The sequence below is a fragment of the Vombatus ursinus genome, unplaced genomic scaffold, assembly GCF_900497805.2.
Source record: "Vombatus ursinus unplaced genomic scaffold, bare-nosed wombat genome assembly UNPS02009205.1, whole genome shotgun sequence".
Classification (NCBI taxonomy): domain Eukaryota; kingdom Metazoa; phylum Chordata; class Mammalia; order Diprotodontia; family Vombatidae; genus Vombatus; species Vombatus ursinus.
Genome location: NW_020948983.1, coordinates 53,823,116 through 53,967,294, shown reverse-complemented (window position 1 = coordinate 53,967,294; position 144,179 = coordinate 53,823,116). Strand labels below are relative to the sequence as shown.

The 144,179-nt window shown below is 37.7% G+C and overlaps 3 protein-coding genes across 7 annotated transcripts; 2 read left to right on the top strand and 1 right to left on the bottom strand.

Moving 5' to 3' along the window:
• Positions 1-28,386: 28,386 nt before the first annotated feature.
• Positions 28,387-126,119, top strand: CSNK1G1 (casein kinase 1 gamma 1). 5 transcript variants are annotated; one of them, XM_027851651.1, is made up of 11 exons: positions 28,387-28,424; positions 44,785-44,854; positions 83,416-83,567; positions 86,018-86,252; positions 90,462-90,547; positions 92,506-92,590; positions 92,899-93,047; positions 93,675-93,782; positions 104,974-105,084; positions 110,906-111,012; positions 119,657-126,119. In XM_027851651.1, exons 3-11 carry the CDS (start codon positions 83,469-83,471, stop codon positions 119,709-119,711), a joined length of 1,035 nt encoding a protein of 344 aa, XP_027707452.1. In that variant the 5' UTR covers positions 28,387-28,424; positions 44,785-44,854; positions 83,416-83,468; the 3' UTR covers positions 119,712-126,119. The 5 variants fall into 5 exon arrangements, 4 of the variants coding, with proteins under 4 accessions (XP_027707452.1, XP_027707453.1, XP_027707451.1 ...); XR_003568228.1 differs by lacking the exons at positions 28,387-28,424; positions 44,785-44,854 and adding an exon at positions 65,711-65,899 and having other exon boundaries at positions 119,657-122,452; positions 122,670-126,119; XM_027851652.1 differs by lacking the exon at positions 104,974-105,084.
• A 2,398-nt stretch (positions 126,120-128,517) lies between these two features.
• Positions 128,518-137,225, top strand: PPIB (peptidylprolyl isomerase B). Its single transcript, XM_027851552.1, has 5 exons — positions 128,518-128,685; positions 129,975-130,088; positions 130,508-130,601; positions 136,041-136,225; positions 136,879-137,225. The coding sequence occupies exons 1-5, from the start codon at positions 128,551-128,553 to the stop codon at positions 136,999-137,001; spliced, it is 651 nt and encodes a 216-aa protein (XP_027707353.1). The 5' UTR covers positions 128,518-128,550; the 3' UTR covers positions 137,002-137,225.
• A 309-nt stretch (positions 137,226-137,534) lies between these two features.
• Positions 137,535-142,255, bottom strand: SNX22 (sorting nexin 22). Its single transcript, XM_027851553.1, has 6 exons — positions 142,093-142,255; positions 141,217-141,300; positions 140,667-140,771; positions 139,885-139,979; positions 138,807-138,874; positions 137,535-138,067 (listed from the first exon to the last, which is right to left on the bottom strand). The coding sequence occupies exons 1-6, from the start codon at positions 142,165-142,167 to the stop codon at positions 137,943-137,945; spliced, it is 552 nt and encodes a 183-aa protein (XP_027707354.1). The 5' UTR covers positions 142,168-142,255; the 3' UTR covers positions 137,535-137,942.
• Positions 142,256-144,179: the final 1,924 nt, after the last annotated feature.

Sequence of the window (144,179 nt, the reverse complement as noted above, 5' to 3'; positions counted from 1 at the left end):
GGTTAAATAGCCACAACGTATTGAAGAAGTATTATTTATTATTGTCAGTGGTATAATCCATCAGAGAATGAGAGAAAAGATTCTTGTTCCTCAAATTCAGTGACTCATAATCAAAGTCACATGACAGTATGATTTGTTGACAGTTTTATAAAAGTTAGCAGATGTGACACTTGCAGACTTGTTCATTGATAATATGGCTTGGTAGTTAGCATTTAACCATAAATTTCCAGACTTTCTGAAGTGACTTAGAATAACTGATGAGGATCTTTTTTAGCCTGAGCACTAGGAAAGTTATGATTGCAGTGAATTAAAAGTAGAAGTAACAATTAGAGTGGACCACAAAATGGAAGATCAGATAGGGAGGCAAGGGTAAGAATCAATGTCTCTATGCTCTTTTGCTGCCTAGGGAAGGAAAATGGTTCTTTCCACACACTCTCCCCCTCCCCCACCCCAAGCCCTCAGTGAATTTTCTGCCTGACTCTTGACTTAAAAAAGGTTTGACGTTAGAAACCTTTTAGCAAAAGTATGAGATCCATGAGAGTAGTGATTGTTGTCTTCTTTTTTGTATTCCTCCATCATAGTGATAAGGTCATTTCCTAGGCTATAGGGAGTTTCACATCTCTGAAAGTGCTTAAACAGAAACTGGATGGCTATTTGGAATAAATATAGAGAATTTTCATGATTTAAAAAGAGTGGATCTTCATTGTTGACTTCTGCATTATTGACTACCTTCTCTTCCTGGATTCTTTCTTTTTTTAGTTTTCATGACACTGCCCTTCTCCTGGTTCATCTATCTGTCTGACTACTCCTTAGTGGTCTTTTGTGCTCCTTAACCATACTGTGCCTCCTTCCTGACTATAGGTGTGCTCCAGGGTTGTTCCCTGGACCTTCTTGACACATTCTCTCGGTGACTTCATTAGTTCATAGGTTTAATGATCATCTCTCTTCAGATGACTCCCTGATTTATATATCCACCCCCAGTCTCACACTCATATGTGCTCCAATCCCGCATTTCCAATGGCCTCTTGAATGTTTCATACTGTCCCATAGATATTTTATCATTTTTCTCTCCAAAATTACCACCCCCTTTCTGTCAAAGGTGTCACTGTATACTTCTGGTCTCCCAAGTTGATAAACTCAGCATTACTCTTACCTCCTCACTCTTCTGGATCCCACCTATTCCCACATTTCCTAAATCTTGCCTATCTTTCGGACATTTCTCTCGTACTATCCTTCTCATTACTCACAGAGACATCTCCATTTGTCTGGACCAGGGGTAAGGAACCTGCAGCCTAGAGGCCACATGTGGCCCTCTAGGTCCTCAAATCCTTTTGACTAAATCCAGACTTCACAGAAAAAATCCCCTTAATGAAAAGATTTGTTCTGTAAAACTTGGATTCCTCAAAAAGTCACACCCATGATGACAAAAATTTCTGGACTGTTTTAAATGCCTCCTTATTGATTCCCCTCTTTCTTCCTACTCTAATCTATATAGCTTCAAATAGCTACGAAAGTCACTTGCCTTAAGTGTAAGTCTGACCACATTATTCCTCTACTTTGTTAACTCCAGTGGCTCACTTTTAGCTCTAGGATCAAATATAAAATCAGTCAGTCATTTGCATTTATTAAGTGCCTACTATGTTCCAAGCACTGTGCTAAGTGCTGGGGGTACATAGAACACAACCCGCCTTCCAAAAAAACACCCCAAATTCCAAAACAAAAACAGTTCCTTCTCTCAAGGAGCAAACAATCTAATAGAGGTGGAAACTGGGAAATAGCTATATAAAAACTAAATATATACAGGACAAATTGGTGATAGTCTCAGAGGCATAAACTCCTTGCTTTTAAAGTTTTTCACATCCTACCTTTCCATAGATTTCTCCCCATTGTACTTTTCCATAATTATTCCTCTTCCCACATTCTACTGTACCCCTAACCTGACATTGTTACTGCTCTTCACACAGACCATTCCACCTCTCATCTCTATGCCTTTGCTTTGAATGCATTTACTAATAACTTCTGCCTTTTAGAATTCCTTATTGCTAAAGCACATTAAGCTTTTCCAAACCACCTTCCAATTGTAAGTGCCTTTATCTCTTTACTTCCTTCTATTTATTTTGTTTTCTATATCTACTTATATGTGCATTTCATCTCCCCCAGTGGAATATAAATTCCATGAGATCAGGGACTATTTCATTTTTCTCTTTATATCCCCAGCACTTAGCAGAGTCTCTAGATCATAGTAGATTCTTAATAAATGTTGATTGTAAAGTTCTTCTGGTCAAGATTCTATTATTCTGTGGTCATTGGTCTTGTAATTTAGGAATGCAATAAGTACTTTATATCTTATTTCAGAAAGATGTTTGACAAAGTTTCTCATGATAACAATGTGTACTTAAATTTCTCTAATTCAGAAGTTTGTGGTTTTTGTGATTGTGATCAATTTGGGTCTTCCCATTTATATCACAACTACTCCATACCTTAGTAGACAACCTTCCTGAGTTGCTGTGAAAACTTAAAAAAAAAAAAGCAAAAACAAACAACAAATTATGACTTGCAGACCCAGCTTCTGGTTATGAGCCTTTCTAAACTCACCTTGACTAGTCCTTATCTGAATATTCATTATCCATCACCAGGCTCATTGAAAGCCTTTCTAGCTAAATAGGACCTGCCAGAGCTTGGGCTCTGCAAGTATCCATACGCTTTGGGAACACAGGATGATGACTGTCCCATGAGGCAATTAGACTAGGACTTTGGTGTTTCCACTTCACTGGATGCTTTCAAGCAAAGTCTGTGTTACTACTTGCTAAGTATTTTATTGAGGAAGAGACTCTTGGTAGGTATGGTTGTACTAGATGGCTTGGGGGTCTCTTCCAACTCAGTTTCTTTGATTAATTACATAAGTAAATATATAGGTCTTATCAGACAGTTCTTTATTTATTTCCTCATTGTAATAATTTATGTTTATGTTATCATATTCACACCTTTAAAGCAGTCCATTCCTCTTGAATCACCTGTTCTGAGATTTCAGGCTGAAGGAACTTAATTATATTGACTTTTCTCAAATGAAAGATTAACCCTCCTTACCTATCACCAGCTGTTACCTAGTGTGGTTCTTTTTCTCAAGGTTCCTGTCTTTTGTGCCTCTGAAACTAGTTTCTGTGAGTGTTCATTCATACTTAGACCAAAAGAGTAGTTAGTATAACTACTACACAAGATTCAGATTTAGAATCCAAAAAAGATCTTAATAGTCTAAATCAATGAGCTAAATCTAGTAAAATGAAATTTTTAGAGATAAATGTAAAGTCTTGTACTTGGGTATAAGTAGATGGAGGGAAAGCACTAGAATCAAGAGAAAGGCTTCTTTTAAAAGGTAGGATTTTAATTAGGACTTGAAGGAAGCCAGGAGGCAGAGGTGAGAAGGGAGAGCATTCTAGGCATGGGGTAGCCAGAGAATATGCCTAGAGCCTAGAGATGTTGTATTTTATTCATGGAACAGCAAGGAGGCAAGTGTCACTGAGTCGAAGAGTATGTGTTGGGGAGTAAGGTGTAAGAAGACTGGAAAGGAGGAGGCTATGGCACTAATTTATGAGGGGCTATGAAAGCCAAACAGAAGATCCTGGAAGCAATGGGTAACTACTGGAGTTTATTGAGTAGGGGGGTGATGTGATCAGACCTGTGCTTTAGGAAGATCACTTTGGTGGCTGAATGGAGTGGGGAGAGATTTGAGACAAGTAGACTCACCAGCAGGCTGTTGCAGTAGTCCAGGCATTAAGATAATGAGGGCCTGCCCCAGAGTAGTAATAGTATCAGGGGAGAGAAGGAGATGCATTGGAGACATGTTGCAAAAGTGAAATCACTAGGCCTTGGCAACATTCGATATGTGAAGTGAGAGATGGTGGGGAATTGGGGATGACACCTAGGTTGCACACCTATTCCAAAAAAGATATGAAGCTTTCAGGGCCTTTACAAGCTCAGTATGTTAGCAGTGTGATGTGTCATTAAAAATGTGAATGTGATGTTGGATTTCTTTAAGCTTTCAATAGTAGGGAAGTGATAGTCCCACTGTACGATGCTCTCTTCAGACTCGACTATTATGTTCAGTTCTAGGCACACTTGTTTAAGGACAGTAATAATTTGAGATTGCTCAGAAGAGAGCAACCAGGATGGCAAAGGGTCCTGAGTACTGGTTTAAACCAATTCTTATCTGATACATTTAGCCTGTATAAGAGAAGGCTCAAGGAAGGAATAGATTTGTTCTTTTTGGTCCAACCAGGAGCAATAGTTGGAAGTCATAATGAGGCAACATAGTCTTGATGTCATAAAAACAATCCTAAGACTTAGTGCTGTCTAAGTGCAATGAGCACCTTAGAGATGTTATGGGTCCCCATTCATAGAAGCAAAAATTGTACAGCAGTTTGTCACGTATGTTTTAATGGGTGTTCCTTTTACATTTCAATTGGGCTAGATGGACCTTAAGGTCCCCTCCACCTTTCAGATTCTGTGATTTCTTATAATGGATCAGGATTGGGTCCAAAATAAAAAATTTTCTCCCAGTATTTCCTTTTTGAACATTAAAATTTTCATGAAGATAAAGAATTTGTCAGTTGCCTGATCTTAGCATAAACAGCAAACATCTCTGTATTATATTACTTTGTCAGGTTTGTGATCTGTTCCTAATACTTAAACTTTTTTCTTTCTTCTAGTTGAATGGTCTTTAGTGCAGTGACGCCACTGTGATTTCTTTTTATCGCTTCACTGATCCTCACCCAAACATCTACCATGCTTCCGCCCAGGATTTACTCACATGTGCATTTCTTCTTTCTTCAGTATCACTCCATCCCTTTTATCTGACTTACTTTTTATTTAAAAGAAAATATAAAGTATCATGATAAATTGGGTGTATGGGCCAATCCCTGGAGTTAGGAAGACATTTTTAAATGCTGCATCTTATACATGCTAGCTTTGTGACCTGTTGCAAGCTACTTAATCTCTCAGTTCCCCAAGGAACTTTATAAGACTATAAATTGCAGGACAATGACAGATACGCATGAGTAGAAGGAATTTCCTCCCAGGTCTAGATAGAAAAATTTAAAAATAAGAAGCTATATTTCTCTAATATTCTAGTAGTGAGTCACCATCATAAATCTCAGGGCTGTCGCTGTAGGCAAAATTGCTTTGTATTAAGCTCCCTTGTTTACATGTTACCTATACTCTGCACATTTGTGCATAGTCATCTGAGAATGAGTATTATGTCTTACCTACTAAGGTAGATAGGCAGGTGATTCAGTGCATAAAATGCTGTTGAAGTGAAGGAGACGTGAATTTAAATCGAGTCTCACACACCACCTTCATAATACTGGGCAGTGCTAGCACTCCCTCTCCCTCTCCCCCCCTCTCTCCCTCTCCCTCTCCCTCTCCCTCTCCCTCTCTCTCTCTCTCTTTCACCTTCTCTCTTCCTCCCCCCCTCTTCTGTCATGATATTTTATTTTCCCCCAATTACATGTAAAAATAATTTTTAACATTTGTTTTTTAAAGCTTTGAGTTCCAAATTCTTTCCCTCCCTCCCCTACCTGTTCCTTACAACAGCAAGTAATTTGTTATAGGTTATACATGTGCAATCGTGCAAAACATGTTTCCATATTAGTCATGTTGTGAAAGAAAATAACCCCCACCCCCCAAAAAAATCATGAAAAAAAAAGTGAAAAATAGTATGCTTCAGTCTTTATTCAGACTCCATCAGTTCTTTCTCTGGAGGCGGATAGTTGTTCTTTATCCTTCATTCTTGAAGAGTACCATGATCTCAGAGGGATGATGCCATGACATGCAAATGAATTGGATTGGGGTGAGGGAGGGTTGTACCTAACTTTCTCCTCTGGAGCCATCTGGGTTCAACGGCAAAGTGGAAGGATTTTTCAACATAAGTTCTTTGGAATTGTCTTAGATTATTGTATTGCTGAAAATAGCTGAGTCATTGTTCTCCTGGTTATGTTCACTTCACTTTGCATCAGTTCATGTAGTCTTTACAGATTTTTCTGAAAGCCTCCTGTTTGCCATTTTTTATGCACAATATTATTTCATTACAATTGTATACCACAACTTGTTCAGCCTTTCCCCAGTTGATGGGTATCCTTTCAATTTCCAATTCTTTGCGACTGCCAAAAGACTGAGCAGGTCTTTCAAGCTTTCTCTCAGCCTCAGTATCATCATCTATACAATTGGGATAATAAATAGCACCAACCTGGCAGGGTTGTTAAGAGGATCAAATATGTCAACATATATAAAGTACTTTTCAAGCATTAAAGTACAACATAATTACTAATTATAATTTCCTGTGTTGTCTGAATTGGGAGAATTATTTGAGGAGTTTTGTTTTTCTCTTTTTTCTGTTTATAAGGATATGAATGCTTATACTTCCTACCTTGTTAGGGACATTATGAGGAAAACACTTTATAAACCCTGAAAGAAATGGAATCTGATGTTATGATTGTAATGCCTTAAATGTTCTCCCTTCTCATCACCTTCTGACTTTCCTGGCTTCCTTCAAGACTAGGCTCAAATCCCATCTTCTGGGTGTTTCCCAGTCCTTTCTTGGCCCACTCTATACCACATCTTCATTCCTCCACCTCCAATGCATTTCCTCTGAGATTATCTCCAATTTATATGCAGTATATATCTTGTGTATACATAGTTGGTTTGCGTATTTTCTCCTCCATTATAATATGAGCTCTTTTGAGGATTAGAACTATATTTTTCCTTTCTTTGGTTCTCCAGTGCTTGACTTATCCCTAGCACATGTTAAGTGTTTGCTTTTTGATGATGATAGCGATGATGAAGACAGCGATCATTGTCTCTTGGAAAACTCAATCTCTTGGCCAGAAACATTGCTTTGATAAGTTGTGGGTTTTGTTTTGTTTTGTTTTTTTTAAACAAATGTCTTCCCTCCAAGAAAGACCTTCTCTACCTTAGAATAAGTAAGCAAAACAAATGAATGTCCTTAGCTAGCTACCTTAGGCTAGGAAATTTGAGTATTGTGATGTTACCTAGTCAACCAGTAGAAATATTGGTCCCCTTCATCTGTTAAAAAAAGGTCACTCTATCTAAAATTCTCTTAATTAAAGATGATTTAACCAAGCTTCCTCTTTTAAAATGCAAAGAATTAGGTTAATCAGATTGTTTATTTTCTGATGCACAATTGACAAAAGCTGTGCTGAGGGTGTGAAAGTTTCTGTTTTGGAGAGGGAGAACCAATTTTGGAGTATAAAAGTGCTGGATTGCTGCTTATAGAAGAGAGGTTATCATCAAAAAAGGAGACTGTCAGCTAGCATCAGAAAGAAACATCTACGCAAGAATTTTGACATAGGACTAGTTCCAGTGCTCTGTGAATGATAAATGAATGACCCAATTCTATCTATACTCGCTTAGTACTTCTCATTGGAAAATTATACAAAGCTGCTAAGTGTTCCTAAAAGTGAATTTGATTAGTCAATTCATTGTGATTTTTCTCCAAAGAGTGACAGGACTTACATGCATAGAATACTATTTTATAAGTCATGGTCCTCTATTTCACCGATTATTAAACTTTCAAATTTCATACACCATGCTGATCATCTTGAACTACAAATACCCACAAGAAAAAACAATAGCAAAACAACTGTCACATAAATGTATTGTTTTTGATGAAGTGGAGTGAATTGACATTTAGTTTTTACTAACTATCCTAAGTAAATTATCAATTTATGGCTGAAATAACAGTTTAGGTACGATGATGTTATTAACAATGATATAGGAGATCAGCCTTACAGATTGTACCTTGAAGAGGCCTCATGAATTACATTTTGAAAACCATTTTGGTGTTTATCATTTGAAAATTGTCATAGAGAAGAGCACAATTTTCAGGTTTACAGTGCATTTTTCTGTAGTGTATAGTTGAAAGTAATCTTGAGCAAGTAAAAACCTAAGGGTTTATTCACTTTGCCAGTAAAGAAGTTGCCATGTGATTTAAATCACAACCTCTGTGGGCCTTGGTTTCTTCATTTGTAAAAAGAAGAAGGTTGGGCTCTAAGTTTTCTTTCATGTCTTTGATTCTATAACTGGTATATATTAAGAGATGTAGATATTAAAGATTGTGTATAAAATCAAGGAACTACCTGTCTTGCCCTTTTCTCCCCTCTTGAGAAAATGAACTGTTTATTGCAAATAATATGGACAACAGATGTAGAATATTACATTTACTGTCAAACACAGTCAATGTACTGGTGGTTTTGGTGAACTAGAGTTTTCTTCTCTGTTTAAATGTTTGTTTCAAGGGATAGCTTGCTGAATAGGGCAGAATGGAGAGATATATTTGGAAATAAATGTATCATAACAGCAAAAGCATCGATAAAATTTTTTTAAAATTAAGTCAAGGAGTCAACATTATGTTGGAGCCTTGCACATTCTAATACTGTCTGCTGTTTTCCTGAAACTATTTTTATTAAGAAAGAGGTTTAAAGTTATTTTTAGTATTATAGCCTATTTTTCTTATTATTAATAATAGCTAACACTTATAAAAGCACTTTAAGGATTGCAAAATGTTTTATATATTTTATATTATTTGAGCCTGATAACACTTTGGGGGTAGGTACTATTATGCTTATTTCCCACCTGAGGAAACAGAGACTTCTCAGACTCTCTCAAGGATAAGTGACTTGCCCAGAGTCGCACACTAAGTGTCTGAGGCAAGATTTGACTAGGTTTTCCTGATTCTAAGTCTAGCCTTCAATCTATTGCACCATTTAATGATGGATTAATAAAAAGTGTCATTATAATTAGCATACGGAAGTCACTAACCCTTATGTACAAAATCATACATCCCGCATAATAATTATCCATGTTTGTGTAACCTTTTACTATTTACAAAGTTCACTCTTGATAGCAGCCCTCTGAAAGTAGGTGGTGTGAGTCATCCTCCTTTTAAAGATGAGGAAACAGGAGAGCTTATGATTAGTCAGTTCTTAGTGGTAGAACTCAGGTTCAAGTGTGATCTTCAGACTAAGGCCAATCTGGCCTTTTCCACTGAATATATTACCTTGCATCCCTAAAAACCATGCCATTTTGATTGGGTAGGAAAATATGGACTAGCCCATCAAATAACTATCAAGTAGATATGGTAACCAATCAGAATGTGCTACATGTAATCCTGTTATAAAAAATTGTTCTATGTCTAATTTTTTTTTCACATGGGCACTTGCTACTGAGTGTTTGAATGAATAAATGAATGAAACATCATTTTTTAAGTTTTTACTCTATGCTAGGCCCTGTGCTAAGTGCTGGAGACCCAAATACAAGAAGCAAAATAATCGCTGTACTCAAGAAGCTTATATCTTTCTAGGTAAAGACAATCCATATAAAACACTAGTCACCTGAGAGAGAAGTCACAAAGAGGGCTAGCGGAGTCATCAGGTAATTGATTGACATATCCTTTCCAGTAATGATAAGTTTAATTTGTTTACTGTTCTTCAGGTGGAAAGCTGAAAGTGGAAGGGATAGAATGAGAAAGAGGATGTTTGGTGGACATAGGACATGAAGATTGCCCAAGAGTAGTAGCCAATTGAATGTGAGTCAGGCTTGTTATGGAAAACTCTGATCATAGTGACTTTTGCTCTATAATGATTTCATAGAAGAAGAGCAGAAACACCTTTGGAAAAGAGGTCTGACTTAGCTTAGTGAGCCTTTTTGTGAATGAGGATCTGAAAACTGCTGGTTCTCTGAAATCACCCTGTGTTTGATGAAGCTGACTGTAAATGAATTCACTGAAGGTGACTTAATGAAACAGGAGGCATCATCTTGTAGATTTTGGGGGGAGTATCACATCTAAGACTGTTACTTAGAGCCAAGTTTAGAAGTAAAACTACAAAAACTTCTAAGTAATGCAGTTTCCTTTCCATTAACAATAATAAAGATCCATGGTAAGGGAGTGAGATTGAAATAAGCTTGTGGATTTTGTGAAACAGATACTAAAAGCTTTGAGTGCCTGGGGAAATGCCATCTTTTCAGTGATTTTTTTTTTTTTTTGGTCCATTAAACTGCTTGCCTTTGTTATTGATAACTACGTTATGTTCATGTGAAATTTATTAAAATGGTCAATCTTTTTAAATAGGGATAAAATCTAATGCTGTATCTTTGTAATTAATTTCTTCCAGAACAGAATTTACTTATAGCATGCCGTGTTCAGGACAGTGGCACTTAATGATCGTCTAGACTTCAGTGTGGCTCAGGAAGCAGCTTTTTTAGTTTTAATGCTATGATTCACCCTCTGGTGGAAAGACTACAAGCCATTAGTTATTCACCAAACATTTATTACTACTGTGTGCCACACTGTGCTGATACACAAAAAAAGGGCAAAAATAGTGTCTGCTCTGAAGGAGCTCACATTCTAATGAATAGAAGAGGTAACATCCAAACAAGTGTGAATGCACCAGATATGTTTGGAGTAATTTAGAGGTAGTGTTAGAGAGAAAAGGGAGACGTTAGCGTTAAGGAAGGCCAGGAAAGACTTTCTGAAGAAGGTAAGGTTTTAACTGAGACTTAAAGGTGGGGAAGGAAGCCAGGAGGGGAATGTCCAGTAGACAGTTGGTGATGTATGTGAGACTGAAAATCCAGAGAAAAGTTAGGGCTGGATAAGTAGATCTGAGAATCATCAGTAGATCATCAGTTTTATGAGATTTTAAAAGTAGTTTAGCCACGAAATGGTGTACAGTTCAGGAAAATTACACATTTTTGAAATAAGGATAAAATGTGGTCATCTCTTAGGGGGCACTCTAATCACTTTACTTTTTTATTCTTATTCTTTTTCTATTTAGTAGGGGCTTGGGAAGAGGAATGCAACTGAAAACTTACCTTCTCAGATTAACTAAAGCTTCTTGGTTGCTCCTATCCCAGCCTCTTTGCCTTAGTGTCAGTATTTAACAAACTTTGATTTTTCACTGTGAGACTAAGCAACCTGTCCTGTGAATTACACTTGACAATGCCCACTTTACTTAGTTTCCTCATTTCTACTTTCACCACAGGAAGTTAGGGGAAAGTACATCCTATGAAATATTAGGACAGTATTAATGATGCCCTTTCAACCACTGTCGCTGTTGCCATCCTTTTATTAGTCTTGGTAATGAATTCACCACCACCATTGTCGTCATCATCGTCATCATCATCATCATCATCATCACTTAACATTTAAAGAGCACTTACTGTGTGCCAGGCACTGTGCTTACTGCTTTATAAGGTTATCTGATTTGATCCTTATCATGAACTTGAGAGATAGGTGCTTCTATTGTCCCATTTTACAGATGAGGAAACTGAGCTAGGCAGAAGTTGAGAGACTTGCACAGGGTCGCATGCCTAGTAAGTGTCTGAGGCCTCATTTGAACTCAGGTCTTCCTGACTCGAAGCCCATTGCTCTGTGCACCGTGGGGACACTTAGCTGCCTTCATAAGCATTTATTAATTATTCACTAAGTGGCAAGTACGTGGAAATACCCTAAGACCAAATTGAAACTATCTCCTCAAGTCACGTTCTGTTGGATGAGAAAATTGGAGGACCTGGCAATTCAGGCAGATGCCATTTTTATCCTCTAACTTTGAGGAGGCTTGTGTAAACATTACAATTGAACTGTTCTGTGCATTTTTGTTTGTTTGTTTTTTCTAACATAACCTACCTTGCCCTTTTGAGCCTCTGGCCTTGAGCTTATACTGTTCCCCAACCCTTTCCCATATGTCTTGGTTTAACTAGACTCATTCTTTAAGGCTCGTTTTAATTCCCATTTCTGTAAAGCCTTTCCTAATCACCTGTTCTCCATATGATCTATCTTTTCCTCTCTCTCTGAATTGATGTACCACCACTTACTTGGCACTAATCATATACTGTTTTATAATATTCTCTTTCTGTGAGTTTGTCTTATATTTCTATCTAAGTTGTAAGTTCCTTGAGTAAGATGTATGTCATTTGTGTGTGTGGGGGTATTTTATCATAGCTCTTAGCAGTGTTACGTATATCGTAGGTGCTTAATAAATATTTGTGGACTGGCGAATGGTTGATTAGAAGAGAGAAGACATTGGACCTTACTCCCTTGGGAATCTGATTGAATGGCTATCACTGTTAGGAACTCCCTCTGAATCTGATATGAGAAATAGGTTTTCCATTCATTCTTTGGTGTCAGTGTAAGGCTTTGGGAGTAAAATGGAAGAATGCTTAAAAAAATTTAAGATAATATTTAGTGGGTATGCTTATAAAATCCAGTAATGGATTTTATGGTAAATCTGGAGTCCGAAAGACAGCTTCATTAAATCCTTCCTTAGTCACTTGCTTTTACCCTGGGCAAGTCACTGAACCTCTCTTAGCCTCCATTCCCTCATGTGAAAAGTCATAAATAGAGAGGAAAGTATGTATTCTTCACATTTTTCAGTCAATTTTGTGGTAATAAAGATGTGGTCTGCCATGAAACATAACTTATGAAATCCTACCTGTTTTATTCTAATACCCACATTGAGGATGCCCTTGATGTGTGCATAGATAATTCTCATAAAAATTCTTACAAAAGAACCTAAATACATTGATATTTTAAATTTTTGTATAGTGATATTTCCTATAAAAGAAGACAAATCCTTGGTTTTTAGCCAGGTGACAAATATTCCTGCCCAGGAATATTGCCCTGAGGCAAACTCTAACTCTTCCAGAAAATGGTTTAAGGTCATTGCTGTTAGGGGTCAGTGCTTGAAAGATAGGTAGAATCTTACCTCACCTGAACCATATTCCTGAATCAGTTGCTGAATACAAAAATCAGACTTGATCCGGCTGTTGCTACCTCTTTCTCTGTTCTTGATGGAATGAAAGGAACCTCAGGGGCCATCTGGTCTAACCATAAAGAATACCTTCTGCCCTAAGGGATGAAAAAAAGGTTGGCTGTCCTTTCTTTTAAGACTTCATTGAGGGGGAAATCTGCTAGCCTAAGGGACCCCATTCTATGTTTCAATAGCTCTGTTTTTCCTTGCTTCAAGCCTAAAATTGATCCCTTCACTGTGCTACCTTTCTGACATCCTCTCTACACCAATCCCTAATCCTTTTTCTCTTCTTATTCTGTTTTTACAGTTGCTTGCTTTTTTTCTTTTTGTCATAAGTTTCAAGATTTTTTTTTCTATGCCACAGAAAAAGGCATGTTTCTTCCTTTCAGATACCTTGAAAATGAGTCTCTCAGCACCATCAGAACTGTTGCCTCTATTGTGGACCCTTTCTATGCGCATATACTTGGACAACTAGCTGCTTTTTCCAGAAAGGTTCATATGGGATACCTGGCTTTGTTTGGTTAGAAACCCAGTATGGTGGTTCCACTGTCTTTGGTGGTGAAAAGAATTTGTTTTAAAATCTTGATAAATCTTTTCCGTTTTTTTCCTTTTAATATAGGTCTTTTATGTTTCATCCTTAAATATCCTTGCTATGACTTTGTGTCTGTTGGTCCCTAATCAGGCATTCTGAAGATTTGTTTTTTCCTCTATTTCTTCTTGCTGTTTTATGAGGTAATATTGTTCATAATTTCCAATCATCTTTCTTAAGTTTTTTTGGCCATTATTCTTTAATGACTTAAATTTTATTTCATTTTCAAACAAAGATCAGCCTTCTCTCTCTCTTGCTTTTCTCATCTCACCCCACATTGGGAAATCAAGAAAAACAGAACCCCTATTACAAACATGTGTAGTCAAGCAAAACAAAATTTCTCATTGGATATGTCCAGAAAAAACTGTCTCAGTTTACTTTCTGAGTCAATCACCTTTCTGTTAAGAGTTGGGAAGCATGTTTCATCATGAGTCCTCAGGAATTGTGTTGAGTTCCCAGGTTTTCTTTCTTTTTTTTTAATATATTTTGTTTGATTCAAAATCTACCTTCTCATCATCCTATCTCAACACCCTACCCACCTCCACTGAGAACATAAGAAAAACAAAACCCATTACCATGAATAACCAATCAAAATAGATTTTCACATTGGATAGATCCAACAAAATAATTGTTGCGTTTTGCATACTGAACCCTTTCCTGTCTGTCAAAAAGTAGATAGCATGTTTCATCATTTTTCCTCTGGAATTGTGATTGGTCCATTGCATTGTTCAGAGTTTAGCATAGTAGTATTTCCATCATATTCATATGCTATTACTTGTTAATCTGTTCTCTTAATTTATGGGCACCCTTCAGGTTCCCATTCTTTATTTTACCTTGAAAAGAGCTACACATTTTTTCTATATCCTTAGAGGTAATTTTACTTAGCACTGATCCCTCCCTTCATCTACCTTCTCTCTAATTCTCCTGCTTCTTTCTTCTCTGTAAGATTTGACAAATGAGATTATATTCTTAAATGTTTGCTAGCTGAGGCAGTTTCTAGGCTGTTTTGCTTTTTACATGCTGACAAACTGGAAAAAGTTAAAGCAGACTTACCAGCTAAAATTATTTAAGGAACACTTATGATTGATATGATGTCCATTCTGTTTCCCAAATTTTTTGACTTCTGTAGCTCATTTTAAATAGATAATTTTGACCTACCAAGGCATAGAAACTATAGGAATGTACATACAAAACAACTCATTACAGAAATTAAAATAAAGAAAACAAAATAAAATAATAATTGGTGAGGTATTAATTACTCTTAGTTGGGCTGTTCCAGTAAAGTGAAAATGACAGGAATACTTGAATTAATTCATTTATTCTGTGTTGTACTACCAAAGGATTACTTTAGAGAGCTAGAGAAAAATAATAATTCATCAGGGGAATTATTCATCAAGTTAAAAAGGCCAAGATTCTTCAGGAAAATTATGGGGGGAAAAAAGGGAGAATGAAGTAGTAGTACCAGATCTCAAAACTATTCTATAGCAAGTCAGTGATCATCAAAACCATTTGGTACTGGTTAAAAAATAGAAAGGTTGATCAGGAATATATTAGATATACAACACATAGAAAGAAATGAATTTAGCAGCATAATATTCTGTAAGCTTCAAACCCTCAACTGCTGGGGTAGGGATTCAGTATTTGACAATAATTTTTTAAAATTGGAAAGCAGTTGTACAGAATTAGGTTTCTACCATTACCTCCTTTCATTATACCAAATCAGTTCTAAATAGGATACAGGATTTAGCTATTAAAGGTCTTATCATAAGAAGCTTAGGAAAGCAAGGAAAGAAATATCTGTTGTAGTATAGTGTGGTTAGAAGTAGAGTTGACATTCGACAAGGGATAAAGATGATCATAGCAGATAAAATGGACAATGTTCATCACATAAAATTGAAAAACAATTGCACAAATAAAATCAATTCACTTAAAATTACAAGAGAAATAATTAAGTGGGAGAAAATCTTTGGAGAAAGCTTCTGATAGATATTTGTATCCAAGACATGTAAGGAACTGATTTTAGAACAAGAACATACTACCCTATAGACTAATGGGATTTTTTTCTTTTGGGAAGTGATTGGTAAATCTTTTCTGCCCACAGGTTTCTTCTGTGATTTCTGGGCAATTTGCATTTATAGTTTCCTGAAATATGTAGGCTTTATTTTTCTGATCATAGTTTTCAGGTAATCAAGTAATTCTTAGACTTTCTCTCCCTTTGACCTGTTTTGTTTGTTTGTTTGTTTGTTTGTTTTTTACTAGGCAGTGGGGTTAAGTGACTTGCCCAGGGTCACACAACTAGTAAGTGTCAAGTGTCTGAGTCCAAATTTGAACTCAGGTCCTCCTTACTCCAGGGCCAGGACTCTATCCACTGCGCCACCTAGCTGCCCCTGACCTGTTTTTGATATTATTCTTCAGTTAAAAATATTTCTTGTTGGATTGCTCAGTCATTGTTTTCTGCCCGGCTTATTCTAATTTTCAGGGCATTCTGTTCTTGAGTGAGATTTTGAATGAGTCTGTTATAAGGTGTAATTTTTACTTGCCATTCTTTCCTCCCTAGCTTTTCCATTCTCTTTCTCTCTCTTGTTTCACTTCCTCCAGTTGCTCCTACAGGGCATTTTTTTTTCCTCTGAGGCTTTTTTTTGGTAGCTCCTGTGGGGTTTTAGAATAAGAGCCATTCCCCGGTAGATAAATGGTCAAGAATATGAACAGATAATTCTCATTGGAAGAAATGAAAATAATGAAGTCATAAGAAATAATGCTCTCAATCACTAATAATTAGAGAAATTTGATGTAAAACATAGCCACGTTTCTATCTCATACATACCTAATACTTGTCAAATAAACAAAAGTGACAGAAAAGGAAAATGATAATCATTAGAGGGACTACAAGAAGACAAGTTTACTAATATACTCTTGGTACAGCTGTGAATTGGTCCAGCCACTTTGGAAAACAATTTCAGACAATGCTCTAAAAATCCCTAAAATTTGTATACTCCTTGATCTGATGATTCTGTTATATTTTCATACTTTAGACCAGGGTTGGGGAACCTGTGGCTTCAGAGGCCACAGGTTCTCCACCCCTTGCTTTAGACCAATAAAGAAAAAGGGAAAAGACTCATGGAAGCATGCTAACCACCTCCTCACAGAGAGATGATGGATTCAGTTCTAGAAGGACAGATATATTTTTGAACATGGCCAGTATTGGAATTTATTTTGCTTGATTATATTTGTTATAAAAGTTTGGTTTTTCTTTTTCTTTCTATGTATTTTTTTTGTGGGGGAGGGATGCAGCTAGAAATGAGGTAGGGATAGAAAACCCTTCCCGCCACCCCAAGAAAGAGAACAAGAGGAATTACAATCAGGACAACTTTGAACATTTTGTGTTGAATTTGTTATGTATTTTTAAAAAATAGAACTAGCTATAATAAAAATACCAAAAGTAAAAATCACTGTCCGTGAATGGATTCACAGGAAAATTCTATCAAAAATTCAAGAACAGTTAGTATCTCTTTGTAACAAATTCTCAGAAATTAAAAAATAAAGCATCTTACAAGACTCTTTTTATGGGACAAATGTAGGCATTATATGTAAACCTGGGAAAGATAAAGAACAAGAGAATTGTACACCGTTAATCAGTTACATTTTACATTTACAGTAACATGTTTACATTACAATTTACGTTAGAAAATGGTGAATAAAATCCTCTTAGACATCAGTTTAGCTAAGAAATCATTCATTATGACCAAATTGGATTTATACTAGGAATGCAAGGATGGTTTAACATTAGGAAAAAATAAACAATTATTACTATGTGTAAAAAATTCTCCAAACTATGATTATTTCAATTACATCAATTATTATCTCAACTGTGACAAAGTATGGTGTTTATTTAAGCTGAAAACAAAACAACTCCCCCTCCCCCCTGCTCTTGCAAATTACAGGCATAGAGAGAGGTCTTTTTAGAATAGTATATCTAAAACCAAAAACATGCATCAGAAGCCACTGATATACACTAAGAAGCTTTTCCAGTAAATATTGGCATAAAACAAGAAAGCTCACTAACCCTATTATTTTATATGTCTGGAAATTCTAGTGATATCACCAAGATGAGAAAAAAATTAAAGGTATAAGAACAGGCGAAGAGAAAATAAATAAATCATCATCCTGGTGACATGATGATTTACTTTAAAAATCCTAGGCAATTGACAAAGATATTAATTGAGAATATTAATAGCTTTAACAAAGTTCAGTCGATTACTCTTTGTGACCCCATTTGGGGTCTAGCTCATTTTACAGATAAGGAAATTGAAGCAAACAGCATTAAGTGACATACCCAGCATCACACAGCTAATACGTGTCTGAGGCCAGATTTGAATTCAGAGAGATGGATTTTCCTCACTCCAGGCCTGGCACTCTATCCACTATGCCACCTAATTGCGGCTCATTTTTTTAGACTTAAGTGAGCACTGTACTTTGTTAAAGGCTTTTTTCTGCATTTGTTGAGATAATCATATGGTTTGGAATTATCAAATATTAGGTTACTTTGTTCATTGGCTTCTATATATTGTGTACATAATCTGTTCCACTGATCAACCTCTATTTCTTATCTAGTACCACCAGATTGTTTCAGCAGTTACAACTTTGTACTATGATTTGAGATCTGATACTGCTATACCCCCTTCCTTCCCAGTTTTTTATTAATTCTCGATAGTTTTGACTTTTTGTTCCTCTCAGTGATATCTTCTTATTATTTTTCCTAGCTCCATAATGTAATTCTTTGGTCGTTTGATTGGTATAGCACTGAATAAATAAAAAAATAGATTGTATTGTCACTTTTATTAATATTGGCTTAGCCTACCTATGAGCAATTAATATTTCTCTAATTGTTTAAATTTGTCTTTATTTCTGTGGGAAGGGTGTTTCGTAATTCTGTTCATATAATTCCTTTGTGTATCTTGGCAGGTAGACTCCCAAGTACTTAAAACTCTCTGGAAATTTTTTCTCTTCCTGTTGAGTTTTTTGTGTAATAATACATAGAAGTGCTAATGATTTGTGTGGGTTTATTTTATATCCTGCAACTTTGCTGAAGTTGTTAATTTTTTTTAATGTTTTTTTTAGTCGACTCTCTAGGGTTCTCAGGTTTACAATTACATCTCTGTAAAACGTGATAGTTTTCTTTCCTCATTGCCTATGCTTATTCCTTCAATTTCTTTTTCTTGCCATTGCTAGAGCTAAGATTTCTGGTACATCACTGAGTAATAATGGTGATAATGGACATCCTTGCTTCATCCCTGATCTTATTGGAAACACTTTTAGTTTATCCCCATTACAGATGATGCTTTTTCTTGGTTTTAGATAGGTACTACTTAATTATTTTATGGAAAGCTTCATTTATCTCTGTGCTTCCTTATGTTTTTTTTTTTAAAACAGGAATGGTGATTGTATTTTGTCAAAAAAAATTTCCGCATCTATTGAAATAATTGCATGATTTTGTTGCTAACATGGTCAGTTAAGTTATCATTTTCCTCATATTGGACCAGCTTTGCATTCCTGATAGAAATCCCAGTCTAATCATAGTGTATAACCTTTTTCATGTTTTGCTATTATCTTCCTGCTAACTTAATGTATGATATTTTTCTTCTATCCTACTCTATATAGAAAAATCCTCATCTTTCAGAATGTTTGAAAAAATTAAAAAGACCTATCCATATAAAAATATTTATATCAGCAGATTTTTTTGTTGTAGCAGCAAACCCTTCAAAGAGGATGCATGTCAGCTTGGGAATAGATGAACAAATTATGGTGTTTGAATTGTAATGCAATATTATTGTGTCTTAAGAAGTGACAAAAGGAACAGTTTCGGAGAAAACTGGTAAGACTTGTGTGAACTGTTGCAGAAAAAAAGTAAGCAGAACCAAGAGAGCAACTTTTATAGCAGCAACAACATTGTGAGGAAAAACAGTTTTTAAAGATTTAAGAACTATGTTTAATGCTTTGACCTGCCATAACTTCAGAGTACTGATGAGAAAGCATGGTACTCACCTCTTAAAGGATAATGGAATTAAAATATAGACTGAAACATACATTTTTGGACATGGAAAATGTGTGCATTTGTTTTTTACTTGTTAAAAGTACTTTGTTCTTGTTTGGTGGGCATGCTTTGATGCTTCCCTAGGAAGGGGAACTTGCAATAGAATCTAGGGAAAAAAAAGATAGTTATTGAAATATTTTTACAATTTTACAATTACTTTTACAATGCACAAAAGAGAACTGAAATTAAGAAACAGCTCAGTAGGACAGCTTTGAAAGTAAACTTGTTATATTATATATATTTTTAAAAAATAAGCTTAAAAAGACCAACATTTTTGCATTTCTTTTTCTATACTATTTTGTACATGGAAATATTCTTTTTGGGAGAGTGTTCATTAAATTAAAAAATAAGTAAGTCATGTTGGAATTGTTAATTATAAGCTAATTTTCTTAATTTTTATTTTTCTAGTTTTGTATTTATTTTGATCTTTGCTCTGAGATGTCAGTGTTCTGACAATAAATAGCCAGCAGATTTGGGAATGACATGTTACATGGGTAACAAGTCCTTTCATATGTGTTGAAATGTAACCAATGTAATTCTTTGTTAAGTTATTTGGTGCATCCCAAATCTGCCCATCTTTTCTGAATCCCTTGCATTCAGTGGATAGGAATAGTGATGCAAATACCAGCTCTGTCCCTAATCAAGAGCTTCAGTTTCTTACCTAAAACGTTGTATCCTATAACACTACTTTCTAATTCTATCGTTATTAGTTGTGTTCATGTGTATCAGCAAAAATGGTTAGTAAACAGACCTCTTCTTTGATAAATCTTCTTAAGTTCTCTGTCAAATTCTGTACCCATGCCTCTATAAGACAGGAGACATCTCTTTCTATTATAGGGTCAGCAATAGCTTCTTTAGTATGGCCTTACGGTATCTTAAGGCACTGCTGCCCCTTTATTTTTATCCTTGCTAGATAAGATCTTTGGGCAAAACTTGTGGATTACCTACTATCATTCCTTATGTTGGACAAACAGTTGCTTCTTCTTCACAATGTAAAAGCTCCTTCCTCCTCTGGGGTCTCATTTTATGTGTTTCTTAACTCCAAATGTTCATTGGTTCTTCTTCCCCTTTTTTTGTGTGTGGTTTTCTACCCTCCAGGTCTGAAAGCACTGGATCTTTGTGTCAGAAGATCTAAATTTGAATCCCAGCTTTCCCTCTGTGATCTTAAACAAGTTATTTTTCTCTAGGTGTTGTTATTTCCTCATCTTTAAATAAGGGGTTTGAATTGAATGAGAGAGAAGGAATAAGTGTTTGAATTGCAGTTGTGTGCCTGGCTTTGCTAAGGGCTTTTACAGATAAGATCTCATTTGATCCTCACCACAACCCAGTGAGGTAAGTGCTTGTTATTCCCGTTGGTTGGTTGGTGATTGTTGTCCTTCATTCTCCAAGACGTCACTATGCTCCAAGTTTCAGTGTGTCCTACCTGCTGTGGCTGATCAGACCAATATGAGCTCGAAATGTTCTACCACAGGTCAGGCACAAATAGTCCATGTGAACATTTGGGGTGGATTCTCTAGATTTGTGCGTCTTGCATTTCTTTTGAGCTATTTCAGTTCTACTTTGCTCGTAGAGCACAGCACCTTCTCTGATGTGGATACACCATTAACTGTTGAAGAAATGAGACAGAAGTTAAGTGATTTGCCCAGCATCACACAGCTAAAAAGTACCTGAGGTCACTTTTCCCAGCTCCTACTCCCAATCCTAAAAAAAGGCAATCCCAAAGAAAATTCAAATGACTGAACACTTGTACTCATTTCATAACCAGCAAGATTGTGCTTAAGATTCTACAGACTAGGGGGGCAGCTAGGTGGCGCAGTGGATAGAGCACCGGCCTTGAATTCAGGAGGACCCGAGTTCAAATTCAGCCTCAGACACTTAACACTTACTAGATGTGTGACCCTGGGCAAGTCACTTAATCCCATTGCCTAGCCAAAAAAAAAAATAAAAATAAAAAAGATTCTACAGGCTAGGCTTCAGCAATATGTGCACCAAGAATTATATTGATGAGCAGACTGGTTTTCAAAGAGGCAGAGGAACTAGAGATCAAATTGTCAACATTTGCTGGATTCTGGAGAAAGCAAAGGAGTTCCAGAAAAAAAACATCTACTTCTGCTTCATTGATTACGCTAAAGCCTTTGACTGTGTGGATCACAGCAAAATGTGGTAGTCCTCAAAGAGATGGCAGTACCAGATCATCTTGTCTCCTGAGGAACTTGTATGTGAGTCAAGAAGCAACCATTAGAACCCAGCTTGGGACAACTGATTAGTTTAAGAATGGAAAGGGGGTAGAACAAGGCTGTATATTATCCCTTAATTATTTAACTTATATGTAGAGTACATCACATGAAATGCCAGGCTGGATGAATCAGTAGCCAAAATTAAGATTGCCAGGAGATATATCAACAATTTTAGGTATACGGATGATTCCACTCTGATGACAGAAAGTGAAGAAGAATTAGGAAGCCTCTTGATGAGGGTGAAAGAGGAATGTAAAAGCTGACTTGAAACTAAACATTAAAAAAACAACAACAACAACAACTCAAAAACACAAATCCTAAGATCTTGGCAACTGGTTCCATCACTTCCTGGCAAATAGAAGGAGAAGAAATGGAAGCAGTGTCTGATTTTATGTTTTTGGGCTCAAAGATCACTCATTGTAGCCAGTGATTGCTGCCATGAAATTAAATTCACTTGCTCTTTGGAAGGAAAACTATGGCAAATCTGAACTGCATGTTAAAAAGCAGAGACATCATCTTGCTGCTAAGGTTCTATACAGTCAAAGCTATGGTTTTTCCATGGTTGTGAGGATCATATGAGAAATGCTCAGCACCACAGAATTGACGCTTTCAAATTGTGGTGCTGGAGGAGACTTTTGAGAATTCCTTGGACGGCCAGGAGATCAAATTAATTCAGGCTATTCACAGTGAACATGAGCTTGGACAGGCTTTGGGAGAGATAGTGGAGAATATGTCCATGGAGTTATGAAGAGCCCAGCTTTTTGTCCATTGTGCCCCCAGCTGGATGACCTTTAAGATTCCTTCTGGATTTTAATCTGTTCATGTCAAAGTCATTATACAGGCCAATATTCCTCTCTTTCTCTTCAGACTAACTTCCTTTTTCCATTTTTATAATAGTATTTTTCCCAGTCATATGTAAAGACAATTTTTAGCATTCATTTTTACAAAATTTTGAGTTCCAAATTTTTCTCCTTCCCTCCTTCCCTTCCCCTCTTCCTAAAGTGGTAAGCAATTTGATACAGGTTGCATATGTACAGTCATGTAGAAATATTTCTGTATCAGTCATGGTTGTGAAAGAAGAAACAGACCAAAAGGAAAAAAGCCATTGAAAAAAACAAAGTGAAAATAGTATGCTTCGATCTGCATTCAGAGTCCATTGCTTCTTTGTCTGGATGTGGATAGCATTTTCCATGATGAGTCCTTTGCAATTATCTTGCATTGTTGTATTGCTGAGAAGAGCTGAGTCAATCATAGTTGATCATCACACAGTATTACTGTTATAATATACAGTGTTCTCCTGATTCTGCTCATTTCACTTTATATCAGTTCATATATGTCTTTCCTGGTTTTTCTGAAAGCACCTTGTTTATCATTTCTCATTGCAAAATAGTATTCCATTAAATTCATATACCGCAACTTGTTCAGCCATTCTCCAATTGATGGGCATCTCCTCAATTTCAAATTCTTTGCCACCACAAAAAGAGCTGCTATAAATGTTTTTTTTTCACATGTAGGTTATTTTCCCTTTTTTGTATTCTCTTTGGTATACAGACCTAGTAATGTTATTGCTGGGTCAAAGGGTATGCAAGGTTTTATAGCCCTTTGGGCATAGTTCCAAACTGCTCTCCAGAATGGTTGGATCAGTTCACAACTCCACCACAGTGCATCAGTGTCCCAATTTTCCCATATCTGCTCCAACATTTATCATTTTCCTTTTCTGTCATATTAGCCAATCTGCTAGATATGAGGTGGTACCTCAGAGTTGTTTTAATTTGCATTTCTCTAATCAGTAGTGATTTAGAGCATTTTTTCGTATGACTGTAAACAGCTTTGATTTTTTTTTTTATCTGAAAACTGCCTGTTCATATCCTTTGACCATTTGTCAGTTGGAGAATGGCATGTATTCTTACAAATTTGACTCAGTTCTCTATACATTTGAGAAAGGAGGCCTTTACCTGAGACACTTGCTATAAAGATTGTTTCCTAGCTTTCTGCTTTCCTTTTAATCTTGGTTACACTGGTTTTGTTTCTGTAAAATCTTTTTAATTTATTATAATCAAAATTATATATTTTATATTTCATAATGGTTTGTATTTTTGTTTGGTCATAAATTCTTCCCTTCCCCATAGATGTGACAGGTAGACTATTCCTTACTCTTCTCATTTGCTTATGATATTATTTTTTATGTCTAACACATTCCTTTTTCCATTTTTTAAAAGAGAATTGTTTTCTCCCTGATACTCTGTTATTTCTGATTCTCTTTATCTTTTCTTCCAGGTAGAGGATCAGCTTGCCTTTTGAGCAAAGATCATTTATTGGCTATGGCAGTAATATAAAAATTGCATACATTTCAGAGTATTGTAAAAATTTCCATACTCTTCACACTTAATAGTAGTGAGCTCTTTTTCTTTGTCTTACTTCCTCTTGGGCTCTTCTGTGTGAGGGCAAAGGATTTGTGGACTACTTTAGTTTTGAAATTTTCATTTTTCTTCACTTTTTTAATACTTTGACAGCTATACCCAATTTCCTTTCCTTTCTATCACCAAGATTTTACTGTAGATTTCCAACATTTTCCACCCCTTCTTTGAGTCTTCTTTTTGCTTTAGTCTTCTGTCCTTTTTTCTTTCCCTAGGGTCCTTCTGCTTAAGTTCTTCTCTTTCCCTTTCCCTTTGAGTCTTTGGCTCAAGTACTTTGTCTTGAGAACAAGACTTTATGCAGTTACTTTTCTCAGGTTTAATTTCCTAAAATTCAGTCTCTGGCATTCTTAAATTCGAAATATCTTCACATCCCTTTTATAGTTCTCTATCCATTATTTCCTTCTCCTTCACTTTTAAATCTTTCTCCTTTCTCCCATGGAAGCTCAAAAGTATTAGTTCTGGAATACCAATTTCAGATTTACCACAAACTTAAAAAATTATTTGTAAGTTGTTAGATATTGATCATAAATTCAAAATAAGTCATGCAATTTATATAATATATTACATAATTTATTCATCTATAATATTCAGTATTTTAAAATATGAAATAATTTTTATATTATGTAATTTATATAATTCATATATAAAAGAAAACTTGAAACTAAACATGTAAAAAAGTATTTCTTACAAGTTATAGAATTGTTGCATTAATTTTTGTGGCAAACTTGATACCATTAGTAGTAACCTTTTTTGAAGTGCTGCAGGTTCTACTTTTTTTTTTTCTCTTTTTTCGGGTGAGGCAGTTGGGGTTAAGTGATTTGCCCAGAGTCTCACAGCTAGTGAGTGTTATATGTCTGAGGCCGGATTTGAACTCAGGTCTTCCTGACTCCAGGGCCGATGCTGTATCCACTGTGCCACCTAGCTGCCCCTCTACTTTCTGATAAATGACATGTTAATATGTGCAAGCAAAAGGCCCCATTAATTAGTGTTTTTTGAAAATATACTTCTTGTATTGATTAAGCTTATTTAATGTGCTCTAAAGTTTTTTCCACAATGAAGAACTATTTTCACTAACACATTTACTACTAAAATTCATTAACTTTCTGTTATCTATAAACATGATTTTTTTTTGTTTTTTTGCCTTTTTGGTGAGGCAGTTGGGGTTAAGTGACTTGCCCAGGGTCACACAGCTAGTGTCAAATGACTGAGGCTGGATAACAAGTTTTATTTTTAAGGTTTTAGATCCCTCTCACATCAATGTTAAGTATCACCTAAGTTTAATACTATAAAAGATGAACATTCTAACTCCAATTTTAGGTTTTGAAGAATACCTTTTTTTAATAGAAAAAATAGTGTACAGTCATTCATTTATTGTATGCCTCTACATGCAAAGCCATAGTCAAGTATTACATAAATCAGTATAAAACATGTTCCCTCCCTACCTTCAAGGAATTTGTCTTCTAGGTAGGGAGATGATGTATATATACGGAATAATAGAAAACATTGTGTGGTAAAATATAGTTAGTAAATTATACTTCTGGTAGAAATAGGCAAATGAGCAATATACACTGAACAAGGGAGTACAAGATAGGTTGGAGTGATTAGGAAAGATTTCATTGGAACATGAGAGACCTTGAAATATAGATAATATTTGGGAAGCTAAAAAGAAAGGATGAAGTTATTACGAGGAAAAAGAACAGGAACAAAATCATTGGGGCTGAAGAGTGGCCTAACTGAAGCACATGGTTCACATTGAGTAATAGTGGGAAGTAAACTTGGGGAGCAGAATGGAGCCAGGTTATGAAATGCCTTGAAAGTAGAGCAGAGGAGTTTATATTTGTGTACCCAATAGGAAGCCATGGTAAGTTTTTTTAAGTGAAAGAATGAAAACATTGATCAAGTAAGATTAATCTGGCAGCCAAATGTAGGATGAATTGAAAGGGAAGATGAATGCAGTCAGGGCTGAGCCTCTTGTAGTAATCCAATTATGTAATGATAAAGACCCCAGATAAAGGTGTACAGTGGTAATTAAAGAGAAAAGGGAACAATGTAATAAAGTTACACAAAAAGAATGGAATGTACTTTATGCCTGACATCTTTTCTTCATCTCCTATATCCATTTTTCCCATTTTTTATTGTATTCTTATTTCATTTATAAAATCATTTTTACTTTAAAAAAGCAAAACTTTATTTCTTCCAGAAATTCTAGTTCAATTTGTGCCCAAGCTATGTTTTTCTTTGAAGCTTTGCTCATAGGTCTTTTAAATTCATCACTTCTTCAGGTTTTGTCTTTGGTGTCTCTGCTATCATGATATCTCTTTATTGTTGTTGTTCAGTTGTTTTAGTCATGTCCAACTCTTTGTGACCCTATTTGGAGTTTTCTTGGCAAAGGTACTGGAGTTCTTTGCCATTTCCTTCTCTAGCTCATTTTACAAATGACAAACTGAGGTATACAGGATTAAGTGACTTGCCCAGGGTCACGTAGCTGGTAAGGGGCTTAGACCAAATTTGAACTTAGGAAGATAAGTATTCCTGATTTCAGACCCACCGCTCTACCCACTGTGCCACCTAGCTGTTCTTTATGGGAAGATTATTTTTCTTCTAGCCTTTCCTGAATTGAGAGTTTGTGTTAGTGCCAGTCTCTGTGTACTTCTGGAAAGATTATCTGGGTCTCATTTGGTCCAGTTTTGTATTCTTATTTCTGCTGATGCTTCCTCCAAGTATTGAGTGCCTTATTCTTCAAGTTCTCTGTGGTTTCTCAGAGTTGGGGCCTACAAGCTTTCAGTGTGCTCAGACCTCTTTGATCCAGGGGGAAGTTTGCTTGCTCCTGCCTGAGTTTGGGTTTGAGCATCACAACTGTGAGGTTGCCCTTGGTTAGAGCAACAGTAGGCTGCTGCTGGCTCCAAACTCTGCTAGCTGAAACAGGTTTAGAACAACAGATCTGCAGACCCTGTCTTGGAATTGAGTTTCTTTGCAGGCTCAGACCAGCAGGGTTATTGAGCTGCAGGCTTCAGACTGGATTAAGGGCTGACCTAAGGTTCTGTTTCAGCATCAGAATCGCACAGTTGTTGTCTGCTTATGTTTCTACTTGCCCAGTACATAGCCTCAGCCCTGGACCTCTCTTTGCCATAGTACGCCATCCCCCAGTCTATACTAATGTGTGACCTAGCAGCTCTGGTGCAGGAAAAACAAGGCTGTCAGTTGACACATCTTTCTGTTACCTGTATGTTCTCTGGATTTAGGATGACTACTACTTTAGTGTACAGTCACGGGCTTCCATACCTAGAAGGCTCCACCCAGAGCCTTCCAACCTAAATCCAGTCCCCAGTGTCTGTAGACCTCTTTTTGCCTTCCTAGGCCTTCCTAGGCTGGCCTAGGCTGGCAAAACAATTTACTGTGATTTTTCTTTGTTTTTTTTCCCATTAGGACTCAGTCTAGTGATTTTTCCCAGTCTTTGTGGAAAAGTTGTTGAGGCCATTTTGAGTGGGTTTCCCTATCCCCTGTATCCAAAGATTGCTCCAAGTTTATAGAGATGAGGAAGTTAGAAAGAAGAGCCAGTATGGGTGAGAAAGATGTGGAGGTTAACTCACTTGACATCCAGTTGGAAATAATCTATCAAGGGTTGGAGGGACTAAAATTCAGCATTAGGAGTCATTAATATAAATATAATAGCTGAAGTTACAAGAATCATGAGATTTCCAAGGGAAAGTAGATTTGTTGATTAAATAAATGAATTTTATTGTACCCTCTTTTTGTCCTTATTTTAAAGGGAGGACGGTGTGCCTGAGTTGACAGCCAGCAAAAACTTGTTCATTTATAGTTTGGCCTAGGTTTGATCCCTGAGGTTCCTTAAGACTCTGAAATGCTGTGATTCTGTGACTTAAACTTGTGAATGTTTGAAATTTATATACTTTGGTCTACTGATTATTCCCCTTTTCCCCCACTTCCCCTCATGGTTCTTGTTTATACAATTTTATATGGTATTTAGGAAGATTGGATGACAACCGGTAGGTGTTTGAAAACAAGATAAAATACAAGTATAACTTAAAATTCCCTAGCTATTTCTGTTCTAACATGGCTAGATCTACTTCACTTTTAATTTGTAAATCATTCTTAATGTATGTGAATGACATTAGGAATGTGGCCTTTCTCATGACCTCTTAAATTAAAGCTTTGATTTGTTTCTTATAACAAATATCACTAAAACATATATGTTCTGCTTTTTCCATAGGTAAAAATCTCTACACCAATGAATATGTAGCGATCAAACTGGTAAGTGAAATCTATAATATTTGTGCTAATTTTATTTTGATTTTACTCTTTATTCATGTTTACAGCTGAATGTTGTCACAAAAATAATGACTAATGAAGGTTTTCTTTCCCCTTAAGAAAATGGAGAGGAGAAAAAACAAACAAACCAACTACACTTATCAATACACCAAAAAGTCATCAAATATATACAGTGTTCCACATCTGTGCATCTCTCATCTCTGCAAATGAGTATGGGATAATATCTTTTTATATCTTTTCTTTGGGGCACTTCTTGTTCTTTCTAATTCTGCAATATCCACTTTCAGTCGTTTTGTGGTGGTGGTTTTTTCCATTTACATTGATCTAGTTATTGTATATATTGTTTTCTTGGCTCTGCTTACTCTACTATGTGTCACTTCATGTCAGTTTTTCCATGCATTTCTGTATTCATCATACTCCTTGTTTCTTTTGTTGTTGTTGTTCAGTTGTTTCAGTTGTAGCCAACTCTTCACAAACCCATTTGGAGTTTTCTTGGCAAAGATACTAGATGGTTTATAATTTCCTTCTCCAGCTCATTTTACAGATGAAGAAACTGAGGCAAATAGGGTTAAGTGACATGCCCGGGGTCACACAGCTAGGAGGTATCTGAGATTTAAGGAAGAAGAGTCTTCCTGACTTTAGGCCTGCCTCTCTATCCACTGTTACATCTAGCCGACTCTTTGTTTCTTTTAGCACAGTAATATTTCATCACATTCATGGATCACAGTTTCTTTAGCCATTCCCCAGTCAGTGGATAAGTTGCTGTTTTGTTTCAAGGTGATAGATTGACCCATAAAACACATTGATATAATATTCAGCTTTGCACAACTTTGACCAAAATCTGTAAGCTCCTTTAAAAGTTTAAGAACAGACATACAAATGTGAAATGACATTATAAGGGAGACCTTGCTTCCTTAGATCAATTAAAAGCCTAAGGAGACTTTATACATTGATAAAATCTCAGTTAATTGGATTTTTAGAAGTAATCTAGTCTAACAGCCTGCTTATAACAAATGTTCATTCAACCTCTCCTTAATACCTCCATTGCATGGCATTTACCACTTAACAAGGTGAAGCTCTACCCCCAAAACTTAAGAAGTTCTTCCTTAAATGGGTAAAGTGAAATTTGCCTCATGGATTCTGATTCCCTCTCTGGTGAGGTACAATTAAATATGAGGCCTTCATTTCACATTTTTCTTATATAATTTAAGCACACCCATGTACCCACTTCTGATCAGTGTCAGGAAGAGTATTTTATCCATTCTGTTCTTCTGTTACTAAAACAATTGAAATATTTTTATCCATGGTCTTCAAATAGTAAGGTGTCTCTTTTTATCTTTGCCTAGGAAAATCTAAAGGTACAGTAAAGTCCAGTTAAATAAAGGTGACAACATTGTAATAGCTAATTTTTTTCCATAGACTATTGTAGTTTACAAAATATCTTATGCATTTTATTGGATCTTTCCTGTAACCCTTCAGAGTATGTAACATAGCTGTATCCCCATTTTTAGGTTGAAGAGCCAGGGAGATAAAGTCAGTTACCAAATTTCATGCAGCTAGTTAAGTAGTGCAGTCAGGATACCAATGCAAGTCATCAGATTCCAAATCCATTAGGTTTTCTACTATATCGAAGCTATAATTTTAGAGATTGTTTGCTTAATTTTTAAGGTTGATCACTGGAAAACTGGATAACATAGTGTATAACTTTTAGTTTTATGAAACTGTCCTCTACAAGGTTTGACAAATTTCCTTGCGATTTCAGAAGGCTTTTAAATTTTATTAGAAAAAGGAAGGAATTGATGGCTGAAAGTGAGTGGGACCAGAATAGATAGGATTCTTGAGATATTTGGATCCTGTTCTTGATTTGTCCTCACTGAATTAGGCTTTGCTGTGCTTAGTTTCTTACTAACATGTGGCCAGGAGAGTGGGAGGTAGAGAGGGCAGGAGAGGCATGGAAATTACTGACAGTTTTCAGAGATGCTTTCAATAATACACTATGTAGCATTTTGGGAACAAACTGTTTTCTTTTTTATTATAACTGTGAGCTGGTAGAGAAAAGGGGATGAGAAGAAAATAATGTATATTTGGGCCAAATTCCAATACAACATACTGCAAAGTACCAAAAGAGTTCTTTTGTTTTTAGGAATTTGGTTTTGACATGAATGTGTTTTGTAGTAAGTCAGATTATTTAATAGATTCCTGATTAAGCTCTCTGCTTCCAGTCTCTTTCCTTTTCAGTCTTTGTTCTATGTAGTTGCAAAAAGTCACCTTCATATAATGGCAGACTACCAGTTATATGGGATCCTCGAGGCCATATAATATGACCTGTGTCTGTACAAGCATTCCCTGCACAATATATTACAAAGTGGTCATCTAGATTTTATATATAACTCGCTATTTCTTGAGGCATTCAGTTCTACTTCAGGATTAGTTGTCAGGAAGATTTTCCTTAAATAAAGTCAAATGTTCTACAGGGATTCTTATTCAGGTATAGTTTTGAGTACATGAAATCCATTCCAATCTAAGATTCTGTTATTCATTTTCATTCAGCAAATATGAACACTTATATTTTTGTGGCACTATGCTGGGTATTGAAGAAACAAAGACAAAAATGAGTATGTTCCTCTCTAGGTGCTTTCCTCTTATCAAAGGATACAACCAGTCACTCAGTAAATAAGTCAGTAAATATTTGATGGGTACCTACTACGTGCCAGGCACTGTGCTAAGTCATAGTATACAAAGAACAGTAAAAGACAGTCCCTTCTCTCATGGCATTCAGAGTCTAATAGGGGAGACAAGATGAGAACAATTATTTACAGACAAGCTGTATACGGGATGAATTGGAGATAATCAAGAGAGGGAAAGCTCTAGCATTAAGGGGCATCTGGAAAGGCTTCCTATAGAAGGTGAAATTTTGACTGAGGCATGAAGGAAACCAGGGAAACCAGGAGGTGGAGATGAGGAGGGAGAACATTGCAGGGATAGGAGACAGCCAAAGAAAATGCCTGGAGTTGGGAGATAGAGTAAGGACAGACAAGATGCCAACTGGCAGCTTTATCATCTACTGTACGATTCCAGATCAGTAATCCAGGGTGTATTGAAAAGAGGCCCTCTGCATAAGGGTAGTATTCTTGGTAGGAATGCCCTGGGTAGTGTACTGAGAAAGGAGGAAATAGAAAAGCCAGCAGCAGCAATGTGGCTCAGCCCCTAGACTGAGAATAGAGTCTCAGTTTTAGAATCAAACCCAGTATACAGAGGAATAACTAGGGTAGGAATCCCGTACCAAAGAGCAACATACAATTCCCTATCCTTTCCCTGAGATCCTAGAATAGCACAGTACTCATTAATAATCCAAGAAAGCAGCAACAGGACTAGCCCAGATCTTTCCTCTATAAATGCAGTAGAGCCTAGCCCTAGCATCAAGTTCGAAGTCAGGAAGCAGGCTAGAAGAATTAGATTAAAAGAAAAAAAACAAAACAAAACACTATGTTGAACCATAATGGTGGCAGGGATACTCAAGACACAAACACCAAAAAAGAGAATAACATCAAACCATCCACAAAGCATTGCCTCAGATAGAAAAACAGGGTGTATTGGGTACAAACTCAACTAGAATTCCTGGAAGAGATAAGCAAGAGTTTAAAGTTTTTATAAATGAAATGAGACTACTAGAACAAACAATTTGGAAGGGAATAATATAGAAGAATATAGAAGAAAGAATTGGAAAGGGAATTAATAGCTTGGCACAAGAGGTATAAAACCTTACCCAAGCAACAAACTACCTAAAACTGAAGGTGGACCAAATAGAAGACAATGACTCCATGAGGCAAAAGGAAATATTAAAACAAAGCCAAAAGATCAAAAATATAGAAGGAAATGGAAGTTATAGCATAGTAAAAAAAAAAATTACCTAGAAAACAGATTGAGGAGGAAAAAAATTAAGAATCTCACCACTATAACGAAAACAAGAGTCTATACATCATATTTCAAGAAATCTTAAAACTGCCTAGAACTCTGAGAACCAGAGAGAAAAGTAGAAATAAAATCACCTCCTGAAAGAAACCCTAAAATCAAAGCTCCCAGGAATGTCATAGCCAAAATCTAGAACTTGCAGATCAAATTAAAAATTCTGGAAGTATCAATAAAGAAAGATTCAAGTACTAAGGAACCATATCATAGTTAGGATCATACAAGATTTAGCAGCCAGCACTCTTAAGGAGCAAAGAAGTTGGAATATGATTTTCCAGAAGACAGGAGATAAGAGCTTATAGCCAAAAATAATTTAATCACTGACTATATTCCTACAGGGGGAAAAGATGTAGAGACAACTATTGTAGATGTCTTTCTCAGGGTGTCTAGCCACAGAAGAGAGAAGTTGGATGATAGCTAGTGGGGATCAATGGATCAAGTGAATGTTTTTTGAGTATGAGGGAGCCATTATTGTTTGCAGCCAATAGACAGTGAAAGATTGAAGATAAGTGAGAAAGTTGGAATGGCAGAAGGGGGTAATCTGCTAATAAAGATGGATTTGATAGGATCACTTGTGCATGTAGAGGAGGTTTCTTTGAAGGACAAGGGCCTATTTATGTGAGACAGCAGTGAAGGTAGAGGAGGGCAGAAGGCGTTTGGGAGATGTGATTTTAGGAGGAGAGGAAAGAAGGATTTTTCAACAAATGGCCTCAATTTATTCACTGAAATATGAGGCAAAGTTCTCACCTGAAAGGGAAGGGAGGGCATATATAGGAAGCTCAGTGAGGGATGAAAAGGTTTGGAAAAGCTGTTGTGGTGAGTGGGGTAATGAATAAATTAGGGGAAGTATAAAGGGACTGCCTTGCTTCAATGAAGGTTTTGTTGAGATTATGTAACATATATTTGAGGTGGATCCAGTCAGCACAATTTTGCAATTATCTCCAGATTTATTCAGAAGCATTTGAGTAGGAACAAAGGCAGCGGATGGTAGAAGTAATCCAGAACTGAGGTTTGGCAGGGCAAGATGTGATTTAAAAAAAAAAGGAACAATTATCAGTGGCCTTGTTGAAAGTAGTTTCATTTGAAGATTGGGATAGGAAATAAAATTGCAAAGGGTTGATGAGTGGGGTGGAAAGGAAATAGAGACCTTTTTCTAGCAGTTATTCTGTGAAGGGGAAAAGTATAAGATGATATCTTGAGCAAATGGCAAGATAAAGATAGCAAGGATGGGAAAACCTTGGCATTTTTGTAGGGAGTAGGGAGGAGTGAGGAAATGGAGATTAAAGGCTAGAGAGGGAGGTTGATCAAAGGGACAGACTCCTGGGAGAAATTGGAGATGAGAGGATCAAGAGGTGTCATTTCGGGGGCAGCTAGGTGACGCAGTGGATAGAATACCAGCCTTGGATTTAGGAGGACCATAGTTCAAATCCGGCCTCAGACACATAACACTTTCTAGCTGTGTGACCCTGGGCAAGTCACTTAACCCCATTGCCTAGCCCCCCCCCAAAAAAAACCCCAAAACCACAAACAACAACAACAACAACAAAAACAGTATTTAAGAGGTGTCATTTCGTCATCAGAAATGAGCAAGGAAAGAGAAAATGAAGGATGATGATAAATTAATGTGTTGAAGACGAGAACAGAGACTTTATGAAGGATAGTCTCTATTTTTTAAATAAGTTGCTGAGAAGGTTCTTTTCTAGCAACCAGTGGAAAGAACAGATTAAAATTGGTGCGTTGGGGGTATGATAATTACTCAGGGAAGAATAAAATTGATGGCTGTCCGGTTGAGATTTGATTAGATTTGTAGTGAACCTAGTTGGCATGGTTTTGTGACTTCGGTCACTGGTGTTCTGCACTCGAGTGAGATCAGAGAAGGCAAATAGTGGGGGTACCCCAGCGTTGGGTATTGGTGAGGCATAAGTGGCAGTAGGATGAGGAAGCAAGTGATTCAAACATAGAGGGAAATGTATAATTGAACTAATGAATTATAGAGTGGGAAAGGAGGACATTGATGACGAAGTAGGAGTGATCCACTCAGAGTGGTGGATCTAGGTCTAAGTATTCAAGTCTCATTGAAGATTAAATTTAAGTCTAAAAGGAGTAAACCTGAGGTAGAGAAGAGATAGGTAATTTTGGCCAGAGAAAGGAATTTGAATTCTGTATCTTGAAGACGTAACAGGTTGGGGTTGTAGTAGGCTGGAATTCTAGGGGAAGGTGGAGTTGGGAGACTTGAGTTCTTTGCCACACTCCCACAACACCAGCCAGTGTTACTGTGAACAAGAACTTCATAGAACAGATCTAAGGCAGTTTAACTTTGTCCCCAGGTGGGAGCAGCCACCTGGTACCCATCTGAGGGGGCCCTTTGGGCTAGCAGGATATAAAAACAGCTTTAGAACTTTTGTGGAGAACTCTTAAGACCTAAAGAACTTCCTTGCTGACTACTTTTAATCTCCATTCCAGTGGCTTTTACTTACTTTTATCTTTTTTAGTTGTTTTATTATCTGGAAGTTGTTGGTTATGTTTTTATTAAAGAAATTGTTTATCTGAACCCTTAGGGTCAGAGTCACTCCATTGCAATAGATATGAGTTGCCACTTTGGTGATGGTGAGGTCACGTGTGTAAACATCCCTCGGTGTGCCTCAGTTGAAGTGAGAATATGTGTCAAAGGAGTTGAGGAGATTGATGACTGAGATGTAAAATGAGGAAAATAAGATAGCACCTTTTTCAGAAGGTTGTTATGAGGTTCAAAAGAGATAATGAATATAGGCTATTTTGCACGCTTAAAAGTTCTGTCTGAATTTCAAGTGTTATTCCACTAGAATATAAGCTTCTCCTATAGAAAAGAAAAATTAAATCCCATACATAACAAGTTATTAATAACAGCATTTTTGTGGTAGCAAAAAACTAGAAACAGAGTGGATGCTCCGTTTTTGGAAATAAAAATCAATCAATAAACATTTATTAAGCACCCACTGTGTGCTAGGTACTGTGCTAACTGCTGGGTATACAAAGAAGGACAAAAGACAGTTCCTGCTATCCTGGAACTTACAGGCTAATGAGGAAGACAGTATGTTTGAAAACAAGCTATATACAGAGTAAATTGGAAATGATAACAAAAAGAAGGCATGAACATTAAGGGAGATTAGGAAACGGTTCCTGTAGAAGGTAGAATTTTAATGGGGACTTCAAAAAAGCTAGGAAGCCCAGGAAGCAGAGATGAGGAGGGAGAGCATTGCAGCCATGGGAAAACAACCAGTGAAAATGCTTGACATTGGGAGCAGTATCTTATGTAAGGAATAGCAGGGTTTATAGTATCACTTGGTAGAGGAATGAGTAGTGGGGAGATTGGCATAAGAAGAATGGAAAGGTATGGTGAGAGGGGAAGTTATGAAAGGTTTAAATACAAAATAGAGGATTTATGCTTGATCCTAAAGGTAGTAGAGAGCCGTTGGAGTTTGTTGTGCATTTTTGTAGTGCTTAAAGATTTGCAAAACACTTTACAAATTTTATCTTTCTTTATCCTCACAACAACCCTGGGAAGCAGATACAGTTATAATATCCATTTTATAGATGAGGATATTAAGGCAGACAGGTTAAGTGACCTATCCACAGTCGCACAGTGAATGTCTGAGTCTATATTTGAACTCAGGTTTTCCTGACTCTAAGTCCAGTGCTCTATTCACTGCACTACATAGCTGCTAAACAATGGCTAAACAAATTGGGGCATTAGGGTTAGGGGTACCTAGGTAGCCCAGTGGATGAAGTGCCAGGCCTGGAGTGAGGAAGACTCATCTTCCTGAGTTCAAATCCAGCCTCAGACACTTACTAGATCTGTGACCCTGGGCAACTCACTTACCCCTGATTGCCTCAGTTTTCTCATCTGTCAAATTTGTTAGAGAAGGAAATGGCAAACAACTCCATTATCTTTGCCAAGAAAACCCCAAATGGGGTCATGAAGAGTTGGACATGACTGAAAAATGACTGAACAACAACAGGGTTAAGGGATATGAGTAAAGAAAAATGAGGTAACTCAATTATACAAATTTTTAAAACTCATGAACAAAATGAATGCAACCAGAATAGTGAGGCAATCTGTCAAGTGGGGAACAAATTCTGTAACATATGTCTTCCCCATAAAATATTATAATTGAGTTTTATAGGGCATTTACATGAAAATATGAAGCTAATCCCTAATAGATAATTGGTCAAAGCATATGAACACAGAGTTTTTAAAAGACCTGTAAGCATGTAACAACCATATTTTTTAAAGCTCCATATCACTAACAGTAAGAGAAATGCAAATTAGAATACATCTGATATTTTATGTTACATCTATCAAATTAGCAAAAATGATTAAAATGGGAATAGTTGGAAGGGCAAGGGAAAAGACCTAGGAATCACTTCAACTGCTTCACAAAACAATTTGAAATTTTCCAAGAACTGTTTGTCCCGGGAATCCTAATCTTGGGCATATACTTAAAGGAAGTCAAAGGCAGAAAGATTTCATATATACCAAATGTTAATAGCAATTTTTTTTTATGGTAGCAGAACACTGTTAAGAAGGTTGGTTGCTGGGACAGCTAGGTGGCACAGTGAATAGAGCACTGGCCCTGAAATCAGGAGGACCTGAGTTCAAATCCAACCTCAGACACTTGACTCTTACTAGCTGTGTGACCCTACGCAAGTCACTTAACCCCGGATGCGTCACCAAAAGAAAAAAGAAAGAAAGTTGATTGCTGTAATACCATATATATTGCAAGGTTGTAATGTGTGTCAAATAATATGTATAAAGTACTTTGCATACCTTTAAGTCCCATGTAAATGGCTCTGAGTCTTATTCTCTAGCCACTCTGGCACACTACCAACTATAGTACATAAATGTTTTTTTTGTTTGTTTTGTTTTGTTTCATTTTACTTACTACGGTACATAAATATTAGCTAACATTTTTATATATGTAATATTCCTTTTTACTTGATTATTTGGCATTTTGCATTTTTCTGTCTTATGATAATTTTTGAAGTTGACATATTTTGGCCAAAGATGGTATACTATTGGTAATGAGTATGAAGATATCAATGATTTATGAGTCAGTCTTCTATCTTGAACATGTATACTGATAAATGGCATCTGATAAAATTTTTTAACAGTCATGTCTTCTAAGGCATAGGTTTGACCATGGCACTTTTCTGCTTCAGAAACAAATACCTTAGCTTGCTGTTTGAGGCCCTGCAGTCTGCCCTGCTCCCAATCTAGCTTTCCAGCCTTATTTCACATTGTTCTCCTGTCACAGTCTATTCCAGACAAATTAAACAATTTACTTTTTATCAAATATAACATTCCATCTTTTGACCCCGTGTATTTGTTGTTGTTTTTTAAAGTTTTAAATATTTTATTTTTTCCTAATTACATGTAAAACAATTTTTAACATTCATTTTTTAAAAAAAGTTTTGAATTCCAAATTCCATTTCTCCTTCCCTCTCTTCTCCCCCCCTCTACCTCCAGATGGCAAATAATCTGATATAGGTTATACATGTGCAAATGTGCAATCATGTAAAACATTTCCATATTAGTCATTTTGTACAAGAACATTCAGAAAGAAAGAAAAAGGAAGGAAGGAAAAAAGAAAGAGAAAAATAGTATGCTTCAGTCTGTCTTTAGATGATATCAGTTCTTTCCCTGGAGGCAGAAAGCATTTTTCATTATGAGTACTTTGGGATTGTCTTGGATCGTTGTATTGCTGAGAATAGCTAAGTCATTTGCCGTTCTTCATCGTACAGTATCGCTATTACTGTATACAGTTTTTTCCTGATTATGCTTACTTCACTTTGTTATAATTTCATGTGTCTTTGCAGTTTTTGCTAAACTCATCCTGCTTGTCATTTCTTATAGCACAATAATATTCCATTGCAATAATATACCACAATTTGTTCAGCCATTCTCAGTTGATGGGCATTCCCTCAACTTCCAATTCTTAGCCACCACAAAAGAACTGCTATAAATATTTTTGTACAAATAAATTCTTTTCTCTTTTCTTTATGTGAATTTGTACAAGCTATGTAAAAGAATTTGTACCCAGTGATGTACTCTTTCCTCAACTCTTCCTCTCAGAATCCTCCAAAGTCACTTCCTTCATAAAACCTTCTCAAATTCCACCTTGTTTGTAAAGACTTCTTGATCTCCCCAAGTTCTATCACTTTTTTTTTTTGGCTTTTTGGTGAGACAGTCGGGGTTAAGTGACTTGCCCAGGGTCACACAGCTATTGTCAAGTGTCGGAGGCCAGATTTGAGCGCAAGTGCTCCTGACCCCAAGGCAGAAGCTCTATCTACTGTGCCACCTAGCTGCCCCTGTCCAGTATCTTTCTATTTACTTGATAATTTACATTCAGCCCACTATTAGATAGTAATATCTTAATTTGAAGTTAGGCGTATAGAGTGACTAAAGTGTCCATGACCTTTATACCCTAAGGAAATTACTGATAAAAAAGAAAGGTTTCCATGCACACCATAGAATTTATAGTGGTACTTGATGAAATAGCCAGGAACTGGAAGTAAGGTAGCTTATCGTTAATTGAGGACTGGTAAAATACATTTTGGTATGTTTATGTCATGAAATATTACTGTGTTGTAAGAAGTGACAAATAGAGAAACATGGAAAGACTTATGTGAACTAAAGTGTACATAGCCAGTAAAACACTATGCACAATGACTAATAATATAAATGGAAAGAATGACCATAAAACAATTAAAACAATGTTTCAGTATTATAAGCAATGAACTTAGCTTCAATGTCCCCAAGTGTTGAACATTGCATACAAGATACATTTTTTTCCCCCAAAGTTTTCTTGAATTTTTTTCCTCTTCTTTCCCTTTAAAAAAAAAAATCTTTGTGATAAAGAATGGGTTTCTAGGATCAGTGGGTGAAAAGAGCTATAAGGAAAATTCTAAGTGATTTAAAAAATTAATTTTTTTCAAAAATGAAAAAAATAAAAACTTTTTGAGTTTATATTTAGCACCATTGGTGCTTAGCACATTACCTTCCTTGCCTTTGTAGACATTTAATGTTTCACAAAATGAATTATTTTGTTTTTTTTTTTCTTTTCCTCCTGGTAAGTTGAAGATGATCAGTTATCATTCTTATTAGGAAAAGGAAGGAGAAAAAAAATTTCAACTTTATGTCCTTTCATTTACCATTACCTGTCTAGGGATTCAAGGGTAGAGGACAATGTATAGATGAACAGTTGATTAATTCTATCCTGAAAAAGGAAGAAACCGAAAGCCCATCTATAGGGTCAGTGTTCTCCATATAATTTTCTCCTGCCTTGGTCACATCTTGTACAGGTGCCCTGAAAAATTTAGGATTTAATTACAAATATGACTTTATTAATATTGGCAATAAATGATTGACAATTATTTTATGTTTTAATTTCTTTGCATTTTTATTTTGTTTTGTATTGCATCTTGTTATTGTCCAAAATGAAACTAAAAGTATCTGGGATGGAGTGTGTTTCAGTATGCTCTTTCTCTGAGGAGTCTTGAATAAAGTAGTGGTGAGAAACATTGTTCTCTTTACTCTAGCTTTCTCGTTATTAGGGAATGAGAGCAGTAATTGAGTTCTTTTCCATATAAAAGCAGAATTTGCCTTGAGCATTACATCCCAGTAAGGTGGCTGTCTGTTGTCAGTTTAGATTTTCAGCAGGATGTGTGTTCCACAGGCCTATGATTTTGGAAAATGGCCAAACTCCTATTTGAAATATAATTAGCATCTGGCACAAAATATGTACTTGAAGGACTGCTTCTGCCATTTTAGCTCCATTTTGCTGGTCTCTTCATTATATTGCATATGTGTGTTTTCTGAGGTGTCTTGCAGCAGAGGTACTCTCTTAATTGTTTGTCTTCTCTGTGACTACAACCTTTTTGAACTCACATAGGCCTATTAGCTATGGAATACATGTGTGCATTTTTTTCTATTCAAATCTATTCTGGAAAAGTACTTTGATAGTTCAGTTGGTTGAACATTCCATGGCCATCTGTTCAAAAATATTGGCTATACAACATAACAACCAGGTCCCATAATCTGTTTTGAGTAGTTTTGTATTCCAGATGTAGACCCACTTTTAACAGTATATACTTAAAAGATTTCTGCTTTTTGCTTTTTTACTCTCTGTCAGTGAGACCAGGCTGAAAATTTCCTACTAAAGTTTTCCAAAAAAGAATAAAAGAAGTAGATTGTTGTTTCTCTATATGAATAATGGAAATACATTGTTGGTTATGGTATTTTATTTTCTGAATTCATTATCCCAAGAAAATAATTTTTTTAAAAACTCAAGTTTTTCCTCTAAGAAGAAAAAAAGTCTTAATCAACAACAGTATTAGAACAAAAAGCCAGAAACAAATTGTACACAATGATAAGAGAATATTACAAAAAAAATTTGGTATTTGCGTATCATGGAATATTATTGTGTCTTAAGGAACAGTGACTAGGAAGATTGAAGAGAAACCTAGAAAGACTTATACAGACTAATAAGCTGTAAAAAGCAAAAGAACAATAAACACAGTGACTATAACAATATAAATGAAAACAACATCGTAAGGCAACAAAAAAATTCAGGGCAATTTTATTTCTGGGATCTTCAGAGATCTCAATTGGGAGTATTTAAAAAAATATTTTAAATGTTTCTACAACTCTTAACAGCCTTTTCTAGCAATGACTTATTGAAATTCAACATAAGAAAAGAAGAAAAGACCAGAAGGCATTCTAGAGCATAGATGGGAATTTGGTTTGGAAAGTTTGATTTCTGAGGAACTTATTTCACAATGATGGAGATATTCTTGAATGATGTTTTTATTTAAGTATCTGAAAAATGTTTTTACATGGTATAGTTCTTTTATTTCCATATTCAGAACTAAGAAAGTATAGTTGAAATTTATCTTCCATCTATTATATTAAATTGAAAAACTTTTATATGAGTGAAATCAATGCAAGTAGGATAAGGGAAGCTGATGGGGAAATTTTTATCCATCAAATATCTTTGGTGAGTATCTGATATCCAAGATATACATGGAATTAAAAATATGACCAAAAGCCTATCACTAATGAATAAATTGTCAGAGAGTATAAACTAACAGTTCTGAAAAGAACTGCAAACAATAATCATATGAAAGAATAACAGTATTAAGGAAGAAGTAAATCAAAATAACTCTGAAGTTTTAGCTTATATGCAGCAAATTGGCAAAGAGGATGAAAAATGGGAATAGATAGTATTAGAGGGGTAGAAAAAGACAGGCATATTACTATAGGTTTAGAGTTACGTGGAGTTATGATTTCATTTAATCATTCTGGAAAGCAAATTGGAATTTGGCTAACAAAATGCCTCAAGTATTCCTATCCTTTGACCCAGAGATCCATTGCTAGGTACATATCCCAAAGAAATTAAAGATAGAAAGATGCTAGATATATTGAAATATTTCTAGCATTGTTTATTGTAGTAGCAAAAAACTAGGAATAAAGCAAATAAAAATCTATTAGGGAATTACTGAAGTTGTGGTACATCACTGTAATGGAGTATTTTTCTGCTGTAAGAATCAATGAATCTGATAAAGACAGAAGCAAGGGAAGATTTGTGTGAACTGATGAGGAGTGAATAAAGACAGAACCAGGAAAACAAAATACGTCATGACTGCATCAATGTAAATGGAAAGATATACCCCCAAACAACAATACAAACCAAAACTGGACACTATGTAATAATAATGACCAACCCTGGACTCAAAAAAGAGATAAAAAAAATGCAAACAAATATCACTGCCACAGAGGTTGGGGGAACTATGAATGAAAAGTAGTGCATGTACTGTCAAACTCAATTGATATTTAGTTTTGCTGAGTGACCTTTTCTTTTATTCTTTGTTATAAGGAATATTACTCTGGAGGAGGGGTCAGAGGTGCACGTACACACACACACACACACACACACACACACAGTTTTGGGTTGGGTTTTTTTTCTTTTTGTAAGTAGTATTTTATTTTTTCCAATTACATGTGAAGATATTTTTCAACATTAATTTTTTATAAGATTTTGAGTTTCAAATTTTTTCTCCCTCTCTTTCTGCCATTCACCATCCCCGAGACAGCAAGCAGTCTGATATAGGTTATACATATGCAAACATATTTCTACATTAGTCATGTTATGAAAGAAGAAACAGAACAAAAGGAGAAAGCCACAACAAAAAACAAAAAAAGTGACAGTAGCTTGTTTCAATCTGCATTCTTACTCTCTGGAGGTAGATAGCATTTTCCATCATTAGTCTTTTGGAATTACCTTGGATCATTGTGTTGCTGAGAAGAGCTAAGTCAATCATAGTGGATCATCACACAGTGTTGCTGTTACTGTAGACAATGTTCTCCTGGTTCTGCTCACTCAATCATCAGCATCAGTTCGTGTGATTCTTTCCAGATTTTTCTGAAAGCCTCCTCCTGCTCATCATTTCTTATAGCACAATAGTGTTCCATTGCATTCATATACTACAACTTGTTCAGCCATTCCCTGGTTGATGGGCATCCCCTCAGTTTCCAATTCTTGGCCACCACAAAAAGAGCTGCTATAAATATTTTTGGTCCTCTTTTGTTTTTTATAATCTCTTTGGGATACAGAGCTAGTGGTAGTATTGCTGGATCAAAGGGTATGCACAGTTTTATAGCCCTTTGGGCATAGTTCCAAACTACTTATTGTCCCAATTTTCCTGTATCTTCTCTAACATTTATCATTTTCCAGTTTTGTCATGTTAACCAATCTGATAAGTGTGATGTTTACCTCAGAGTTGTTTTAATTTGCATTTCTCTAATCAATAATGATTTAGAGCATTCATATGACTGTAGTTAGTTTTAATTTTTTTTCTGAAAACTGCCTGTTCCTATCCTTTGACCATTTATCACTTGGGGAATGACTTGTATTCTTATAAATTTGACTCAGTTCTCTGTATATTTGAGAAAGGAGGCCTTTATGAATGTTAAAAATTGTTTTTACATGCAACTGGGAAATAAGATACACAGGCAATGGGGTATAGAAATCTATTTTACCCTATAGGAAAATAGAAGGGGAAGGAGATAAGAGAAGAGGAGGGGCATGATAGAAGGATGGGCAGAATGGGGGAAGGGGTAATCAGAATACACGCCATTGGGAGCAGCTAGGTGGTGCAGTGGATAGAGCACCACCCCTGAAGTCAGGAGGACCTGAGTTCAAATACAGTTTCAGACCAGACACTTGACACGCTAGCAGTGTGACCCTGGACTAGTCACTTAACCCCCAATTGCCTTACAAAAAAACAGACAAAAAAGAATACATACCGTCTTGGGGTTGGGGAGAGGGGAGAGATGAGGAGAAAATTTGGAACTCAATTTTGTGGAAATGAATGTTGAAAACTAAAATTAATAAATAAAATTTAGAAAAAAGAACCTAAAAAATTAATTTAAAAAAAAAGGCCTTTATCAGAGACACTGTCTGTAAAGATTGTTTCTTAGCTTTCTGCTTTCCTTCTAATCTTGGTTGCATTGGTTTTGTTTGTGCAAAAACTTTTTAACTTAATGTAATGAAAATTTTTTTTCTTTTGTATTTCATAATGTTCTCTATCTCATTCGGTCATAAATTCTTCCTTTGGAGCAGCATGGTGATGCAGTGGATAGAGCACTGGCCCTGGATTCAGGAGGACCTGAGTTTAAATCTAGCCTCAGACACATAACACTTCCTAGCTGTGTGACCCTGGGCAAGTCACTTAACCCCATTGCCTAGTGGGCAAAAAAAAAAAAAAGAAAAGAAAAGATAAAAAAGATTAATAAATAAATAGATAAATTCTTCCCTTCTCCATTGAGAAGGCAAACTATTCCTTGGTCTCCTAATTTGCTTATGGCATCACCCTTTATGTCTAAATCATGTATCCATTTTGACCTTATCTTGGTATACTGTGTGAGGTGCTGGTCTATGCCTAATTTCTGCTATACTGTTTACCAGTTTTCCCAGAAGTTTTTGTCAGATAGTGAGTTCTTATCCCAGAAGCTGTAGTTTATCAAACAGTAGATTACTATAGTCATTTATTACTTTGTCTTGTGTACTAATCCATTCCACTGATCTTCCACTCTGTTTCTTAACCAGTACCAAATAGTTTTGGTGATTGATGCTTTATAATATAGTTTAGATCTGGTACTGCTAGGAGAGGCACGTATGTTTTAAAATTAAACTAAAAAACAAGCGAACAAAAAAGAATGAAACTTTAAAAAGCACAATATATTTCCTTACTTTCTTTTATTTTGAAATATTATGATAGGAAAATATTTTATTTCTGCTTAAATTTGACCATAAATTTTCTTCTTGGGTTTCAGGAACCAATAAAATCACGTGCCCCACAGCTTCATTTAGAGTACAGGTTTTACAAACAGCTCGGCAATACAGGTAAGTCAGGCTTTTCTCTTTATAGAAAGTTCCTTATCAGGAAGCTCCATATGATATCAACTGGACTTTATTTTATACCTGTATCCAACCAGTCTCCACTTGTTGCTTTCCAAACAAACTTAAAAGATGATTGAGTTTTGTCTTCTGAAATTATCATTTAGTTGTTGGATGGATCTTTCTTAATATAATAGTGCTCCCTTGATAACTGGCCTTTGTGTATTTTTGGACACTGGAACATTGATTTTAAAATCTCTTCGTACTTAGTAATGACAAGTAAGTGCTGAATTACAATTCACTGTGTTCACTCTTTCTGGAAAGGATAGTGATTTTAAAGGCTTTTCAGAACACCTAATACTTTGTTGATTTATCTGTTCTAATTTACTTGCAACTATTTCCACTTGATTCTTTTTGAAGATTCGTTTATCGTTTCAGGGAAAGAAACATAAATTTTTAAACTGGAAACTTTCATGTATTTAAATGTTTGTACTGGTTCCCTGACTCATATTTTCTTATTAAAAATAGCAGAATCCTGACCCCTTAAAAGCTCCTTAGAGTAAGCCTGATCCTCCTTCAAATCTGTTTTGACTCAAGAGGGATTCAGCTATGCAGATGTCACTAGTGCTCTAAGTTTCCCCTGGGAATATTGAATCCTTCAGATCTTCCTTAGTATCTAACAGAAATTTTGTTACAGATTGTGTATTTTCATGGTAATAGCATTGTGTAAATGACTGAAACATGATTTATATAAAGTTCAAGTGCTGATGGAGTATCTCTGAAATACTGTTTCCAAAAAAAAATTAAAAAAATCAGACTAGTAGGAGGAGATTCACAGTTTGAAATCTTCTTTTTCCATTCTTCCCTATGTAGAAAAATGTTCATCTTGGTTATGTTTGCCTAGTTCATAATCAGGGACCTCAATCCCCTATCTCTCTTCATTGGCTCTTGGTGACTTCATCGCTTCCCAGCACTTTATTATCATCTCTATGCAGATTGACTCTTAGTTTTAGTTGTCCAGGCCTCATCTCTTTCCTGAGCTGTAGTATGGTATCACCATCTGCCTATAGGACATTTTGAACTGGATTTTATAAAGTCTTTTCAAACTTAATATATCCATAACAAAATTAATATCTTTGCCTCAAAACCTACCCTTTTTCACTTTTTTTTTATTAATTTCTGATTTCATTAGTCTAGGGAGTTCCTAGTGAGGAATTTCCTCCACTAATGCATATTGTTAATTTTCTTATTCTTTTGAGAGAATCACTATCCTTCCAGTAAGCCAAATTCACAACCCTTACATATTTTCATTACAATTATCTGAATACTTCTAAGAATGTATTTTTATTTATTATGACAGTTCTCTATTGCATAACATGATGAGAATCTATGTTGCAATGAGCCCTACTTTCCCTTCTTCCTTGTGGCTCTGTTTACTCTTAACTTTCAAACTTTTTCCTCTTGGAATGAAAATGCTTTTTTTTTTTTTTTTTTGAAAGAATGAAAAGATATAATTTGACTCCTTATTTACTTCATCCCACATATCCAGTAGGTCAATTCTGCCTCCACAGCACTCCTCAGATCCATCCCCTTCTCTACTTAAATATTCACTACCTTCTCAAAGGCTCAGATTAATTCAATAGCCTCCTAATGGGTTTCCCTCTTCCACTTCTCTCCTGTCTCTGATCTGTTCTCCACATAGTTATCAAAGTGATATGCTTAAGCAGAGGGTCTCCTCAATAAGCTAGGGTGGCTTTCTGTTCCTGTTAGGATCAAATACCAGCCCTTCAGGACCTGATTCTAATCTGCTTTTCAAACTGTAATGTAGCATGTCTTTGGCACTCTGTGGTCGAACCAAAATGGCCTTGTTGCTGTTCGTCACACTTGACACAGGCTTTGCCTCCAGGCCTAGAATTTCGCCCCCCCCCTCCCCTAGAAGCTCTGGTTTTCTTTAAAGCTCAGCTCAAGTGATACCATTTACAAAAGCCTTTCCTGTCTCTCCCCATCCCTTACCCTCTTCAGCAGCTCACCCTTTGCCTCAAATTACTCTTTATTTACTTGGCCTATGTATTGTATATATTAATGGATGAGTTTTCTCTCCTGATACAGAGTAGTAAGATCCTTGAGGACAAGTACTGTTTCAGTACTTGTAGAACACTTTTGTGTTCTTAGCAGTTCTCATAATGCTTAGTACATAGGCTTTTGTAGGTATCTTAAAATGTCATTGAGTCCAACACCTTCATTTTATAGCTGAATGGAGTCCAGAAAAGTGAAGTAATTTGGTAAAGATCACACAGGAAACATACCTAACCTATTCCCCTGATCCACCACTCTGTTTATTAGCCAGTACCAAGTAGTTTTGATGATTACTGCTTTATAATACAATTTAGGATCTGGAATGGCTAGGCCACCTTCCTCTTCATTTCTTTTCATTAGTTCCCTTGATATTCTGGACCTTTTGTTATTCCAAATGAATCTTGTTATTATATTTTCTAGCTCCATAAAATAATTTTTTGGTAGTTTGATTGGTATGGCACTGAATAAGTAAATTAGCTTAGGTAGAATTGTCATTTTTGTTATATAAGCTTGGCCCACCCATGAGCACTGATGTTTTTCCAGTTATTTAGATCTGACTTTATTTGCGTGAAAAGTGTTTTGTAATTGTGTTCATATAGTTCCTGAGCTTGTTTAGGTAAGTAGACTCCTAAATATTTTATTGTGTCTATAGTAACTTTAAATGGAATTTCTCTTTCTATCTCTTGCTATTGGGTTTTTGATAATATGTAGAAATGCCAGTGATTTATGTGGGTTTATTATATAGCCTGCAACTTTGCTAAAGTTGTTTATTATTTCAAGTAGTTTTTTACTTGATTCTCTAGAATTATCTAAGTATATCATCATATCTTCTGCAAAGAGTGATAGCTTTGTTTCTTCTTTGCCTATTCTACTACCTTCGATTTCTTTTTCTTCCCATTGCTAAAGCTAATGTTTCTAATACCACATTGTACGATGACTAACTTTGATAGACTTAGCCCTTCTCAGCAATGTAAGGATCTAAGACATCTCCAAAAGTCTCCTGCTGTCCACATCCAAAGAAATAACTATGGAGTTTGAATGCAGATTGAAGCATACTATTTGCTATTTTTTTTTCTTCTGTTTTGTTTTGTTTCCTCTTTCTTGTGGTTCCTCCTGTTGGTTCTAATTATTCCTTACAACATGACTAATGTGAAAATATGTTTAATAGGAATGTATATGTAAAGCCTATATCGAGATTGCGTGCTGTCTTGAGGGGTGAGGAGAAAAATTTAAAACTCAAAAGCTTTTGGAAGTGATTGTTGATAAATCAAAGTAAATTAATAAAAAATTAAAAAGAAAAAAAAGATCACACAGAAAGTAAATATTAGAGGTGGAATTCAAACCCAGAGTTTCTGACTTCAGAGCCAGTGCTTTTGCCATTGCATATTTGTTGATTGATTGATACCATAAGCTCAGCATGTTCTTTTAAGGCTAAGCTTAGATGTCCCTTTAATTCTGCTTTCTGCCATCACTTTTTAGTGTTGGTCTACTTTGTTATCTTATATTTGCTTATATTTGAACATATTCTGTCTCTCAGTAGAAAGTATTCTCCTTGAGGGCAGGCATTTTTTTCCTTTATATATGCCCTGTGCCCATCACAGTGCTTTGCACATGATAAGTGCTGAATGAAAGTATGTTGAACTGAATTAAATATTCCTCTTTCATAACACACTGGTCATCATAATAATAGATAAGGAGCCCCAGATTAAGGATAAACAAAGAAGTTGAAATGAATAGTATTTTATATCCCTGTATAACTCCTAGCATTTTGCCTTACCTATCATGGTAGGCTCTCTGTCAGTATTTGTTGGCTATGTGATTGATTATATATCCTTAAGTGCAGGGTGCCTTTGGGCCCCCTGGTTGAGAGTACCTAAATAAATGGCATTGTCCTAAACACTTAGCCTCAAATAAACATTTTACCTTAAGTCCCACCTTCTCCAGAGGTTTCTAAAAATACTTTGTTGTATGTTTTGAAACATACTTTCTAGGTTGCTCCTGATATCTCTAAGGTTCTTGGTAATAATAACGTGCTGAGCTCAGCTAACAAAGCCAAACTTATTCTGTAGACCTCAGAATATAAAGTATGCTGAGTTAAGGCTACTGTGGGGAGTTAGACTTGTTTGGTGGGTCTGAACTCTTCCCATGTCTAAATTAGAGCCAAAGCCAATTTACTTCAAATTGATAACCTGTATTCCGCATGGAGAAGGAATCTCACAAATGTATTCTGTATGGAGAACAAGAGCTTGATTACCTGTAGTATACTAGTTTCTTGATACTCCATGGAATCATGAGGTGGAACTAACAAATAGCAATTTGGACAGAATTGGACTTCTAACCATTAGTGCTGTTCGAAAGGTGGGGGAGTTTATCATCAGGCCACTTAAGTGACAACACATCAAGCCAGTAAATCTTTCTCAGTTATCTGTTGCGTGCAAGGAGTTTGGCAAGTTTCTGTCATGGTGGAATATTTTATTGCTCTGATGGATCTTGTGTCTGATTGATATAGACACTCCTTCCAGTGGTGCTTTCTCATCTGTGTGACTCCAGCCCATAGCCTTCTGTAAATAATACACTGAGTATTCATCAAGTGCTCAGGACAAGGTTAGGCAGTCTGTTTCTCTACATTGTATGTATGATTACCATTGAAACATAGAGTCTACTAATTATCTATCATTCTTGCTAAATGACTGGCTTTTATTTTCTTTTCCAGGCATATATCTTTTTGATGATATACTCTGTCACGTTTCCTATGTAGTTCTTCGTTGTTAATATACTTCAATTTATACCTACCAATTATGTGTATCTCCATTGCTTTTTGGGTAACCTTCGACTTTAATTCTTCTGAGAATGTAGTATTCTAAAAATTCACAGGCATACAGCATCACTGGAAGGCTTTTTTAAAAAATAATTTTTATTGTTCTTTTGGTTATACATCTCCTAAATTTATCCCACATCCCTCCTAGAGAGACATCTCATACGACAATTTTTTTTTAAAGAGAAGACAAAGAAAAAACCCCAGCAAAACTATTCAATATCTACAAAAAAAAATCTGAAAATATGTGCAGTATCCCCACCCTGTGGACTTCCTACCTCTGCAGGGGAGTCAGGGGAAGTGATTTCTTATTTCTATTCTTTGGGGTCATGCTTATTCTTTATGATTTTGCAATGTTCATTTTGGTTGTGTTGAGGTTTTTTTCTTTCCATTTATATTCTTTTAGTCATTTTGTGTATTATTTTCTTGGCTCTGCTTACTTGACTTTACATCAGTTCAGGGAAGTCTTTCCATGATTCTCTAGTCATTATATTCATCTAAAGGATATTTATGTTAAAACTATTCACTTTTCTGAAAAGGGGGAACTCTGGAATACGTTGGTTAATTTTACTGAACTTTTTTTTTCCCTTTTACATTCTTCATTGTAAGGCATGGCAGAGGAATACAGTGGAAAAACTATAGGTGATATAAAAATAAAAGAGATCAAATCTTCTTTTCGATGTATCATTTTTTTTTTCAAGGAGATGCTTGAAGTTATAAGAGTACTATATGATTTCCCTAAAGCAATCCAACCTACTCTCTTTTTCCTCTTCATTTCCATTGTCCATTCATTGTTCATTGTCCATTCAATATATTTCATAGCCTGGAGAGTAGAAATGTTTCATATACTTGTTAAGCCAAATTCTTGTTGAGTTTTTATGAATTTTATTTAGTAGACTTTGCACAGTGCTCCAGGCCTTGATGAAATTAACGTAGTGTTATATTGAAACAACTGGAGAGCCTCACCTAATTTAAGAAAATACCATTCCCCCTGACAGTGATAAACACCTTTGGCAGGCATGTTTATCTCTATTTTATGCTTTATTTGATATCATTAGTCAGAGGCTGAAACAGTATTATCCCTGTTAAATCTTTCAAGGAATCTGATATGATTTTTAACCTATATCTGAAAGATACTTTGTTGGAAGTTGGAAGACACTTTTAAGGAGATTTTTTTTTTTTTTACTTTACTAAATTAGATGATTTTTTAAAATTGTCAACCGACAATAAACACAGTGGGATCTTATATTTTCTAAACCTTATATTCAGTTTTGTGACTGTAAGGCATGGTCTTCTATAGACTACCACTGTTTGTGAAAGCCTAACTGTTCCCTTCTCATACTTTTATGAAGGATATCCTTTATATGTGTATGTTATTTTTGTAAAGATTTTATACAGATGCATAAGAATGTATATAAGATGGTAGTCACTGATATTTTCTCTGTCACTTTTTAAAGATAGTAATAATGATTTCTTTCCCAAGTACCTTCCCTTCAGATAGCATTACAATCCCAAGAAAGCCCTCAGAATTGTATCACCTCCAGTGCAAACCTTCTTTGTGTGTACTTTTTCTAGTCCAACTGTCCTCCTGTCTTGTTTTCTTCAATTGTGTTTCTGCTTCTTCACATATCATATCATAGACTCTAATCTTAAGAGCCCAAAGTGGTTTGATTTTCATTGATCCAGTAGACCTGGTCTAGTCCAGCTATTCTTCCCACTTTTGTCTTCTTTGGTGGCATTTCTCATTTATGTAGCACATCAGGGATTATGGTTTTAGAGTAGAGCTACTGGAATTAATGAAAAAATGAATTTGTTATAGAAATCTTTTCTTTTTTTTCTATGGTTTTCTTCTACTTCCATCCTTAAAATGCTTTTGAGTGATGTGACTTTGAATCTCTTGCCAAGCTTACTATAAATTTGTTATTCCCTCTTTAACTTGCTGTTTTAAGAAGCAGTGCTGCTCATTGTATTCCCTTCTCCTTATTCATAAGATTTTACAAGTGAGTTTTTATATTATAAACCTTTTTTGCCCTTGGATATCATATCTGTTTGCATGTCAAGGATATCCCATGTTTGTTGGATCAGAGTGGTTTCTAGGGTCTTGGTCTCTTCATTATCCTAACTGATTTACTCGGTTAAACCCTTAGGAAATCTGTGTTGATATCTCTTCATTTGTCCCTTCTCTATTTTTGAGCACCATCAGCTTGTAGGTGGGAGATATCATCTTTCCTGATTGATAATGTCAATTGCATCAGATTTTTAAATTTATATTTTACTGATTTAATATTGATTTTTAGCTTTAACAGAAATTGATTTGATTTGTGTGTAGATTTACAAGCATGTATTTGCGTTTTGATTGTGTGTTTGTGTACACATACACGTATGTACTGTTGATTCAGAAATGACAGGTATATCAGTATCCAGGACTTTGCAGTTTTTTCGTGTGTAATCAATTTTACTTCCTATTTGGATTATCTGGTGTTTGCCATGCACAATGCTTCTTTACTCTTCTTCAAAGAATTATTAATGCTGTACATATGTGATGCTTTTGTACAATCCCCAAGTCTTTGGCTCTACTTTTTTCTTACTTGGAAGCAGGTTTCTTTTTTTTTTTCTTCCCCTTAATACTATTTTATTTTTTCCCAATTACATGTGAAGATAGTTTTCAACATTCACTTTTATAAGATTTTGAGTTCCAATTTTTTTCTCCCTCGCCCCCCAAGACTTCAAACAATCTGACATAGGCTATACATGTACAATTACATTAAACATATGTCCACATTAGTCATACTGTGAAAGAATAAACAGAACAAAAGGGGAAAACCACGAGCAAGAAAAAAAGAGAGCATTTAGTATGCTTCGATCTACATTCAGACTCCATAGTTCTTTCTTCTGGATGTGGATTTACCATCATGAGTCTTTTGGAATGGTCTTAGATTATTGTATTCCTGAGAAGAGCTGAATTTACCAAAGTCTCTCTTCGCACAGTGTTGCTGTTACTGTGTACAGTGTTCTCCTGGTTCTGCTCACTTCACTCAACATCAGTCCATACAAGACTTTCCAGGTTTTTCTAAAATCCACCTGCTCATCATTTCTTATAGCACACTGGTATTCCATTACATTCATATACCACACCTTGTTCAGCCATTCCACAATTGATGAGCATCCTCTCAATTTCCAGTTCTTTTTTTTTTTTTAAGTGAGGCAATTGAGGTTAAGTAACTTGACCAGAGTCTCACAGCTCGGAAGTATTATTATGTGTCTGAGGCCAAATTTGAACTCAGGTGCTCCTGACTCCAGGGCTGGTGCTCTATCCATTGCGCCACCTACCTGCCCCTATTTTTTTTTTTTTGAAGACAATTGGGGTTAAGTGACTTGCCCAGGGTCACACAGCTAGCAAGTGTCAAATGTTTGGTCTGAGGCCGGATTTGAGCTCAGGTCCTCTTGACTTCCCACTGCGCCACCTAGCAGCCCCTCAATTTCCAATTCTTCGCCACTACAAAAAGAGCTGCTATAAGTATTTTTGTACATATGGGTGATTTTCCCTTTTTTTGTGATCTCTTTGGGATACAGAGTTAGTAGTATTGCCAGATCAAATGGTATGCACAGTTTTATAGCCCATTGGGCATAGTTCCAAATTGCTCTCCAGAATGGTTGGATCAGTTCACAACTCCACCATGAAGCAGGTTTCAAACTATAGTTTCAAGATAGATAGAAAAGTCAGAGTTGGAAAACACTATAAAGTAAAAAAAACGGCATGACTAATGGAATGTAATGAAACAATGCTATATTAAGAATCTGAAGATGTCGTCCTTGCTTTGACGGTGTACTTATTGTTACTACTTTTCTTAGCTGTGCTACCTTGGGGAAGTCATTTAATCCTTCTGAACCTCAGTGTTGTCATCTATAAAATGAGAATGATAATATCTATTTCACCAGGTTGTTATAAGTATTAAATGAAATCATCTGTATTAAAACTTTTTGAAAGTTTTAAAGTGATGCAGATGGTATTATTAGCCAAATAAAAGGCTGGGTTTTTTTTTAAATTCCAGGGAATTGATTGGTGGAAGCATTTTTTATATTTTCTTGTAATAGGTAATTTAATTGTAATAGCTTTCTATCATTTCGTCTTTGTATTAATTTGGAGGCTAAAATTATAGGATATGACTCATCTATTAGAACAAAAAAAGATAATAATTTTTGACATATTTCCTGGATTATGTTATTACCATTCCAAGATCTCCTCTATGTTCCTTCCTTTGTTTCATTTTACATTTACATCTTACCAGTATTTACTTTCCCCTCCACTTTTCACTCCCCTCTCCACATTCAATCCCCAAATTAGTTAATTTTCAGGCAAAATTTGTGTTAATGTTTTAATAAATTTTAATGTCCAACTTTGTATTTTTGGAGGAATGAAATACTTCTACCTTTAAAACCATATGAAAACAAAGAATGCCCCCCAGGTATGAAGTTTTTCTCTTTCCTCTTTTCATTACCCCGCAGCCTACTTGTACAAATTCTGAATAGTTGAGACATGCTTCCAGGGGAGATGAGATAGCTACATTATTTATGCATTATTTATTATTCATGTTATTTATTTACTTATTTTATTTTCTAAATAATTTTTAAAATTTTTTAATTTTAATTTAATTTATTATATTATATTATTTATTTTAATTGTTTTATAAATAAAATAAATATTTTATTTTATATTATTATTTATTTATAAAACTAAGGGTATCATGAATTCTCTGGACATTAGTGACAGATCAGAAACATTTGCTACCTGGTAGCTGTTGGAAAGGCAGTTAATTCTAAGCACAGCTACTTCTGCTTAAAGGTAATCTGGTTAGAGAAATTCTAAGTACAGCTACTTCTGTCTTACAGGTGGGCTAGTTAAAGAAATTCTAAGCACAGCTACTTCTGTCTTAAAAGGTAGATTGGCTAAAGATAAAAAAAAGTTTTTCTCCACTTCCTAAAATATATTTAATTTTTATCATTGTACTATAGCAAAAAGTAGTAGAGTTTTTCCATTGGCTTTGAAAACCAGGACTGTAAGTTTTGCCACTTTGTCTGACATAGATTTCTCATTAAGCTATAAGGTGTGGTAAAGAACAAAAAATACCTGAGTGAGTCTGAAAATCACTAATTGCTCTTTGATAAAGGGTAATACTGACCATGTCATTTTGTTTAATAAAAAAAAAGTCACAGAATTTAATGACTTAACTCTCTAAAAATCTATTTCTCCATTAGTGGTAGAGAAATGTGATCTACTGTCTGATTGAGGCATCTTAATGCATTTAATGTGCTGGAAAAAATAGTTAATAGAAATTGTAAAAGGCCTTTAAGAATAATTTTTTGGCCCTTTCCCAACCTCAATTTCTAATGCCTTGCTTAACATTTCATCTTAAAATGTTACTTGAATAGCACAATTTATAATTATTGATTGCCTTTCTACTTCATGGTGGAATAGAGACATTAGAGTCTTACCCATATCACTGGACCTGACCATCTCAGACTAGGAGTAGATGCATCCCTCCCCAAGTCCCACAGTACTTCGTTGCACCTGCAGGCATAGAGACACTGACGTGAGACCAGATAGAGAATATCTTACTAACCTTTTCTTCAGTGATGCTCCTCCTATCTGCCTAGATTCTTTCCCAGTGATTATCAGATTCTTGCCCCTGCTTATTCTCCCCATTCCTGTGATACTGAATCCTAGACCAAAGAGAAAATCCTGCTCTCCAACTCCTGGTACCAGCTCTTTCATCACTTTCAACTTGAACACTAAATCTCCTATTCCATGTCTCACTTCACATGTGTCTAAACATTACACTGTGCCCTCTGGAACTCCCACTCTATAATTAATATAAACTTCTTTTCAGACCACTTGCTATTGTTTCCTTATGTCTTCTTCCTGTCATTGTATTTCATGCCCTCCTTTTCAATACTGATTTCATCCTCTCTCACACCCTCTGACTCACTGGCCCTGGAGATAGGCAGAATATTCCTTGCCCCTCATTGTCACTTCTTAACTATCTCTCTACTCATGACTCAGGAACTTTTCCTTTTTATGTTCACTCTATCTAAATTTGTTGTATAATCTAGATTCTAGTAGACATTGCTTGCCCATCCTCAAGACATTCTCTCTTCTTTCTCCATGAGTTCAGTGGTTGTTTTAGGGGACTTCAGCATATGTGTTGATGTTCCACAATCCATTCAACTCCCATGACTACTCCACCATTTGGTCTCAGCTACACACAGTGATTGTCACATACTCGATCTTGCCATTGCCCGCAGATGTTCCACTTTTGTGATGAAGAGGACTGTGAAATTCCTTTATCTAATCTATCTTTCATTTTGCCCTACCCTATCTATGCCTTACTACTTACAAATCTATTTTTCATTTTCACTATTACATATAGTCTTTCTCTCGAGGCCATACTTATTGCTCTGCCTACACTTTTCTTCTCAATCAGCTACATCCACCACCTTTGTAAAGTCTCTTCATCACTTCTTGTTTGTACTATTTTTATAGTACAAACTTTCAGTTGGTTTCCCTGCCTCAAGTCTCTCCATGCTCCAATCCATCCTCCACTCAGCTACCCAGGTGGTATTTCTGGTGTACAGGTCCAGTCATGTTACCCTCACATTCACTAAACTCCAGTAGCTTCCTTGACCTCCAGGATCAAATATTAAATCTTCCTTTTCAGATTTTCTATACATTATTTCCCTTCACATTTCTTTCAGCCAAACTGACTTTCTTGCAGTTCCTTATACACAGTATTCTATTTCCCATCTACTTGTCTTTGCACAAACTGGAATCACTCCTTTCTCAACTTATCTTCTTAGTATTTCTAGCTTCCTTCAAAGTTCAACCTAAGTGATACTTTTACAGAAAGCTTCTCTCTTATTTCCTAGAAATTACTTTGTGTATACTTGTATATATGTTTACTTTTTTATAGTCATGTTATGATAATAGCATGTAAACTCATTGAGGGTAGGAACCATTTAATTTTTAGTTTTGTACCCCCAGCACCAACACAGAGCCTGGTACTTCATAAATAAATGCTTGTTGAAGGAGTAAATGAGTGAGGAACAGCTCTCATGGTTTCACTTCACATCTCTTAGCTGATAATTTCCATATCTATTTATCCAGCCCTCATCTCTCTGCTGACCTTCAGTCTTTTATCTCCAGCTGCCTATTGGACATCTCATACTGGATGTCCATAGACGTCTTAAGCTCAGCATGTCTAAAACTGAACCCATTATCTACTCCCCTTCCTCAGTACCCCTCTTGTCCTAACTTTTTATTGTCAAAGGCACCACCATTCTCCCAGTCTCCCAGGCTCATAGCTCAGGGGTCATTCTTGACTCCTTATTCTCTCTCAGTCCCACTCTCCAACGTTCATCCATTGCCAAAGCCTGTCAATTTTATCTTCTTAACATCTCTTGCATATGCCTCTTTCTCTGCACTGACACTGCCACCACCCTGGTTTAGACCTTTATCACCTCCACTTGGAATATTGCAATTGCCTATTATTTGGCCTCCCTGTCTCAAGTCTATTCAGTACAGCTTCCACTCAGGTACTAAATGAATCTTCCTAAAGTGCAAGTTTGATGGTAGTTTGCCTCTCTCCTACCTTTCTAGTCTTCTTACACCTTACCTACTGGTACAAGTGCCAGCTAAAATCTTACTCTCTACAAAAAGCCTTTCCCAACCTCCCTTAAAGCTGCTGCCCTTCCTCTGTTGAAGATCTCCAGTTTGTCCTCTATATCTATGTAATCTATCTATCTGTCTGTTTATCTCTTATTTGCACACAGTTGTTTGCTTTTTGCCTCCCTCATTAGACTCTGAACTCCTTGAGAGTGGAGACTGGTTTTTGACTTTATTTGTACTTCCAATGCACAAGGCCTGGCCCATAGTAGGTGCTTGATAAAGGCTTGTTTGGTTATTGATTGGTAGACAAAGGGTGAAAATTCCCATCAGATAAATGTTCTGTGTAAGGAAAAACTTTTCAACAATTAGAACTATCCGAAAGTGGAATGAGTTGGAATAATAGTGTTTTTACCCTCGTACTGTGGGCTTCAGGTAAAGAATGGATGACAGCATTCTAGAGGGGAATTCTGTATGGGTGATTTTTTTTTTGTCTTCTAAGGTCCCTTCCTCTCAGAGTCTGTGAAAATGTTTCCTTAACCTTTTAATTATAGAAATGATGTTCTTGAATAATTTTAGACTCTCTGGGGAGTGGTTCTACTCTAAAGCATCCGCTGTGACTATTAAATTAAGACCACTTTGGTTTTATTCTTTTGTGTTATTGAAATTTTGTGTGTGTGTGTGTGTGTGTGTGTGAGAGAGAGAGAGAATATATGGATTTTTCAACAAATATTTCCCTAATTATTATATATCTTTATGGAAACTTCCTTACTAATATTCTCCCCAATGCTTTGGTATCTTGTGATGGTGACCCTAAAGTTATCAAATTCCATGCTAACAGATTGCAAAGTCTGGCAGATTTTCAAGCTGAAAAAAGTTCAAATGTATGTCTAGTAACGGACCATATGTCTTTTATTCAGGGACTGATTTAGAGAACCTCAGCACCAGATAACTTTAGGGTAATAGATATATTTTTAAAATTTTAGTCTCAGCAACTCTGAATTACTGTCTACTAAATAGTAGAGTGGTTTCAATCTAGGTCAGTGAATAAAGGGACTATACTGTTAAAACTAGTTTCTTGATGGAAGGATATAAAAACTTTATTACAATTTGAAATATATTCATAGTATATGTACACATTCATGTTTGGCATTCACATAGATTCTTATGTAAATACAAATAAAAAATACTGCCCATAGTACATACTAGCGTACACACATATATATGTATATGCATGCGTTACATGTGTGTGTGTTTATATTTTCAACCATAATATAGTATGAACTGGCCTTTTATCAGTTCTGAACAAATTGACTAGCTGACACTAGAAATTATAAAACATTTTGATTCTTTCCAAACTTGTGGTTGTCATTTGTTTAGCTTTGAATTAGTTTGTGGATGAGATAGAAAATAGAGATGACTCTAGAAACTTTAATTATTGTTATATCCAATTAAAAAAAAAAGTCCATTATTTATTTTTAACATTCTTTTTTTTTCTAATTGAGTTCCAAATTATCTCCTTCCTTCCAGTCCCTCCCTCACCCACTGAGAAGACAAGCAATATGATATCAGTTATACATGTGAAATCATGTCTCCCTCTGGAAGAAGATAGCATTTTTCATCATGAATCCTTTGGCATCCTCTTGGAGCATTGTTGATAAGAGTAGCTAAGTCTTTTATAGTTAATCATTGTTATAGTTTTTCTATTACCATGTATAATATTCTCCTGGTTCTGTTCATTTCACTTTGCATCAGTTCATATAAGTCTTCCCAGGCTTTTCTGAAATGATCCTGCTTGTTTCTTATAGCACAATAATACAAAAATATTTACAGTAGTTCTTTTTGGAAACTGAGGGGATGCCCATCAATTGGGGAATGACTAAGCAGGCTATGGTATAGGAATAGTATAGAAATATGATGGAATACTGTTGTGCTATAAGAAACAATGAGCAGGATGGTTTCAGAAAAACCTGGGAAGACTTACATGAACTGAAGAGAGAATAGTAGAATAGGTGGTTCAGTTTTGAGCTGTGGTCTAAGGAAGTGAAGGATTTTATCGTGGATGGCTTCACTTTCATTTGTGGAGGAGACCAAATCATTTCCTGAGAAGGAAATGCTTTCTCTTTCCTTTAATTATCTTGTACTTAACTATTTATACATGTTGTATTCCTCAGTAAAATACAAGCCCCTTGAGGGGCATTATAGTATTTCAATTTTGTCTTTATATTCTCAGTGCCTAGTATAGTACCTTGTACTTTAAAACATTTTTATTTTAGTCCAGACTTGTAATTTTATCCTTGTTGGAAATTCCTGGTAAGGAAACTTTCTCCACCAATGTAGATCAGTGACTTTGTGTAACTTACAGTCTTAGAGAGTTCTTTGAACTCTGAATGTCTGCCTAGGGCCATACAACTAGAGGCACTGAGGTCTTCCTAATGCTAAAGCTGTCCCTCTGTCTGCTGTGCCACACTTATTTTCCCTCTAAAATTTTCCCAATAAAAGTTGTATCTTACCTCCATTACTGTGGACTCTTTTTGAATCATTACTGTATTTCAAATTAAATACTCATTCTATTCTTGAATTTTGTCACTTCACCTAGATCTTCCATTTCTCCTCTTTACCTCTGTGCTGGGTCCAACATGACTATTGCAAACCTGATCCTCAGTTATTTTACCTTTAATTTTCATTCCAGCATTAAAGTTGTTATTTCTGCTTATACTAAGCAGATCTTCCATGATCTTCCAAGACACTACAATATTTTTTCACAACCCTATGAAGACCAAAAAAATAACTGTTTGCCAGTCTATGAAGAAAGTGCTGTGTATACTTAAGTATTTTGTAGAAGATCTCCTCTTGTTTTTCATGTCTATATTCTTATGCAGATAATAGGAGGCTCTGGCTTCCTGTAATTTTTAACTTAGTAAGAATATCCCCTTGACTTCTTCACAAAATAGTTTTTGGTACTTGAGATCTCTCTCATTGTCTCAAGTAGTATAACATGAAGATTAAAGAATGAGTTTTGGTACAAAATGGAAAGGCAGGAAGGATGAAAAAGTGGGAGGAAATGAAAGTATATTAAAAAGGAAAGTAAAATATAAGGAAAGAAATATATTTAAAAAAACAAAACAAAACAGGACTAGGACAGTCAATAGAAGGAGGGGAGGTCTCTAGCCTGGATGAAGAGAGTTGAGTAGGCTCTATTCACAAAATCTTCGGAGAAAACTACAAAGCACTTTGTCAAATAAGTCTAACCTGGTATCCTACACCATTTACAACACTAAAATCCTGTATATAAGTGATTTAGATTATAAGAGGTCACAGATTTTTTTCTAAAAAATTACAAAATAGAAAGAAGCATTGTAATAGGTTTCAATGCTGTAATTTGCATCATTTGCCTGTCTACATTGGAATAGTGAGTTTCCTTACCAGGAATTTCAATCATTTAAAAATTTAAAACTTTTATGTGAACAAAAATCAATGTAAATACAATAAGGAAAACTGTCAACAGGGGGAGATTTTTTGCATCAAAAATCTCTCTGATGAGACATCTGATAGCTGATTTATATGCATATATGCCCATATGTATACACATATGTGTATACATACATACACACATGTATGTTATTAAAACAATTATGTAAGGCCAAGCAAAAACTTTCCCCCAAAATGTAATTATTAAGGGATATAAATAATTTTTAGAAGAATTATAAGATTTTGAGCATCCATATGAGTAAATGTTCCAAATCACTATCAGTTAAAAGAACTTTTAGGTTTTATCTCACATCCATCAAACTGGCAAAAGTGGAAATAGTATTGGAGGGGCTATGGGTACAAAGGCGAGGCACTGTTGGTAGAGCTGTAAATTGGTCCAACAATTCTAAAAACAGTTTGGAATTATGCAAGAAAAATTAACAATCTGTTCATACTCTGACATACAAATCCCACTACACATGTATACCAGACCTTATATAGAAAAATATTCACAGATGACCTTTTTGTGGTAACAAAAAATATTGGAAAGAATAAGTGCCAATCTGTTGGAGAATGGCTACAAAGATTGTGGTATATGAATTAAAGAATATTATTGTATTATAAGAAATGATGAATATTTCTTATGATCATAGTTCAGAGAATTCTCAGAGAAACCTGGGAAGACTTTATGAACTGATCCAGATTTAAGTAAGCAGAAACTATATGCATGATGACTATGATATAATTAATGTATTATTGGTTCCAGAAGTCAAATAATCAGACTTAGCTGTTTCCTCTCAATAGAGAGATAGGGAGCTACAGATTTTAAGGGTTGCATACAGTGCCATCAATTTTACTTAAAGTTTTTCTTTGTGACAAGGATATGAAAAAAATGGGTATAATGATTGGGAAATATTTGTGGTATTTAAAAAAAAAAAACCCGGGGGCAGCTAGGTGGCATAGTGAGTAGAGTACCAACCCTGAATTCGGGAAGACCTGAGTTCAAATCTGGCCTCAGACACATAACACTTACTAGCTGTGTGACCTTGGGCAAGTCACTTAACCCCATTGCCCAACCCCTACCCCCCCAAAAAACCCTGAGGTATCAATGAAATCCAAGAAAAGAAGAAACCAAATTTTGCTATAAGAAATGATAAGCAGGTGGACTTGAGAAAAACCTGCAGAGACTTGTATGTACTGATGCTGAATGAAGTGAGCAGAACTAGAAGAATGTTGTACACGGTAACAACCATGTTGTGTGATGACTAACTTGATAGACTTAGCCCTTCTCAGCAATGCCAGGGTCTAAGACATCTCCAAAAGTCTCATGATGGAAAATGCTATCCACATCCAGAGAAAGAACTATGGAGTTTGAATGCAGATTGAAGCATACTATTTGCTTTTTTTCTCTTCTGTTTTGTTTTGTTTCCTCTTTCTTGTGGTTCCTCCTGTTGGTTCTAATTCTTCCTAACAACATGACTAATGTGAAAATATGTTTAATAGGAATGTATATGTAGAGTGTATATCAGATTGCACACTATCTTAGGGAGGGAGGGGAAGAAAAAATTAAAACTCAAAAGCCTATGGAAGTGAGTGTTGAAAACTAAAATTAAATTAATAAAAAAATATTAAGAATTTAAAAAAAAGAAGAAACCAAGCAAGCAAACCATAAAGTTGCCTTCAGCTCTTGCTCTCACAGCTTCTGCTAGCCATCTGCTTCCTAGGGGACAGTGGCTATATTTGAAATTTCCCAAGATTTGGAAAGATTTTTATGGTCTGATGCTGAGTGAAGTGAGCAGAACCAGGAGAATGTTGTACACAATAACAGCCACGTTGTGAGATGACTATTATTGATCGACTTAACCCTTCTCAGCAATACAAGGATCTAAGACATCTCCAAAGGCCTCATGATGGACAATGCTATCCACATACAAAGAAAGGACTATGGAGTTTGGATGCAGATCGAAGCATACCATTTGCTAGTTTTTTTCCCTTCTGTTGTGTTTTGTTTCCTCTTTCTGGTGGATCCTCCTATTGGTTCTAATTCCTACTTACAACATCACTAATGTGGAAATGTGTTTAATAGGAATGTATGTGTATAGCCTATATCAGATTGTGCACTGTCTTGGGGAGGGAAGGGGAGAAAAATTTAAAACTCAAAAGCCTATGGAAGTGACTGTTGATAATTCAAAATAAATTTATTAAAAAAAAAAAGAAATTTCCCAGGATTATTGATGAAATGGAAAATCAGCTGCCCTTTCTTCACTAGGAATTTTGAAAGCCTGGATCCATGGAAAATGAAGCCATAGTAAGTACTCTTTTTCTTCCTGGAGCTACCACAGTGATCTTGAGGGTTCCCAAAAGGAGGTATGGTAGCTCATCTTAGCCCTAATGAACCATTTAGCTTCACTGCCTCTTCCCACTTGCTTGAGAAGAATTCTTAAATACTCAGGGTGAATGGACAAGTAGCTATATTGAGACTAACCTAAGCCCTGTTTCCTCTGTCCTTTTTTCTCTTTCTCAGCATTAGTGTACTTCATTAATGGAGGGTTTCTCTTTCATTTACCTGGAAAGGAACTGGTAATCCTCACATAAGAGACAAATAAGTTACTTGATACATCCAAATAAGTAGAATGAAATTTTTTTTAGAATGTCCACTCTTACCCACCTCAGTTTTACTGAAAGTCAGCATTGTGACTCTTATGCTTCAAAAGACAAGGGAAGTGTTAAATTCTTATCAATAATCTCCTTGTTTGAAAGAAAACAAGCCATTCCCTAGTGACTTAGAGCTTTCTAGTGACAACCTGTCAACCTTCTCAGCCTAGTCAGAAGCCTGGGGAAGGCAATGTTAGCCAGTGGTAAAATGATTAGGCAAGGTGATTTTGACAAGAGGCCAAACATTTCATAGTCCTTTGAAATAAAAGGGTGCTAGTTGACCTTCATGTGTGCCCAAGGCCCGTATTCAATGGGTAGATAGCTGTCTTTGTCACCTATACACCTTTTGTGATTGTGTGGCTATAGTGTTTCCAAGAATTGTAGCATTTTGTAAACAAAAGGGCTACCTATATATGCACTACCTACCTAATAGGCTCAGAGCTGTCACATTAGACTTTAATTTTGTTGAAGCCCATGTATGACTTTGAAAGCCCATTTGCCCATCCAGTCTGTTTCCTCGCTCATTTAAAAAAAAAAATAGAAAAAAAGAAAAACCTTTTGCTCATTACCTAGATTGCAGACATGTAAAGTAGGAAATTAATGTTTCAGTAAAGGACTTAGATGCTCAAGAGAAAAGTGCAACATAAACACACAGCAGTATGGTTTTGCAGTGACATAGAAGATTTGACTTTACTACAGAAATGAGAGTACTCTTCAAATTTTTCATGCAGATTTTTTTTGAGTGATGAAGTGATTATATTTGTTTATTTTTTCATTCATTCATTCATTCATTCATTTATTTTAAGGCAATTGTGGTTAAGTGACTTGCCCAGGGTCACACAGCTAGTAAGTGTTAAGTGTTTGGTCTGAGGCCAGATTTGAGCTCAGGTCCTCCTGACTTCAGGGCCTTTACTTTATCCACTGCGCCACCTAGCTGCCCCAATAGATTAAATTTAGAAGAACATTTGATCAACTCTCAAGCCAACATGTCTTATCTGCAAATGTGAATCCATCTTTCAGATATGTTCCTGTCCCCAAACACAGGAAAGATTGTTGCCTGACTTCCATCTATCTGGAATGAACCAGTCACATCATATTAGTCAGTCAGCTGGCATTTCTTAAGCACCTACTAGGGGCCAGCACTAGGATACCAAAAAAAGAAAAAGAAAAAAAAGGTCAAAAAAAGATCAGCAGTCTTGACTTTCAAGGAGCTCAGTCTTATGAAGAAGACAACATATAAACAACTATATTCAAAGATATTTACGGGATAAACTGGAAATAGTCTCAGAGAAAGAGCTCTAAGATTGAGGAGGATTGGGAGAGGCTTCTTACAGAAGGTGGGGTTTTATCAACCACTTGAAAGAAGCCCCAGAAGCATGGAAAGAGAGATGAAGAATGTTCCAGGCATAGGGGATAGCCAGTGAAAATGCTCAGAGTAGAGAGAGTCACAAAGAGAGATTCCATAGACTTATATTTATATTAGACTATAAACTTTGTCTCTTGTGGATTGAATCCTCACTGGGACCTCTGTGAATGAGAATCATTCCATATGCAGAGTGTATTGAGTTCCTCTTTTTAGTAGCATTTTATGCCATTGTTCTTGTTTTGCTTGATAATGGGATATTTTGTGGCTCTTGGGAAAGAACACAGGTTAAAGGTTAGAGGTAGGAAGCTCTAAAGAGATGGAACTATGGGAAGTGGAGATAAAAAAATTGCCATATTAATTTTTCTGCTATAAAACCAAGTATGACTAATATGTGGAATCTAGACCATCCAGTTATATCAATGCATGCATGTTATTTGTAATTTTCAAATTTCATAGTGATCTCCCAATGGGGCCATATTCACTGCTGTTTTACCACTGAGACACCACAAAGAGCTATTTACAACTTACTGATGATATTAGTGAAGTTAGTGCTTTTTTTAAAAAAAAAAAGAAAGAAAGAAAAAAGAGAGAGCTCTTTCCCTGTCACCGTTGAATCAAGTGGGAGGCGGAGACTTCCGGGTGTTTTCAGAATTTAGCTTCACCCGTGAACTGCTGCCATGGCGGAAAAAGGCATTGCTGCTGGAGGTGTAACGGACGTTAATACCGCTCTACAAGAAGTGGTGAAGACTGCACTCATCCACGATGGCCTAGCTCGTGGAATTCGTGAAGCTACCAAAGCCTTGGACAAACACCAAGCCCATCTTTGTGTTCTTGCTTCCAGCTGTGATGAACCTATGTATGTAAAGTTGGTTGAGGCCCTGTGTGCTGAGCACCAGATAAACTTGATCGAGGTTGATGACAACAAGAAGCTGGGCGAATGGGCAGGCCTCTGTCAAACTGACAGAGAGGGAAAGCCCCGTAAAGTGGCTGGCTGCAGTTGCGCTGTTGGTAAGGACTATGGCAAGGAATCTCAGGCCAAAGGTGTCATTGAAGGATATTTTAAATGCAAAAAATGAATAAAATAAAAGCCTTGGTCTGATTTGAAAAAAAAAAAAAAGAAAGAGAAAATATGTTTTGATTACTATGTAAATCAAAAGTTGCAAATGAGATTGAGGAAAGTTGCACATGAAGATAAGTAATTTGATCTAGAACTTCAGTGACAAAAACTTTTCATTCATAATTACATTTTAGTCCTTATAGCATGTAATATAGTATATAAATTCCATGGCAGAGGGATAGTTACTATCTTTAGGGGTTTTCCATCCATAGGTTTTACAGAGATTAAGAGACTGAGCTTCACACAGTGGCAAAATATATATAAATAAACTCTTCCAACATCTGACCAGACACTTAAGCACTTTGTTATAGCTTGTATCCAGTAATTTTCTCTTTCACCATCTCATGGCTCTTATGCTTATTTGTTCCTACTAAACTCAACCTTTATCTTTGTTTCCATGACATAGAATGGATGTTAGTTTTAGACTGCTTTTCAAAGTCAGCCTCCTCATCCCCAATGCATACACTTAGGCATCATACACTTTGACCCATGAGCTCAACCTCACTGGTAGAGCAGCCTGAGATGATGATCTAGATAGAAAAGGGGAGGGTGGGTGTGGAGACTATGTATTGGAACGTTCTTTTGGAGTAGCAGCCCTGGAAAATTGGAACTCTGCCATCTCTAGGGTTGGGGTTGGGGAGAGGGAAGAAAAAAAGGGGGGGAAGTTAAATTATAATGTTTATATATTTAAAAGGAATAGCAAATTATACATAATAATTTTTCAGTTTCATATGCAATGATCTTTTTTTTCCTTCCCTATTCTATTATGTTATGGAAATGCTTGTTTTATTCCTTAAGTTCAGAATAAAATAAAAAAAAATAGAAACCCTGTATTCCTCTATATTTGGTAGCTATTATATAACAAAAACTAAACAAATATTAAATGGCATAATAGCAGCAAGAGAACTATTTGAGCATTCATCATACTTTTGTGCCAGATTTCAGACTCTATAAGGAGTCAGCTTCTTGCCTGCCAGTTAATAATTACAATTTCCTAATCTGCTTGCCTATTTTCTTACTCTTACCCCCTTAGTACAAAGAGTCACTTTAGAGAAAGCATTAGAATTGTTAAAAAAGCATAAGGGAAATTAAAAGATAAAACAGAGGTTCTCTTTTCCCCATGTGTAAAAATATGTATAAATTTCAGTTGTTTAGAATGGTATATTATGATGGTATATTATGAAGATAAGATAAGGAAATGGGGCTAAAATAGGTTTAAAATATTTAATTGTTGAATAATAACTCAAGGGAGAAAAAGTATTCTTTAAGATACAGACTAGGGGCCAGGTAGGTGGCGCAGTGGATAGAGCACTCTCCTTGGAGTTAGGAGGACCTGAGTTCAAATCCGGCCTCAGACACTTGACGCTTACTAGCTGTGTGACCCTGGACAAGTCACTTAACCCCATTGCCTAGCACCCCCCCCCAAAAAAAAGATACAGACTAAACAAAGCCTTGGAAAAGTTACTAATTACAATTTTATTTACCTAGACCTATGTCCTTTGAAATAAATCTGTTCTTAAATTGTGTCATTTATTTTTTTAAGAATCATGCACAATGGGGTCCTGGTAACATTGACTTAGAACTGCTTGATCTTCCAAAATGGCCTTCTCCAAGTTCCAGAGGAACAGTTTAATAGCAGTTGGAATAAAGGAATCAGTCACTGGCTATCATATATCATCTAGTTGAAAATATCTTCTTGAAAAATAACTTCATAATCCATATTTAAGACTTTAGTAGTTGATTTATTAGTCAAGGACTTTAGTGATGACAGTTAATCCCACAGGAAACAACTGTTAGATGTATAATTCATTGGAAAGTGGACTGCACTTTTATTTTACTTTGATACTTGTCATGGTTTTGGCAAGATTTAAGTACCATGATCCAAAGGAGAAGTTCAAACAGTTATGCGAGGTTTAATTTTTGAATGCTTTCAAATAGTGATTGAAAGCTGAGGCATTGCAGCCACCCAAGAAAATGCCACATTTTTAGGGCCATTATTTTCTAGAAAACGTTTTAAATTAGCAGGTTAATGAACCTAAGTCATGAGTTCTGTAAAATTCTACCTGCCTCTGTCAGGTCAGAGATCCCTTAGCATACCTCCTTTGGTGTAACAAGGTTTGAAGTTATACCATATATTGGGGACTGATAAAGTAATTTTTTTGTTAATAAAAATAGAATTTAAGCATATTTTTAATGAAAAATTGCTCTAAACATTTGGATGGATCCATCCTTTCATTTGTTTGGCTACTCCCTCCAAAGACACAAATCGGAACTTAGGTAGACTTTCTTATGCTGCTTAAAACTCTTCTAGAACAAGACTGCTTTCCTGCTTCTGAAAGCCACTGGTCTTAGTTCCATCAATTAGTTTTATTAAGTTCGAGTTCTACCTGTTAATACAATCTCCAAATAAAATTATCAGTAAAAATTGAGGCTCTGCACTCATTTTGTGATCTCTTCATTTTATATGAGTTGAAGGTAAACTTATTGTTTTTCTCCTTCCTCTTTTTAGAAGGAAAGAGGAGTTAATATATTTGAGATTTAAAGTCAAAAGACCTTTGTTCAAAATACAGTTGTTCCACTGACAACTTGTGTGACCTTGAAAACTCATTATGTCCCACTAGGCTTCAGTTTCCACAGCTATAAAATAAAGGAGGTTTGAACTAGATTATCTCCAAGATCCCTTCCAGCCTTTAAATTCTACTGCGATAATCCTAAGTGTTTTGTACGAGTTGTCGTATTAAACGTTTCAGAATGTTACTGGTTTTAAAATCCAAATCCAGAAATTTGCCATCCTTTTCTCTAGCTACAGAAAATGTATTTGGTAGTGTTTGTTTAGTTCACTTACATATAAAATTGGCCCTTCTAGGGTGACCAAATAATATGTGTGGATAAGTACTTCTGTAAAAGTCAAAATTGGGGTTCCTGACCTTTCAAAATTAACATGCTCATGTTCCAACTTTTTCCTTGTGGCAGATGAGCTTATGAATTATGTAGTGTGTTAACTCCCAGAAGAAAATAGAGGGAGAGGAATCATATGGATAAGATTAAGAATGGGCATTTTGGGGCATTCCCATGGTTTCATAGTTTTCCTCCCAGATAAAGAAATTCCCTCTACTGATGGCAGTTCCACGTCTTCTCTGCAACTGATAGTAGCATCTGTACTCTAAGCACTATCTAATATGCCTAATTTCACACAGCCAGTGTGGGTCAGAGGCAAGCAATACTTAACTTAGGCTTTTCTGGCTCCAAAGCCGGCCCTTTGTTCACTAACAGGTAAGAATTGTAGATAGTGACGGCTGTCTCTGGTGAAGCTCTGAAAATCAGCCAGAAAAAAAGGTTTGATAACAGTCCGTGCCTTCTGTGCCATAGATTGCCAATACTTGATTTAGAATGTTAAGGGCTCCAGTAGAGATAAGACTGTCCCTTTCATGATTTTTTCATGACAAAGATCTTCCTTGTGTACTGAAATCGTTGTTAATTATTGGTCATCTTAGAAAACCTAAAAAGAAAAGTGTATTTAAGCTATCTAATGGAAAAACTTTTTGTTGTTCATTTGTTCATTTTTCAGTTGTATCCGACCCTTTGTGACCCCATTTGGGTTTTCTTGGCAAAGGTAGTGGAGTGGTTTGCCATTTCCTTCTCCCACACATTTTACTGATGAAAAAACTGAGACTAACAGGGTTAAGTGACTTGCCCAGAGTCACACAGCTAGTAAGTATCTGAGGCTGGATTTGAACTCAAGAAGATGAGTTCTGAGGCCTGATTCTAGGCCTGGCACTCCATCCACTGTACCACCCAGCTGCCCTATGGGAAAACTGGTCCTTTCTGTATAGTTAATGGGAACCAAGAACTAATTTAAAATTAGTTAATTTAAAAAAGAAAGTCAGAGTTATATACTCTATAAAACATTGACATATTTGAAAAGCCTTGTAAAGAAACTGTAGTCTTTTTCTACTGGGGAATGGGGAAGGTAGAAAACATATGCATCTTTAAATATTCTTTGCAGAAAGCGCAGTGCCAAGGTCACTGTAGCTCCTCATTAGGAATGGTACCTCACTATGAATGTATGCCTGAGTCTGGGGGGTGGTGGGTGCAGCCAGAGAGTATGTTCAGTGAGTGGCAAAACAATCTGTTCTGTATAGCAGCTCCATTCTAGGTAAGGTGAAGTGCTGTTGTCATTGTTTTACCTTTAGAGCGTGTTTAACATTATCATGATTCTCCCCTGACCCCTTTTAAAAAGATCTCTTTATTTTCTAGAAAATTTTTAAAAATTGCACTCAAATGACTTATTGTTTATGCTGTAAGTAAATTAAAATTATAGGAAATAACATTAGCTCAAAAGGTATGACTAAAGTTAAAACACGTGAAAAATAAACAGAGTAGTCTTTGCCATTAAATGGCCCTATATTAGTACCGTACTCTGAGTATCCATAATTACTGGTCTTTAATAGTGAAATTTTAATGCTATGTGTTAAAAGTTTCCTTTTCTCATGTGGAGATCATCTTGTCAAATCTTATGTTATATGTGATTAAACTCAGACCTCAAGAATTTGAACAAACTTATATGTTGTTGTTATGTCACTATTTCACAGTCTTTCTCCCCCTTTTGTTTTTAGAGCAAGGAATTTTGAAAAGAAGAAAATACAGTTCTGAAAAACCAATACATCATTCAAATCCAACGTTGTTGTGCAGTGTCCATATTTGTAGACCCTCTGCTTCTGCACAGAAGGGAGGAAGGTGCATTCCCACCTCCCTTTTAGGACCAACCTTGCTCATAAACTAAAAGTCGTTTCTGAAACACATCATTCGTTGATAATCCAGATTCTGGCCAAATACTGTGATTATTTCCCGTCACCTGGAACTTGAGGGCCCCACTTTTCATATTACTTTTAGCCTTATACAGTAATAGAGACCTAAACATAAGGGAAGTTCACATAGCACAAAGGATTTATCTCTTTCTGTGTTGAGGCCCAACCTGACGTCCTTTTAACTTCACTGCTTTTTACTCCATTGCTGTTGGTGGAAATTCTCAAGTGATTCTAACAACCGTGGGACGTTGTGTTAGACAAAAACAGCAAATTTGACTTTTCTTGTCATAAGCCATAAACTCCATTGGAAGGAACTTTAGAGGCCATCAAATTTAACCCATATCTAAATAAGACTCTTTCATAACTCCCATAATAAGTGGTTACATTCAGCTTTTACTTAAAAGACTTATGTTTAAGGTTCAACCCACATCCTGCCAAGGGGAGCTCATTCCACTTTTCGTTAGCTATAATTATTTGGAAGTTTTTCCTTGTATCAAGCCTAAATCTTCTCCTATATGACTTCTACTCATTGTTTCAAGTTCTGCCTTCATAAGTCAAGCAGAACAAGTCTTAACCTCCTTTCCGTATGATGTCCTTTCAGATAACTGAAGACAGTTATTATGTCTTAGGGTCATGTCTTTAGTTCTTTATGACTTTTTTACCCCAAGATCTTTAGCGATCACTGATGGTAGCTCAGTAATCACATTTGCCAGTGCTTTCAATACTCTGGGATACATGTAGTTCATCTGGACCCAGTGACTTACCTTTATCCCGGTTAGGGTATTCTCTTACTATCTCCCTCTTTATCTTCAATTTCAGTGTTCTATTAGCCATTTTGGTTCTGTCATTTATACTCCAAAGATAATTCTCCTTGACAGGGGAAAAAAAGATTTGAGCAGCTTTCCCTTCTCTCTGTTCTTTTAATGTTATCCCATCCATCCTGAGCCAGGAGTCTTATCTCTTTTTTGGTAACCTTCTTTTCTTCCTTAGTTTTTGAAAACCCTTAACTTTCCTTGCCAGCCTCAGCTTACTCTGAGCTTTAATCCCCCAGACTTTTGGCAGTCCTTATAGGACTGTGCCATACTCTTGTGTTTATTCTCTGTTCCTAGCATTTGTCTTCTGTACAAATCTTTTTAAAACTAAGTTATAAAATAAAATCTAAGTTATTTCTATATGTGACTTTAGAAAAGTTCTCCCTCTTATTCTTCATCAGAATTGTTTCTGATTGTATCTTTAGAATTCAGTTCCTGAGAGCTCTCCATCCCTTTCAGGCTAATCCCCCATTGAATTTTAGGCTATGAGCTCCTATCCTGTTTCTCTGAGTTTTTTAAAAGTATGTGCTCTTAAAAACTTTAGTTACCAGCTTCCCTATCCTTCCTTATCATAAATTCTAAGATAAAATAGCTTCTTCTCTTCAATGGTCACATCGTTTCTTCCCCAGCAGCCATTTCCTCCTTGCTAATGATACAGAACAATTCCTCTCCTTGGTCCCTTCATTCAAAGCATCCTCAAGGTCAAAACTATTTTCATAATGATACCAACACATTTTAATTTATTAGTTTATAGTACATTAAGTATTGATAGACATAACCTATATAAACAGAAGCTCCTTGGAGGTCTTAAGAGTATAAAAGGAGTCCAAGACCAAAAAGTTTGAGAACCTCTGGATATATTGAATATATTCTTCTCAGAGTGAAAAACTGCTAGAGACATTTGCTGAGTGTGAAAATAAGATGTGGCACCCAATTTTTATCTCTTTAAGAACTTCAGGAGAACTGAGAAATGAGGGTTTAAGAATAAACTCATGAAGCTATATGTAAATTGACAGGGCGGGTGGATTCTGGTTGCTTCATGAAATTAGTGTCCTATGATGTTGTGGTTGGTATTTCAGGTTCGGCTGCCCCAAAAAGCTTATCACCCATACATACCCATAAAATGTTTCATATTAGCTGTAAAGGACGAAGGGTATCTAAAGACTTAGAGGATTCCACCATCAAGGTGGATTAGGTGATCTCTGAGAAAACTGCCAATTATTAAATTCATTATTCTTAAGCCACAGTTTGATTTCTTACTGTGTCTCCTTTTGTCTATACTTAGACCTCACATGTGATAGTATATCACATATGATTTAAGGCATAGTTTGACTAAGAAGACTTCTTTGTATTTTGATTAAATTTCTTTGCCCTTTCTCTCTCCCTTCTTCTCACTCCCACTCCCCATGCCAAAGCCCATGTATGCAGACACACATGGCAGCATAATTAACTAGAAGAGGCCAGGAAGTCATTGATTTATATAATATTCCCATCTTCCTCTCCTTCTGTCATTTATACTCCAAAGATAATTCTCCTTGACAGGGGAAAAAAAGATTTGAGTGTGAAATGAACTACAATAACTTGAGTACTTGTGGCTCAGAATGCTGAGATTACTCATATTATAAAAAGCATTTTCTTTTTTGAAAAGTATAAAATTGAGAAATAGTCCACTTTTCCACTTTTTTTTTCAAATAGGTATCGTTTCATATATCACTACTACTAATAGTAATATTAGTCTTTTTTTATACTTCCTATCTCTGAGTCTTAATGCTCTATAGCTGTGATTGTATCTTTTTTCCTTTGCTCTATAGGGAGATATCTGGCCTGTCTGTTTTTCTTTCTTCCTAATTAATTATTTACAAAGATTTCTTTGAAAATATTACTTTAATTAATCATTTCCTTGATAATCCTCTCAATTTCTGTAAAATAACTTTTCAGAGTTGTTAGTAATAGAATTAAGCACTGTTGATGAGAGCAGTAGAAAGATTTGCATTTTATATGTAAAGCTGTATTTTAAAATTTAATCATTATTTACTTTTTTTTAAATAAATAATAATAGAAGAATGAGCTCCATATAAGCAAAACCCTCTTTAATGAAGAGTTCATTGCCAAAGGAGTTACATTCTCTAGATTTGTATTTGAAAGACGGTCATCAACATAGAACTATTTTTGAAATTCAGTTATTAATATAAGCAGTTATATTTGATTTTGCTTCTTTGAATGCTCAGGTTATTCTTCTTTCTAAAAGGATGAAAGCAGGCTAATTATTAGCCAGTAATATGATCAAATTGCTAAGCACTTCAAGGGCGCCTGGTTCTATTTCAGTTCTCAGCCCAGTGTGCATTTAATAATATCTCTGCTAAAAGCAGTTACTTTTTCATAATGTATTATGAATTCTCTTAAAAGAACCTGAATGATAAAGAATCCATTATCCTTATTTTAATGTGTTTAACTTTAGTTTCATTTATAACAGACTAAAAATTAGCAGTAGAATTGTGTACCTCTCTTGCTATTGTGCAGAATTTGAGATGTGTGTGAGCCCACTGTTTGGCAGTTTAAAGAACTGTGTTAATTACAGATGGAAAAACTGTTTTAGAACGTTCTGAAAGAGAATTTAGGAGTAGAACATATCAGGTATATAGCATTCCACTGCAGATTTGGCCAATAGACATAGGAAATATGTTGGCAACTTTAATTTCTCATCAAAACAAAAAATCATTAGAATTATAGCATGTTACTTTTGAATTGAAGGAAATTTAAGGGGCAGCTAGGTGGCACAGTGGATAGAGCACTGGCCCTGGATTCAGGAGGACCTGAGTTCAAATCCAGTCTCAGACACATAACAATTATTAGCTGTGTGACCCTGGGCAAGTCACTTAACCCCATTGTCTAGCCAAAAAATAAAATAAAATAAAAGAAATTTAGAATCTACTTTGGATATCTACAACTTTATGTAATAAGTTCATTTAGAAAATATCATTAATGTAGTACCAGAAAATCTCCTTAGTTGCATATATATTGCAGGAATCCTGATTTTACTATAAGTCTAATAATTTCTTCCTGTCAATATCACAATTATATGCAGAAAGAACTTTATTTAGAATATAGTTTATTGGCTTATGTCCACCAACACCAACGTTCTAGGGGCTTCTACTTTCTAGTGTTGATAAAACCTTGCAAACACTGCCTACAGAATGACTTTGGACAATAATATGGGACTTTTTCTTGCAAGATTACTGGTTTAAATGTGAACCAGATAGCTTGAGGGCATTACTGTTTAGTACTCTATGACCAGTGATTGTGAGCCTTTTTAGTAGTTAGGTGTCTGCATTATTCTCCGCCAATATGATCTACTTTGGGTAATCATGAGAGAAGCCAAGCACAGAATGGACCCTAAAGACACCCATCTATACAGATAGTGCTGATAATCTAGGCCTACAGCTCATGAAAATCAATAAGTTTTATGTGATAACCAGGAAGCTTCAGGCAGTCTGTTACTTTACATTTGTTTCCTGAACGAGGTTGTCAGTCCTGTTGTCCGACTATGAAAGAACCTTTTACCCCAACACACAAACAGTAAAAATCATTTTAATATTTGTTGTTGTTCAGTTGTTTCAGCATATCCAACTCTTTGTGACCCTAGTTCTTGGCAGACATACTGGAGTGGTTTGCCATTTCCTTCTCCAGCTCATTTTGTAGATGAGGAACCTGAGGTAAACAGAGTTAAGTGACTTGCCCAGGGTGACACAGCTAAATGAACTCTGAAGATGAGTCTTCCTGACTTCAGGCCCAGCACTCCATCCACTGTGCAACCTAGCTGCCTATTTTAATGTAGTAGGAATATACTAACAGCATATCGATTTCTTTTTTTTTTTTTAATATTTTTTCCAGTTACATGTAAAAACAATTTTTGACATTTGTTTTGTTTAAATTTTTGATTCCAAGCTCTTTCTCTTCTTCTTTCTCCTCCCCCCTCATTGAGAAGGCAAGCAATTTGATACCGCTTTTACATGTATAGTCATGCAAAGTGTATTTCTATGTTAGCCGTGTTGGGAAAGAAAACACAGACAAAAGAAAAAGAAAGAAAGTTTAAAAAAGTATGCTTCAATCTGCATTGAGACTCCAGTTCTTTCTCTGAAAGTGGATAGTATTTTTCATTATAATTCCTTTGTAATTTCATTGTATTACTGTAAATATAGCTAAGTCATTCACAGTTGATCATCATACAGTATAGCTGTTTCAGTGTATGTACACTGTTCTTCTGGTTCTGCTCATTTGACTTTGCATCAATTCATGTAAGTCCAGATTTTTCTGAGAGTATCTTGCTTGTTGTTTCTTATAGCACAATAGTATTACATCACAGTCACAGACCACACCTTGTTCGTCCATTCCCCAACTGGTAAGCATCCTTTCAATTTCTAATTGTTTGCTACCAGAAAAAGAACTGCTGGAAATATTTTTGTAGTTATGAGTCCTTTACCTTTTATTTTTTTTTAATCCCTCTGGGATACAGACCTACTAGTAGTATTGCAGGGTCAAAGGATATGCACGGTTTTATAGCCCTTTGGGCATGGTTCCAAATTGCTTTCCAGAAAGATTGGACTGACAGTGCTTTTATGTTTCAAATTCCTCAAATCCTATTAAACATTTGTCATTTTTCTTTTCTGTCATGTTAGCCAATCTGATCGGTGTGAGATGGTAGCTCAGAGTTGTTTTAATTTTCATTTCTCTAATTGATAGCGATTTAGAGCATTTTTATATGACTATAGATAGCTTTGATTTCTTCATTTGAAAACTACCTGTTCATATCCTATGAACATTTATCATTTGGGGAATGACTTGTACCCTTATAAATGTGACTCAGTTCTCTATGTATTTGAGAAATGAAGCCTTTATCAGAAACTTTCTCTAAAAAATTTTTTTCAAAGTTAAGATTACTGTGTATTTCCCTCCATTCTATCCCCCATTTATCTTTCTCTCTTCTTTCACCCTGTTCTTCCACAAAAGTGTTTTGCTTCTGACCTCACCTCTCCCAATCCACCCACCTTGTCTTGTCCCCTTCCCCTACTAATTGATTTTTATGCCCAGCTGATGTAACACCCTCTGAGCCAATTCCAGTGAGAGTGTAAGGTTCAAACATTGTCTGCCACCCCCCATCTTTCCTTCTACTGTAAAATCTCATTCACACCTCTTTTTTGTGAGATAATTTACCCCATTCTACTTCTCCCTTCCTCCCCTCTTTCTCACCCCTTGCTTTTTTTTTTTTAGGTATCTAATCATAGTCATTCCTCTGTCTCACTCCTTAATTGATTTTTTAAGATATCATCCCATCATACTCAACTCACACCTGCACCCTCTGACTATGTATATACTCCTAACTGCCCTAATAATGATAAAGTTCTTAGCAGTTACAAGTATCATCTTCCCATGTAGGAATTCAAGCAGCTTAACTTTATTGAATCCCTTATTGTTTCTCTTTCGTGTTTGCCTTGTTATGCTTCTCTTGAGTCTGGTATTTGAAAGTCAAATTGTTTATTAATCTCTGAACTTTTCATCAGGAATATTTGAAAGTCTTCTCTTTCATTAGATGTCTTTTTTCCTCTGAAGAATTTTTATACATACCTAGTTTACCTGTTTATCTATACCCAGTTTTGCTGGGTAGGTGATTCTTGATTGTAATCCTAGCTACTTTGCCCTCTGGAATATCATATTTTGAGCCTTTCACTCCTTTAATACAGAAGCTGCTAAATCTTGTATTATACTGACTGTGGCTCCATGACATTTAAATTGTTTCTTTCTGGCTGCTTAAAGTATTTTCTCCTTGTCACAGAATCAGGGGTGGGGAACCTGTGGCTTTGAGGTCACAGATTTCCCACCCCCTTCCTAGATACTTTAGAATTTGGCTATAATGTTCCTGGGAGTTTTCATTTTGGGATCTCTTTCAGGAGATGATCTAGTTTACCCACTAGCTCTAGGCTATCAGGGCAGTTTTCCTTGATACGTTCTTGAAAGATGATGTCTGTGCTCTTTTTTTTTTTCAGGTAGTTCAATAATTAAGAATTATTTCTCTTGGATCTATTTTCCAGTTCAGTTGTTCTTCATATAAGATATTTCACCTTTTCTTCTATCTTTTTCATTCTTTTAATTTTTTTTTATTGTTTCTTGGTGTCACATGGAGTCATTAGCTTCCACTTGTCAACTTCTAATTTTTAAGGAATTATTTTCTTCAGTGAGCTTTTGTACCTCCTTTTCCATTTGGTCAAGTCTGCTTTTTAAGGAGTTGTTCTTTTTAGTGGATTTTTCTGCCTCTTTTTACCATTTGGCCTATTCTGTTTTTTAAGGTGTTTTTTCCTTCAGCATTTTTTTTTTGCCTCCTTTACTAAGCTGTTGACTTTTTTCTTGATTATCTTGCATTATTCTGATTTCTTCTCTGAATTTTTCCTTTACCACTGTTACTTGATTTTTAAAAGCCTTTTTTAAGTTCTTCTAGGACTTCTCTTTTGGGCTTCAGTCTAATTTATGTTTTCTGTCTAATTTACGTTTTTCTTTCTTCTTTGTTTGTTTGTTTTTGGTTAGGCAATGGGGTTAAGTGACTTGCCCAGGATCACATAGCTAGTAAGTGTTATGTGTCTGAGGCCGGATTTGAACTCAGGTCCTCCTGAATCCAGGGCCTAGTGCTCTATCCTCTGCACCACCTAGCTGCCCCTAATTTATGTTTTTCAAGACAGCTTTGGATGTAGCTGTCTTGAGTTTGTTGTCTTATTCTGAGTTTGTTTTGATCTTTGCTGTCATCATAGTAGCTTTCTATGGTCAGGTTCCTTTTTTTGTTGTTTGCTCATTTTCCCCAGCCTATTTCTTGACTTTTAACTTTATGTTAAAGTTGTCTTCTGGTCCTGGGGTGAAGGAAGAGGCATATTCACAAGCTTCAGGTTTTTTGTGCTGTTGTTTTCAGAGCTACTTCTGGAGGTCTATAAATTTTCAGTTCTTCCAAAGTGGTATGGTGTAAGGAGAGGTGTGGTCATAGCTCTCCTGGCCTGTGCTCTGATCTCTGACTGACCACAAGCACTTTTTTTCACCCTGGAATTGTGACCACGGTCCCTCAATCCCCTGCGGCTGGCTGCATGCTTTAGTGTGCTAGTGTTCCTCTTTGCCCTGAAACTGCAACCCATGACCCTGTATGGGCAGTGCACGAGAGTGCTGTACCCAGTGCCATCAGAGGGACCCTTGTAATCTCTTTTGGACCAATTGTCTAACCTCGTTACCATTTGTGGGCTGAGTGCTCTGGAAGCTGCCACCACTGATTCAGCAAACCCCCAAGGCCTGCTGCTGGCTTGCCAAGGCAAGGCCTGCCCTGAACTGTGCTCCACTCTCATCCCAGTGAGACAGACCTTTCCTTCTGACCTTTTAAGTTTTCTTGGGCCAGTTAAGAATTTGTTTTGAGGTGTTATGTTGTTTGGAGGGGAATTTGGGAGAACTCAGATATCTTGGTTCTGCCCCTCCTATTTTGATTTCTAATGGTAAATCTCTAACCACATGATTGTCATCGTCTAATGTTTTATCATCAGAAACCAATACGCTTTTTTTAATGAAACATTTAACAAGATGTGGCATCTACATTATGACTGCACCCTCAGGACCATTAGACTTATAGCTGAAGTGTCTTGTGTGTTGTTTCTTTCATTGGAATATATGCTCCTTGATAACAGGGACTGCCTTGCTTTTGTACTTGTGCTGCACACAATAGGTACTTAAATCCTTTTTCATTTATTCATTTTCAGTGAGAGTGAGGACCACAGGATGAGCCGACATTAGATGGGTCACTACATATGTCAGATGTCATTATCTTTCCCCAGAACTGTACTTCTCTTCCAAAATTTCTTATTTATGTGGAAGGTACCACACTATCTTTCTCAGTTTTTCCCTTCGTTACCTTTTGTTTCTCACCCAACTAAAACTGTTCTCTTTAAAATTACCAGGAATCTCTGCCCAGTTGCCCAATCTGGTGGCCTTTGCTCATTTCACATCATACTTGACCTCTTTGCATTTGACACTGTTGACTTCTCTCTCCTCTCAAATCCTTACATTTCTGTCTGAGTTGCTGGAGATTATTTGCGTCATCTATAAAACTTCAAAAACTTGAAAACAGAATTTTCTAACTTTAAAAATCTTAGGAATGAAGGGTTTTAGTAGATTTCGAATCCATTTGTTAAAAATATAAAAAATGCAACACCTCTAGATTAGTTTGCAAGACCAATTGATTGACATCATGGAAGATGGAAATTTGTTAGCCAAATTTAAGAAAAACCTTTGCAGACGTGGTGAATGGGATTGAAAAATGAGAACTATGATTTTGTAAATACAGCCAATTATGTACCTCTTCCAGTTGGATCTTTGTAAGGTAATCTTTTTCAGTTATGCCAGCCATTAAAACCAAGTATGAAAGTAAACTGAACTTGGCATCAGAAATTGAAATTACTGTGTCAAAAGTACTGAACAAATGTTTTCAAAAATAATGAAGCATATACTATTTCATTTCATTTGTTAAAGTATTACTATTAACAATATTTTAGTGAGAACAAAAAGATTTTTAAACAATTAATAAAAAGGTGTTTTCAAAGTAATGGTTCATCTGTACCAGTCTTTAATTTCTACTGTCGTGTAAGTTTTTTACTGTCCATAATTATTAGTATAGTTATATATATGTGTAATTTATGAATAATGTACAAATTGTTGAGTGTATGTGCTTATTTTTTTTTCCCTGTGGGAGTGCATGATCAGAAAGAGAAAGAGAGACACCTCAGCCCTAAACGATTAGGGATAGAGTAGGAGTTTCTCAGTTCTTCCAAAATACAGAGAGAACTATAGGTAAAATATCATTATAAAAAAAATTAGCAGATATTACAATCCTTTTATGAACATGGAAACTCTTAATTTGCTTGATTGAGGTCAAAAGTGTCATGAGATGATGTAAGAATGAGATTCCTTTCCTCTAAGGATCAAAAAAGTGATCTTGTTGGTAATAAATTTTAGACTTCGTCTGCAGTGTCTTAAGATTTTGTATGTAGTTCATCCAACTAAGGGAACAGTCATCTTTCGATGATTAGAATATTTATTCTGAGAAGGTCAGGCATGATGACGACATCAAATACTGATTAAATGGATTGTGTGCTACCATAACTAAGGAAACTCAATCCAAATCATATTCACCCTAATTTTGACAAAAAAATACAGATTTGCAGCATGCAGTGTTAGACTTTGAATTTCTCAGAAGGATTTAATAGAGTAGTTGCTGTGCTTTATATATTTTAAGCAAAATGAAATGTATCAGAGCAAAGAGTGAAAGATACAGTGTTTTCATATGAAATTTTTTGGAGCTAATGAAGGTAAAACAGTCTAATCAATTCCTAGCAAGAAAAAGGAGGTGAATGGTTGCAGTGATTTCTGCAAAAACAAAACAAACCGCTTTATTGCTATTTTTTGCTTTTATATTAAATTCATTTCCTAATGGTAACCTTCCCCTTCTTATTTCCAGTTATTCCTTTTTTTTTAACATTACTATAGTTTCTCCCATTATTCCTTTTACTCCACTTCCTAGAAAGCCATGTATTATATAATATAGGACCCTATAATATTTTTAAAGATTAAAAAAGGAGAAAAAATCAGTATAATGGATCAACACCTCCAAAAAAATCTGAAAATATGTGCAATGAACCATATTCAGTGGACCTCCCACCTCTACAAAGGGTTGGAGTGGTGGTGGTAGTATCTCCTTGTACTCTTATCTAGAGTCATGCTTGCTCTTCATCATTTTGCAACATTCACTTTTGATTTTATTGTGGTCATCTTTCTGTCTACATTGCTGTGGTCATTGTGTATATTGTTTCTGCCTAAGTTCATTCTGCATCAGTTCATATAGATCATGTTCTCTGTATTCTTCACATTTGTCAGTTTCTTAAAACACAATAATATTCCATTACATTTATCTATCACAATTTTTTTAGCCATACCCCAATCTATAGGCATCTATTTTGTTTCCAGTCCTTTGCTGTCACAAGAAATGCTGCCATAAACATTTTGAATGTATATAGAGACTTTCTTAGCAATGGCTTCCTTGGGGTATAAGCTTAATAGTGGAATTCTGGGTCAAAAGATAAGGACATATTGGTCACTTTATTTACATAATTCCACATTGCTTTCTAAAATGGTTATACCAATTTACAGTTCCACTAGAAATGCTTTAGTGTCCCTATTTTCCCACATTTTGTTCAACATCAATTATTCCCATCTTTTGTCATCTTTTCCGGTTTGGAGGGTTACGAGATGAATCCTCAGGGTTGTTTCAGTTATTTTTAATGATTTGGACTAAATTTTCATGTGATTGTTAAGTTTCAGGTAATCAAAATTATCTTTTTTATCTTCAGTAATTGTCTCTATCCCTTGTTTATTTAAGAACAAATCTCCTACCCATACTTTTATGTGATCTGTTTCTCTTTTAATTTTTAATATTATGGTCATATATCCATTTAGAATCTATTGTGCATTATGTTTTATGAGGTTGGTCTTTGGCAGATTTCTGCAAGACTACTTTTCAGTTTTCTCAGGAGTTTTTATCAAATAGGGACTTCTTTTTAAAATAATTTATATTTTCCAGTATTTTGAACACTGGTTTATTGAGTTACATTGTTTTTGATTCTTCCTTTTCTAGTCCCCTTTCCATTAATCTTCCTTTGTACTTTTTAACCAATACTAAATTGTTTTAATGACATCTGCTTTATAATACAGTTTGAAGTCTAGAAGTGCTTTTCTCACTTCATCCTTACCTCTTTTCATAATTTCCTTGTGATATTTTATATTATTTTATTGAATTCTATAAAGTATCCCCTTGGTAATTTGATTGTCATAGCCATAAAAGTGTAAATTAGCTTTGGTAGTATTGTCACTTTTATTGTATTGGCATAACCCACTCGAGCACTGAATTTTCCTCCAATTATTTAAGTAGTTGGAGGCCATATAATTTGAAAATGTTCTCTTGTCTAATCTAAACACTGTGGAAGAAACTCCTATCATTAAAGTGGAAAAGTAGAAATTGGCTTCTTGTAGCTGTGGATTACAAATCTGGTGAAAAGTCCAGCCTTTTGCCTTTCACAATTACTTGTCAGAAGTCAAACACTAAGTATCTGTTGATTTGTCTCTAGCAGATAATAAGAAAACAGGAAGCACCAACTACCATAGTAAAAGAGTCCTTGTTGTACTGGCCTATGGCCAGAGTAGCATGTTCTGCAACCTCTCTACTTGAGAATTTAATTTGAGCTCATTGTGGGGCAACAAATGCAAACTGCAAAATGTTACTTTAGCAGCAAGCTTGGGGAGCGTTAATGAAACCAGCTAATGCAACATGATCTTTTAGCTTGATTTTAAGATCACTGAGCCATTACTTGACTCTTTTATAATAGTGTACTTCCAGGCATCCTTTGGGTTGAATAGTTTGCTCTATGAGCTGATAATGGATCATGGACAATTTTCTGTTCTGTATAGGAGTGGGAATGTGATTGGTACTCAGGTATTAAGTAAGGGACCATGCCTAAACCCCAGCCCCCACTCTAGTTAGTTTGCATTGAAACTCATACTAATTGGTTAACTTATTGGCTAAGAATTATGGAAGAAAATGGAAATAAATCTCATCTTAAAGACTGTAATGGCATTATCCCCATTGAATTCAGGCCAGTGTTGCCATGTGTTTTGATTTTTAATTTGTTTTTAATTTCCCTCTCCCCTCTTTAATTTCAGCTGAAGGCCTACCCCAGGTGTATTATTTTGGGCCATGTGGGAAATACAATGCTATGGTACTGGAGCTTCTTGGCCCTAGCTTGGAGGACTTGTTTGACCTCTGTGACCGAACGTTTACTTTGAAGACTGTGTTAATGATAGCCATCCAGTTGGTAAGTAAAGACTGTGGTGACAGGATATGCTACCTTATATAAGCCTTCCATGTGTATGTGTATATATGCCTATGTGTATATATATGTGTGTGTGTGTGTATGTATATATGTTTATAAACATGTTTCCTTACTGTGTATTAATTAGTGATGATTTATTGAGTATGCCTGACTTTAGATTTTTTTATGCCATTCTAGGAAGCTTCCAGAGACATCTGATTTAAACAAAGAAAAGTAACACCAGGCCTGTATTTCCCAACAAAAATTTACAAATATTCTGATATATCAAAACAATCTACACCTTGGGCAGTACCCCATCCTTAAAGGTGAAGCAAATAATTTAGTGGAGGAGAGAGAATATAATTCTCGAAATCATCTAGATGAAATTGACTTACTTACAGATTTTTAACAAATGGTAGTAAGTTTTCCATTTGGTTGGCTTCATGAAAAGACATGAGATACAACACACTGAGTGGCTGTTGCAGGGCTTGAAGCAGCATAAGGAAGATTCTGCCATGATAAAAAGTCTGTTCTTGCCTCTGTTTTGAAAGGAGTTGTAGAGAATGGTTATTCATTTTTGAGAAAGGAAGAGTACTTTAAATTTAGAAACTGAAACCAATTTAAGGATCAGATGAATAACCCCCCATGAGAAGACTACCCATTCATTATGAGAAAGATGTAGGTAGATGTATGATTATTTATCAACAAATGGTCATAATTAATAAGCCCACCAAGACTTAGGGTAAAAACATCTGCCCTGTCTTCTCAGTCTAAAATTCAGATATCTAAAGTCCTATAACTTTTCATTAGTGATTAGAAAAGCCTTTGCAAAAATAAAACTTTTTTTACAAAGATAATAGTAGTAACATGACTAGTAGCTCATTTTTACATGTCACCTTCTGCTTTACAGAGTACTTTATTCACAACAATTTTGTGAAGTAGGTGATGCACATATTATTGTTATGTCCATTTAACAAATACAAAAAATGTGGTAGTTTAACGATTTACCATTTATGCATTATGTTTACTTCGGCAATATAAAAATCTTTACTTTTTAAGACAGAAGTAGAAAGTGGGAAAAAATTGAGTTTTAGGTTTTTAACATTTATTTAAGTGACCAATCTTATGCTTTATTTTTTTTAGTACATATGTTTTGAATCATACAGTTAATATTAGTGGTAAATGGCAGAATGGACAAATAGCTTTCCATTTTAAATTCTGGGCTGTAGGTTGCTATGTGGCAGTAGCCACTAAAGGATTTCTAATCATTTTATGAGGGGGAGTTATTTTGCATTTTACTATAGTCTTGATAACACTGTGGAGTAGGAGTGATGCTGACAGTAACTATGTGGGAGGGGAAGGCAGTGTCCTGCTGAAAGGAAGTAGCATAGGCATCATAGTGAAGAGGATTGAATTTAGAGTCAGGAAGCATGAATTTTAATTCCTGCTCAGCAACAAGTGACTTACCCTCTCTGCCTCAGTTTCTTTATTTATAAAATTGAGGATTTGAATTAGATGATCTCTAAAGTCCCTTTTCCCTGTGACATCCTGTGATTTCCCCACTGGCATATTTAGCACAATGTGGTGCAGAGGGAGATAAATAGCAGGGGCTCTTAACTTATAGATATACCAGGCAAGGTTCCAAGATCTGCTGATTCATTCTTAACTACCAGTTATGGACACCTGCACTAAGATATCTGGGACTTAGTTGTTGACTGCAGATCTAAAGTAGAGTACATATTAGAGTAAATACAATCAGTTCTCTTCACCATTTGTGAATTGTGAATCATTTTCCAGGTAAGTTTGTGGTCTGGAACAAATTAAACTTTATTTCACTTCCTCTATTGTGGGATTGTTTTTCTTTTCTTTTTTCTTTTTCTCTTTTTCAGCCAAAGACAAGGTTTATTAAAGATCAGCCACATAGGCCAGACTCTTAAGGAATCTGACCATTAGTGAGCTATTGGCTAGATTTTAAGAATCTGAGCACTTTAATGAAGACAAGATGGACCTTATATATGGAAAGACTGTGGGAGGGGTCTAGGAGGGGCCAAATAGTTTGGGGTGACTGGAGGAGGGGTCTAAGGAGGAGCTGGATGGGAGTGGCCAGTAAGCTGGTGTGAACAGAAGGCCAGGGACCTGGACCACGGGGCCAAGGGAGAATAGAGTCTAGATAGGATTATGGATGGGAAGTGGCCAGGGACAATCAGGATTGGGAAATTGGGCATAGCCACTATGAAAGGCCAGTTGAGTGGATTACAGCTTCTGGCAAACACCAGGGATTTGAAAAAGTCCAAGGATTTTCATTTTTGAGGTCCAGATCCCAAAGGCATGGTCTTTTCGGATTTTTTTTTCTTTTGGAGTTGTTGTTGTTGTTGTTGTTGTTCCAAGTCCAGCAACAGATGTGTGGGAGTATTTCTCAGTAACCGAGGTTTTTTTTTTTCTTCTTCTTTCAGATTTCTCGAATGGAATATGTGCACTCAAAGAACCTCATTTATCGAGATGTCAAGCCAGAGAACTTCCTGATTGGCCGACAAGGCAACAAGAAGGAGCATGTCATACACATTATAGACTTTGGCCTGGCCAAGGAATACATTGACCCTGAAACCAAAAAACATATACCGTACAGGGAACACAAGAGCTTAACTGGAACAGCAAGATATATGTCCATCAATACCCATCTTGGCAAAGGTGTGTTCATTTTTCTTCCATGGAAGGGACAGTTCACTAAGAATGACTGTTCATTTCCATAGCACTTTTCCCACCTTGATTTCATCATGTATTTCAAATCTTAATGCTTACTATTTTTGTTAGGTAATTGTTTTTAATGATTTGTGAAACTAAGGCAGCAAGTTACAGACTATCGAGACCTCTTATCGAACAAGATATTGTTAGACCACTAAATAATTTAGATTATGTTTATGTGCTCAGATGATCATTTTTGTGTTATTTTGTTATGTAAAGCTTAATGAAATTTGATTTAGCTAATGATTTTTGCAGTTACATCTGTGGGCATGTATGTATATGTAAGAACCATAATTCCTTACTAAGGCTAATTCCACAACAGGAAAGAACAATCAGAACAAATCATGCATTATGTTTCTGTTTATGCTACTTTCTCTCTCTCTCTCTCTCTCTCTCTCTCTCTCTCTCTCTCTCTCTCTTTTTTTGTGAGGCAGTTGGGGTTAAGTGACTTGCCCAGAGTCACACAGCTAAGTGAGTATGTGTCTGAGGCCGGATTTGAACTCAGGTTCTCCAGACTCCAGGGCCAGTGCTCTATCCACTGTGCCATCAAGCTGCCCCTGTTTATACTACTTTTACCAGGTTAATTGCTTAATCCTCAGTCTGGATTATGAGTATTAATCAATATAAATTTATTTGCTATTCCACAAGTACTTGCATTTCTACTAATCATGCTAGAAGACCTTACTTAATAATTAGCCTGTAGCATACATATAAAAAACTTCATCCGTTATCACACCTACAGGCATAATAATTATATTGCCTGGAATACATCAGCTTATTGCATAATAATTTTTATAGTATAACTATAATAACGGAATATTTGAATATATTCCTTTTTCTAAGGAAAGAGTAGAATTTGTTGAATGTGGATTTGTGCTTTTGATGTAGTCTATAGAACAGTAGCTACTCTACAAAGTTGTCAATGAGTAAAAAACATTGTATGTTCAAATTTGGTTTCTAGTGTTTCAGGAGATTTTGAAAGCAAAGCACTACTTGATTTGAAATCTAGTATAATAGAAATATTTTCTCAGTTTTTTAAATAAATCCTGACTTAGCTAAATATTAGAGTATAGAATTGGACAAGAATATGCCTCATTGAAACATGCAGTCTATCTCTTTTTAGAGATACATTTCATATGGCTTTAAAAGATAATAGATAACACAATCATTTGCTTAAGTGACACTGACAATGCCATATATATATATACACACATATATATATACATATATATTCCTATATAGTATGTTATTTTATATCTTGGAGGGAAGTGTCTAATATTGGACTCCAAGGCTAGGCAATCTTCTCTTGATTTTATCTGTGGTGATGGGTAGGAATACTGAGGGAACACTAAAACAGGGAACCCTATATTATTTTGGGGTTAGAGTATCCCTCTTAAATAATTATTGTCAGTTGTTGCTAGATAAAGGCTAAAAATGATTATGTCTCTAATCAGAGCCTGAGTGTTGGTCACAATGTGTCTAGGATACTATAGGGAATAGGCATGTGTTTGGCATGTGTCCAGTAGAATGTATTTTGCATCTTGAATGAGTATATTTAACAAGATTTCATGTGTCTGTGTGTCAGTGTGTCTGTGTCTAGGAAGGGAGTGGTAGTGGCCACAAAGGGAGTACGTCGTCTTGATAAATACTTTATCTAATAATTAGTTTAAAAAACCCTGGTCGTGAAAGGTCACCCTGAATGACAGTCTCAAAGACTAAGTCATGTAATCTGTTTTTCTCACTAAAATAAGGATATCTAAATTTGGGGAATTTTTATACATTGAAAGCAGGCACAACTTTTCAAGTGTTTGAAAGCAGTCCTGTGTGAAATAGCATGAAACTTTGATTGTCCTGAAATAATTCATGGGTCACTGGTATTGAAACTCGTCCTCATTGGTAACGAAAATGACCTATATGAATGATGTATGGAAGGAAGTGATGGAAATTAACACTGATCTAGCTTTACTTTTAAAAATCATCTCAAAGGCATCGTTGCTTCTAAAGCCCAGTGTCCCAGTTCATGCTAGTATTTAAACGTAAAAGGCATAATCTTGATTTGAATGGGGTTGAAATAGCTTACACAAGTTTTTTAGGTGTCCCTGATCCATTATAATAATTTGGAGACTTGTGCCCTCTAGTGTACGATAGTAAACCGCAATCATTCCTGTTGAATTTTTACTTCAAAGGGGCCTCTAAGTTTTCAACATTCATTTCTATAACATTTTGAGTTCCAAATTTTCTCCCCATCTCTCCCCTCCCCCTAACCCAAGACAGCATGCAATCTGATATAGGCTTTACATATACATTTGTATTGAACCTATTTTCACATTAGTCATGTTGTGAAGAATTAGAACCAATAGGAGAAACCAGGAGAAAGAAGAAATAAACAAAAAAAAAGAGATATCAAATGATGTGCTTTGATTTACATTCAGATTCCATAGTTCTTTTTCTGGTTATGGATAGCATTTTCTATCATGAGACCTTTGAAGTTTTCTTGGATCCTTGCATTGCTGAGAGGAGATGAGTCTGTCAAAATTAGTCATTATACATTGTGACTGTTACTGGGTACAATGTTCTCCTAGTTCTGCTTACTTCACTGAGCATCAGTTCATATCTTTCCAGGTTTTTCTGAAATCTGCCTGTTCATCATTTCTTAAAGCACAACGGTATTCCATTACGTTCATATACCACAACTTGTTCAGCCATTCAAAGGGGCCTCTTTTTAAGGGAAGTGAATGTAAAAATAGAGAAGCAATGAATAGTTATGATACAGCGTAAGAGGCTACAGGCAGAGGTTGGTCTGTATTGCTTTGCTTAGACTTCACCCCACTCTGTTTTTTCTTCCATGAGTTTGTAGGCCTTTCATCGCTTTTTCTTTTAGCTCTGTTTTAGGTTCTAATTTTGTGAGCAGGATTTTGTTTTGTTTTTAGCCATGCAAAATATTTCCTTGTAGACTTCATCCTGGCCCCAGAGGCAGAAGCACCCAACTGAGGTGTGAGTTGAACTTAGATATCCCCTGAGACCACTTTCAACTCTAAGAATCATTAATTCTTCCAGATCCATTCTATTCTTTTTATAAAAACTGGTTTCAGTGGATTGGTAGCTACTGTTTCTTTGTCCCCTTATTTGTGTCATAAAAATCCATAACCCTGCTCCCCTAATGCCAGCTAAAACCTTTCAAAAGACATTGTCGTAAGCACCATTTAGAAATCCTCTCTACAGTTGAGTCTAGAGTCTACTAATTTGTTTTCTGTACCAATTCCAGATAATTAGAAATAATAGTCAAGTCTGCTGTCTCTGTATCCTGGATTACATGGCTGGTTTCTCCAGCCTACCTGGATCAGATCGTTGGTTCTTTAGACACAAAAGAAATATATTTAAGTGATAGCTCAAACTAACTCTTGGTTTTACTCTTAAAATTTCTTTTAATAAGCCTAGAGACTTTCATAAACATAAGAGGTTTGATATAAGTAGTCTTCTGAAATTAGAATTTTTTAAAGCTCTTAGTCTAATTGACAACTGGAATCATAGTGTCAGTATATTTGAGAAATGGATATAGTTTTCTTTACATTCATCTTCCACATACTTGTTTTGCCTTTTCGTTTGTTCCCCTTCCTCTTCCTATCTACACTCTAAAAAAATAAACCCCTGACTCAAGAGTTTGTTTTAGTTGATAAACTTCCAGAGAGCAGTGACTCTTTGTTTGCTTATAAATTGCCATGCCCATGTGGGACACTTCAATAAATATTACATGATATTCTAAAGTAATTTAGGGACAGTATGTATGTATGAGTGAAAGAGATTTTAATCATGTGAGCTGCCTATATAAAACTGAAAGGAAATTTTAAAGCATTCTGATGAATAAAAAAACACTTAATAATAATTCTTTATTACCTTGACAGTTTAGGATTTGTTGGTTTGGGCTACTTTCTAGTTTTGCATTTGCCACATGGGATTTACTTGCCAATGACAGATCTAGACAAAGGAATATGGACATGTCAATGTGATCTAAAATATTGTCCCAAACCTAGATATAAAAAGAATTAGTAAAGAGAGTTTTTCCAGAGCAAAATGGTTTTTAGGGAATTACTGGTTGTGATTCCAGTTTTGCTTTAATAGCTGCAATTCTGTTGTTTGATCTGTTTTACCTTTTAGAGCAAAGCCGAAGGGATGATTTGGAAGCCTTAGGCCATATGTTCATGTATTTCCTTCGAGGCAGCCTACCCTGGCAAGGACTCAAGGTATATGTGGAAAAAACGTAATTTAGGGTTTTGTTTCTGTACTCATTTGCTAATTTACAGGTGACTGTGTTATTTGTTGCCGTAAGTACAAAGTGGAAGATGGTCTAAAGAAATAGAACCAGGAGTGATTTACCTTTGATTCGTTATTTTTAAATGTTCCCTGAGTATTTACTTCTGAGAGTTCTTTCCCTATTAGAAATCCATTTTACTAGATTAAATCCTCCCCCTACCTCCAACACGCTTTATTGTTTTTTTAAAAATCTTTCTCTTCTAACCTTAATTATGTTTTTCCGTCACTGCATATATGCCTTCTCCACTACCATTAGGTGGCAGAAGGAATATTCCCCACAAGTAGATGCCAGCAGTTGCCCTGCCTTTTGCAGGGAAGGACTTCCCCTGAAGGAATCAAAAGAATTTGCTTCTCCATTGTAGATTAAAGACCTTATGGAAGAAAATGAAAATTCAAGGTTAAACAATGTTATTTAGTTTATTTACTGATAAATTTCTGAGAGGAAAAACAGCGTGGCATAGTGGATAGAGAGCTAGTGTTGGATTGAAGAAGACCTGGGTGAGTCATCTAACTTCTCAATGCCTTGGGCGGCACTCAGACACTCATAAGTCACAGACAAAATGTCAGTCGGTGTTGATGTAATTCCCTACACCAGTTTAATCACAGATCAGGATCAAAATCAACATATGTATGTTTTCTATCATTCTTCATGAATCATTCTATTCTTAAGCATCTTTCCTTTGCTTCAAGTGTTCATGCAGTATTTTATGTCTCAGTTATATAGGATTCAGAAGGACTGAGTTTTAGTTTAGTTTGCTTAGCTGTGTGGTCCTAGGACTCACCTGCCTGGGCCTCAGTTTCATAGAATTAGAACCTTAAAGATGATCTTGCTTTAGCCTCCTACTTTTACAGATGAGGACATTGAGTCTAAATAATTCAGACATAAAAATACTGTACCGATACTTAGAACCAAGGTAAGATGCATGAATGTGATTCATGAGGAATGGCAAACATAATCAGAATTTGCCAGCCAGTAAATCTGAATAATAATGTTTGATCTTGATAGCTGTCATTTTCATCGTAGCTTTCAAGTAGTTGAGGTTTTTCACAGTTTTAAAAATGTCAAATTCACTTTTTAACTCTTACAAATTCCCCTGACTCTAAATTCATAAACCATTTTTAGTGGTTATGGTTATGGTTCTTCCAATTCACCTTAAAGTACCATTGCGTAAAGTTGAGCGGAATATTCTTGGTATAGTCTCACAAGAACCATTCTGAGGGCCTGCTCTGGGTCCAATCAAAGGCACATTAAATTTCTCTACCTACATACATTTGATAAACCTCATCTCTTAATGCTTTAAGATGTTATAAAACTAGCACTGCCTCTAGTTTGTAGCTATTTTTATACCCCAGATTCATCTTTTGCACGTGTTTTCCCTCCTTTATAGAGTGTGTTACTGAAAGTGTTTATATAAACATCGTTGTTTTATTTCTACCCCAAGTCTCTAAAAGATTTGCAATAAAACTATATATATTTTTGTTCTTAAGTTAATAAAAATTGTATGTGATTTAATCAGTATTTAACACTAATAGCAGCAGAGTTTCAGTCTCACACAAATTTTGAAATGTTTAAATATTTCCTTTTTTAAAAATTCTTACCCAGTGCTCTTAATCCATTTGATAATGTTTCTGTCTGTGACTAGACTACTAAATACATTTTGCAAGTAAAGTTTCTCTGAACAAAGTAGATGTTTATGCACGTCTAAATATGCCACCATACTATGTTAACACTTTTTCTAATTTGGGTGTAAGGGCATAGAGAGGGAATTGAGTCTTCTTAACAAAAACCTGTTCATTTGAGCAAAACCAGCATTACTTCTCCAAATCTATTGAACGTCTCATTGTCAACACCTATTTTCAAATAATTATTTTTCTTTGTACTCTGTAGGCCGATACATTGAAAGAAAGATATCAGAAGATTGGAGACACCAAAAGGAATACTCCAATTGAAACTCTCTGTGAGAACTTTCCAGGTAAAGCCCTTTTAGAGTTTTCTTTGAGTTATGTGCCCATTAGTGATGTGAAAGGGATTAATTTTTATCTTTTTGAAATGAGTATTTCTGGTTGGGTGGATATGAAGGTACCATATGATTACTTTTTTGAAGAACTTACAAGGTAGTACATGATTCATGCCAGACCAATAGGAAGAAGACATAACTCATAACCATTTCTTTCAGAGAACTCAAAGTAAGTTTTATTAGTTCCATTAGGTACTTGAAGAAACTTGTGCAAAAAGTATACTTTTTTCACTCTGATGTTCTGCTAATTCCTTTTCCAACAGAGGAGATGGCAACATACCTTCGATATGTCAGGCGATTAGATTTCTTTGAGAAACCGGACTATGATTATTTACGGACACTCTTTACAGAGCTCTTTGAAAGGAAAGGCTACACCTTTGACTATGCCTATGACTGGGTTGGAAGGCCAATTGTAAGTATCTCCTCCCATCCAGTCATCCTCTCTTACTTTTAGACCAGCACTCACTCTTACACTTGCTACTATTCTTTTTGAAATTTTTTGGAAAACTAATTACCTTGAATGTAGATAGTGCATTTATCAACCCATTTAGTGTGATTCCACAGTCTGCTCTCAAAGGTAGAAAGCAAGGATAACTTTGCTAGAAGGTTTTAAGACATTAGTAAGTATTTTAAGAGAAGTTTGGGTCATATGCTTCAAAAGTTGGTATTGTGTAAGGCTTAAGGTACCTGGAATTTCTGAAAAATAGAAGGACTTCACACCACAGAAAGTTTCTTTTTCAGAAAATCTCAGATTTTGCTTTTCTGGCAGTGAGAAAATGTGTCTCCCCGCAGACCTTGAATATGCTTAATACACACCATACCATGCTTCTTTAAAAGACATTTTAAATATGAATTAAATCCTCACATTGAGAATTGGGGGCCAGTATGGACCATGCTATTTTTTATGAAAGGGAAAACTAAAGACACAGGCTCATCACTAAGTTTCCATTTGTAAAATCACAGTATTTTAACTGTCAGTTACAAGAGGAACAGAATCAGACTTATTTTCCCTACTTGACTTTTTGTTTTCTTTTTCCAGCCTACTCCAGTAGGGTCAGTTCATGTAGATTCTGGTACATCTGCAATAACCAGAGAAAGCCACGCACACAGAGAACGGCCATCACAACAACAACCTCTTCGAAACCAGGTCTGTGACTCTTTCTTCTTCTTTTAGCTGTTCCTCTAAGTATTAAAACCCAAATTCTCTTGCATTTTTTTTTCTTAAAAAAAAAAGTACATGTTTTGAAAGAAAAGGTACAAAGTTATTGAGTTTATTGGTAGTTTGTCCTGTCACAGTGGTTTTTGGTACCATACTAGAAATGTCTTGGGTTATGACCAAATGTGATATAATAATTCATGAAACCCTAGAAACTTCTTGTCTCCCAGAACTTACAAGCTGAGGGTATCCATTATTTGAACCTTGAAGTGATTCCGAGGCAAGTGAATGGGATTTATTATAGAGCTATCAGTTGGCTCACTCTCGACCTGATCTTTTTTTTAAAGAGTTTCAGGCAAGCAGTTTGATTCAGTACCTGTTGAAGAGTTCTACACTATATAGAAATGATCAAGGAATTCTCTTGATTGCTATTTACTCATGATTTTTAATGAACTTTTCAAGAACTTCCTAATTGCTTAGAATGAATTTCTAAATATGGAGAGGAAATCTAGCAAAGTATTTTTTAGAGATACTTTTGAGTTCCCAACTAACTTGAATAGTCTCCAGGTTTATTCTTAAATGGGGCAGTCTGGTGTGGCCTGACGCTGTCAGGCTTTCTGTCATGCCAAACAGTTCACATCTTCCTATGGTTTTTGTTGCTTGGGAAAAGAGTGGATCACTTAAATGGTTCCAGTGGAGGAACAGAATGTAATCTAATCATATAATACTTCTTCATGTTTTTGAATTCTCTTGGTGTGACATGAATGTTTTTTCTTGCAAAATCTTTTCTATTTTGTTAAAATTGCAGTAAATATCATTTATATGTAACTTAACAAAAGGGAGTGGGGTTGCAGTAGATGAAAACTTGGATTGATTCAGTAAAACTAATAAGGTGAAAAAGTGAGGTGTTTTTGCCAATGCCTGTAATTATGTAGGAAAATATCAGCTGAACAGAAGGCTTCTTTCCAAACATTTGTAGCTTTGAGATTTACTTCTTGGATTGCTTTTTTAGGTTTATAGGTGTCCTAGCCAAAGAGTATATTACATAATGGTTAACCTGCTGATAATGATCCTCTCTGTCTTTAGGTTAGGCCTTAGACAAGGGCCTCAGTATGTTGCTGAGACTTTGCTTGAAGCCTTTCTAACATTATAAAGCTTACACTTCACTGGCATAGCCTTCCACAGTCCAGGGTTAATAGTATCATGTAAACCAAGGGTTTGGAATTTCCCACAGTAACACAACATTTACCCTACCTTCTAGCAGACAAATTCTAGTATGTCTTTGCTGAGTGAAGTTCTTTCTGCTATGTAGTGAGTTGATCTTTCGTACTGGAGTTTTTATACTCTGACTTTCTTACTCTGTAGTTTCGCTGACATTTTATTCATATCCTTGGTGGTTTCCTGGTGTTTATAAAAAAAAAAATCCAATTGTAGCCACTTGTATCTGTTTCTTATCTCTGAAAATCAAGTACTAATTTAAATTAAATTAGCTTTTAGGTTTTAAAGTCAGTGTGAGATGATACATCAGGATTGTATTCATCATTGGGATAGGTATTCCCTCTAAAACTATGAATATAATATTAACTTTTAATTTATTAACTCATACAAGCATCTGAGATTGTTTATCAGTACAATTTTAATAATCGGCCAACCACCCTCTCCTCTCAGACATCTAAATGAAGAAAATATGTTATATGTTCTACCTTGTAAGTAGACCATGTATTCAGCCTTCAAGACTATCAAAATACTTCCTCACAATCTTAGCCATCATGAGTATCTATGATGGAGAGGTGATTTCTGAAGTGGATCTTTACTAAGCATAAAGCAGTTGTTTGGTAGAGCACCAAATGGTTGTGGTAGGGGCTTGGTTTGTACTCAAGATATAATCTGGCAAAGAAAGGAGTCCAACTATCATTTTCCGGTTATCATATGACCTAAGACAAGTTGTTAAATCATTCTGTACCTGGGTATTTTCATCTATATTATGAAAGTATAACTCTAGGCAACATACAGAGTTCCTTAGAGAGTAGGAATTGGTCAAGAAGAAACAGTATATATATTTTAAAATACCATTTTTACTATTTTTTTTCTACTTCATTTCGTGGAAAATTATTCCACTGTGCTGATACTACTGTTTGGCTAGCAAAGCCAGGGCTGCCTACTTAGTGTGAAGGACATAAATAATCTGGGGCCTCCTTTAAAGAGAGTTCAGATGGCCATATTGGTTTCTCTTTCCTGATCTTGATGAAAATCTTCATTAACAGCAGTTACAAAATTAATTATCGTGTGAACTTCAGTTCAGTTCAGTTGTGTTGAGTTGTATGGAGTTTGGTTCTTGTTTGGTTCTTGATTGTAATTACAAATCCAGAATGTTATGTTATACCCAGTATCTTTAACATTTTGGTTAATGTGCTCTGAGAACACATACTGTATTCTTAATAGTATTATATGTGTGTACTTTCCAAATCCCTCATCTTGGTGGTAATCTCTATATAAATATGCACATACACATTTTATATACACACACACTTGTATATATGTATACATATGTATATACATGCGCACACATATAAAGTTGTGTGTTTTCATCTAAGCAGTTAATTATCCTTATAAATACAGTGCAGATTATTTTTCAGGATATCAATTTTGTTAAAATAGCGGGGGAAATTAACACAAGATTTGTCGGAGTGCCTGTTCCTGATAACCTGGTTCATTCACAAGCATCCTAACGTGGGTTATCTTTTGCATCATTTGGCCCTATACCTCTCGGCCCTCATTGTTTCCTTAAATGTTACCTTAGAAGTTGATAATGCTAGCCAGGATTACAGCCTGACTAGTCTCAAAAAAATCCATTGTTAGTGCTACTCTCCTCATTAGGAAGATGGTCAAAATAGTAGTTGCAGTAGTCTTCTGTTAGTCAAGGTCTTCTTAGTATTGTCTGACTGTATCACTTCTAGAAATGAGTCCTGCCATTTTCAAATCCATTAGAATAAATAATAGTCACTGCATTGTGCATGATGATGGTGCATGATATACTCCCATAATACAGAATATTATCTAGAACACACACACCCACACACCCATACATCACATTTCCTGCTCTTTGGAATTTTTATTCCATCGCACAGAGAGCATACATCCTTTGTAAGAACATCATCCAGACATAAGAAAAGTGATGTTATGATTAGGTTAAGCTCCTCCCCCCCCCTTTTCCTATTTTTGTTTTCTCATTCTTTTGGTAGGCTAGATGTGGACATCATAGGGGATAATGATTACTCAAATTAGAAGTTTTGGGGGAGGTAGGCATTCTCACTTTATGCACCCACCATGAGAAGGCTTTCTCCATGAGGTGAGATCTGAGTAGAATTTTGTCTTATCCTAAGGTGAACAGTTTGGGACTTTATGATTTCTTTTTTTTCTCCTAATTTCTGTGAAAATAGACATGCTAATGAGTAGATCAGTAGTTGCATTTTGAGATTTGCAACGATACTAGACATCTAGATCTATAACCTGTGTTCTTAATGAGTTCTATATTACTTAATTTCTATATCACCTCTCATGTATGTTTACCCAAGATAAAAGAAAAAGATTTATCTCTCATCCGTACACGTAAGTACACTTCTGTGGCTTCAGCTTGACTCGTAAGAGAAGCATAAATCCATAGATCAAGCCGAGAAGGTATCCTGAGAAGTCATTCATTCCTTTTTTTTTTTTTTTTAGAAAGAACCACATTTAAACTCAAATCAGCCCAGTAAGTAGGGGAAAAATCAAATTACAATGCGTTTTGGGATAGTCATGTCCTCAGGTAAAGAGAAGGTTTTTTAAAAAAAAAAAAAATTACGGGGGCAGCTAGATGGCGTAGTGGATAAAGCTCCGGCCTTGACGTCAGAAGGACCTAAGTTCAAATCCGGCCTCAGACACTTGACACTTACTAGCTGTGTGACCCTGGGAAAGTCATTAACCCTGATTGCCTCACACACACACACACACACACCCCCAAAAAAAATTACATAGAGTCTGCAAAGCACTGAATGTGAAGTCTGTGGCAAAAACAGCCCTTTCATTGGTCCAGGGCTGCCACGCTTCCTAAAATGGAGTCAGTTGTAAAATCTAAGCTTATCCAGAGATAGAGATGGGACCAAACAGGAGGAGTTGGGGTTATATGTCAACTGGGTACCTTAGTAGATTGAGTTACTTTATTTTAAAATGCAGGTTCAGTAGCCTTAACAAACCAAAAGCTGATTAACTCTCCATTCTCCTTCCTTTTGCAGAGTACCGCTTAGTTCTCAGCAAGGTTCAGGATTTGCTAGTTGAAGGGGTGGACGAGTTTGCTCAGAGATAAATTGCCTCCTTCTGTCCTGTGTGCAATTTCCTAACGTGCTGTCTGTTGTCTAGTGAGAACATGGACATACAGAACCGACGCCCTGCCCTGTTGCTCACCTCCAGCATAGATCTCAATACAGGATAGGGTTTCTCTTCCTCTCCTTTGGGAACTTAACACTAAGGGGACATTGAAACAAGCAGGTGTAAAAACTGAAATAAAATCCTTTGCCTTAGCTCCTCCTGTTCTATCACCTGGTCACTGCTACTTACCTCAGCTCCTAATTCTCTATTCCATACTAAAAGTTTTCTTCTATCTGTGTGCATTTTTTCATTATTTCATTCCTTTGGCTAGTAATACTAGTGTGTTAAGATGCAGTTTTAAAAGTCCATTTTTCCTACATTTAGAGAAGATAATTTGGTTAAATTGGGAAAAATGCTCCAGTTTTAGAAGAGGACCCGTTCTATTCAGCCGATCTATAGATTTAAATTTCATAAGTGTCCCCTTATTTAGCCCTGAGCTTCTCTTTGTCAGTATTCCCCCACTCCTGACCTGCAGTTTCTCCATCTGCTAATGAGGTGAGATAATTTATCCTTAACTGATGGTTCTTTGATGCTGACATTGCCCTTCTCTGAAATAAACTGCATTTTACTTGTACCTAGAAGCAAACTTCAGAGACTTGGGAAATGCAGATTGGAAGAGACAAGAGGGAATCCAAAGTATTGAGCACCCAAGTCTTCTTCCCACTAAGTTGTCCAGACAAAAAGGAGCATCCAAGAAGCAGCCCAGGGCAGTGGAGCAGGTCTAGACTCAGAGCCAGGGGACTCATGGGGAATCCCAGCTCCACCACTCCTTGACATGATGGACTGTGGGCAAATCATTGCACTTTTCTGAGCCTTGACTTCCTTATCCGTAAAATTCAAAAGAGCAGTATTACTCTTAAAGGGGAGTTTTGATGAAAGCATTCTAGAAAGTAGGAGATGCTCTAGAAATGTGATTAGTATGATATCACAAAGAGATTTTATTTTCTGGGGCTGCTCACCAGCAGAGACCCAGTGATTCTGGCTTTAAACTACTGTTCCTCATACCGCAGTGTTAGTGGCTATCCTCTCCAGTTGTGGGGTGGGCAGCAAGCTACTTTTCTTGTTTTGTTTTGTTTTTTTAGTAATCTAACAGATTTGGTAGTAGTGTCCCCTTTTTTTCCCCCATCAAAATATAATGTTACCTAGTTTCTGTCCCATCTCTGGATATCAAGCTTCTAGTATATACCTTCTGTTAGGTAGTTAGGACTGAAATCTTCCATGTCAGAAAATTGTCATTTCATAAAGAGAAACATTGACTTCATGGATCATTTCTTGAAGTTTCAGTGTTTCCAAGGCTGTCCTGTCACTTGAAAGTAGAGGAAAAGGGAGAGTTTGAAGAAGAGATTTATAGACTGTTGGTGTGTTCCCTGTAGTCTCTCACAAAGCTTTACAGAATTAATATAATTATCCTTGTAGGACCTGCAGAGTAATAAGTTTTAGAAGAGTTCCTTTCAGGTTGTAGCCATGTATTTTTTTTTCTTTAAACAAAGTTGGTATTTAATTAGGCATATAGAAACCAGAAATTAGTCCACTACTTTTTGTGCATTTGGTTTATTACCTGAAGATAATCCTTTATTTGGCAAGTTTAATTTACCAGGTTTCATGAGCCTCTTAGTGCAGACAGGTTAGGTAGATCTTGGTTTTCTTCCACTTTGGCAGCAGAAAAACTGATAACACACTGTTCTTAATGTTTTATAAATCAACCGAAGGCAGCAAAACCTGAAAGATCAAAGTGAGCTTGAGGCAAGAGCTGGTTTATCACACAGGGTTCTACTTTTCACTGTAATGGCAAACTGCTGGGGCTACTACAGCTTCCATGTCACAGAAAGATTTGTTCTGTTTTGTGGAAAGCACTTTTCAATGTCTAGGAAGTCATCTGCCAAAGAGAGGGATGTGTGGTGTGGGGAACAAAGTACTAGCCTTGAAGCCAGGATTCAAGTCCTAGCTCTGACCCATGCTGAGTACGTGACTCTGGTCAAGTCACAACCTCCCAGGCCTCTAGGCCAGTGCTGTCAAACTCAAAGAGAAACCGGTCACTAAATGGTACATAAGGATCCCTGCTGGCAGCATAATGACTTAGAAAACCATATTAAGATAACAGTATTTATTTTTACTTATTTTGTTAAGTATTTCTTGACTACATTTTAATCTGGTTCCCAGCATATTCCCTCTGGTCCAGGCAACTCTCTAAGACTAAGTGGCACAGGAGGGGCTGATCTGCATTAACAGATCACCTGGGAATTGCTTATACCAGCTTATACCAAGTCTATAATCTTACCAGCTTTTAAAAAAATCCCTCAAAAATCACAGCTGATAACACTAACAAGTTTTTACCTTTTAGAATGTTTCCTTTTCATGCATTCTTCTTTTCCTCCTACACCCATAAGGGGAAGTGAAATTTTATCTAAGCAGTTTGATAAGACAAACTGTGCTCACTCTTAACCTTTTGGTACTATCTAGTTTCTTGTCTTGGTGTATATAGTTGAAGACAAGCAGTGAGTTCCAGGAGACCACTGTTTTAAGTATCAGTGGATGGCAAATTTGATGTAAAATTGATTAGGTTTTTCTTGATGAATGTAATCACAATTATTTTAAAGTGAGTTTTATACAAAACAAAAAGCAGAATTATTGTTACATTGGCTAGAATGAAAAGGATATTGTTATTGTTCCTCTTGCTTCAGGGTAGGAACACACCTGGAGATACTTGGGAGAATTTTTCTACTCACAGTGTCCAGTTTGTACATTATACCTTCCTCTGGATGTCATTAGTAGTAGTATGATATTTGGAATTGTTATTTTAGAGTAAATGTTATGTTTCCCTTGTTCCCTACTTACTATCCATAGATCCCAGAAGAAAGTCTTCCCTGCCAAAATGAGGTGTTAGGAGGCATTGTATTCTTCTACCCCTTTTGGGTTTTATTGTCCAGTTCTTAACCATAGTCTCCATATGCTTTCCTTTAGCACTGCTTTTATATCTTTTTTGCATGGCTGCCTCCTTGTTTCTGTTTTCCTACATCCATGGTAAAGCAGTCATAACTAAGATTTTTAAATGAGAGGTCATTTTAAGGTATTCTACCCAAGAATTAATATTGTAAATTTCCTGTTCTTCCAATTGTGAAATTATATATTCAAAATGAACCTTTCCAAGTAATACAGATAATGATCTTGCTACTTCTGTCATAGATGACCCTTCAGCTACTGAACTATGCTGATTTTGCTATAGTGACTGTGAAAGATCTGGAAGTACAGAAAACTCATATCCTTAACCCCCCTATTGGTGTTGCCTTGCCATTGCTAGCTGCCAAACTATCTTTTGAAAAAACAAAACTGCATTTTGTTGTCCAGTAGTTAGTTGCTATTTCTGTATACCCTGAGCTTCCCTAGACATTTAACAAGGAAAGTGAAGCAAATATGATAATTCCAGTCACTTATTATCCCTAAAAGCCTTATATTAGTGAATAGGATAAGCACAGGGAATAGACCTGGGATATTGATATGCTGGTATAAGCAATTCCCAGGTGATCTGTTAATGCAGATCAGCCCCTCCTGTGCCACTTAGTCTTAGAGAGTTGCCTGGACCAGAGGGAATATGCTGGGAACCAGATTAAAATGTAGTCGAGAAATACTTAACAAAATAAGTAAAAATAAATACTGTTATCTTAATATGGTTTTCTAAGTCATTATGCTGCCAGCAGGGATCCTTATGTACCATTTAGTGACCGGTTTCTCTTTGAGTTTGACAGCACTGGCCTAGAGGCCTGGGAGGTTGTGACTTGACCAGAGTTACGTACTCAGCATGGGTCAGAGCTAGGACTTGAATCCTGGCTTCAAGGCTAGTACTTTGTTCCCCACACCACACATCCCTCTCTTTGGCAGATGACTTCCTAGACATTGAAAAGTGCTTTCCACAAAGCAGAACAAATCTTTCTGTGACATGGAAGCTGTAGTAGCCCCAGCAGTTTGCCATTACAGTGAAAAGTAGAACCCTGTGTGATAAACCAGCTCTTGCCCCAAGCTCACTTTGATCTTTCAGGTTTTGCTGCCTTCGGTTGATTTATAAAACATTGAGAACAGTGTGTTATCAGTTTTTCTGCTGCCAGAATGGAAAATGTGTATGAAGCCATGTGGAATGATAACATTATTTTTTCTCTTTAGAAGAAAACTACTCCATTGCCTATAGGGTATGTTTTAAATATCTGCCCTTGGGATGCATCTTGAAATTATTTTTCAAATTAAACTGATAATACTTTAATCCTCCTTGTAAACTTTTGTATTGTCATATATAGCAGTAACAGTGGGATTTTTTTTGTTTTAAAATTTTTTTAAGTACAGGTATTTTACCCAGTGAATAAATTTTCTCTTGATCAGTGGAAATCTGCAACTTCTAACCCTACAAAGTTGCTTAGAACACTTGAAGGGTTGTGACTTGTTTAGTTTCAGACAAGCCTGTATATGTGTCAGACTCAAGACTTAAACTGAAGTTTTCCTGACTCTGAGACCCAGCTCTCTATCCACTATTCCATGCTGCCTTTTTTTTTCCCCCCAGCTAGGCAATGGGGTTAAGTGACTTGCCCAGGGTCACATAGCTAGTAAGTGTTTTGTGTCTGAGGCCGGATTTGAACTTAGGTCCTTCTGAATCCAGGGCCAGTGGTCTATCCACTGCGCCACCTAGCTGCCCCTTCCATGCTGCCTTTTCTAATAATGTAATTTAATCCTTCGAATAAACTTTTGATTTTACTGGGGTTAAGCAGGAACAAATATATAGTCTGAAAAGCAGGCAGTTATATTAGCCAGAGTTCCAATTTTATTTTATTAAAACTGCAAATAAAATACTGAATATTGACTTTTCCATTTCCAACATTAGAAATAGTAGTATTTTATAAACATTTTCCTATAAATCCTTAAGTCTTTTGTTTCTTGAAACAAATACAAAGTGAAAGCTGCATAGAACTCAGAACAATACTGTGTCCTGTAAATAAATATCTGTGCTGATTTCTTTAAAAAAAAGTTTTTTAGTTGGTGGTAGGTCTCACTAATATGTTTAAGTATTCACTCCAAATGCTAGGTTAAAGGTCCAAGGAGGGAAAGCTCATTTTCATTAATAGTGAAAGACTTTTTAAACTCATTACAAACATTTCTTCTGAATGTTAGAAGAATTTGTATCTATTATAATATGTATTACTATGACCTATATTTATCATATAAAATCATATAGATGAATGAACTCGTATCTCGTCAAATGTTCTAAATTCCTTGGTGATGGATGCTTATAAGGCCATAGGATTATTGTAATTGATATGTTGTATGTCAAATTATAATTTTGGGAAGTCATACTTCCAGTCATCTGTTATCCAGAGTAATTAGAGAGGGAGTATTTAAGAAGCCTTTCATTTTTTTCTTATCTGACCCACAGTGCTATGAAACTCTTCTTTATGCACTTAGCTTGTCCACTTAGGAACAATAGAATTACCCCAGCTAGGATAATTTATAGTATTCCTTCCCCTTGTGACTCTAGATTCCATTAACTGAGAGGGTGAACAACATAGGCCCCTTTTCTTTGGTAGAAGAGCTTTAGCATTATGGTGACCTTTGGGTGCGAGCTATCAGTAACATTTATCTGTGAGTTAGAATCTGCTAGGGAAAATGTAAAGCCTCAGACCATTGCACCCTGACACATTCCTTCTTTCTTTTTTATAGAACTTAACATTTACAGCTCTGTACATTTCTAGGATTTATAACATTAAAAAATGGCTTCCATGCAGAGCAGCAGTTATCACTTCCTGACCCCCTGCTACTGTTTGTATCAGCAGCAATTAAAATTTGATTTACTAATCCCTCCTTGCTGCCTCTCCAACTTCTTATTTTTCATCTTCGTGGAGCTCTAATGCTGTTATAGCAGAGCAACACCTCCTCAGCCATCTGGCCCAGGAGAAGAGGCACCTAAACAAAATCATCAAAAACAAAGAACATGAATGAGCAAGATCAGAATAGTATGAGATGTGAAAAACAGGAAAAGGTGGAGAGAAGAGAGCCAGGATTGCCAGCCTTTTTGTTTCAAAGATGAAAGCAGAGTCCAGGGATGTTTGAGTTGAAGGCTCTCCCTTTGCTAGGAAAAGATCCTCCCTTTGCTTTCTAGAAGAGAATAATCCACATTAAAGTGAGTAGTTAAACTTTTTCCAAATCCATACCAGATGCTATTAGCTGAAGGAATTATAAAATCATTGGAGTCTTTAAAAGATCTCATCCTTCCATATTCTTGGGAAGTATGCCTGCATTTGATTAGGAAACCTGCTCTTTCTTTAGGAAGAGACTATACGTATAGTTCATGAATTATATCCATATTGCCTTAATAAAACATCACATAGAGGTTGCTTTTAAATGTTGTGCCATACTGTGAGGAGAAGGCATTGTGTTGGTATCCTCAGTGCCAGAAATTACTGGAATTACTTAAGTGCCTGTCTGGATAGATTTTTAATCAGTGAAATCATTTGTAACTATATTGCAATTGCTATTCAAATGCTACTAATACAGAAACTTAAGAAAACTTTTTTTTCCTTTGAGGGTAGACAGTCATGTGTTGGCTGGTTTTGCTGAAATAAATATAGCCAAACTAACTTTTCCTCAGTGCTTTGCAGGGATTCTTAATTAAAAGAAAAATAAAAACAAAATCCACAGTTACAGGAAGAATACGACTAATTAACTTAATTTTTGTCATTGCTTGCCATGGCTTCACCTTTCCTTCTGTATATTGCTCTCATGCTTCCTAATGCCCTAGCAGAATGCATCGACAGATCGTCGAGGAGAATGGGAAATCCAGCCCAGCCGGCAGACAAATACCTCGTACCTGACATCTCACTTGGCTGCAGACCGGCATGGGGGATCAGTGCAGGTACTGCCTTTATTGCCTTTGTCTGACCTTCCTAGCTTGGCTTTTGGAATATTGGCATGCTTCTGTCTTTGGAATGGAAACTACTACCCAAGGGTAAGCTGTTCTTCATATTTTTGACAGAACTATCCATACACTAAGTTTTGGCTTAATCGAGCTTACTGAGGTGTGGATCTCACTCCTAGTTATTGTCAGGGAAGTGTAGGAATGTCAGTAAGCAACTAACGTCCTTATGATTTCGAATATTGTTTTCCGATTGACTTAGTTTTATAACACAGAAAAGTAAACTACATGATATAAACTCTCCGTGTTAAACTATATAATCTGCCTTCAGGGTTGCCTGGCCATTTTAAACATGTTTAAGCTTAAAAAGATGTTTAAAGGTTAAAGAGTTGAATTAGCGTTAGCCAGTGAGAAATTGGACTAGGAATAGAGAACCTTGAATACATCATGATGGTGTGAGACATAGCCCCAAGGCAACCTTAGGGTACACTAGTACTTATAAGTAGTGTTAACTGGTTAGCTTTGGGCAGAGGAGGTTACATGAGGCTTGCTCAGCAATGATCATGCTGACTTGTACTTTGTATGAGAATATGCCTTTGGTATATTTTCGACTAGGTATTCAAGAGAATGGGTTATTTCTTTTCCTTTACAGTAAAAAAAAAAAAAAAAAAAGTTATCCAGAAGAGACACCTCAATATATTTCTGATGTCATCTCGGTTACCTGGATTCCCTTTTTCCCTCTTCAGTGCTAAGAACACCATCTCCTTAAGTTTTCTTCATTACTGATTATATTAACTTTGTTCCATATCTTTTTGTCACATTGGTCGATTACTATGTACTTGCATCAAGGAGGACCCACTTGTAAGAACCCCATCATAACATATTTTCTGTTTGAGATATCTCAGAGAAGTAGTAATTCAATTTGGAATTAGGTTGTTGTCCTTAACATGAAGTTTGGGATATTGTAGCACATTCTCTGTAATGATTTGATAGATTGAAAGAACTATGAGAAACACAAACTCTGGTGGCATGGGGAACACACAATTTGATGTTTCCAAATATGGATTTTTACATTGAGTTCAATTTAAGATTCATTGTTTCATATATCATTTTTCCTCTCTCCCTCACCCCAGAACAAAATCCCACCTTTGGTCCAGCAGAAAAAAGTGCCACTAAGTTTCATTTGGCATATTTGTGTTTGTGTTTGTGTCTGGTACTAGTTATCTTAAACTCATTAAAAAAAAAAAGTAAAGTTTTTTATTTAGATTAAAAAAACACAGGGGAAGCTAGGTGGCGCAGTGGATAGAGCACTGGCCCTGAAGTCAGGAGGACCTGAGTTCAAATCTGGTCTCAAATCAAACACTTGACACTTAACTAGCTTTGTGACCCTGGGCAAGTCACTTAAAAAAAAAACCAGACACAAAAAAAATACTTGATTAAAAACATCAAAAAATGCAAGAACGTCTGAACAGTAAATAGTTCAGTTTTTGAAAGACTTTGCAGTTTTAGTAGACTGTAAGTTCAGTGTGATTCAATAATGTAACATGGAAACCAAAGCTGATTTATCTTAGGTATGTGAATAGAAACATAATATTCATAATAAGAGGAATTCATAGTCCTGCTTTGTGTAACAGTCTGCCCTAGTCAGACAACATCTGGAGTACTCTATTCAGTTTTGTGTCATGTTGTATGAAAAAGAGTAACCTGGAGCTTATCCAAAGGTGACCAGGACAATAAAAAAACTCAACACCATGCCATGTGAGGATCAGTGGTAGGAAAGGGGATTTTTTTAGCCTGGAGAAGAGGAGACATAGCAGGAACATGATAACTGTCTTCAAGTATTTGAAGGCCTGCCACACATAAAATTTGTTTTGCTTGGACCCAGATGACAAAGGCTAGGAGCAGTGTGGGAAAGATGTAGAGAGGCAGAATTTGACTTAATTTAAGAAAAAGCCTACATAAAAATTAGAACTGTTCAGAAGTGCATTAGGCTGCCTTTAGGGAGGAAAGATTGCCTTACTGAAGATATTCAAGTGAAGATTGAATGAACTCTACCAATTCAAGGACCTGAGAGGTTCCTTCCAAATTTGAGATACTATGATTCTGTAGTTACAGTTTTCTAGGCCCAGTTCTGACAGCATTTCCTCAACAATATCATGTTATATTTGTTGTATTTCTAAAATTGTGGACAAAAAGATTCTAGTCCTAATCCATCCACCCTGAGCCAAAACCGTTATGCCATTATCTTGGCAAGTACTACATTGCTCAAAAGCAGTGTCTACTGGCACAGTAATAATAAAGTGGTTGGCCTGATTAGAGTTATTTGTAATTAACATATTCCCTAGATATAGTCATAAGTATGCCATACCTGACGAAGGAATAATATATAATAGGGCCTCAGCTCTCAACTGCTTCTCCATTTTAATAGTCTGGTCTTCAGAGTTCCTGGATTTTGAAAATTGTTCCTGCAGTGCTGCTGTGGAAAAACTATGTTGTTTGGTCCAAATTCTCAGATTAAATATATTTCGATGTTTTATAAAATTGTCTTACTTTGAAGCCATTTTAGTTAAATTACCTACTTGATTTCTTACAAATCTTAACCAAATAAAGTAAGATTGTAGAATTAAAAAATTATATTTAGTATTTAACTAACTATGTTATCTTTTATATCTACTAGTCATTGCAATCACATAATTGCAATGACTCTCTGAGTATTGGTCACATTCTCTAAAGAGGTGAACCAGCTATGTTGATGACCTAAGTTGGCCGACCTAAGTCAACCTTTCTGAGCCTTAGCAGTCTCTTTTGTCAAATGAGGCTGTTGGTCTTTCAGCTCCCAAGGTCTTTGCTTCTGTGAATAATGAAACAAGTTAGTGTTAAGGACTAGGGAATAAAATTCTGATTGTCATTGAAGTAGTGCTGACGTTTATCCCTAACACCGGACCTGCCTTCATTGGTGCTCCTTGGATATTGTTAAATAATACTTGCTTCTGAGAGTTTTGAGAGCCCAAAGAGAATAAAATTTATATTTTAAGATGAAAGGTCAGATATTATTTTATGTTGTTCATATCCTTTATGTATAGATAATTTGATGAAATATAAAATTCTCTCTTGGTCCTATATGAAATTTAAATAAAGGAAGGTGAACTTAACTACAGTACTAATTCTGTATAGAGCAGAAAATGGGGATGTGCAAATCAAACAAAAAAAAACCTTTAAAAATAAGTTCACTCTAGAAGTTATGACTTAGAAACCACACTAGTAAGGTGATTCATTACCTTCACCATCATACTTTCCATTTATGCAATGCCTTATAGTTTGTCAAAACACATATATGCACATAATTCCATTTAATCCTCACATCAACCCTATGAGGTAGTCAAAGCAAGTGTTATTATTTCCATTTTACAGAATAAAAAACTGAAGTTGAGAGGTTGTACCTTGCTTGCACTCTCAATTGTAGTAAATGGCAGAGCTCTCCTAGAACTAGACTATGTGACATTTAACCCAGTGTCTTGTCTACTGAACTATTCAAACAAGAGTTTTGTGGGTGGGCATGCCCTCTTCCAGCTTAGAATTCTGCCGTATAGGTTCACGAGGCAGCATTTAGTGTTTATTGACACTTGGGAGGGAGGGCTGTGTTTTATTTTTTATTATATCCAAGAATAGAAACCTTAGTTTTTGTTCCATGTTTTCCACTGACTCATTTGTACCTCCTTTTCTGTTCTCTTTAATATAGTATCAACTCTACTTCAACTCCATTTAAACATGTGTTAAATAAATATTTGCCTTTATTAGGCATTGTAAGCTCATAGCTATCTAAAACAGAGTCCCTGCCCTACAGCTGCATTAGCATAAGTGAAGGCTGTGGAGAGGCAAGAACACTGGTCTGGGGGCTCTTTGCCCTTCCTCTTGTACTGTAACTTTGAACCAGTCACCTCATCTCTCTGGGCCTCAATTTCCTCACCTGCAAAAAGTGAACATTGATACAGCCACTCCTTTTTGGCTTTGACAGCTTGTAGGCCGGTACATAGACTTGTAACACTTGTGGTGTTTCTACAGAGCTGCTCTGGAAGTGCCTCTTTTTTTTTTTTTTTTTTTTTTTTGGTGAGGGCAATTGAGGTTAAGTGACTTGCCCAGGGTCACACAGCTAATGAGTGTTATGTGTCTGAGGCTGGATTTGAACTCAGGTCCTCCTGACTCCAGGGCCAGTGCTCTAACCACTGCTTTTTTTCCTAAAGCTCTGATGCTCACAGAAGAAATTTATTAGCCTTCTCATAGGTATGCAGTTAGAATTTTAGTATGAGAAGCATGTGGAAGGTATGAAAAATGAGAAAGTGAACCGATTCTATCAGGATGGAGTCAAGCAAGCAGGGTTCTTCAAATTTTGAACTCTGTTTTTAAGCATTTCAGAGCTACTCTGGGGGCACTCTTGTTCAAGTACAGGTTGGACTAGATACCTTCTGAATCTCCTTCCAACTGTGAGAGTCTTAGGATGCTGTGATCTTGGTCCCAAGATCTATTAAGTGCTTTCCCCAAGCAGCAGTTTGGGTGTTTCTTGTGAGGTCTGTTGTAATGCTACAGATGACTTTTGTCAATGGTGAGTGTGGACTGCTACAAATTAATAGCCACTTTTTTTGTTCTTGGAAAAGTTACACAAAATTGTATGTAGTAGCTTGGCTAGTAAGGCCAAGTACCAGCCAGTAAGTACTTGGTTACAACTACAGTTAGTTTTCTTGTGTTGATGTCACATACTTTGCTAGCATTGTGGTGATACACCATGATACCAAACCCACTCCTCCCACCCATCAATCTTCACTCTTCTTTCTGGAATATTTGTTTTTCAAAACATCTTTACAACTGTCTCTATTGAGAGGTATTCAAGGAGCCTTTTAGCTAGTGTTGACTTGCCATTGGAGCTTTGTAGTCCCAGGGTGGGACTGGAGGTCGATAATGAGTTATAGAGCCATTCAGCTCTACTTTGCAGTTTTTCCATATCCTTAAGTCATGATATCTGAAGTGGTGAAGAACCCAGAGGATCCTATCTGGCACTGTTAGGCACCTGTGTAAACAAGCTTTAAGATAAAATGAATGAAACCTATTTGCTGCAAGTAGGAGAGGTGTGAGTAATCTGATATTTATCTAAATGAACTTTCCTAGGTTACAGTTGAAAAAGAGTAGTCTGTGAAAAATGGCACAACACTGAGAGAGTTGAAAATTAAGATTGGTTATTGGGAGGATGGGGAGAGTTTTATTATAGTCTGCCATGTCAGCAGAGAAGACTCAGAAATCCTGTAACTTGAACAACTTCAAAAGGAGCTAGCCAAAGCTCCAGAGAAGTTTTTGAAAAAAATTGTTTTTGAATGTATTATTTCTTAAGCATATTATTTCTTTCTTTGTTAGAACGTTTCTTGAGGCCTGATTTTCAGTTTGCTGAGTTCATGTAATTATAGCTTTATAAAATGAAAGAAAAATCACCTATTAAGTTGATTTAACCTTTAGGGGAAAACTGTGACATTTTTAATTTCATGGTTAATTAGAACAAACCTTTGCTCGAGGAGGAAACTGTGGTAATTTGTTACATCACCAGCAGAAATATTGTTTAGGTTTTGTCTTCTTATGTGTTACACATTCAGAAGCTTAAACATACAGTCCCTAAAGTATCATTGCTATCAACACGGAAAACTAGGTGTTCCAGGAACTGTCCAACTGAAAGCCTCACCTTCTGTGTCCAGCCGCGCTGCAGAGCTGCCTGCTCTCTGGGCCTGGCAAGCAGCTCTTTAGAGAGTAGCCTCAGTTACACTGTGCCTTTTTGTTTCAGGTGGTAAGTTCAACAAATGGAGAGCTGAACGTTGATGATCCAACGGGAGCACACTCCAATGCACCCATCACAGCGCATGCCGAGGTGGAGGTAGTGGAGGAAGCTAAGTACGTTCATCTTTCAGGGGGGCTTTTTGACCATGGTTTCAGAATTTTTTTTCCCCTTTAGCCCTCCACTTTGAATATTTGATGCCTGTTTCCATAGCCTTTCTTCTTCGATCTTGCACTTTGGGAGTTGGGGGTGGGTACTTTTGCATGTTACATATTGCTGTTGCTGATCTTTCTTAGCTGTGATGCCTGCAGAATGTCGTTTTTGCCAGGAAAACATATGGCAGAGAAAATTACTGAATCAAAATGATCATATTATAAAGAAGTTCAACCAGTAGTCCCAGGCTTCACAAAACAGGAATGCTTCATGTGGAATGTGTTAAAAAAACGTTCCATAAATTCAGATTGATGGCCATAGTGGTCTTCAATTAGGTCTTAAATCTACTGCCACATCTTCCTTTATAAATCTTTCTGTATCCCCTGATTGAGTGCAGTGTGGCTACAACAAGGTAGATTATGTAAATAATCCTGAGTCTCTAGATGGAGACGAATCTTTGGAAGGCAAGGAATTTATAGTATGTCTCATTAACATGAATGGTTGAGAGAGTTACTGATTTGCCTTTTCTGCTTCTTCTGCATGTATATTTATTTCCCTTTTAGCGTTACCCCTTCTGCATGGTCCATGTTTAAATTCTTTGGAACAGGGGTGTAGAATGAAATGGGGAGGGGGTAGGGAAACATCATTTCCATCACCTTGCTTCCTCTTCCCCATGAAAAAGCAAAGCCAAGTTTGGATTCCAACAAGTGTCTTTTGGGGAAGTTTGCCCTTCGGTTATTTATTTATTTCTGCCAGTGCTAGCCAACTTTGGATGGAAACCTTTAAGTCCTTTCAGTGATTGGTATCCAAATGAATGATCAAGTTGGGTTGCTTTTCTGAAAACACAGCATATTAATAGAATCTTTTTGTCCTGGGTAGTCTCTTGGGCCTTCAGTAGCTTAAATAAAAGTAAAGAAACAACCCAGTCTGAGTGCATTTTCAAAAAAAACAAAAAACAAAAAACATTAACCTGTATCTGCTTTCTTCTCCCATCTTAACATGGGTTTAACATATTTCCCTATTCTGTTCTTGACATTGTTTGCTAAACAGAGTTTGCTTTGAAAGTTGCCTTCCTTTGAATTCTAGAAACTGACTTTATTCTCAGTATGCGGAATGCCACTGAAAATGAATTGGGCTTCAGTTTTCCATTTGAGTGCCCCCTCACTGTCACTGATCTTTACATTCAGTTCATTCTGCTGCCCAAGGGCACCTGCTGCTTTTTCAGTTTCTAAAAGGTACAGTTGACACAGATGAGGGATAGGGACAAGACCTGTGATTTCACTGCTAAGAGTACTGTTCCAAATGACAGAATTGCCGGTCGTATTCTCTAGAATTTCCTAGAGCACTAAGAAATTGAGTGACTTAGCTAGCGTTAACACATCCCATACGTGTTGGAGGCAGGACTAGAACCAAATCTGGCTAGCTTCGAAGCAAGCTCTCTGTCCGTTTCATCACACTGCCTCTGTAATTGCCATAAAGGAAACTAAAGAGACAAACCAAAGATAGTTTTTGGTAGGGGACCATTGTCATTGTAAAGGGACAATCTCCTTATTCTCAGGAAATGTGCTGAATTTTCTTTTCACCATTTTTTCATTTCCCCTGCAAAGCTATAGTAAGCCAGTATAAGGCAGTGTGTTGCAATTTGGCTCAGACACTGTGCCATTAGGATTGCCAACAATGTTTCTCACTCCCGCCACCCTGATCCTCTACCATTTAGAGTACCTTTGTGTAGGAACTGCTTGGAAGCAAGGAACAAAGGAGGGAAAGAAGCAAGCATTTATTAAGTGCCTAGTATGCTAGGCACTGTGCTAAGTACTTTACAAATTTTATCTCGTTTGATCCTTATAACCCTGAGAGGTGGGTGCTATTATTATCCCATTTTACTGTAGGGGAAACTGAGGCAGACAGAGGTTAAATGATTTGCCCAGGGTCACATAGCTAGTAAATGTCTGAAACCAGATTTAAACTCAGGTCTTCTTGAATCCAGGCCCAGCACCTTACCCATTACATCACTTAGCTGTTGTGTTTAGATGTGAACCCATATCATATATGCTACATGTAAAGTATGATAAAAATTTTCTGTGCTTCCCATAAATATAATAAATATATAGGCCATGGGATGATTCCTCTCTCACAAAAGAACAGACTCATTTCATTACATTTTTGGTTAACTCGTACATTAATTGTGTGTATGTGTGTGCGTGTATGTTTTGCATGTGTGATATAGAACTTCCCATACTAGACTTTATTGGAATAATCAAAACCCCCTGGGTTACAGAGATAGTTTGTAAAAACTTTTCTGAAAGTTCCATTGAGCCATTCACTGTGGAAGGACTACTGTTCCTATTAAACACTGTCAGGAATAGATGATCCATAGAATTAGCATGGCCATTTGAGATTGTCTATAGATCCTCAGGTTTAAATTTTATTTTCTAACATCCAGATTTTTAAAAAATTTTTAAAAAATTTTATATGCTAATCACTCTCATAATAGTGACCAATCCATCTTGCTTAGCAGAACTATAGGATGCCACTTTGTCTTAATTCTTTTTTGGCTTTCTATAGGAAAATTTTTAGAGTAACCATAGCCACAAGATCATTCTTCTATATAAGATATTGCAGCAGCCAGAATTGTTTGGATCACCCTGCGTATTCCCTTAGTGAAAACAGTTGTGATATCACTTGCCATTCTTGGGCAAAGTGTAGGTTTTGCTTTGTGTTGAGTCTAATGCTTTGGGACATTGGCAATTTTTAGACTATAGAACTTTACCCCTAAATAGTTGATTTTGGAATACTCATCCATGTTACGATATGGAATTGAAAGAAACATAAAATTACCTTGACTTTCCTTAAAAAAGAAAGGCTCTGATTTCTTCTTTTCCACAAAACAGATGACATAGATAATGATTTGAGTATTCTTATAGGGGAGAAACTTTAGTTTGGGATAAAATAAGTGATCTTGGTGATCCATTGACTTGCATGGAGTAGACATGGTCCCTTATTTACAGAAAATAAGTGAGACTAGTGAAGATGATTACAATTATGCTTATAATAAGACTTAATCAAAATTAAGACTCATTACCATCCCTTTTTTGAATCAGTCCGCTATTACTGACTTGAAGCCAATTCATCTGAAATCTTTTTCACATGCTTAGTGGGGGAAGCACTAATCCACAGCTTCTCCCACGTAAGCACCTATTGATAGAAAACTTAGAGGTGAGAGATTCCTATGCTCCATCTCAGAGTTAGCATAAAGCTAACCTGGTAGCATTTTGTAAGGTCTAAGAGTACTTGTTTTCTTGTTGGGAGCCAGGAACAACCTTTGGACTGCTTTGGTTTCTTCCAGGCAATACCATTTGCTGTCTCCTCAATAGTCCAGATTCCCTTCTATCTCCTAACAGCTTTCCTTAATGGCCCATCCTGGCCTTTCCCTTCAGTTCCTCCACTTTTGCCCCATCCTTCACTGAGATTCTACCGTTTGAATGCTTGTTCGAGGTACTAACTGTCCGTTCTCTTTAAAAACACTTACTGAGTAGCCTATGTCTCCCTCATACCTGCTCCCTCTTCCTTCTCCCCGGGGAGGAGTTAAGCTAAAGTCAGATGTGCACTGCATGTTTGCATGGCTCACAGTAACTCACTTCCATCTCACCTCTGTGAACTAATCTTTCTTTCTCTCTTTCTCTTTCTCTCTCTCTCTCTCTCTCTCTCTCTCTCTCTCTCTCTCTCTCTCTCTCTCTCTTTTCCTTTCTGTGTTTTTCTCTTTACACACTCTGTAGCTGCCTGAAAATGCTCAACTTGTGGTGAGTCCCTCTCTCCAGTCCACATGCAAGGGGAGCGGACCAGACTAGACTGGGATTGGCAAAACCAAACAAAAGTGACTTAGTGACTGAATTGCTTCAAAATGCCACCCTGTGCCATAATTATCCAATCTGGGGAATTATATCCACAAGGTGGGGATGGGGGTAGACAAAGAAGGCCTATACCCAGAAATTAGGCTGTCCTGTGTATGCATTCAAAATCCACCCCCCTAAAAATTCTCATTCCCTTTCTTTTTGGCTTAGTATATTCCCCCCATCCTCCCGAAATTAACATGACCAGATAATGTCAGAAGGAGATGGACAGAGCTGGGGAGTCATAACTGCTCAGTCTCCCCCCAAGGGATTATTCCTCACAACAAAGGAACTGAAAATTGGAAGAATGATGCCTTGCCTAAATGATGTCATGTTCTCTAGCATGGAAATCAACTTCTTTGAAAAAATCAGTGGCTTCTGTTGTTTGTCAACAGGTTCCACTACCTAGGAGTTTATGGGTTTTCTGGGTCCATTGAGAAGAGTGTTACCCAAGTATTGACTCTCTGAGGGATACCTACCAAGGGAGGAAAGGATAATTTGTTTAATGACTCCATCTCTATAAGATCACAGAACATTTAGTCCAGAACTAATTCAGGTGGAATGAGCTGCTAAAATATTGAGTCCTACCTAGCCTTTTTGTCCTGGGCAAAAAAAAAAAATCCTAGAATTTGTCCTGGGAAGTAACATAGAATACATGAAAGGGGGTATCTGAAAAATACGGAAGTGCTAAAGAATCCATGTGTGGTGAGGAATGTTCCTATGAGTGGTTGGGTGACCTTCCTCCCTACCAGCCTTCTCCCTGGACATTGCCTGAGGTCCTCCCAGCCTCTCCTGAGCTTGTCTGTCTGTTGTAGTCTGGGGTTGTATCTCTTCCACATTGTCTGCATGCACAGGGGGTCACATTCTGTACAATGGTCACACCCTTTTGACTGCTTTGTTTCTGCCTGTGTTCAATGACCAGTTTGGGCATCCTCTCCTGAACCCTTATTGACCAAGCCAACTGAAGCACCATGTTGGCCAGGAAATAGAAAGAAAAAAATCCCTTGAAGGGAAAGGGAGGGGGTAATAATGAAATACAAAAATGGGTGTTTTGAAGGTAGAAATCTTAATTCTGGGATATCCATAAGTGAATTTGGCCCCTTATTCTTTTTTGAGTAGATAAATGTTTGTAAGTCTGACTTTGTCATGTTCCATCTCTCCCTTGAGATGTCAGTCATATTTCCCTGAATCAGTAAATAAGCAAATATTTTTGAGTATCTGTTGTTTCCACAACATTGTGCTAGATGCTGAGGGATATACAAAGAAGCAAGGTATTTTATATTTCTTGCCCCTCAAGGAGTTTACAGTCAGTTGAAAAGATGTGTATGCATAAAAAGCCAACCAATGCTATGAGGCAATGAAAAAGTGCCAAAAGAAAGGTCGAGACCATAAATGCTATGGGATGTCAGAGAAAGGGAGAAGCTACTGGTTTTAGAGGGATTTCACCGAAGAACTAAAACTGGAACTGGATTTTGAAGGATTTGGATAGGTGAGGAGGAGACAAGCTGTGAGAAGTATTCCCAGTTCCCATGAGAGAGTAGAAGTTGATAGAGTGAGCAGAAAGAATTCTAGATTGAGAGCTTTGGAAAGTATCTTAGAACCCACCTCATTTCCCTCGTTTGACAAATGAAGAAACTGAGGCCCAGATAAACTGTGACTCGCCCTAAGTGACACAGACAGTGAGTAGAAGAGTCAGGATTTGATTCTTGGACTTCTCTGACTCCAGATCCATCCCTCTTTCCATTAAATCAAAGCTTGGAAACGAGGGGAAAAGCTTATTTCAGCTTGCAATTGATGATGATGCTTGGAGTCTGCTTGGCATATTTGGAACTAAAAGCTGTTTGTATGATCTTTGAGGCACAGAGAATTGGTGTAGAGAGAATCAAACCTAGCTCCCTCATTCTTTTCTGAGATGTGGTAATGCCTACATACATGGATTTAGTGATATCTGATCTAATATCTAGTAAGTAGGACTTTTCCACTATCCTCATTAACTCTTTTGGTAGATATGTCTACAGAAAATAAGGAAGGAAGAGAAAAACAGATTGTGGGGAGTGGTCTTCCGTGGGTGGTGGTGGTGATGATGATGTTGATGATGATGACGATAATGATAATACGTATATAGAACTTTGAGATTTGCAAATGCTTTTTTAAAGTATCTCATTTGATCACGACAATCCTAGGAAGTAGGTACTATTATTATCCTTATTTTACAGATGAGAAAACTGAGGCAGACAGAATTTTTTTTTTAAGTGACTTGCACTTTAAGGTCGCACAGCTAGTAAGAGTTCAAGGATGGATTTGAACTCAGGGCTTCCTGTCTCCAGGTTCAGCGTTCTGTCCAGTAAAGATTTAAAAAAAAGGTACATGTTACGTCTTCATTAAATAGACAAAATCAATTAGATTGAACACATCCCAGCTCCTTAGAGCCATATATTAAAATTCAATGATTCGGCTATGCCACTGTCCTCTACAGGTAGTTGAATTTAGCATCTAACATTAGATCATGATGTGCCAGTTAGATGAGATCTGATAAACAATTTGTGAGTTTTTTTTTCATAAAGGATGAAAACTGACCCATATGTCATTAATTTCCCTGAAGGTCATGATTAACAAAGCTATTAAAATATCAACCCATGGGGCAGCTAGGTAGCGCAGTGGATAGAGCACTGGCCTTGGAGTCAGGAGGACCTGAATTTAAATCCAGCCTCAGAGACATAACACTTACTAGCTGTGTGACCCTGTGCAAGTCACTTTACCCCAATTGCCTCACCGAAAAGCGCAAAAAAAAAAAAATCAACCCCTCACAACTTAAATTGTTTTATTTAACTAACTACTGGATGGTCACTTTAAGTCCAGAAAATAAATGCTAGTATTTGCTCACATTCCACCTTTGACACTTAGTTAACCTTAGTCAACATTGACCAAGCATTAATTAATCAAAGGTTGTTTGGTCCTTATTTTAAAACATTTATTAAGTGCATATGCATCCACGATTTTCTGAAAGCTGTACTGTCTATCACTTATTAACAGTAAGCAACAATATCATTGATGCTACTTGGAGGAAACCTTTCGGAAGGACTCTAAAATCCTCTTAAGTTCTTACCAGTTTTTTTTACATTCAGATGGTTACTACTTATCCCTGATTAATTATTAATTTCCAATTCTAAGAACTTTTCTCTGTTGAAGTTTTGAGTATCTGTTCCTTTGGGGGGGGAATTTTGGAGTTTTGTTTTTTTTTTTTAACTGGGGTCCCTATGTGGAAACTCCAATTGGTATACATGTATACATACATGCATAAATACATAGAAGTGCATTTTTCCTCCAAAAATCCCCTGTATAAAAGTGCAGCCTTAATATTATTTTTCAGTATGTACCTATATGTACTTTTTAACTTTCAAAGAGATCTAATTTTAGGGAGCTCAGCCTAAGTTCAGAGCATTATGAGGTCTTCTTTTTAAAGGAAAATTTGCATTTGACCTATATTTCCAAGGTGTCTGAATGAAAAACGGGGTCTTAACTGCTAAGAAGTTAGCAGTGGTGGGAAAGAAGTAGCAGATATCTGATTCCATTAATATTAATGTTCTGAGCAGTAAACCTAAAATTAAAAGCCTAAGAGAGCCAACTTTAATTACGATTTTCTTTTAAGTTATTAGCAGGTCTGAGTTATATCTGTAATATAGCTTTCCCTTTCCTCTATTTTCCCCACCTGACATGTTCATTTTCTGTGTTTTACCACCCTGGAAGGAGCCTTCTCACCAGCCCCACCATTGCCCTCACCATCCCACTTCTGGACTTCTCATTCACTACAAAAATGACTTTCCTCTTTGTTCCTTCAACAAGGAAATAACGAGGAAGTAGGGGCTGGGGGTGAGCCTCAGGCAAAGGGTATCTCATAAGATCAATGCCATCATTTGGCACTCTAGGGTTTGGCAAAGGAAGCTGGCCCTAAACTCAGCATGGTGTTTTACCCTTAATCCTAAGCATGACCACTTGTTAAACACAATGTGGAACATCAGCTGAAGTCTAGGTAAGGCTATATTTTGCCTTATTCAGTGTCACTTAGCAATTAGTTGTCAGATCAATGATCCCTGAAAGATTTTAAAAGATGTTACTAAGGCGTTCTGATTTCCTTTTTTTCTTTGTTCACTATTAGTAGCATGCTCAAAGGCCCCCATTCTGAGCTGGAGCTTTTCCTGATCTCTCTACCAAGAGGTCCTCGGTTGTCCATTAGATTCTGCAAGAGCTTCAAGCATCTGCTTTCAGTGAGATTTGTGTGCCTCAAGTCATTCCTTACCAATAGTGCCTGTAGATGGTCCTTGCCACCAGTCAGAGTTTTGCTGTTCAGAGAAAAGATGCAAGCAGGGTGTTGTGATGCAGCCCAGCAAATTCCCAGGCCTAATTCTATTGCAAAGAAAAGCAAAGGGGTTTTATGTGGAGAGCTAGAGCCTTTGCCTCTGGTCCCTCCAAGTTTCTGGCACTTGGTGGCCTGCTTTTCAGTAGTGTGGGGGGAGATAGATTGGGTCATTTCAGATGGAGACAGAGCAGCCATGTCTTCAGATTTCCTAGCAGACACCCATCGTGCATGCTCTATGTGGCAGGCTCCTGTCCCCATTGTTGAGGGGAGAGAAGCCCACCACTCACAGGTCAGAGGGGTAGCAGGTGTCTGTTGGGGCTCCAGGCCATTGGCTGACTTGTGTTGTCCTTTGTGCTCCAGGTGCTGCTGTTTTTTTAAGAGGAAAAGGAAGAAGACTGCCCAGCGCCACAAGTGACCAGTGCCTGCCAGGAGTCCCCTCCCCTCCCCCAAGCCCTGGGGACTCTTCAGTTGCACCTGCAGCTCCTGCCATTGCTCGTTAGAAAGGACTCCTCCCTGGGAGGAGAGCAGAAGAGGAGAGGGTGGAGATCAAAAACCAAAAAGAGAAGAAAACAGATGTCCCAGAGGAAGCCAGCATGGGGTTGGCCAGTGCTGAATTGGTTCACCGCTTAATTCCAAGCCGGAGGCTCTTGGTGGGATCCAGATTCCTGGCGGCTCCACCACTGCTTGCACTTGGGGCTGCCTAGTTGACTCTCCTTCCCATTGTTTACAGTGAAGGTGTCATTCACAAAAACTTGACTACTATTCTCTTCCTCAGTTTACTCCTGTGCTCTGCCTTTCCCTCCTCCAATGAAAAGACTCATAAGTAAAGGCTTTATATTCTAACGTAGGGTGAGAGGACCTTCCCAGACAGGGTGGGCAGCTAACAAGTGGGAGAAAGGCAAGCCTGGAGTTGGAGAAAGATTTCCTCCACCTTCCAGGCTCCCATAGTAGAATTCCTCTTTTTGTTCATCTGTGCTGCCACTGATCCCTGATCTGGCCATAGGATGCTGGTTCCTTCCCTCTTTCCCTCCCTACTTGTGATGCTACACTCTGGCACACAAACTATGAGAAATTTGCAATCTACTGTCCCTGTAGAGTTGGTGTTCTTGGCTTTCTTGGTGAACAGGCGCTATTCTCTAAACAGTAATAGGACAGTGCGAATTGTTTTGGAAAAAGAAAAATTGACCTTATTGCACTTTTAATTTTTTAATAACATGGCAGATGCATATTGTGTCTGATTATTTTGGGGTTTTACTTTTTCTTTGTGGAGGGAGTGGGGCTAGTGCAGCCACTGAGGGAGAAACGTGGGTCCAGAGAACATTCTCAACATAAGGATCTTGGTCTTCAGTACTCAGAAAAAAAGAAGCCAAACCTCAAGCCATCTGAACCATCTCGCTCAGATTGGCAAGGTCTGTAAGGAGCCATACTTGAATTTCCAGTCCTACTTCTCAGCTGTCGAATGTCCCTCCCAGAGCCTCGTGACCTGACAGTTCGGTGGCCCTCGCTTGTGTGCATATAGACACGCTAGGTTGGACTGAAGACTAACTTCGGGTAAATGAATTATCCTAGAGAAGCAGATGACCAACCAGGAAATAAATAAAAGAAGTGTGCTTCTCACACAGCATGGGTCCTATCTGGCTAGATAACTGTGACTTCCAGATGACATTGGGGTAAAATTGAAATAAGCACTACCACACATTTCTGTGGGAGAGAAAAAAAAAAAAAACAAGGAGGAAAGCCAGCATGGCAAGGAAAGGAGTGGACTTGTTCTTTGCCTTCTGATTGTGGAATGAAACTGGGGATGTTTGTCAGCAGCTGAAACAAGGCCTGGTGTAGACCATGTCTGCTTACCAGGCTGCTCCTGCAGCCAGGCTGTAGACCCGTGTGATCTGCCTCACATTGCTGTAAGCAAAGCCTATGTACACCTCCCTAGGCAGGTCAATAAACCTAGCTAGCAGCAAGAAACAGTGTCGAGAAATTAAACACTGGAATAAATGGGGAAGGCAAGATTGCTTGGTTCTGGAAAACCTTGGGGAAAAGGGAACTGTAGAGAAAGATTTTAAATCACTTTGTCAATTTATATAGCAGGGATAACTGTAGGATGGGTGGGGACAGTGAGCCTAGAGAGGGGACAGAGATCCCTTCCAAGTAGAATGATGAAGAAACTAGGTCTCCTTCCACTCAAAATACTCTGCACACCATCATTTCATGCTGACACACCACTGGGAAGGGGCTCAACTCTTCCACTTCCTGCGTGAACAGGGCATAATCTAGTTTTAGTATTTTCATTCTCGATTTTCATTGGAATTCAGTGGCTTGTCCAGACAGTGATAAGAAAGTGGTAAGATTCTGGCCTAGCAGCCTAGACTGATTGGCAGGGGGCAGAGGAATTATCTTTATCAGGGAAGGGTCTTATTTTGGGAAGGATGAAGGGGAGGGAAATACTCCCCTTCTCTCGTCTTAGTCTCTTACTGTAGAAGAGCGAGAGAGAGCTCTCTATGAAGGAAGGTGGCATCCCTTGGTCTTAGGATTTTTATCACATGAAAGTCCTGGTCTCCAAATTTTGGATGTACCTTTGAACTTTCAGATGTGGAGGGAGTTTCTAGTAGTTAGCCATTTTCTGCTACCAAGTCTCTTGTTGCCTTACTTGAATGGAGCAGAAGCAGTGCTGGCTAGAGCCATAGTGGGGCTCCAGCTGCTCCAGGAAGACCTGGGCTGGGAGTTTAGCTTCACTGACTTCTTATTTGTGTAGCTCAGATAATAATTGTGATTTTTCTTTTTGTTAATTTAGCAAGAAATCTTTCTACATGTGAAATGCAGAGCAGTAGGGAGGCTCCCTGTTTCCTCCATATCCCCCAGAAGACTTTGAATGTTTGGGACTCCACTTCCTTGCCCTGTTATCTGGTGGTTATACTCCAGTTTGTAAGACTTATATATGGCTTTGTGCTGGTTTTTAATTGGTGCATATGCAATTCTTTTAACTACTCCTTTCTTATCCCTTCCCAAAGAAGGGTCTGCCAAAAGGCACCCAGGAGAATTCTAGAAAAGGGGGCACATCCTAGAAGAGCCTGGTGTGGCCTAGCAATCTCAACTCTAACCAAGTGCCTCTCACCAAAAAGAAGTAAAGGCAGTGTCCTAGCCTTGCCTGGCCACCAGGTAAACCCACCTACAGATGTGTCTATGGCTTTTCTTGGGTCTTAACAGTTTTTCTTTGAAGGGATAGCTCTTGAAGGGTGGGATTTAAGTAGCTGGAGGGCCTCCTTCCCAATGACCTATTCCTCTGATGCCCTCTGAAGATTTAGCTTTCATGAAAGAGCTGTAGAAATGAGGAGCCAGATCCTTAACATCCTGGTAATGTTTCATGTCTGCCCAGGGCCTCTGCTAAAGTGGTATCACACTGCTGTCACTTGGAAGAAGCAACTCGGGAGTTACAGGGTCTTCTGATGAAAAACTGACTGTGGGAGACCTGCCTCCAATGAATATTAGGAACAACCTTCCCTGCATACCTAGAGAAAGAGTTCTCAGACAAGTTAGCAGACAGCTAGCTACAACTCATGAAACAGGGCTTCCTTCCCCTCCAACCCTGTGATTGTCTAACATTGTGGCCTCTAGAAAGAAATTGTTAATGTGTGAAATTCCAAAACCGTTTGCAGTGTCGATTTTAATCTTAATTCCATACTGCAGTAATTCAAACTCTTAAGTCATTTTAATTATTCTCTGGCCATCAGAGATTGACCAAAAAAAACCCAACAAAACATTTATCTTTAAATAACTTTAAGTATAGGAAACTCCCTTTGTTTACTTCTGCTAATCCTATAATACTGTACTGTTGAAACTCACCTAAGCATATGCAGATTGGTGTTAGTTACATCCTAAACAGATGGAGGTCATACTGGAATTCCACCATCTTTCCTAGTCCTAAACTCCCCAGCTATACCTGTTCTCTCTGAACCAGGTAAATGACCCTATCATTGTTGTGGCCAAGTTTTAGAGAATTTTCCCCATTAGCAGGGCAGAGTTAGGAACTGTGTTGCATCCTAAGCATGAAAGAGCCATTCCATCACCACTCACCCTGTCTCCAGATCTGCTCAGGAGCTTCCCACAGACCAGGCAGACTCTTATTTTAGAGTGTCATGATCCCTGCACCAGAGCCCAGGAGACTGAGCAGCTTCTCCCTCCAGCAGTCAGCTTGCTTTTGTAATGGCTTCAGGGAATATTATCTGACTGCTCTCTGACAAAGGGAGCCAAGGAAAGGGAGAGTGTGTATGCTGGGGGGCTCACAGAGAAGAATTTCTGCCTGCTTTAGGCTCACATGGAGAGCTGACTAATGCAGGGGCAAGTAAAACAACAGCTTCAGTAGACAGCCATGGAGGATTCCAGCATGTGAGTAGTGATTGCTTATTTATTCTCAGTATACTTGAAAATGCATTAAAGCATCTGCTGCCCATTAGCCAGAAAAGGTATCTCCTTTTAAAGCAGCTTCCAATATAGCTAAATGGAAAAGTACATATAATGCTCATTCAGTGTTGATTCTCAGTGTTAGTAACTGCTTTTTAACACCAAGAGTATGCAGCACTTGGAACATTACTTCAAAGTGGTTACTAAGGATCACAGCCTTAATTTTTTTTAATGTAAGACATAACCCCTCCTCCTTGCCCAGTGAGCATGGCATGCATTTCTTAAAAGCACTACTTCCAGCAGAGTATTTCCCAAAAGGAACTTGTCTTTTTTCCCTCTTGATGTACCTCCATGCCCAGGCATGCACATACTCTAGACCTCCTTTGTTCCTCTTCCACTACCCCTAACCACTTTTTCTAGGCCTCTCCTTTTCCTGCATTTAAGCCAGTTTTACACACAGGTTAGCCAGCCTGAGTAGTATCTAATGTCAGAGCAGGAGTTGGGCCAGGGTTCCCTGGGTTTGGAGCATGTGATGCAGCCTTTGTGAAACAATTAGAATCCACCAAGGCCAATACTGTCTCTCTCCTGGGCTGCTGCTGCTGCTGCTACTCCTGTTAGTCATGATATATGACCCTAAGGTGAATATGACCAAGCCTAGGAGTCCAGAGAGTTGGAATGATTGCCTTGGTCTCCCTTTCTGCCATCAGTGTGTGCTTTAAAAACAAAGGCACTGCCTTGAAGGAAGCTGCTTATCCACAGACAAACCAGGGCCTGGTCACCTGCACAGAAGCCTTATGGATATCTCCTAGGCCCCCAACTCCTAGGGTCTTCACCACGAAGGATCAGTTAGGAATCTAAAGTGTGATTTTTTTGTTTTTTATTTTGTTTTTGGTTTTGTTTTTTAAAGGAAAGGAAAATGTGACCCTTTTGAGGGTACTTGAAGTTTTGAGCAGTGTTTTAACCGCAAAGTAGGAATTTTGATGTACTTGACTAATTAAGCAGTCTTAAAACATTGGTATGTTTTCTTTAATTCCATTTCCAGGTAACTGAGTGGAGAAGAACTGGTTTCTCCATTGTACTCAAAACAGTAGGTAGATTTAAATTCCGCTGAGTATAGCCAGTGGAAAGCATATTTCCCCAAATCAACCAGAAAATCCACTCCAGTATTTGTGTGTAGATCAGCCTATGGAGAAAAAAGTGAATGTGTATTTCATGTATTTCTAGTTTGATTTACCAAACTCATTGTTATAAAAAAACCTCAGTTATCTAAACAAGATTTTTTTTTCAGTCCAGTAAAATTTCTGATGCCATCATTGTCTGCAAGGTGTCACATTAGAGAAGTGTCCCTGGTAGCATATGGGGGTGGTCCGTAATCGTCCTCCTGCTAATAAATACCAGGAATGTGGTGGTCTTGACAGTCAGCTTTCTTCTAACCCGCCCCACCATTGTGCACGTGACCTTTTTCTTTTTCAGTGTTCCTCTTCTTGAGCTCTAGACCAAATCCCAGGTTATCTCTTGCACAGAAAGCCTTTAAAAGGTTTGTCAGTCTGTTAGGAATGTCTCAGGAAAATGAGCCATTTCTTTGGGGGTAGGGAGTGGAATTATATACTGACGTGTGTGTATGTATGTATGTATGTATTTCCTAACCCTACCTACTTACAGCTCAAGCTGCTCTAAACTGTGTTCCTGAGTATTCTCCGAAGAAAACAAATGATAGATGAGTGCAGCATGCTGATCCTGGTAAAGATTCTCATTTGTCGAACAGAAAGAAGAGTAACAATAGAAAATATGTAGATGATACCAAAAAATATTTTAACCCCCCATGGAAAATAATATTAAGTCACAAATTCCCACTGGATATATTGCAAGCTATAATTTATTTTGTTATTATTTTGTCTATTTCTTTAACTGTTGCCCTTGTACTTTCAAGAGGGGATGTTGGGGATATCGATTGCAACTTTTTTTTTAACTGTAAAATGTATAAATCAGCTGTGGAAATCATTTTTTAAATTGATATCGCGTGGATGTGTCTGATTCTTGTTAAATGCCTTTTTGAGTTTTTTATCTTTTATTTTAAATATGTAATGCAATATTTTATTCATAAAACCCTGGCACTGGTCTCGAAGCTCAGCTGTGAAAATGAAACTTGTAGTATTTTTTAACATGAATGTCAATTTAAAGTGTATTTGAAATGGTTCTACCGGGATAAGGGCTTATATACCACTGGGAAAAGCTCCTCCCAGGGGGGAGTGGCTTTCTTTGGAGAACATGGGTCCTGATATCTTTGTCTCTGAATTGCCCATTTCCTAGGGCAGCAGGAGAAATACAAATGTGATCTTAAAGTACACCTCTTCCCCACTTTTGGGAGGGGAAGGGACTCAGTTTGCACCCTTTTTGTATGTAAAATAAAATGTCTTACCTTTCAGGCTGGTCCTATTTAGTTTTTCTTTTTCTTTTTCTTTTCTTTCTTCCTTCCCCCCCCCCCAACCCCCTTTACGTTTCTAGGGGCTAACACTCAAGCCAGGACCAGCCTTGGTGTGATTTAGGTTCTCTGCTCATCTCCCCACCCTGGTGCTGCTGAGACTCTGGCATTAGTCTTTTCATTCCTTACGAGTGAAGCCTTGTCCTCTCCCTGAGGTCCTATCTTACGCTTTTTCTGGATTGGAATATTACATGAGTTTCAGATCACTTTTGTTAGTAACCTCTGTTAGTATAAAAATGTTAGATTTGGGGGAGGGGGGAGGAGAAATCAGCAGCTGAGGTGGGGAAGTAACGGCTGCTCTGATCCAGTTTTTTCTAAAGTGGAGATGAAGTCCATCGTGTGGTTTAAGAATAGGAAAAGAATTGTCCTCTGTTCCAAAAGGCTCTGCACAAATTGAATCTAGTACGAACCAAGTAGAAGAGAGGACCTTTGAACTCTGGTGTAGCTAGTAACTCCAGGTTAATAGTGTAGGAAACACTAAGTTGCACTTTTTCAGGACGGTGAAAATGTAGCTACATTAGCTCAGCTACAATTTAGGAATGAGTCCAAATCTTGACAGTGCATGTATCTTCCAACAATTGAAGACTGAAGTAATCTTATTCTCTGTGTGGCAAGTGTGTACATCTTCTCACCCATCCCCATGCTAAATCCCCTACAGTTTTTGACATTGTATGTATAATTCAGTCAGCAACAATTCAATTCAGCAGATACTTTTTGAGCACCTATTTAAGTGCAAAGCGTTGTGGGCTTGTTAATGGAGATGGAGACAAACTCATAAAAGGAAAAGTCCCTGCCTTCAAGGAAGACTGTACTGTGATATTGGATCGGAGGTTGGAGTACCAGAGAAGAGGGCAACTGTCCAGAATTGAGCCATTTGAGAAGGAAAAAACATACACAAAACTCCCACAAAGTTAGAGAACAAAAGTATATGAAAAAGTGGAAATATGGTGGGAATTCTTTGCCCTATAAAAAGGAAAGAACAACGGGCTAGTCTCCTAGGAATGCTTAATGAAGGAGGTCAGAACAGCCATCTCGAAGCCATACCCATGATCATTTAAGGGAGATTTTGATTGAATTCAGGTGTCATAAATTTCCAGTTCTTCAATTTCCTCTGACCATTTCTAGGCAGGAGAGTACCTGCCAACCTGCTGCCCTGTTGAATTGATCATAAACCCGTCAAGGCAGTTTTTTCTGGTCTCATTTAAATATTTTTTTAAAAAGTAAAGCATATTTTCCTTCTCAACAGCTTTAGGGTCAGATGTCGGCTCCAAGCCAACTTCATCCACTTGGAAGCCATTGTTTCCCATTTCCAATTTTCTCGACAGCCTTGAAGTAACAGTAAACACAACAATTTTAAACTGGCTGGCACCTTCAAATTCATGGTACCCTTCAGGGAGCCGGTCATGGAGATTAGAGACGTGGACTTTGCTAGTCATTTTACTCCCCAGAATAGCATTCTTAAAACTTCCCTGAAGGATTTAGAATATAGTGGAACAAATGTTGAGTTTGCCGTCTGAATTTGAAACCCGCCTGAGATGCAAATTCAGGCTATGCCTTGGATGATTAGTAGGAAGTCTAGGAGACGGGGTAGGGCATTGTAAAACGAGAGACGTGTGAACAAAGGTGCAGTGACGGGTGAATGAGCCTGGGGAATGGGGTAAGACCACCGCCTATCTTTAAATTAGACAAATGAACCCAAACGACCAATTGTCCAAGAGGACAAGGTACGCCTTCTAAGGACATCATCCGTGTTTGAGGGAAAAGCTAGCAAGCCAAATTGCATGGAGCTCATTGGTGGTTTGGTAGCAATCCCAGGTTGGTGACAGAGGGAGTTGTTGCTTTGCGTACGCAACGTGATAAATGCTTCCATCCAATCCCCCAGTAGTGTGCACGCCCAATCCAGCAGCCTAGGGTGACCGGGCGCCTAAACAAGGAGGGAGGGTTCCATGCCCGCCTAGGAGTCTCTCTTTGTGCTGAGGCGTCGTCCAATCACAGTGTCTCTTTATCTCCTGTCGTCACTCTCTGCCCAGTTGTTTTTCCTATTGGTGAGTATCAGTAGAGAGCTGTCAGGGTTGGCCAGCCGGGGAGCCCAATGAACTGGTGAGAACGTGGCAGCCACCTAAGAGACCGCGTCCGCTCCGGTGAGGGCTCCGAGAGCTTTGTCTCCGCCCCCTGGAGGGATTCTCTATCTGACGCCGGCTGAGGGGGGGGGGGATCTTGTATCTGTGGTCCTCGAAGCCCGGGAGTGAAAACCTCGGCGCCCCCATTTTCCGGGTATTGTGGTGACGGCCGGAGGAGGGGCGGTCCCCCCCACCCCGCCCCGCCCGCTTCCTGCCTCCGCGTTCCCCAGGCCGCGGCCGCGCCCGCAGGTTTGATGCTGCGTCTGACGGAGCGGAACATGAAGCTGCTCGTCGTGGCCGCCTTCGTCTTGGGCTCCGTGCTCTTCTTGCTCTTGCCGGGATTCTCCGCAGCTGACGAGAAGAAGAAGGGACCCAAAGTCACCGCCAAGGTCTGAGCCAGGCGGGGAGGCCGCGCGCCTTCATCCGGTCTCTGGAGTCCCTCCTGCCTCGCGGCCCGAGACCGGGCGGACGGAGGCCGGGGCCCTCGTGGTGGATTCCCTCCTTTGGAGCCGGGATGGGTGGGGGCGGCGGGCGGCGGGGCGGGAAGCGCCTTGGGGGGGCCCAGGGAGGGAGCCCCCAGGGCATGTGCGCGCTGAAGCATCCCAAGAAAACGCGGGCCCCGAGCTCGGGTCTTCGGAGGCCAGTTTGAGAGGAGATCCGCCTCCCCAGAGGCCCCCGGTGTGTCTGCACCCAGTCCATTAATCATGGGGTCCCTGCAACCAGGGACGAGCGGAAACCCCCCATACCCGTGCAAATGGCCGAACCAGCCAAGGCCGGTGGCTCCAGTCTCAGACTGACACAGGACCAGTTTATGACATTGACCTTGTTCATTCTCAGTGCTTCGAGAAAATGACTTTATTAATTCGGGATGATTTTTCCCCCCTTCCCTATCTCACAGTTTCTAACTTGCCTTTTCATACGTAACTCCCAAGCTAGCAGATGATAGTAGACATTTTAAATTCAAAAGTTATATACAAGCACGGTTTGAAAGTGCTTTGGAGCTCTTAGGGAGCTTATGGTTGCCTGTTCCTTCCTACTGTAGAGCAAAAAAGTTTGGTCTCAGGACCCATTTTATACCCTCAAAAATCATTGAAGACCCCCAAAGAACTATTTTTTTAAATGTGGGTTATATCTATCGGTGTTTACTATATTCAAAATTACGACCGGTAAAATTTTAAGATATTTAAAATGACCATCATATGTTAACATAAATAATGTTTTATCTGCTTCTGCATTAAGTTTATTGTAATATGTTGTTTTGGTTAAAGTATATGAAGAAAATCTGGCCTCACATAGATACGAAGTTGGAAAAAAGAGTATTTTAATAGGAACTAAGGCCTTAGTATTATATTATATTATATTATGTTAGTATAGAATTAGTATAGAATGGTGTTATATTATATTAGCATAGAAAATAGTTTTAAGCTTGAAGAACCCCCAGAAGGGTCTCAGGAATCCCCTTTGGTCCTTCAATCATACTTAGAGAACCACTGCTGTAGAGTAACTTGGCCCTGACCTAGTGAGGCAAGTAAGAGTCAAGACATTACTCTAATTCACTTATATTAGTAACCAGTGGGCACACCTTCAATTCTCTACCAAGAACTTTTCTCCAAAGCTCAAGAAAAGAATAAAAGGGGGAAAAATGCTAATAATACTTATAATAATCTGTCTATTTCAGGTATATTTTGATCTACGAATTGGTGATGAAGATGTAGGCCGAGTTGTCATCGGTCTCTTTGGGAAGACAACTCCAAAGACAGTGGACAATTTTGTGGCTTTGGCCACAGGAGAAGTAAGTGGCAGGGACTTGATCCCAGGAGAGTGATGGGCCCAAGTTTTTTAAGCTGCAGGGAAGCTAGTGCCACCTGTTTAAAGGGGGGGGGGCATTCTAACCTATTTGCCATATTTGTTTATTGTTTATTTGTCTCCCTGGCTCTCATCATAACAAGAGAGTATGATGTAAAATGAGGGACTCTCAGTTCCTCAGCAATGCCCAGAAATAAAATTGGTCTTTCTGAGCAGTGCCATTGGAGAAGAGTCTATCTCGGACCCTTCACAGATTGGCCTGACAGCACTAAGCCTGCTTGCTCCTCAGCACAGCATCTAGCAACATAGGGCGGGGATTTGCCTTTGAGGGGCTTCTCTACATCTGCTGTGCTTGTGGGCTTATTGTCTCTTGCAGATTCCTTACTTTGCATCCTTTTTTTCCAGAAAGGATTTGGCTTTAAGGGCAGCAAATTTCATCGTGTGATCAAGGACTTCATGATTCAAGGTGGAGACTTCACCCGGGGTGATGGCACAGGAGGTAATATCAAACCTGAACTTTGGGTTTGGCTTCTCTGAGAAAAGAAATTGTTGCTGCTGCTCACTGTGGGAGTATTGGGCAAGATTTTGTAAAAGAGGTTATATATCTTCTTTCCCTAGTTCCTGATAGATATACACTTGCCTCCACTGGGGCCAGCCATGCTTTTTTTAATCCTATAGAAATCCAGCAGGGATGGGGGAAATGGCGTAAGAGTATCTCTCACAGTCAGCAGATATGCTAATCTAGGCCTTATAGCACCTTGCTAATTAGCAGCTTCCAGCATAGCAGATGAGTTCGCTGTCTTGGTATTTCATGGAGAATCCTAGATGAATGTAGTAAATCATAAGTCAGGCTTGTTTAAAGGGGGCGGGGGCTGTTATTGCAGAATAGCATCATCTTGTTGTGACTGGGGGCATTTATGTGTATTACGATCTCATAGCCTATCCTTGATGCATTTGAAAAAATTCTATGTTTCCAAAAAGATATTTTGCATGCAATGTAAGATCCCTCTCTCTTTCCTCTCAACCACCTCTCACCCCAGAAAAAATAATCACATTTATTGAGCATCTCCTAGGGACAGTGCATGTGCTAGGCTTTCTTGGACCTATAAAATAGTACTTATCTCAAGGAGCTTACAATCTAATTGGGAAGCGACATACACATGAAAAATTAATTTAGCTATTTTAGTAATTACAGAAATTACTAGACCAGCCGTGAGTATGAGATTGACAAATTATTTTTATTCACAGTAGGTGTGGGGAAGGACAGTGGTGCTTAGAGAAGAAATGGGTCTTGAGTCTAGTTTGGGGGGAAAAGATGAGGAGGGGTCCTAAGTAGTGTAAGCAAAAAATACAGAAGCAGTAAAAGTGATTGGGAGGTGAGACCAATTTGACTAGATGGAAGGAGTTATGTAATTGGAGGTAAGAATCAGCAGGCATTTATTAAGAGTCTACTATGTGCCAAGTACTGTATTTGGCATTGGGGATACAAAGACAAAAATCACATTGTAAGCAGCTTTCATTTTATGGGGGTGGGGTGACAAACATGTTCATGCACATACAAACACCACCTTTGGGCAAGGGATGGTGAGTAGCAACTAGGAAATATGGTTGGGTCATAGTGCTTGTGGAGGGGAGTAGCATGTATGATTGGAAGGGTAGGAAAGGGCTAGTTTGTGAAGGGTCTTGAGCGTCAGAAAAGTCAATGTTTGATTCTGAAAATAGCCTCTGGAGTTTGAGCAAGGGGATAAGGTGGTAAGATCTGTACTTTTGGAAAATCACTTTCATGTGATTTCAGTGGAGATGATGGAGTGGGGAGAGACTGAGTGAGAGGCTGTTGCAGCAATCTAGGCAAAAAGTGATGAGGACTTCGACTTGGGTAGTGACTGACTTCAAGTAGAAAGACATGGATCCAGGAGATGATGTAGAGATACAAAGGACAAAATTTGGCAACTGATTGATATGAGGTGTGGGTGAAAAGATGACATGGGGGTTGTAATTTAGGTGGTAGAAGAGTGGTGGTGCCCTTGAGAGGTAGCCAGAAGAGGTACTCTTGATCTGATTGCAGAGCTTATTAGATTGGATTTTATTCAATAAATAGTTGAAGAATCATCAGTATTTTATCATATAATAATCATAATCAAAGTTGTGTCTTAGGATGATTAAGGGTATATGGATAAAACTGGAAGTAGTACGAGACTAGAGTTTTGGAAACTAATTATAGAAGCATCTGTACTACTCCAGGTATAAAAGTAATGATTGGGTTTGAAATTGCATGGTAGCATTGGGAATGGAAAAGGAAAAAATAGATTTCAAAAGCATTGCAGAAGAATAATTAACAAATATTTGTGAATATCCAGCTTAAAGGTCACCTCTGACACTTAACAGCTGTTAAATCATAGTTAAGTCACCTAGTCTCTTACTCAGCTTCCTCATCTGTGAAATACAGATATATTATCCTTACAGTATTGTTCTGAAGCTTGAGTGATAATGTTAAAAGGATCTGGATTATTATTACTGTGTTTCACCACATAATTGTTGCCACCACATAATCATTGCACCCTGTTTTTTTAGTCCAAAAATTGTTTTATAACCTTTCATCACATAATTATTGCATGGTACAATTCTGTTCATCATGCCACTTAAAAGGTAAACAGAGCAGCAATGTATTCACCAGTGGCATATGGATATGCATTTATTTCTCACACATTGCAAGCGTCGAGCCTAGAATTCTCAGTGCACTAGCATTGTCAGTATTCAATTTTAATGTATATTCATGAATATTCCGTGCATCCTAATCTTGCATCAAAGACAGGTTAGTAATAAATGTTTTTAAGTAATACCAGTGCAATTAAAAAAAAAAGAACTTCACATAATGGTCGCACCCCACTTTTTGCAAAAAAAAAAATTTTTGGCATAAAATCTGCAACAATTATGTGGTGAAATACGGTATTTTACAAGGTCAAGAGATAAGAGAGAAACAGAGATAAGTTTGATGTTTTGAGACCAGGTAAGCTGTGATAACCAATAAGAGAAACTGGGAAGTTGCAAGTGGCTACAGTTTGTAGAGTTTGGAACATACTGAGCGTAGAACCTCCAAATGTTCACCAGGCAGTTTAAAATGCAAAATGGAAGCTTGAAAGGTCAAGAATGAAGGTATTGACTTGGGAAGAGAATATCAAAAACCTTTAACTAAAACCAACATTTATTAAGTACCACAATGCTTCCTACCTGGCATTTTGCTAATATGTGAGATGACGATTGACAAAGTTTCTGTCTTCATGAAGCACATAATATGGTATAAGAATATGCCAACTCTAGTACACAAAGATACATGGCAAGTGTATGAAAAGTGCAGACCACCTACTGTGGGGAAGGGGAACCTAAGAGAAGGGAGCATTTTGAATTGGAGCTCAATGGCAGGGTAGAATTTCAGCTGGTAGAAGTGGGGCTGGGGGTGGCATGAGGGAGGAATAAACATTCTAGGTGTAGGGAACAAAAGTAGAGAAAGGAAAGACCTACTGTCAATTCAGCTAGTTTGACTGGAGCAAAGAAGCACAAGACAATGTGGATAAAAAGTTTGTGTAGCACCTTGTATGGCAGATCAAGAAGTTTGAACTTACACTGGGGAAGATAAGGAACTTTTTGAGCTGCAGAGAGATCAGATATGTGCAGAAAGATAATATGATAGCTTTGTGTGAAGGCTAGATTAGAGGAGAGACTATCCATTTCTTTTGTTCAGATGAGTGGTGATGAGGGCTTAGGGAATGGATTCTCTGTAAATAAAAATTACAGAGAAAACACTGAACCTGACAACTTATTTCCACCATCCAAATCCAACGATAAGACCAACGTTTTCAACCTAGGGTGTTGGATGAACTGGCAGAAAATAAGGAAGTGAGAAGAAGCAGATGACAGAAGATGGATCTATTTATTTTGTGACATATTGAATTTATATCTGTATAACGCTAAGAAGGAAGATCAGATCTGAAGATAAGTAATAACTGGGGAATCATCTGCCAAGAATGGATGATAGTTGAAGCTGTTCAAATAAATAATATGTTCACAAAAGAGGAGGGCCGGTGAGAAAGACCAAGGGTGGTATTTGGTCATGCAAGCCTAAAAGATTATAAAAGTGGGAGAGAGGGTTAGATTAATAATTTTTAAAGTGAGAGAGGTGTAAGGGACTAGAGAAAACATATTAGATCAGCCCCCTCATTTTTTAGGTAAGGAAACTTGAGGCTCTGATCAGTTAAGTGATTTAACCAAGGATCACACAAGGAGTAAACAGCAATTCTGAACTTTTTTTTCAAAATTTTATTTAAAGTTTTGAGTTCCAAATTCTATCCCTCCCTTCCCCCCTCCTCAGACAATAAACAATCAGATATAGTTTATACACGTACAGTTATATAAAACATTTCCATATTAGTTATTTTGTACAAGAAGACTTGAATTTTTAAAGATGAAAGTGAAAAATAGCATGCTTCAGTCTGTATTCAATCAATATCAGCTCTTTCTCTGAGGCGGATGGTATGCTTCAATATTAGCCCTTTGGGATTTTCTTGGATCATTGTATTGCTGAGACTAGCTAAGTCATTCATGGTTCTTCCTCGAACAGTATTGCTATTACTGTGTACAACATTCTCCTGGTTCCATTCACTTCACTTTGCATCACTTCCAATTCTGGACGTTGAACCCACATCCTCTGGTTCCAAATCCTCTTCATAACCAGGGATTGAGGAGTGTGTGAATGTATGATTAAACAAATAGAAGCATTAGATATAGACTGCTTTCTTTCAAGAAGTTACGGATTTTTAAAAGTTATTACTTTTTTTAATATCAGTCATTTTCCAGTATTCTCCCTTTCCTCCACCAGTATCTTCATTGTAACAAAAAAAAAAATCAACCAACAAAGTAACTGTATCTCTTAGTGTAGGTAACAATATCCATAGCAATCTCTGTACCACCACCCCTCCCACCCTTCCCCAGAGCAAAGAGATGTTTCTTAATCTGCCTCCTAGAATTAGTATTGGGTACTATATGTATTATTATAGTCAAAGTAGTACTCTGATAGTTCAGCTTTCTTTGATCTGTATCAGTTATGTCACTTCATACAAGTCCTCCCATTTTTCTTTGAATTCCTCATTGTTTTATAGTGCAGTGATTTTTCGTTATATTTTGTGCTACCATGTGTTAACAAGCCATTTTTTTCATTCAACAGGAACCTTTTTAAAGCCTTTGATAAGGGAAAATCTATATGTAAGGAATAGACAGGAAGTAAAGGGGAAAGGGACAGTGCCAGAGTTAAAACCCACTAGGGAAAATGGAGCAATAGGCCAGGGTCAGGAAGAAACGTTAGGCCCATTTGTAGGAGAACTCCATCGTTCAGTCCTCCAGGCTGTTCAATGCCAGGGTAATGGTGTAGGTAAGAAAACACATCTCTTCTCATTTTCCCTCTCCCTAGCCTTCTAGCAGCTGGACTTAACAAAAGCTTAGCAGTCATGGTCAGCTTTGCTTTCCACCAAAGCGTTTCTCCACCTGTCTGCTCTTTGCACTGCTGTTGCTGTATATTGGAGTGTCAGGAAGGTCATGGTTTGCAGAGGTTCATCTCTTAAAAGATTTCCGTGCTCCTGATTTCATTCCGCAACTTTTCTCCCATATATACTCCTTTCTTCCTTTCATTCTCTCTTAAGCTTCGTTAACAGCTTAATCCATATATTTCCAGCAGCTCTCATTATATTTCCATAAACATTTTGTTATTTATGATTTTCAGTATTCAGTGAGATTTGACAATAGTTCCAGGAAAGTAACTACTTTCTGTCCCGATTCTTTCATGTCAAGCTTGCTTTAGGTGTTCTACATATACCAAGGTGTCTCTGCCTCTTGCACCAAATTTGATATTACTTTTCCACTCTAACCCAGGCTGTGCTTTCATTTGTAGGAAAGAGCATCTATGGCGATCGCTTCCCTGATGAGAACTTCAAGCTGAAGCACTATGGGCCGGGCTGGGTGAGCATGGCCAATGCTGGCAAGGACACCAATGGCTCTCAGTTCTTCATCACCACTGTCAAAACACCATGGCTGGATGGCAAACATGTGGTGTTTGGCAAAGTTCTAGAAGGAATGGTAAGTGGTAGGGGCTGGGTATACGGGGCTCCACCTCCTCATTCATTAACTCTGTGGACAAACCAGAATGTGGTCATCCTTGGTCCTGCCTGGCTGGATGCTATGCTTCAGTTACCCTAAAGAGACTACGAGTGGGAGAAAGCGGAGTAAAACTGCCAAGATGGGACTTAGGCTGTCCTCCTCCTCTGCTGGAGACATGTAGCCTTACAGTCTCTGAATTACTGTGAGCTGTCACTCTTGGTTGTGACTCAGGATTGCTTATGTTAGCATATGCCTTGAACCCTTCTCCTTAACCTCAAACCCTGCAACCTTTTCCAGGCTCTAAGCCAACCTAGGGTATGGTATGCTGAAGAAAGAGCAGATTCTTCTTCTTCTTCATACCAAAGTGCCTGCTACCTCCTCCTTTGCCTAGAAATAGGGGATAACAAAGTGGTACATAGTAGGAATGTGCTGCACAAGTCACCAAAGCTTGGTAGCAGGATAATGGAAAGTTTTGGCTTAAAGCCACAACATCCTTGTTCTTACTTGACCCTTTGGATAGAAGCTCAGCAGGAGCATTATTTCTTTCTGTCTGGAGATCAGTTCTCTGGACTAGATAATACTGACCTCCTTCTTTCCCCTCCTCCTTATTTTTTTCTTTTTTCATTTATCAGGATGTGGTACGAAAGGTGGAAAACACCAAGACAGATGGGCGGGACAAGCCCCTGAAGGATGTGACAATAGCTGACTGTGGCACAATTGAAGTGGAGAAGCCTTTTGCCATTGCCAAGGAGTAGGGTCCCCTGGAGACCTGCTATATAGGCTGTGCAGGAAGCTGTCCCCTCTCTGGGGACTGAAGCCTGGTCTGGTCCCTGTTCCAGCCCTGGGCTCCTAGTACAGCCCGTGGTGCTGACATCTGACTGAGCTGACCCAGAATCCATCCTCACATTCCCCAGCCCCTCAGGCCCAGTTTTGTAAAGAAACACATGCCAATAAAGAAGAAAACTTTTTTTTTTTTTTATAGAAAGCGAGTGGGCTGGGTTCATCCCTTGCCCTTAATACGCATCTAATCTTAGCCCAACCTAGACCCCCTTCCCTCCCACCTGAGGGAAGAGCAGGGCTTGTTTCCTATAGAACTAGGTACCTTCCTTTGCCCTCTCTCCCCTTCTTTTCTGCCCTCCCTTGGATGCCTTTGGAAGCAGACCGGAGAGCTATTCCTGCCCTGGGCTAAACTAGACCCGGACCAGTGGCTGCTGGGCAAGAGGATACCTTCCAGTCCTTACTCTTTCCCTTACACTGTCTAGCAATGCACTCCCAAAGAGTGGAGCTTCTGCTTCACTGGTCAGCATCCAACCTCATTCTCACCTCCATCCTCTCACCCTGTATAATGCCTAAGCCCTTGCTTTTTTCTCACTGTGGTTCCTTTCCTCCGATATAAACAGCCCATTCTTTGTTTTCTTTGGGCTCATCCCTAAGAGAGACTCTCCTTTTATTCTGTGTTCTTCCAATCTCGAGGGGTACAAGTGTTCGTGTCCCTCAGCATTCACCCATCAATTAGGGTCACAATTGGAGAACTGAAGGTGGAACAGGGGCCTGCCAAGTTCCATGTTAGTGCGAGTTGTGTCCTATCAGAAGAGTTCAGCTTTGAGCTTGTGGTCTCTTTGGCCAAGGGTTAGGGTGCTGCAAGGAAGAGTGGTCTGGTTGACAGCACAGCTGGTGGGGATGTTCTATATTCCCTTCAGGGCCCCGGCTGTAGTAAGGGTGGTATGAAATAGGGGTCCTTCAGCTGGGCCACAGTGGGGCAACCACTGCAGCCATAGAAGCCCTGCAGCACACCGTTCACCACCATGTTGGGGATTGGCTCTAAAAGAGGGGGAAAAAATCCAGGCTGAGTAGAACGGATCAAAGATGTTGGCTACTAATTCTGTAGTGTAAATGTGCTTACACTGTATTCCTATGTTGTCCTCACACCATCCTTCCTGAGGAAAGCGTTTTTTGTTAGCCCCAGTTGAAAGGGTGAGAATAGGACTCATTAGTTGACTTCTCCAGACACAGCTAACAAGTATCACCAGGGGGAAAGAAGTCAGACTCGGCTATCTATCCCTGCACCCATAAACTAGCCCCCTCACTGCTGAAGCCTGTTCCCTTTCTAGGTGGGAGTAAAGGACAGCTCCCAAGCAGTGCCTTCAGCAGTCTAATTATTCTGCTTCTGGTTCCTGAGCATCAGCCAGGCCAGATGTGGGGGGCTACAAAGGAACACCAAGTCAATCTTCTTAATCTATCCTAAATGATGATACTCTTCACTCACTGGCTCTCAAGTTGGAACTGCTGACAGCCTCAGAAAAGGAGTCAGGCATGTGTGGTACCCCCAGGAGCCTTGGGGAGTAGAACCATGCCACCTGGCTTATGCATTCATTTCAGATGAGCCTGGTTCTAGGAACTGTCCTTAGTGCTGCCAGAGCTTCCTCTGGTTTGGGTCAACCGTCAGGCCAAATGCTACTGGAGGAGATGCAGGGATGTCCTCCCTTCCTGCTCGGTGCCAATACAGATAGTAGAGGCTTCAGAATTACTACATCTTCACAGCTCTTGACGTTTTACTTACCTGAAGAAGGGCTTTGAATGTATGGATCCCTGTGGAAGTTCAAGACTGGTCTGTGGGGTAGCTGAGCGCTACAGAGAAAAGAGGTTGGTCAGATCTAACTACTTCACAAAGCCCCATTTGTGCTTGGGATTTAGTGTCTTGAATGGGACAGCTGGCCACCAAGAACATATATGCAATTGGAATAGGACCTAGGAACCAAGGACCCGAGACGCTAGGGACTTTGCATTCTTATACAGTCGCTCCAGAGAATTTATGGAAGAGTATAAAAAAATCGCATAATACCAAGTATGGTCTGGGGGGAAATTGTTGGCTGTAGAGTCTCCAGCTCTGTCACTTTTGTGACTGAGCAAATCACTTCTCTTTGGGTCTTGATGACCTAAGGAAGATCCCTTCAAGCCCAAAGTCTGATGCTTAAAACAGGCGAGGTAAAGATTTCCATCTGTACCATCAGAGGGAATACCCGCGTGTGACCACAAGGGGGCAGCAGGCGCCTCTGAGACCAGAGTCCCTGGCCAGGGAAGCCGGTCAAGGGCTAAGAGGACTTCGCCGAACTAACCTGAATGCTGTTGCAGGGCATGAACTCACCCAGTAAGCTGAAAGTTAGAAGAGGCCCATGAATGAGCACTGCCAGCCCCTCTGAGCTGCAGCTGAACCAGGGAAAGCCCCTGCAGCTCTCTGGGGAGAGGAGTTCAAGGAGGGGGGTCGAGACAACCGGGAGAGGAGCTGGCCTCTGGGGACCCCTGCTTCTAATGAAAACGAACTTATTTACTAAGTAAGCTGCTGGCTAGCTGAAGAGTGAACAGGAGGAAGTTTTAAGGCTAAGAGTCCACCCGGAAGAGCGCCAGCACCAGGGGTAAGAATCAGTTATGTGACAGAAGGAATATTTGATCAGTGTTAAGAGGAGGGAGGGCAACAAAAGCCACAGAAAAACCAGCCACGGGTTTGGTCTGGTCCCCAAGACCAGCTTTTGCCTGCTGTCTTAGGCCCCAGATCTCCACGGATGTCATTAAGGGACTAGCTGAAGACATACCAGAGGACCCTTCTCCACTCCCACCCTAAGCTTCCAGAATCCACTCACTCCATGCTGCTGGCCTTAGGGTCTGAAGGGAAACGTCGAAGTTTCAGGAATTCCAGCACCTCCTTGGGGACTTCCTGATTGAGATACAGGACACCCTGGGGAGCACAGTCAACAAATACTTGTTAAATACTTACTGTGTGTGGGATACAGTGATATGCGATATGCATGGGAGCTAAGCAGACGAGAATCCCTGCCCTCAAGGAACTTACATTCTAGTGAGAAAGACCTAACTATATACATAGTATGTTTTAAAAAAGAAAAAAACAAAATGGTTATGTGAGAGTGTCTATAACTGAGGTGATGGTGTTAGGAAAGACTTTAGAAGAAGGTACTTGGGCAGCTAGGGGGCGAAGTGGATAGAGCGCCAGCCTTGGAGTCAGGAGGACCTGTGTTCAAATCCAGCCTCAGATACTTAACACTTAACTAGCTGTGTGACCTTGGGCAAGTCACTTAATCCCTGATTGCAGCAAAGAAAAAAAAAGGAAAAGTAAGTGAAATGAGTTTAAAAAAAAAAAAGGAGGTACTTGAAGTGAGTAATGAAGAAATCTGGGATCCCAAGAGAGGTGAGGAAGGAGTGGATCCCAGGCATGGCTCAGACAGGAAGGACAGCCAAGTATACACAGACATACATGCAATACTGTGTTACTGAGAGGCTACACGTTGTCACAACTATGAGTACAACAGATATACATCCCTGTGGTGAAAGATACCTCAAAAAAGATTTCCTATTGAGACCTGAAGTTAGTCTCTAGAAAAAAGAAACCCAACTCTGCCCTTCTCACCTGGATATATGCCTCTAATCCCTGTCTTCGCTGCTCCAGAACCTTAGGCCTCCAGTTAGGCACGCGTTTGGGGGGAAAGTCCGGCACTTTGCAAGACTTCTTAATCTGTCCAAAGCCATAAGAAATCTGCTTAGAGCTCCCAATTCTGCCAAGAACTGGGGCCCTTGATTCCAACTCCTGTTCCCTTACTTTACCCCCAACCTCTCCTGGACAGGTCCCAAGAGGGGAGTGGTAAATTCAGACTAAACCTTAGCTGAGTACACTGAAAGTCAGGTACAGAATCATCTAAAAAACCAAATCTTTCCATAGATTCCAGTATACCTTGACTTGCCTTCACACAGGTATTCTCCCATTGTTCTTCCCCTACCCAGTTTCCCCTTTCCAACCTGTGAGGGACCAGTGATTTGAAGGAAAGATGGAACTCAGATGTGTAACTTGGAGTACCAGCCCTGGGGAGGGCTGGCTTTTGCCCTTGGTAGAATAGAAATAGGTGTCCCGTGTTATTCAGCTCTTTCCACATCCCAGGGAACAGGCACTACCTACTTCTCACCTGTTTGTGCAGGGCATGGAATTCGCTATAGCGCCGATGTATTGTGTGCCTTCTCCCGTTGCAGAGGACCTCCACCCTGAACACCTAAAGGGAGGGGGAAGCGGTAGGGAAGGAGAACAAGCGAGCCACCCAAGTCCTGGCAAATTCAGGGCAAAAATAAGCCTGTAAGGGAATGACCAGGTAGAACTAGAGGGTCTCCCTACTTCTCTCTTCTCTTCCTACCCCAGAGCAGCCAAGGGAAGACCCGACTCCAACCCTCTCCTAGAAGCCAATTTGAGCAGCTGAGCATCGCCTCGCACAAAGGCCCTTTCAGAACTGCCCAGGCTCTAGGGGATCTTCGGGGACACTAATACATGAGTGCTCACCTCTCCTTCCTCTTCCCCTCCTAGCAATCTAGGTCGAGGGGGCTGGGGGGGGGGGTGGTGGTGGTGGTGGTGAAGGAGTCAGATGCAATCTCCTCTGCCCTCCAGGGCAAAGTTCACCAATTACAAGGTTCGAAGACTGACCCCCCGGCCCATTTCCCTAGTCCGCTGAGATGTAGCTAAATGCTGCTAACCCAGCTGGGGGAGGTGGCGGGGGAAATCTCTGCCTTTTGACCCCCAACCCCTGCCTCTTAATTAACATCCAGGAGAAAGATGGGAGGGGGATGAAGTCCCCAGACTTGCCTGGCGGAGGGAGAGAAACTCGGCATGAAACTAGTTCGAGAGCCTCCCCACAGCTCCTGCCCAGGTCTCCCTTCCCGTTACAGCCAATGCCCCCAGCCCAGAGTTTTCTTCCGTCCCAGTTTAACGAACGCTGCCTCCCCCGCTTTGAAATCCCCCAGTCGAGGAACTCTAGGACCCGCTTTCCAGAGGGAGCTCCCAGCCGAACACTCACCATGTGTCCTTTCTCCAGGCTCCTCTCGGGCTCCGCTGCCTCCGGCCCCACGGAAGGAATGTGTACTTGTAGCATCCCTAACCCAAACCCGTCTTTAGCCCCGGTGCTTGGAGACTGCTCGAGATCAGACTCTAGCTCCAGGACCGACCAACGCTCACTCCAGGGCTAGACTCAGAGATGGCCCCGCCCCGCCCGGCTCCGCCCCCACCTGAGCCCCTCCCCCACCCAGAGGTTCCCTTCTCTTGGCCAGAAGAAAGTGGGGCCAGCCAGCCGAAAGCTACCTGGGGCTGGAATCTGCCTTGGGGGTGCCCAATCCCCAGCTCCAGAGAAGCTTGGGGGCATAGAGAATTCTATTCAAGGGTTCCAATCTTTTCGATGGGATACTAGCCCAGATGGCTAGGAGGACGCGGGGAGCGCGGATAGGCATATGCCTGCCCTCTCCGAGCGTACGTTCTAAGGAAGCACCCAAACTAGAAGGAATGACTAGGGCCCGGCAATCGGGACTTTCCCCAGTGTGCCGAAATTTAGATGAGACTGATCACACTTACACACCCCCGGTACTGAAAGAAATAATGCAGTATGATACAATGAAGGGCCGGAGGCTCCAAAATCAGAGGATCTACATTCAAATCCTCGGTAAGTTACTCATTGTGACCTTTGGCCACATTTAACTAGTTAATCACCTAACTACTTGAGCCTCAAAATGAGTACCCTTCTACCCAACCAAAATCTTTGTCCAGATCTCAGATTCCATGAATTGAGATCAACACCTAGTTAACAAGAATTACTAGTGGAAATAGGAGGCTACGCCGTGTCAAGTGGTTCCTAACACCACTTGGACACCAGTGTGCTTTGAGGATTAGTGCCCTGAGATCATTAGCTGCCCCACCCCAATTTGTCTTAAAAGTTGATTTGAAGGTGTTTTTTAGTGATGCTTATTCCAGGCAGGAAAAATACTAGTTGTAGTTCTATCTCCGTTCCTGGAGAATCTTTTGCTTTCCTCTCTTTCCCCTTGTTCTTAAAATATATATAGATATATATACTTTGTTTTTACATAACCTTTTCTTTCCCACAGTATTCCTCCCTCCACCCCAGAAAGACATCCTTTAGAATAAAGTTTAAAGAAAGGAAGAAAAGGGAAAAAGTCCACAAAACTTAAAAATGTACTTTAAAAAATGGCTTTATTTGCAGAATCCTTAACACCTGGTCCCCCACTTCTTCAAGGGCGGATGTCTTATTATCTTCCTCCTTTGGGGCCAAGATTGGGCATTATAATTGTACAACATTCAGTTTTTATTGTTTTGTTTTTGTTTCCATTGATATTGTTGTAGTTGTTTGATATAGTGTTTTCCTGGATCTGCTTATTACATTGTTTCGGTTGGTCTAAGTCTTTCAGTGTTTCTCTGTGTTCATCATGCTCTTCATTTCTTTTTGACCCATATGTAATATTCCATTCCATTCATGGGCCACAACTTGTTCAGCCCTTCCCCAATCCATGGGCATCTATTTTTGTTCCCCAGTTCTATGTTACCACAGAAGATGCTGCCATAAATATTTTGTCATTGACCTTCTTGGAGAATGTTTTTCAAACCCTACACTCCACCACCTCCATGACCTCTGCCTCTGTTTCCTAAAATCTGCCCCCGAAGAAGAATGTTCAACATTCCAACTTTGCTGTGTGCTGGTTGTGAGAGGAAGGGAAAGCCCACAGAAGCTGACTTGTTCTGAGATAAAGGGGTAAAAGGTAGGGAAGGAGCTAGGATTATGCATGGAAGTTTGCATTCCCCAGTAACTTGCCAAAGAGTGTCCTTTCTACCTCCACAGCATTTCTCAAATGTTTCCCCTTCTCTCTACTTACAGAGCTACCATCCTGGTTCTGACCCACGTCCCCTCTCACCTATATTATGGCAACAGCCTCCTACTTAGCCTCTCAGCCCCAGGTCTCTCCTATCTCCATCCATCCTCCACACAGCTGCCAAGGTGATTTTCCTAAATAAAACATCTGACCATGTCACTACCCTCCTCAAACCGCTGTGGCTCTCTGTTACCTCTAGGAACAAATATAAACTCCTTTATTTGGCATTTAA

Coding starts and splice junctions, on each gene's coding strand:
- CSNK1G1 (XM_027851650.1), top strand. CDS start 65,746: ATGTATGTAAAGTTGGTTGAGGCCCTGTGTGCTGAGCACCAGATAAAC. Junction 65,900..83,415: donor TGGCTGCAGTTGCGCTGTTG/GTAAGGACTATG, acceptor CTTTAATTTCAG/CTGAAGGCCTACCCCAGGTG. Junction 93,783..104,973: donor AACAACCTCTTCGAAACCAG/GTCTGTGACTCT, acceptor ATGCCCTAGCAG/AATGCATCGACAGATCGTCG.
- PPIB (XM_027851552.1), top strand. CDS start 128,551: ATGCTGCGTCTGACGGAGCGGAACATGAAGCTGCTCGTCGTGGCCGCC. Junction 130,089..130,507: donor TGGCTTTGGCCACAGGAGAA/GTAAGTGGCAGG, acceptor CTTTTTTTCCAG/AAAGGATTTGGCTTTAAGGG. Junction 136,226..136,878: donor GCAAAGTTCTAGAAGGAATG/GTAAGTGGTAGG, acceptor TTCATTTATCAG/GATGTGGTACGAAAGGTGGA.
- SNX22 (XM_027851553.1), bottom strand. CDS start 142,167: ATGCTACAAGTACACATTCCTTCCGTGGGGCCGGAGGCAGCGGAGCCC. Junction 141,301..142,092: donor GCCTGGAGAAAGGACACATG/GTGAGTGTTCGG, acceptor CCCTCCCTTTAG/GTGTTCAGGGTGGAGGTCCT. Junction 139,980..140,666: donor GATTAGAGGCATATATCCAG/GTGAGAAGGGCA, acceptor TGTGCTCCCCAG/GGTGTCCTGTATCTCAATCA.